General features: G+C 44.6%; 2 protein-coding genes across 11 annotated transcripts; one reads left to right on the forward strand and one right to left on the reverse strand.

Annotated features, from left to right (window-relative positions):
- Positions 1–33,344: 33,344 nt before the first annotated feature.
- On the reverse strand, positions 33,345–111,561 carry C7H2orf76 (chromosome 7 C2orf76 homolog). Of its 10 annotated transcripts, none has more exons than XM_059704670.1 (8): positions 111,483–111,535; positions 73,397–73,508; positions 72,963–73,019; positions 71,467–71,611; positions 51,836–51,886; positions 47,335–47,372; positions 41,240–41,321; positions 33,345–33,513 (listed from the first exon to the last, which is right to left on the reverse strand). In XM_059704670.1, the coding sequence occupies exons 4-8, from the start codon at positions 71,597–71,599 to the stop codon at positions 33,437–33,439; spliced, it is 381 nt and encodes a 126-aa protein (XP_059560653.1). In that variant the 5' UTR covers positions 71,600–71,611; positions 72,963–73,019; positions 73,397–73,508; positions 111,483–111,535; the 3' UTR covers positions 33,345–33,436. The 10 variants fall into 10 exon arrangements, with proteins under 10 accessions (XP_059560653.1, XP_059560650.1, XP_059560655.1 ...); XM_059704667.1 differs by lacking the exon at positions 111,483–111,535 and adding an exon at positions 98,389–98,510; XM_059704672.1 differs by lacking the exon at positions 111,483–111,535 and adding an exon at positions 98,389–98,510 and having other exon boundaries at positions 71,467–71,608; positions 72,959–73,019.
- Positions 111,562–111,613: 52 nt separating this feature from the next.
- DBI (diazepam binding inhibitor, acyl-CoA binding protein) lies at positions 111,614–116,852 on the forward strand. Its single transcript, XM_059704678.1, has 4 exons — positions 111,614–111,769; positions 112,799–112,916; positions 115,066–115,128; positions 116,569–116,852. The coding sequence occupies exons 1-4, from the start codon at positions 111,761–111,763 to the stop codon at positions 116,640–116,642; spliced, it is 264 nt and encodes an 87-aa protein (XP_059560661.1). The 5' UTR covers positions 111,614–111,760; the 3' UTR covers positions 116,643–116,852.
- The last annotated feature ends 16,310 nt before the right edge of the window (positions 116,853–133,162 follow it).

Raw genomic sequence — 133,162 nt, forward strand, 5'->3', positions numbered from 1 at the left:
GGGGAGGAAAAGTCACCCTGGGGGTGAGGTCCCACCCTACAATTGATTGTCTGTTGCTAGGCACCTGGGGCGTTCCACCCAGGTGGCCTGCTTTACCTGGTTCATCATCCTTCTCTGCTCATGTCTGCCTATCTTGCCCACCGCAAATGCATAAATAAGTGGAGCAACAAATCAAATCAATGTCTCTCTCTCTCATTTTAAAAAAAGAAAAATAGAATCTTCAGAAATAAAAAATTGTTGGAAACTAACATAATTTGATGAATTTAACAGCAGATTGTAAAAAATTAGTAAATTCTAAAATGGAGCTGAAAAAAATTACCCAGAATGCAAAAAAAAAAAAAAAAGAAACAAATGGATAGAAAATATATGCCAGGTTTAAAAATCTAGAAGTTAAAATGAACGTGTCTAACTTACTAATAACGAGTTCCGGAGAGAAAGCAGGGGAGGCAAATTTTAAGTGAAAGGCTGAGGATTTCCCAACCATAATGAAGCACTGGGATCCAAATCAGCAGGGAGTACAGGCCGTGTCATCAAGAGGAAAGCAAATTTACAAAATAAAACCACACAAACTACGGAGCTCTTACAAGTGGTGCGGGAGGAATTAATGGGCCGGATTTCCCATGAGGGGGAATGAGGTGCTTGTGCCATCTTTAGAAAATGAATGGTATGTGGAAGATGGTTTTGTTGGTGTGTAGTTACTTTTCTGGGATCCCAAAGTCCCCTGTCCCTTAAGCCAGTCCTGGAGGTGTAGCTGGGAGGTCAGTGTCCAGAGCTTCCGTTTCATGTTGTGGCTGGGTGTGGCTCAGCATTCAGGCCAGATTAAAGTCTCTTAGTCCATGTGTGGGGTCCAACACGGCTGTGCGCCATGTGGGCACAGCCATGTGGCACAGGGAGAGCATACCTCTGCCACAGGAGTCCCAAGAAGGAGAAGAGAGGAGCCGGAATTTCCTTAGTTTGGAAGTTCATATATTACTTTTCTTGTGCTTTCAGTGGCCATGCCTATTCTGGCACTGACTCACTCACAGGTGTGACTGATGGGCAAGCAGGCGGGCACCTTCCCACGTCACTCAGACCTGACTTGGCATGTGTCTAACTTGCCTTTGTCCAGTCCCTCCCCCATCGATCAGTGGGGAACAGACTGAAACATGTTAAATGCAGCTTTTGGCAAAGCTGTATAAATGGCATCCCTATATTATCTGGTCTCCCCTTTCAGTCCTTTTCTACTAAATAATAATTAGGTTATCATAATGGCATCAAAAGCAGCCAGAGAAAAATGACAGGTCATTTATAGTTGTGAAATTATAATGGACTTCTTAACAGTGTCAATGGAAGTCAGAAAATAGTGGCCTAATGCAGAAAATTCATTGTCAACATAATATTGTAAATCCAGCAAAACTGATTCTCAAGAAAGAAGGAAAGATAAGCATATTTCAGATTTGATAAGAATATTTCAGATATACAAAAATTTAGAATTTCCCAATAGTTCTTACCCAAGGAGCTTCTAAAAAGTATACTTCAAATAGAAGAAAAGTGATCCTGGGTCCTCCAGGGTCAGAACAAAGATCAACACAGACCTCAGGAATTATCCCTTCCAAGGAGCCACACTTCGATTGGATTAGTGTACGGATCAATTTACCTCCCAGGGCCATAAACTGGGTGTGGCCAGGGAAAGGAAGAAAGATAGCCCTGCCAATACCACTGTTACCCCAAGGCAACGGGGTATGCCCAAACTGAGCCTCTCTGAGGAGCAATGATAGGAGCAGGGAGGGAGGAAATAGGCACTAAAATAATCCAGCCAGTCACTGAGAAGGAAAAATAGGGGGGGGGGGGGGGCGGGGAAGGACCAATACCTACAGTTACTACAATATATTATCTAAAACGTCGTTTCCAACAAAAAGTTATGAGGCATTTAAGAAACAGGAAAATATAACCCACACACCATGGAAACAAAACAGGGAAATAGAAACTGCCTGTGGAAATGATCAGATACCAAATTCCACACAAAAAAGACTTCAAAACCCCATTATAAATATGCTTAAAAATGAAGGAAAAATGAAGATATTCACAGGTAAACAAAAACTGTGATAATTAATCATTAGCATTCCTACCATAGAAGACACATAACGAAAGTTCTTCTAGCTCAATTAAAAGAACACTAGACAGTAACTCAAGCCCACATGAAGAAATAACACCAGTAAAGGTAACTACAGATGTAAATATGGAAACATATAACTGTATTTTTTTATTTGTAGCACCTTCTATCTGATTTAAAAGATAACACATAAAACAATAATTATATATCTGGTTGATGGGCGCAGAGTGTATAAAGATGTCATGTCAACAATAGCATAACAAAGGAGGAAGAATGGAATGGAGTATAAAAAAGCAAAGTTTTTGTATATTACTGAAATTAAGTTAGTATTAACACAAACTAAATTGTTATAAATTAATATGTAAATTATAATTCCCGGGGCAACCACTAAGAAAATAATTTAAAGTATATAGCAAAAGAAATTACAAGGGAATTGAAATAGTACACTAGAAAATACAGGATGGGGAAAAATAGGTTTACAGTTGTGAATACACGAAACACAGGAATTTATTCTTGTGTTATTATTTATTAGTTATTGTATTATTTTCCATACAAACAACTGTATGTCTACTTTTGCCCTACTCTATATTTATTTAACACAAACGAAAGAAGTAATGGAGAAAATGAAGAACAAAAAAGACAAATTGAAAATAAATGTCAGAATGGTAGACATAAATCCTACCTTATTCATAATTACATTAAATGTAAAAAGATTTAACACTCCAATTAAAAGGCAGAGATTGCCAGAATGGATTTTTTTAAAAATGATCCAACTATCTACTAGCTTCAGAGACACACTTGAGATTCAAAGTCACAAATAGTTTTAAAGTGAAAGGATGAAAAAGACATGCTCTGCAAATAGTAGCCGAAAGAGACTGGAATGGCTATATAATAAAAGGCAAACAGACTTTAAGACAAAATTTGTTGCTGGAGATAAAGAACATTACATAACAATAAAAGAGTCAGCCAATCAAGAATACATAACAGTTACAAACACATATGCATCTAACAAGACTCCCAAAATGCATGAAGTAAAAACTGTCAGAATTGAAAGAGTAAATAGACAATTCAATAAGAATAGATGGAGACTTCAATAACCCATTTCAGTGATGGATAGAAAAACTAGACAAAAGATCAGTAAGGAAATAGAAGATTTGAACACTATATACCAACTAGACTTAACTCGTATCTATAAAACACTCTATCCAACCACAGCAAAATACACATTCTTCTCAGGTGCACATGATACATTCTCCGGGATTGGCCATGTATTAGGCTATAAAACAAGTCCCAATAAATTTTAAAATATTGAAACCATAGAAAGTGTGCTCTCCAACCATAGTAGAATAAAATTAGAAATCAATAACAGAAATAAATTTTTGGAATCCATAAATATGTGGAAAGTAAACAACATACCAATGAGTCAAAGAAATAAGAGAAATTTTAAATATTTTGAGATGAGAGAAAACAAACACACGCCATACTAAAAATTTATAGGATAAAAGCAGTGCTTTAGGAAAATTAGAACTGCCGGTGCCTAAATTAATGCAGAAGAAATATCTCAAATCAATAACCTTAACAAAATAGCAAAGCAAGAGCAAAAGGAAGGGAATGGTAAGGAGCGAGGTGGAAATACATGAAATAGAGAACAGAAAAACAATAAAGAAAACCAACAAGACGAAAGTTGGTTCTTTGAAAAACAAATTGAGGCCACCGAGACCAAGAAGGCTGGGAGACGCGCTGCCTTCCTCAAGAATTCCTGGGCCAAGGAGCTGGTGCTGGTCGCATCCTTCACCATCAGGGGCCTCGCTATAATTCTGCCCCACTTCAGCCCCTGCGAGTACACCACCATGATCAACCAGGTGACACCCTGCAACTGCCTAGCACCCATCCGAGATGATGGAAACATGCCTGGTTCCCAGGGCCCAAGCTTGGGGTGGCTGAAGAAACTGTGAACACCTCCACTTCCCCTGGGGCCCCCAATGAAAACGTGAAAACTGAAAAGAAAACAGACAAATTAACACACCTAGACTGACCAAGGAAAAACAAGAGAGAAACCATCAATTACTAAAATCAAAAATGATAGCAGGGACATACTACCAACCTTACGGAAATAAAAAGAATGTAAAGGGAATACTATCAGCAATTGTATGGAAGTCACAAAGTACTGACACTCAGGAGAGAGAGAGAGAGAGAGAGAGAGAGAGAGAGAGAGAGAGAGAGAGAGAGAGAGAGAGAATCTGAACAAATCTATGAAAAGTAAAAAACAGAAAATCTAAACAGACCTATAACAAGTAAAAAGATTGAATTAGTGATAAAAAAATAAATAAATAAACAACTCTACAAAGAAAAGCCCCAGAAAAAGTCTTCACTGGTGAATTCTACCCAATGTTTAAAGAAAATTTGACAATAATCCTTCACAGATTCTTACAAAATATAGAAAATATGGGAACACTTCTTGTTATGGGTTGAATTATGTTCCCCTCACATTCATATGTTGAAGTTCTAAACCCCAGGATCTCAGAATGTAGCCAGATTTGGAGACAGGGTCTTTACAGAGTTACTGTGAGCTCATTAGGGTGGGCCTTAATGCAATATGTCCTCATAAAAAGGAAAAACCTGGTGTGGCTCAGTGGTTGGGCATTGACCTAAGAACCAGGAGGTCACAGTTCAATTCCTGGTCAGGGCACATACCTGGGTTGCAGGCTCAATCCCCAGTGTGGGGTATGCAGGAAGCAGCCGATAATGATTCTCTCTCATCATTGATGTTGCTATCTCTATCTCCATTTCCCTTCCTCTCTCTGAAATCAATAAAAATATATTTTAAAAAGGGGGAGGCATAGAAATATACATAGACATAGAAATATACATAGAAAGAACACAATGTGAAGAGACATGAGAAGATGGTCATCTACAGGTCAGGTCAACAAGAGAAACCTGGACTAGATCCTTCTCTCACAGCCCTCAGAAGGAGCCAACCCTGCCGTCCCCTTGATTTTGGACATCTGGCCTCCAGAAATATGAGACAATAAATACCTATTATCTAAGCCACCCAGTGTGTTATGGCAGCCCTATCAAACTAATATACTCCCAATTCATCCCATGCAGCCAGTATCACCCTGATACCAAGACCAAACAAAGACATTATAAGAAAAAGAAAAAACTACAGGTCAATGTCATTTATGAATATACACCAAAAATCTCAATAAAATACTAGAAAATTAAATCCATTTTCAATTTTCATATTAAATATAACATAAAAGTGTTATAAAGCATAACCAGATGGAAAATCAATGTAACATACCATATTCATAGAATATTGGACAAAAATCACATAATTACCTCACTAGATGTTAAAAAAAAGTGCACATCACAAAGCCCGACACCCTTTCACGAGAAAAACACTAACAATTAGGAATAGAAGGGACCTTCCCCAGCCGGATATGCAAGCCCATAGCTAACATAGTTGATGGCGGAAGACTGGGCACTCCTCTTCTAAGGTCAGGAGGCAGAGCATGTCCACTCTCACCAACAATGTGCTGGAGTTCTATCCAGGACAAGTAGGCCAGGAAAACATTAATAAGGCATCCGGATTGGAAAGGGACAAACAAAACTATCTCTGTACACAGATGACCTGATGTTATATATAGAAAATCCTAAGGATTCTATTAAAAATTACAGCTAATAAATGACTTCATTAAGGTTATAGGATATAAGTTTAATATACAAAACTCAGGTGTACCTCTATGTCCTAGCAATAAAAAATACAAAAATGATAATAATAAAATAATTTCATTAAAAATACCATCAAAAAGACTAAAATACTTAAGAATAAATGTAACACAATGGTGTAAGTACACTGAAAACTATAAAACATCATTAAAAAAATAAAGGCATAAGTAAGCAGAAAGACACCCGTCTTTAGGATTGGAACTTAATATTGTTAAGGTGACATTATTTCCCAAATTGACCTACAGATTCAATCCAATCTCAATCAAAATTCTATCTGGTTTCTGTTCTTGTTTTTTGTTTTTTATTTTGCAGAAATTGACAAGCACATCCTAAAATTCATATGGAAAGGCAAATACGGAATAGACAAAATGATTTTCAAAAAGAACAAAGTTGAAGGACTCACACTTCCCAGATTTAAAACTTACTATAAAGCTGCAGGAAATAAGACTGGCATAAGAATAGACACATAGATCAATGGAATAGAATTTAGAGTCTAGAAATAAATCTGTGCACCCATGGTCAATTGATTTTCAACAAGGGTGCCAACTGAATAGTAAAAGAATAGTCATTTCAATAAAGATGCTAGGACAGCTATATAGTCATATGCAAAAGAAAAAAGTTAGACCTCTACCTCATACCATATATAAAAATTAACTCAAATGGATCAAAGACCTACATGCAAGAGCTAAAACTATAAAACTCTTACGTAGATGTGAATCTTCATGGCCATGGATTAGGCAATGATTTCTTAGATATGGCACATGAAGCACATGCAACAAAAGACAAAATAGATGAGTTGAACTTCATCAAAATTAAAATCTTTTGTGCTTCAAAGGGCACCACCAAGAAATGAAAAGACAACCCCAGAATGGAAGGAAATTTTTGTAAATTATTTATCTGATGAGAATTTGTATAAAGACTACATAAAGAACTCTTACAACCCAAAATAAAAAGATAAATAACCCAATTTTTAATGGACAATGGCTCTGAATAGACATATATCCAAAAAAGATATAAAATTATCCAAGAAGCACATGAAAAGAGGCTCAACATTATTAGTTATTAGGGAAATGCAAATCAAAATCAAAATGAGATGCCATTTTACACCCACTAGGAAAGCTATAATCAAACTAAAAATGTGTTGGCAAAGATGTGAAGTTGGAGCCCTCATACATTGCTGGAATGTAAAGTGGTACAGCCACTTTGGAAAACAATTTGGCAGACCCTCAAAAAGTTAACATAGGGAGGAGAACCAAGATGGCGGCATAGGTTAACGCCGGAGTTTGCTGCTTTGAACAACTACTTCAAAAGTGAAACCAAAAAACGGAAGGGACATCACCCAGAACCACAGGAATGCTGGCTGAGTGGAAATCCTACAACTAGGAGGAAAGAGAAATGCATACGGACACTCAGAGGAGGCGCAGTGCTGAAGTCAAATTCTGAGGTGCGGAGTGCGCGGAGCGGGCTGGCGGCGGAGGGCGCGGTTGTTGTTTTCAATCGGGAGGGAGTCGCAGACTCTGAGCACCAGATCCGGGCGAGTCTTTAGGGACCCAGACTCAAACGGGAGAAGCGGGACTGTCTGGCTTCGGTCAGAGCGAGTGCAGCTTTCTCTCCAAGCTTTGCAGCAGGTGCCGGGACTCAGAGAGGCAGAGCCCCTGGGGACAGGACTGAGAGCCGCCATAACTGCTCTCTCCGGCCCACCCTGTTGATCCTGTGCGACCCGCCCCGCCCAAGCCCTGCACAGAGGCATTTGCCGGATAGCCTCAGGCAAAGGCTAGATTAGTACCTCCCTAGAGGACAGAAGTTCTCTCACTGCTGACACAGCTGATTCTCATAGCCACTTGGCCTGGAGGTCAAACCCTCCCTGGAATTAGCTACAACAATCAAGATTTATCTATAAGACTGCGAACAAAGACCACTAGGGGGTGCACCAAGGAAGCATAACAAAATGCGGAGACAAAGAAACAGGACAAAATTGTCAATGGAAGAAATAGAGTTCAGAACCACACTTTTAAGGTCTCTCAAGAACTGTTTAGAAGCTGCCGATAAACTTAATGAGATCTACACGAAAACTAATAAGACCCTCGATCTTATATTGGGGAACCAACTAGAAATTAAGCACACACAGACTGAAATAACGAATATTATACAGACGCCCGACAGCAGACCAGAGGAGCGCAAGAATCAAGTCAATGATTTGAAATGCGAGGAAGCAAAAAACATCCAACCGGAAAAGCAAAATGAAAAAAGAATCCAAAAATGCGAGGATAGTGTAAGGAGCCTCTGGGACAGCTTCAAGCGTACCAACATCAGAATTATAGGGGTGCCAGAAGATGAGAGAGAGCAAGATATTGAAAACCTATTTGAAGAAATAATGACAGAAAACTTCCCCCACCTGGTGAAAGAAATGGACTTACAGGTCCAAGAAGCGCGGAGAACCCCAAACAAAAGGAATCCAAAGAGGACCACACCAAGACACATCATAATTAAAATGCCAAGAGCAAAAGATAAAGAGAGAATCTTAAAAACAGCAAGAGAAAGAAACTCAGTTACCTACAAGGGAATACCCATACGACTGTCAGCTGATTTCTCAACAGAAACTTTGCAGGCCAGAAGGGAGTGGCAAGAAATATTCAAAGTGATGAATACCAAGAACCTACAACCAAGATTACTTTATCCAGCAAAGCTATCATTCAGAATTGAAGGTCAGATAAAGAGCTTCACAGATAAGGAAAAGCTAAAGGAGTTCATCACCACCAAACCAGGATTATATGAAATGCTGAAAGGTATCCTTTAAGAAGAGGAAGAGGAAGAAAAAGGTAAAGATACAAATTATGAACAACAAATATGCATCTATCAACAAGTGAATCTAAGAATCAAGTGAATAAATAATCTGATGAACAGAATAAACTGTTGATTATAATAGAATCAGGGACATAGAAAGGGAATGGACTGACTATTCTTGGAGGGGAAAGGGGTGTGGGAGATGTGGGAAGAGACTGGACAAAAATCGTGCACCTATGGATGAGGACAGTGGGTGGGGAGTGAGGGCGGAGGGTGGGGCGGGAACTGGGAGGAGGGGAGTTATGGGGGGGGAAAAAAGGAACAAATGTAATAATCTGAACAATAAAGATTTAATTTAAAAAAAAAAAAAGTTAACATAGGGACCAGCAAATCCACTCCTAGCTAGGTATATACTCAACAGCATTGAAAACATATGCTCATACAGAAACATGTGCACGAATGTTCATAGCAACATTATTCATATGAGCAAAAAAGTGGAAATCACCCGAATGTTGGTCAACTGATGGTTGAATAAAGGCTGCAGCAGTAGCCAGGGGAAGCGGGAGGAAGCGGCGGTCTACCTGACAGAGCTAAGAACGTCAAACGGCCAAGGCAGCGGGGTCAGCCAGCGGGCCCACGGGAGAAGGGCCGGGTCCGTGGGGAGCTGGTCACTTGCTGGTGAGGACAAGAGGCGGTGTCTGAGGGGCCAGCGAAGACTGGGCCTGAGAGACCCTGGGACTGACCAGCCCGGCTCCGGTCCCTGACAAACCCCAACAGAGGAGTTAACAAAAAAGCCAGAAGAGGATGCTCTAAAGTTGTGAGATTAGAACAATTCTGAAATTATACCTCCTTTCTAAAAGTTCAAGACACCTCGTAGTATTAAACATAAGTAACCGAAAATGGTTGAAGTCGAACCCTGTATCATTGTTTAAAGAGAAATAAGGACCAAATGGCATCCCCGCAGACAATAAAGCATGCCAGGGAATCACGGAGGTGGAAACCATCGCCGAATATTTCAGACTGGCCGAGGAAGGAGGGGAGATGGAATGGGAGCCTACAGCTTAAAGGAGAGCTGACAGACATTCAAAAAAGAAAAGCAAAAGCAGGCAAAGCTAAGTTGTCATATTGAGGAATGGGCGACACTGCAGCAAAGAAGAGTAAGGACGTGACTGGCACAGAGTCAGGCTGGAGGAGGGCGGGCAGTGTGTGGGACAGAGCACACAGGCTGGAGGTCGTGTTCAGCCTCCAGTCTCCTTACCCTGGGGGTGTTCAATGCTGTTCACGTTTTAATTCATTCACTTTTTATTTGGTTTTATGCTACATACACATGTGTGCATAATTACCACCTAATTTTTTTTAAAAGAAGAGAATGTTCTTAGTATTGTTCATAATTGCCCATTATCGCTCAGCAATTAAAAGAAACTTATTGCTCCAGTGAAACTTAGAAACATGATGCAGAGTGAAAGGCACAGGTAGCAAAAACAAACAAACAAACAATTAGCTGTACAATACCATTTTTATAAGCTTCAGAAACCAAGCAAAAACTAAACAATACATTGTTTAGGGATACATATATCCATTTGTGATTTTTAAAACCACACTTTTAAAAAGCAAGCGAATGATAAACCCAATATTCAAGATGGTTTTTATTTCTGGAGAAGCAGTGAGGATGGGCGAGGGTAGGTTTTCACATAAGCTGCATGGAAGTTAACACGTTGCGCCCTGGCTGGGTGGTTTACTGGGTTGGAGCATCATCCCTTGCACCATTCCCAGGAAGGACACATACCTAGGTTTCAGGTTCGATCCACAGTCAGGGCCCATACAGGGGGCAACCAATTGATGTTTCTCACATCAATGTTTCCCTCTCTCTACCTTCTTCTCTCTCAAATAATATTTTTGAAAACAAATAAAGCAGTGTACTTTTCATTATTTTGTTTCATAATTTACAAATATGTTTTTATAATGCCCGACCGGCCTGGCTCAGTGGTTGAGCATTGACCTCTGAACCAGGAGGTCATGGTTTCATTCCAGTTCAATTCCTGATCAGAGCACATGCCCAGGTTGCGGGCTCGATCCGCAGGGCATGCAGGAGGCAGCTGATCAATGATTCTCTCTCATCATTGATGTTTCTATCTTTCTCTCCCTCTCTCTTCCTCTCTGAAATCAATACAAATATATTTTTAAAATGTATACATTTTTATATTAAGAATTTTATAAGATCTGCATGTAAAACATTTTAAAATTAAACATATTACTCCCACTTATCAGCCATTTGTTCATTCATTCAGTCACTCAACAAATAGTTACTGTGTGGCCACTATATGCAGGTCCTGTGCTAGGGTCTGCGAGAGAGCAGTGAACAAGAAAAAGAGGAAGAAGGAGAAGAAGAAAACATTGATTTGTTGCTCCATTTATTCATGCATTCATTGGTTGATTCTTGTATGTGCCCTGACTGGGGATCGAACCCACAACCTTGGTGTATTGGGACCTGGCCAGGGCTGGATTTGTTTTTAAGGCACTTACTTATTAAATAAAGAGCTGGCAAATCCACATCAATCTCTAAGATTTCAGTTATTTATTATTTAAATCTCAGAGTCTGAGAACTGTGGTCCAGAATCAGGCTGAGACCCAAACACTCTTCTTGAAAGAGAATGTAGGCAGATCGAGCTCATTTTCCGTAACAAGTCACCAACAGGATGAGGCAGTGGGGAAGCACTTGCTTGGGTTCAGAGGGGCCTGGGCTCATCTCCCAGCGCCCTCTGCCCCAGTCAGCAGAGTGGCCCTGGGCAAGTTCCGCAGCTTATCTTAGGCTCAGCTTACGACACCTAGGCTGTGGTGACAGGTAAGAGAGATAGTGTGTGTTAAAGAAGATAATGCATGGCAATGATAATTCTGTGTAGCTCCACCACTGCTACATACTAGCTCAAAGCAGGTGTGTGTGTGTGTGTGTGTGTGTGTGTGTGTGTGTGTGCCTGGACATAAGATTACAAATACAGCCCTAACTGGTTTGGCTCAGTGGACTGAAGGGTCCTGGGTTCGATTCTAGTCAAGGGCATATACTTTGGTTGCAGGCACATCCCCAGTAGGGAGTGTGCAGGAGGCAGCTGAATTGATGTTTCTCTCTCATCAATGTTTCTAACTCTCTATCCCTCTCCCTTTCTCTCTGTAAATAATCAATAAAAAATATTTTTTAAAAAAAGATTACAAATACATCTACTCTTGCAAGATGCTTCTACTGTAGAATCAACCTGTAAAAAGTTTTATCTGAAGTTCTAGGGATCCTCTGAGTGGAGTATGCTGTGTTCAAGGTCAAATGCTTAATCAGAGAGTCACTGATTCATTCTGTAGGCCAGAGTAGCAGCCAACCATCCTCATTTTAGTTCACCTTCACAATATCTGCCACTTCCAGATGGCACATGAACCTATTTTCTTTATAGCAATGTTTTCTTCAAATCAACTCACTTTTTTCTTTGAATACATTAATTTTTCAAGTGCTCTTAGTGGAAGCAGCTTAGCACAGAGGTTAAGAACAATGTTTAGAGCCAAATGGCCAGGTTTCAACACTGATTCCACCACTTTCTTTCTTTTTTTTTTAATATATTTTATTGATTTTTTTACAGAGAGGAAGGGAGAGAGATAGAGAGTTAGAAACATCGATGAGAGAGAAACATCGATCAGCTGCCTCCTGCACATCTCCCACTGGGGATGTGCCCGCAACCCAGGTACATGCCCTTGACCGGAATCGAACCTGGGACCTTTCAGTCCGCAAGCCGACGCTCTATCCACTGAGCCAAACCGGTTTCGGCTACCACTTTCTAACCTGATTTAACTCCTCATGCCTCAGTTTCCCCATCTATAAAAGAGGATTACAGCCCTAGCTAGTTTGGCTTAGTGGCCCCAGGTTCGATTCTGAACTACATTGGTTGTAGGTTCCCTGGCCTTGGTCAGAGTATGTGCAGAAGGCAACCAATCACATGGACCCCAAAGCCTCTGCTCTAACCACTGTGTCACTGTGCCCATCGGATTCCCAAAGAGACCTCCATGGGTCACTGGGTTTGTGTAGTTTTTATTTAGGTGTTTATGTCTGTGTCCCTACCACATCAGTGCTTCTCTCTGTCTCTCCCTATCCCTCCCACTCTCTCTAAAAATCAATGGGAAAATATCCTTGGGTGAGGATTAACAAAACAAAAAAAAAAGAGGATTACAATTTTTGTCACAGACAGAGGTTTACAATTAGGTTATGAGACTCATAGAAGTTTCTTTTTGCAAAGTGTTTGAAACAGGCTTTCCACAGAGTAAGTGTTAGATGTTTGCTAAACAAATAGCCCTAATGTAAATGGAAAGCCAGAATTACTTGCCATCAAAATCTTAAAACAAATAAAACCTTAAAACAAATAAAAACAAAGTGGTGTTATTAAATCCTAGCTATATATTTACCTGCTAACATGCTTAGTGGAGTAGCCCTGGTCTCTCTTTGAAAGTATAAAACAGAGCCCAGCTGGCAAGGCTCAGTGGTTGAGCGTTGGCCCATGAACCAGGAGGTCACTGCTGGATTCCCGGGTTGCAGGCTTGATCCCAGTAGGGGCATGAAGGAGGCAGCCAATTGACGTTTCTCTCTTATCAATGTGTCTATTTCTCTATCCTTCTCCCCTCCTGTCTCTAAAATCAATGAAATATATACTTAACTAGAGGCCCAGTGCACCAGTGGGGCCCCTCGGCCTGGCCTGCACCCTCTTGCAATCCGGGACCCCTCGGGGTATGTTGGAGGCCCGGTGCACAGATTTGGCCCCATCCCTGCAGGCCAGGCCGAGGGACCCCACCAGTGCATGAATCTGTGCACTGGGCCTCTAGTATGTATATAAGATCTTTGGTTAATCTCTTCCTGCCCTCCCCCACCCCGCTTTCCTCTGAGATTCATCAGTCTGTTCTGTGTTTCCATACCTGTGCATTGAATGTCTGCCCCCTGGTGATCAGTGCATGTCATAGCTACCAGTTGAATAGTTGAATGGTCACTTGGGCTTTTATATATATAGATGATTTTATATATATAGGTATATATATATACCAATCCCAGAGAGGAGGGAATGAGGCTAAGGAAATCTCAAGGACAGGGCAACACCAAGCTGCAGCCTCCTCACTCAAACAGAAGACCTGGAGGGAAAGTGAAGCAACCTTCCCACTGTGCTACCACCTGGAATCAGCCAGGCCCACCAAGAGGGTATGCTCTGGAAAGTTCTGGAATGGCCATTAAGATGTAGAAAGTCAGGAAAGTGAGAGGTGTCCTGAGCAGCACATATACATGGAAATGAGACCTGCATTCCCATGTGGGTTCATTCATCAGACATCCCTGTGTCGGGAGTGAAATATCTGACATGGACAGGTTGGCGCCGACTCAGAGAATCTGTTTTCCTTTTGAATTGAAGTTTCATCGCACAAGGTGCTGCTGGTGGGACTGTCACTCACCGAGCCTCCTCTCCGTCCTCTCGGTTGACTCAGCACTTCCCTGCTTCTGATTCCAGGTGACAACCTACCGCCCACTTGCCCTCCACTCTCTTTCGTGGGCAGAGCTGGCCTAGTTTTCATGTGTTGATTTTTTAAGCACCAGTGTCACCGGAGATGGATGGCTAGCACGGTGGGCAATAGACTTGGGATCGTGGCGCTCTGAGCCTCCCATTTGTGTGGCCGGGTCACAGGTGCCGCTGTGCCCTGTCCGCCTCGGCGCCTGAGAGACAGGAGCGCACCAGGGCCCCGCGTCCCTCCCTGAGCAGAGGAGGGTGATTTCGGAGGGCAGAGCTCCAGCCCTGGAGGCGGGCCACAGAGATCAGCACACAGTTCTGCACCATCAGTCCAGCAGAACAAAAAAAGCGGGAAGAGAGGATAAAAAATAATCCAAACTTCATACCTCACAGGTGTGTGATGGAACGGGGATGGGCTCAGTGTTTGACAACGGGACTAGATCTTGGAAACAGACGTCCTGGGAAGTCCAGAGGACAAGGCCTGCTGGGCTGGACGAGGAAGTGGCCACAGCCCCCAGGAGCACAGCTCAGACACTCGGGGGGCTCCTGGCACAGTCAGCCGTCCTGCTGCTCACACGGCGCAACACTGCTCTCAACCCTCGGGCTCACTCTCCCTCTGAGCCGCGTACTTTTCTCCCTCGAACACTGGAGTCCCAGGAAGCCCTGCCTGGGTAACCAGCCCCAAGTCTAGGCTCCCCCTGCCCCTCAGCCTTCAGAACCAGCAGTGTGCCCTGCTGACTGGTGCAAAGGAGTGGGCATCCAGCCATGGCAAGAGCCGCGCCCTTGCCGAGTCGCACTTGGGGTGGCGCAGTGTTGAGCACTGGACAGACTCCTGGTAGTCAGTCCTGACCACGCCATGCACCAGGCCCCTCAGCCTAATTTCACGGAGAAGCAACGTGGGCTCAAAGTCAGTTGCCTAGCGTCACATGGACCCCAGAGCTTCTGCGCTAACCACTGTGTCACTGTGCCCATAGGATCCCGAAGAGACCTCATGGGTCACTGGGTTTGTGTAGTTTTAAGTGCTTATTGTCCGGTCACTTCCACCCTGAAACACTGCCACTATAGGGGGAGACTGGTGACATCGGCCTCTGTCCATTTTGTACACTGTGCATCTTTTTTTTCTGTTTTTGCCATCTAACAAGTAAATTATTTTTGTGTTTAGAACTTAAATACATGTACATGGATAACAAATAAGAGGAAATAAATATACCACAGGTGTTTGCCAACAAACTGTTATGGTTGACAATTTTCTAAAGTATTTAACCCGGCCCTGGCCAGTATGGCTCAGCTGGTTGGAGCGTCATCTTTTCAGAAAAGAGTTGTGGGTTCGATTTCCAGTCAGGGCACATGCCCAGGTTGCAGGTTTGTTCCCTGGTCAGGGTACGTATAGGAGGCAACTGACAGATGTTTATCTCTCTCTCTTCCCCCCTCCCTTCCTCTCTATCTAAAATCAATTTTAAAAAAACATATCCTCATTGCATCAGATATTCTTCTAAAGGTTGCTGGGTTTTCTGGAATTTATATAAAGAAATTCAGATGCCAGCAATAATGTCCAGATAACGCAGCTGCGCCCAAATTGTCTGAGGAGATCATCCGAGCCTCAGAGCTGGGACCATAGTTTCTGTTTCTCTGATACTCTCTCCCCGCCCTGACACGGGGCTGAGTATGAACTCCCTGTTCAAAATGCATTTGTTGACTTGAGTTGGCGGGTGGGGAGGGCTGGGACAGAAAAGACACAGGAAGTGTGGACCTGCTGTTGAGAACCTGACATAAAGGGAGACAGGAAAGATCCTGCGAGGGAAAAGCCCCACTAACAATTTCTGAGACTTCGCTCCAAGGTCCCGGAGATGCCTGCACACGCCCCAAAGAAGCCCCCCCGAGCTGCGCGGCCGGAAAAAGGTCTTCCTTCGCCACATGACTTGTGGCAGTAAAAACAAGGAAGGAATCTCCAGGCAGTTAAGGTCACTTTGCACTGAGACTGATGGCGCGCTGTCATGTGAAAGTCGGTTCATAGTTACCCTGTCTTTCTCTCCCAACGATTGTATGCGCAGTAGATAATTTTATTACATATGTGTATATAGATGGCTTGGATTTGACTAAATATTTTACTTTTAAGAATTTACCAAAAAGTAAATAAATTAAAAAGCCCTAGCCATTTGGCTCAGTGAATAGAGCGTCGGCCTGCGGACTGAAGGATCCGGGGTTTGATTCCCGTCAAGGGCATGTACGTTGGTTGCAGGTTCTTCCCCTGGTCAGGGCTCATGCAGGAGGCAACCACAGGATGTGTTTCTCTTGCCGGGGTCCTGCCCCAGCGGGTCCAGGGGTCCCCAAAGGCGTGGACAGAGTCGGCGAAGACTAAATGACACGGAGGCTGAGTTCAGTTGATCATCATAGCCAGGTTCTCTCGTCAGGGTCTGGTCAGGATCTCTAGAGAGGTTCTGCTCTGGATCTCCAGCCAAGTTCTGGTCTCGATCTCCAGAGAGGTTCTGCTTCGGATCTCCAGCGAGGTTCTGTAGCCATGTTCCCTCGCTAGGCTCTCCAGCCAGGCTCCGTCCAGGCTCTCCAGCCAGGTTCTGTCCAGGTACTCCAGTCAGGTTCAGTCACCAGGTTCTAGTCAGTTCTCTTGCCAATTTCTGTAGTCAGGTTCAGTCCAGGATCCCTTGCCATGTTCTCTCCAGCGAAGCTCTTCCATCTCCAGGTCCCGCATAGGTTCTATCTTCTGAATTCTGTCTGAAGTTCTGAGTGTTTCTGTCTTGTTACAACTGTATTTATACCAGTTGATTCAATCCTATCAATCTCTATTACAAAGGTTAGGGCGTTTCTTATCTCCATTCCAGGGAGAAAAGATTATGTAGTTTAAGCATGATTGTTCGTAGTTAAAGGGATTAATTACCCGCCTGGCACTTAGTTGAGGGGTTTTATTCCCTCCCTAACTTCAGGGGAAAATCCCTACCTGGGGATTCAACCTTTCTCGGAGAGGTGACCTTGGTTAAAACACAGCACCAAGAAGGTGAGAAAACATATTAAGAACCGTATGCCATATATGCCAGGTCCCTTGAAACAGCAAGGATGGACCGGCTCCTGGCAAATTCCCCCTTTTTTATTTTTTAAAAGCAGGCATTAAAAAGAAAAACCTCAAATGCTCTCTTATATCCATTTTAAGAGTAGGATTGGCCCTTTCCACTATTACCTGAGTCCTGATCTATCATCCCAGGGAGAGCTTGCCAATCCTGCACTTTCCCAGGGTAGAAAGGCTGCAGTGGGGTTAAGGATAAGGCTCCTTGGGCCTACCTTCTCCCATGCCATTACATTTACCTTTCCTTCCTCAGAAAAGCATGGACATACTTCTTGTATAAAACGTTCTGTCTGACTGGGAGTAACCTTAATTCCTCTGCTAGCAAGCATATATGTTAAAAGATCAATACAGAGTCTTCTTTCTTTGGACTCAGTATGGCACATCTTCTCAATCTAAGAATCAATACAGAGTCTTCTTTCTTTGGACTCAGTAAGGCACATCTTCTCAATCTAAGTTCTGTACTATCCACCTTCTTACCCTACTTATCCTCTATAGGGGGGTCTGTAGCACCCTGGTGGAGTCCTATCCGTCCCGAGTGTGGGGGTTTTCAAGGGGGGGGGCTTACCTAAGGGAATCCTGTTCCAGGGATTCCCAAAGGTGTGGACAGAGTCGGCGAAGACTATCCACCCTCTTCCTACGGTGGAGTCCTATTCGTCCCGAGTGTGGGGTTCTCAATGGGGGGGCTTACCTAAGGGAATCCTGTTCCAGGGGTTCCCAAAGGTGTGGACGGAGTCGGCGAAGACTATCCACCCTCTTCCTACGGTGGAGTCCGATCCGTCCCGAGTGCAGGGCGCTTACCTAGGGGTCCCTGTTCGGGCGCCAGATGCCGGGGTCCAACCCCAGCAGGTCCAGGGGTTCCCAAAGGCGTAGACGGAGTAGGCGAAGAAGGAATGACACGGAGACAGTGTTCAGTTGATCAGCAGCCTAGCCAGGATCTCTAGCCAGGATCTCCAGCCAAGTTCTGGTCTGGAACTCCAGAGAGGTTCTGCTTCGGAGATCCAGCCAGGTTCTGTCTGAGATCTCCAGCCAGGTTCGGTCTTCAGGTTCTTGTCAGGTTCTCTTGCCATGTTCTATAGTCAGGTTCAGTCCAGGGTCTATTGCCATGTTCTCCCGCTAGGCTCTGTCTCTAGGCTCCGAGGCCAGTCCCTCTCCAGCATCCTCCAGCATGCTCTCTCCAGCGAAGTTCTTCTGTCTCTAGGTTCCGTGTAGGTTCTGTCTTCTTGATTCTGTTCTAAGTTCTGAGTGTTTCTGTCTTGTTACAACTGTATTTATACCAGTTGATTCAATCCTATCAATCTCTATTACAAAGGTTAGGGCGTTTCTTATCTCCATTCCAGGGAGAAAAGATTATGTAGTTTAAGCATGATTGTTCGTAGTTAAAGGGATTAATTACCCGCCTGGCACTTAGTTGAGGGGTTTTATTCCCTCCCTAACTTCAGGAGAAAATCCCTACCTGGGGATTCAACCTTTCTCGGAGAGGTGACCTTGGTTAAAACACAGCACCAAGAAGGTGAGAAAACATATTAAGAACCGTATGCCATATATGCCAGGTCCCTTGAAATAGCAAGGATGGACCGGCTCCCGGCATTCTCTCATGTCGATGTTTCTCTCTGTCTTCCCCTCTCTCTTCTACTCTCCTTAAAAATCAATGGAAAAATATCCTCAGGTGAGGATTAACAAAAACACACACACACAAAAAAACAAACAAAATAAAAAATTTAATAAAACATGCAAACAAATGTGTATCTCTTATCGAAGGAAACCTGAAAGGGAATCCAGGAGTACTGATGACTGTGGTGTGCTCTTTTGTATACCAATCCTCCAATCTGGTCTCCACAACCCTGAGTAGATATTATGCCCCCTCCTTACAGGGAGAAACCCAGTGCTCAGACATGTTAATATGCCTATGGTCTCTGCAGCCAGTGCTGTACAGTGTAGAAGCAGAATCTTAGTTTTCTCCACAGCCTACAGATATTCAAGTCTAATGTCATGGTGTTTGAGAGCATGGTTAATCAGAAATATATTTGGTAAGAGGTCAAATACATTTGAAAACAAGGAAAATCTCAAGTTTTGTTCGGAAAAGCGAAGGGGAGTAGGACCTTGAAGATCTGTACAGGGGACATGACATTTATTCAAAGGCATTAGGAATCTTTTGATTAACTGAGTTTTTCAATACACATGTGACATGCAGCTCTGCTGATTATGACGGAAACTGCTTTCCTCAAAATCCTTTCTAGGAAACAATAAGCTTCCCTTCACTCCTGAAAAAGGGGCTAGATTTAGACAACTGTTTTGCTTGTTTTGTTTTGTTTTAAGAAAATAGCATTGCTCTCACTTAAATGATGGAGAGGCAGAGTGGGGGGAAGGGGACGAGGGGAGGAAGGAAATGTCTGGGGTGAGGGCATGCTCTGTAAGATACAGATTGGGGTACAGTGTATACACTTATCAAAACGTAACTTAAGATCTTTGAAGCTTCCTGTGTGTAAACTGCATTTTAATTAATAAATTAATTGTTTTTTTAAATAAAATTATATTGGCTTAAGGAAGTCCCGGCCTACCCCCCTCCCCCAACCCCCGGCCCACACAGGATCTGTAGCAGGAGCGTAATTAGTGTTGGGCTAAGAAAGGAAGGATGGTGGGCCCACTTGCCTAGGGCCCAAGGACCAAACCAAAGTGGCAGACACCATATTCACTTTATCATCTCCTCTGGAAATGCCACTAGAAATGAGAGTAAAGGGATAATCTTATCTAATAATAGACAAACATGGTAATTAACCATAACTTCGCTACCCTTCCCATTGGCTAATCAGCGAGATATGCAAATTAACTGCCAAGAAAGATGGCAGTTAACCACCAACAAAGATGGCAGTTAATTTGCATACTCCACAATGATGGGAGGCGAAAGGGGAAGGATGGAAGACAGTGATCAGAAACCCAGGTGCAGGCAAGAGGCAGGGAGCAGGGCAAAGGTCGGCCCTGGAGGCCACCTTTGCCCTGCCACCAGCGGGTGATCGGAAAAACCTGGGGGGTGGGGCAGGGAAGCGGACACAGACAGCGTCCATGACCACAGAAGCCGGATGCTGGGGCAGGGAAGCAGCCACCGCCAGCGTCCCCGGCCGCGGCTTCCCTGCCCAACACCCGGCTTCTGCGATTGGTGATGCCTATGTTTGCATGACACATAACTGACTACCCTCCCTGGAAGCACAGAAAAAGAAGAAGCCCCAGAAGAAGAAGCCGCCCACCTTTGGTCCAGGCGCCAGCACCTGCGGCTGGCTGCAGCCCAGGAGACGGACAAGCTACCGGCCAGAGGTCCCAGGCTGCAGCCACCCAGAGAAGCTGCCAGCCCTGTGGTCCAGGGCACCAGCGCCTGTGGCCAGGGAAACAGGTTCCCTCTTCTCCTACTGCAGTCATTACTTCAATATTCCCCTTCTGAATTTCTCTCCTGCGCCGCAACCCAACTCCACTTTTCATCGGAAGGATACGGAACAGAGAGAGCAGTGTTAAAAGCTGACGTTTTTAAGCCGGTAAGGTTGGTACTTAAACATATAAATGGAAAACTAGAGTCCGTAAGGTAACAAAGGCTACAAAGGGAGGGGACAGCGCATGACCTATTATATCCAGCAATCCATATGGGGACTGAAAACTTTGCAATGATGACAATTACTGAAGATATGAATCAACTAAAATAGTTGACAGGGACAATTCTTCCATCTTTGAAAATATCTACATCAAATCTGTTTAAATAGATTTTCATCTGCATGATATAACACATTCTGACAAGACCACCACCACCACTAATGTGGTCAGTGTTGTGCCATAAAATGTTTAATAACTGAGGGGCCCCCCCGCCCTGAGTGCACAAATTTTGTGCACCGGACTACTAGTCCTAATAAAAGGCTAATATGCAAATCAACCCAATGGCAGAACAACCGGTCATTATGACATGCACTGACCACCAGAGGGCAGATGCTCAATGTAGAGCTGCCCCCTGGTGGTCAGTGCATTCCCACAGGGGGAGTGTCGCTCAGCCAGAAGCCAGGCTCACAGCTGGTAAGCACAATGGCGGTGGCGGGAGCCTCTCCCACCTTTGCGGTAGTGCTAAGGATGTCCGACTGATGACTTAGGCCCTCTCCCCACAAGGAGCCGTCAGTCGGACATCCCCTGAGGGCTCCCGGACTGCGAGAGGGTGCAGGCTGGGCTGAGGGACTTCCCCCCACAAGTGCACGAATTTCATGTTCCGGGCCTCTAGTTAGGTATAAACCCATGAAGACAAAGAGACAAGAGGGAAGACATCAAGGACAAGAGAGTTCATTCCACTTTTTAGGATGGAAAGTGGACAGAGGAGCAGGAATTGCCCAAGCAGATCTGAGCAAGCTCCCCTGAAGTGCTGACAGAAAGCGGCATCCCTAAGGACCTGGCTCCTTTCTGCTTCTGATCCTGGGAGCTCAGGACTGGAAATTTGCCAGGGACTGGAAATTTATTCTCGGGGCTCTGGGACCTGGAACACCCTGCAAGAGCAGGTCCCACCCAAGCACAGAGCACCTGCAAGGAGCTTCGGAGTACCTCATGCTTAAATATAAATGGATGGACATTTGAGGATGCCTGTACCATGTAAGAAAGAAACCAACGCAAAGAGAACCCAGAGGAGACAAAAACAAGGGGCAGAATAAAATATTTAAAACTACACCCAACATTTTTAGGGAGAAAAGGGAAGATAGTCTGCTGGGGTCCAACCCCAGCAGGTCCAGGGGTCCCCAAAGGTGTGGACGGAGTCGGCGAAGAAGGAATGACACGGAGACAGCGTTCAGTTGATCAGCAGCCTAGCCAGGATCTCTAGCCAAGTTCTGGTCAGGATCTCCAGCGAAGTTCTGGTTAGGATCTCCAGCCAGGTTCTGTGTCCATGTTCTCTTGCTAGGTTCTCCAGCCAGGTTCTCCAGGTTCTCCAGCCAGGTTCTGTAGCCATGTTCCCTTGCTAGGTTCTCCAGCCAGGTTCAGTCACCAGGTTCTAGTCAGGTTCTCTTGCCATGTTCTATCCAGGTTCTGTAGCCAGGTTCTGCGTCTAGGTTCTGTGTCCTGTTGTCTTGTTACATCTGTATTTATACCAGCTGATTCCAATCCTATCAATCTCTATTCCAAAGGTTAGGGCATTTCTTATCTCCATTCCAGGGAGTAAAGATTATGTAGCTTAAGCGTGATTGTTCGTAGCTAAAGTGATTAACTACCCGCCTGGCACTTAGTTAAGGGGTTTTATTCCCTCCCTAACTTCAGGGGAAAATCCCTACCTGGGGAAACAACCTTTCTCAGAGAGGTGACCTTGGTTAAAACACATAGTGCCAAGAAGGTGAGCAAATATATTAAGAACAGTATGCCATATACGCCAGGTCCCTTGAAACATATGCTGTGCAGATGTTCCTTCCCTGCAGCGACTGTGTCAAGCAGCAAGGATGGACCGGCTCCCAGCAATAGTCCACCCATAAAATAAGAAAAAGATATTGTGGAAAAGAAATAAAGAACTAGAAATTGAAATTTGAAAGTATAATAGCAGAAATATTTAAAAAGCAATAGAAAAATAGGGAGATAAAACTTAGTAAATTTCCCAGAAAAGAAAAGCAGAAGACAAAAGATAAGGACTGAAGGGAACAAGCCAGGAAGCCCAATACCTGGGGAGTAGGAATGCCAGCGAGAACAGAGGGAACAGCAGAGAGAAAGCATCCAAGAACCGGTACAAGAAAATTCCCGACCGAAGAGGGCCCACTGAAAACCAGCTCAAAGACTGAACAGGCGCCCTCACACACACAGACCTCTATTGACTACGTCCTGACATGTGCCAGGCAGTGGCCCAACAGCAAGGCTCCATCCCCAAGCTGGGGGAGAGCCCATGCGGAAGAGGGACATATGACAATGGAGGCTGCGTGTGGGAAGGGCCCTAACAGACTGGCAGGGCGTGCAGGGACCCCACGGAGCTCACAGCTGGGTCTGTGGCCATGGGGGGCAATAGGGGGAATCGGGGAAGATCTCAGCGACCTGGTGACCCCTGACACTGCCTCCCAAGCTGAAGGCGAGTCTGGTGTCGAGAGCCAGAGGCCCGCGGGGGTGCACCCGGGAGCAGGCGATGGGGCAGAGCTCGGGAGGCAGTGGAGGGTGCCAGGGCAGAAGGCTGGAGGGGAAGCCGAGAACTCCCGGTGCCATGCCGGGTGCCTGTGTCCGTCCTGCAGAAGGTCCATCACGCGTTCTAAACGGAGGGACAGGTCAGTCTGGCCGCAGGCAGGAGGGATAGTCGGTGGGTGAGTCCGCAGGCTCGGGTCCGTGAGGAGGCGGGAGAGGGCGCCTCGAAGGCCAAGGTGAGAAATGGGGAGGCCCCAGCCACCCGCGTGTCTCCTACCTCCACCTGTGCATGGGCCCGGCCACAGCCCAGCTGTGCACGGAGCCCACAGAGGGCGCACCACGGCAGGGAGTCTCAGCAGCCCACCGCCAGGGGCTGTGTGGTGATGTCTACGTAACTGGGAACAGACACGGGGCTTTGGTAAACCAGGCAAAGGGTGCGCGGCATCGCCCGCTCAGGGTGGGACACCCCGCCTTGGAAAGGGAGGACGCGCCACCTCGCGGCAGTGGGAGCCCAGAGGCTCGCGGGCGCCCACCAGCAGGGGCTGTGCTCTGACCTCACTGGCCGGGAAGGAGTCTGGTTAAGCGTCTCAGCTCTGCCAAAGGAAGTTACCCAGAGGCCGCGTGCTTGGGAGCCCCGGACAAAGGCTTATTCACACTTGCTTCCGCCTTGCAATCCTAGGCTTTCAAAATGCAATTTTCAGCAAGTAAGCAGGAGCACCTTCCAAGCGCGGACACCCCATCGGTGTTCACTTAAAAAGTGAGGAAGGGTGTAGAGGCCTACGTGACTGAAGTTTTAGTTATTGGCTTTGAAATAACCAGGCGTTGACTTTTGAAATCAATCAAAATGTTAGGCGGCAGCAAGCACATGCTCGCGTTTGAACAGGAGTGTAACATTGCAAACCATTTGCCGGCTGGAGGCTGTCCCTCCCAGCGAAGGGACAAGGGACGGCGATGGACCCACCCACCAGCATTGAGAAAGGGCTGGGCTCCGCCCGCCTCCGCTCTGAGGCCAGGCAGCCTCTGCTGACACCTGGTGGCCACAGCTGGCAGCCCACCGCGTCCGAGCGGTTAACCTCCGCCTGACCTGCTTCCTGGACGCCCAGTCTGCGTCATGAATATCGATGAAAACCGCAGGGAAGGTGTTTCATTGGAATGGGAGGAAGAGCTGCTCCACAAGATCGACAGACCAATGGTCAGGCATTAATCAGCCCCAATTAAAAAAGCCCGGGCAGGTCTCTAGACAATTCAAATGGCAAAACCTGCCTTGGAGGGATTTTTCTTCCCCAAGATTATATCTGTTTCAACAGCCTCTGAATCTACCTCTGTGTCCATTCGTTCTCCCATCCCAGCCCTGCTCCCAAGTTATGCCCAGAGAATAGAAAGAGGGAAGGCTTTATTCTTCCTAAAAGTTTAAATTGTTCTGCTGTTGTTAATGAGCTCAGCCCTAATCGGGGACAATTCCAACCAGAAGAAAGGGGACATGTACAAGAAACCTCTGATAGGTGACGTGCTAAGGGCTGTTTGCATCAAGGGCAAGGCCCCCCAGGAAAGAGAATGGAAAGGACGGATTCTTGGAGAATAAAACATGAGTCCGACCCCGGGTCCCAAGAACATTGGGCTACGTAGTTGAAGCAGACAGGGCACACCTGCCTTCTAGGAAAAGACAGGCTCCGTGCCAACCTTTGAAGTGGGGACCCCTCATTGTGGGTCTAAACTCTCCCTCTGTGTAACAGGATGAATAGTTCTTTGTGAAGTAGCAGCGTGACACTTGTCCCCCAAATAGAGTATGTGTGTGCCAGGCACCGAGCTAGGTCATCTTACCGAAGGCTCGGAGCTATTCTGTGAGGTCAGTGTTGTCCCTATTTAGCAGAGAAGAAACTGAGGCTCGGGAGGCTAAGTGGCCTGCCCAAGGTCACACCTCTAAGCTAGTAACAGTGCCAGCCAGCGTTTTCCCAAGCCAGGCAGGCTGACTTCAAAGCCAATGCTCTTTACTCCTCATCACGTTTGCCTAAAGCAAACACTGGAAGATAAATAATTCCAATACATGCAAAAAAGGCACCATTTGCCACTTTCAATTTGTATAATTTTGAATGTCACCATGAGTTCACTTCTAGGTCACTTTTAAAACAAGCAACTTTGCTTGAAGGCAAGTGGGGCGGGGGGGGGGGGGCGGGGGGGGGGAGAGGTCCCCTGCTGTAATTTGTATGGTTGCAGAAACCACGTTCAGTTTCCTACTCAGCTTTCCAGGGACTGTTCAAACAGCACAATGACAGCCTGGGACACAGCCTTGCCTCTTGTGAAGAGCCATGCAGCGTTTTTCCAGCGGGTAGGAAAGCGGTGGAGGAGGCACAGGGTTGCCCCAGGCACAAGGAGGAACTGTGGGCAGAGAACTGTCAGCTGCATGAATATATAGCAACTACATTCAGACCAATAGAAACAAACTGTTAACAAGATTTTTAATCTCATTTCCTCAATTCCATTGGAAACACATATTCACTCAGGACTTCCTCACCAATTATTCTAGGCACAATCTACAGCAGGGTATAAATCCAGATGACTATTTCAAGTAAAGAAGCTTCTAGAATTTATCCAATCTACATGTGTCTACTTTGCTATGAGATGAGCTTCAAGAATCCGTAAAGTTTTGCTTTAAAATTGAAATACAATCTTAAAGTCATTCACTTATCTAAGAAATACTTACGCTAGCCCATTAAATGCCAAGCACAATTCTATATACTAGGGACATTCCAATAGCAGGAGACAGGCCAGAAAATGGTGTTTGGTTTTTGTTTTTTAAAGTAGAGTTACAACCCAAACCAGTTTGGCTCAGTGGATAGAGCGTCGGCCTGCGGACTGAAAGGTCCCAGGTTCGATTCTGGTCAAGGGCATGTACCTTGGTTGCAGGCATATCCCCAGTGGGGAGTGTGCAGGAGGCAACTGATCGATGTTTCTCTCTCATCGATGTTTCTAACTCCCTATCCCTCTTCCTTTCTCTCTGTAAAAAATCAATAAAATATATTTTTAAAAAAAATAAATAAAGTAGAGTTACAGGAACAGAGGATGCTGCAGAGGCAGGTATCTGCTATTTTATACAGGACTAGAGGCCCATTGCACAAATTTGTGTACAGATGGGGTCCCTCGGCCTGGCCAGCGATTGGGGCCATGGGAGGTTGGCCAGGGGGAGGGGCCACGGGAGTTTGGCTGTGGGAGCACACTGACCAGGGAGCAGCTCCTATGTTGTCTGCCCCTGGTGGTCAACGAGTGTCATAGCGACCAGTCGACCGGTTGTTCGGTGGTTCAGTCACTCGGTTTCTTAGGTCAGTGGTCAGCAAACTCATTAGTCAACAGAGCCAAATATCAATAGTACAACAATTGAACTTTCTTTTGAGAGCCAAATTTCTTAAACTTAAACTATATAGGTAGGTACATTGTTATTAACCTACTTATGTAGTTTGAGTACTGTTGATATTTGGCGCCTCCCCTGCGCCACGTCTCCCATTGCCCGACTGACCAACATCCCCCACTTCTTCTAACACCACTTCTTCAAAATAGACTCACCCAGGCCGAAAACTGACTTCTGCACATGGGCCATGAAGTTTCAATCGCACTGTACGTGTGCGCCCACACATGGTATTTTGTGGAAGAGCCACACTCAAGGGACCAAAGAGCCACATATGGCTTGCGAGCCGCGGTTTGCCAACCACTGGCTTAGGCTTTTATCCTAACAATAGACAAAGATTGAAATTAACCGTACCTCTGCTATGCTTCCCATTGGCTAATCAGCGAGATATGCAAATTAACTTCCAACAAAGATGGCGGCCGGCAGCCACCCAGCTGAAGAGAGCAGGAGACTTGCTTCCTCCAATGATGGAGGAAGCCAAGCTTCTTCCCTGCTGCGGCCGGGCTCTGAGCTCCACTTTAAGCAACAAAGTTGCAATTATAGAAGCTAAACAAACCCCAGATACCTGCTTTCAGCAAGCCTTGGCCTCGTTGCTGGAGCGACAACAAAGTTTCAATTATAGAAGGTAAATAAATCCCAGAATAAAAAAAAAGAAAGAAAAAAAGGAGAGGCTGGGAGCTTCAGTCGCCGGCAGGCTTGGCCAGCCTGAAAACCCTCAGCCCCTCATCCAGACTAGCCAGGCACCCCAGTGGGGACCCCCACCCTAAAGGTGGTGCAGGCAGCCTGAAAACAGCCATCAGCCCCTCATCCAGGCTGGCCAGGCACCCCAGTGGGGACCCCCACCCTGAAGGGTGTGTGACCAGCTGCAAATAGCCATCAGCCCCTCACCCAGGCTGGCCAGGCACCCAAGCGAGACCCCCACCCTGATCCAGGACACCCTTCAGGGCAAACCAGCTGGCCCCCACCTGTGCACCAGGCCTCTATCCTATATAGTAAAAGGGTAATATGCAAACTGACCCTAACAGCAGAATGACTGGGAATGACTGGTCACTATGACACACACTGACCACCAGGGGGCAGACGCTCAATGCAGGAGCTGCCCTCTGGTGGTCAGTGAGCTCCCACATGGGGGAGCTCTGCTCAGCCACAAGCCAGGCTGATGGCTGCCAGTACAGCAGTGGTGGTGGGAGTCTCTCCTGCCTCCTCAGCAGCACTAATGGTGTCTGACTGCAGCTTAGGCCTGCTCCCTGCTGGCAAGTGGACATTCCCCGAGGGCTGCCGGGCTGCCAGAGGGATGTCTGACTGCCAGCTTAGGCCCAATCACCCAGGGAGTGGGCCTACACCAGCAGGTGGTCATCCCCCGAGGGGTCCCACACTGCGAGGGCACAGGCCGGGCTGAGGGACCTCCCCCCCCAAGTGCACAAATTTTTGTGCATCGGGCCTCTAATATATATATATGCAGGGAAGTCTCCATTAATGGCATTTGAGTAGACACCTGATAGAAATGATGGGATAACCCACAGGAGTAAGGGAGAGAGGCATTCAGAAGAAGGGAGAGCACATGCAAAGGCCCTGAGGTGTGTGTTGGCATACACCAAGAGGAAGAGAACTAAGGCCAAGGTGGTGTTGCGGGGTGATGGGAGATGCTAGATGAGGCAGAGCTGGCAGGGGCTGGTCAAGCCAGAAATAGAGGTCTCTCCAAGAACCAAATCTGCTGGCACTTTGGTCTTCAATTTCCCAGGCTCCAGAACTGTGAGAAATAAATGTCTGTTGTTTAAGCTAACAATCAATCAATCAATCAATCAATAAAATAAATAAATAAATAAATAAATAAATAAATAAGAAATGCATGAGATGATCAAAGGAGTGGATAATTAAGGCCAGAGGACTGATCCCTGAGTGTGCCAATGCTGAAAGGTTAAGGAGACGAGGAAGGACCGCAAAGGAAGATGAGGACAGTGGAGCACAGGAAGCCAAATGAAGAAACTGTTTGCAGAAGGAGGTGTCAGCTGCTTCTCTGCATTAAATGCCTTTGATAGGTTAGGTAACTTGAAGACAGAATCATAGTCCTTTGGCAACAAGGGAACCATTGGTGACCCTGACCAGAGCTATTTTAGTAGAGTGATGGGGACAGAGGCCCGACTGGACAGTTCAAGAGAAAATGAGAGGAAAGTGGGAAAATGAGGGTGTGGATAAATCTGTTATGAATTTTTTCTAGAAAGGGAAAATGGAACAACTATTGGGGGAGGGTCAAGAAGGGAGACCTTACCGCCTGCTGGTGGGAACGATGGGGGGCAGGGGGTAGGGGAGACATGGTGATGCAGCAGAGAGGTGCTCCTGAGTACTCAGGGGCAGTGGGTGGATGCTCCAGCCAGATGTGGAAAGGGGCCTTAGTCACACCATCACAAGGTGGGCATGTGGGTGCAGCATGAGCAAGCTATCTTCTGATGGCCTCCACTTTCTCAGGAAACAGGAAGCAAGGACGGCAGCTCAGAGTGGGAAGGAGAGGAGGTGTTAGGATTGAGGGACAAGGAGAACCGGAGAGAGCATGGGAGCCAGAGACATGTGGAACCGCAGGGCTGCATTAGGAACTCACAAGTTGGGTAGTCATGAGCTAAAGCGCCGTTAGTCAGCCTGTTTTTATCCAGCCACGTCCAGCTATACCAGGGCAGGTGTGGAGAAGGCAGGGTGAATTAAACCTGGGACATGGGGATGGTGAGGAAAGCGAGAGTCCATGCAGAGGAATGATGGAGAACCAGAGGATCTGTTAGGTGAAAGGAAGGGGCAGTGAAAGGATGGTAGGGCCAGGGACCTGTAGGCCTGGCGAGGTTGAAGAACTGCTGGAGGGAGAGAAATGGAGAGACAGGAGCAGTGTTTGCAGAACAGGAGACACGATATTGAGATGATGTTGTGGACTAGAGTATAGTTGCTGCTGATGACTATGGCTGAGGTGTGACTGTGGGAGCAGGTGGCTGAGAGAGTTGATGATAATGTTGCAGTCAAGCCAGGTGGCGTGGCTCAGTGGTTGAGCATCGACCTATGAAACAGGAGGTCACAATTTCATTCCTGGTAGGGGCACGTGCCTGGGTTGCAAATTTGACCCCATGTGGAGCTTGGGGGAAGCAGCCGATTAATGATTCTTTCTCGTCACTAATGTCTCGATCTCTCTCTCCCTCTCCCTTCCTCTCTGAAATCAATAAAAATATATTTGAAAAAAAGAACACTGCAATTGAGCTGGTCAATGACCCAAGAGGCCCCGTGGTATTGGGAGGCTTGTCTACACTGGACCAGGACAAGAGTGGTATTGGAGAGAGCAGTGGTGAGCCGGGAGCAAGGGGGAGTGGCACAGGGGCCCGCAGGTGTCTGCAAGAAGTGGGCGGGGAGGCAAGCGATGATGCGTAGTGATGGCAGGAGATGCAAAGCTGGCCTTATAGGAGGAGGAAGGGGCGATGACCAGGAAATTGTGAGTTTTTTTGGGGGGGTTACTTAACAGAATTTAACACTGAAAGGACTGAGGATGGCAGCTCTTGAGCTTCTGGCTCTCATTTCCCACCACGTGAGAAGGGGGAGTAAGAAGCCCTCAGGGTCCTTGTCCTACCACCTGCCTTGGTCCTGTTAAGACTGGAGAACTCTGGTCACTGTTTTGACTGACCACAGGAATATCATTGCCGGTGGAGGCATTCTCCCTGAGTCTTGGACTTAGTAGGAAGGAGCTGAAACCAAAAGCTTTAGTCTCTATGTCAGCATTCCCCAATCACCTGCCTTCACCTATCACAACTGTATGACTTCACCTGGCACCCGAAGAGGGTTGTGTCCATCTTAGGCCGTGCTGCCATCAAGACTGAAGAGCTGTGGTAAAAATCAAATGAGATAATGTACGTAGAGTACCTAACACAAGGCATGACCAAATGTTAGCACTATCTCAAGGAGGTCTCCTCTTCTCTGTGTGCCCTAGGTCAGGCCTTCCCAGTTCTCACCTGGTCTGACAAACGCCTTCGAGTCTTTCTGCCATCTGGACAATGCTCACTTCCTAAAATACAAATCTAATCATGGAAGTTAACTGTTTAAATCTTTTGACTGGCTCTCAGCTACCAACTAGATGAAGTTCTAACTGCTTAGCATGACTTACAAGGCTCACTCACCTTCTGGTTTTATCTTCCTCCACTTTATTCCAAGTGCTTATATTCCAGCTAGAGGCCCAATGCACAAAATTCACGCAAGAGTAGGCCTTCCTTCCCCTGGCTGCCAGCACTGGCTTCCTTCTGGCACCCAGGACCTGGGCCTCCCCCCAGCTGCCGGAAGGCACCCGGGACCCAGGCTTCCCTCGCAGCCTCAGCTTTGTCCGGAAGGACATCCAGAAGGACGTCCGGCCTAATTAGCATATTATGCTTTTATTATTATGGATGAAATTTGTACTTTCTAGTGAACACCCCAAGCTCTTGGAGTGCTTTGCCTTTACATATGCTGTCCTTCTTCCTGAACGCCTTTCCCTTATTTTCCACTAAGCAAAAATTCCTACTCAATCTTTTAAGACAAAGCTCAACTGGTACTTCTCTTAAAATAAAACTTAATCCCACATAGAATTAATTACCCATCATTAATGGTTCCATAGCAGTTTTCACTGCCATTAAAATTACTTGCTAATATATCTTTCCCCACTCATTGAGGCAAAACTGTATCTTATTAGCCCCCAGAAGCCTAAATCGTGTGTGCATTCAGCAGTTCACTTAATGAATGAAACAATAAATTTATTTTAAAAATAGGCTCTATTAAATCTTTCAACAACAAAAACCATATTCTTATTATGTTAACCAAACTTTCAAAGTTGAGTTTTTAAAAAGAATGGTTTTTCTCAAGTTAGCCTCTACCACCATGAAGCAAACCAATTTGCCCTAATGGCAATTGTAAAGGTTCATGGAGTAATTCTAGAGCCAACAACCTGTCTGAGTTCTGATCAGATGCATGCTGGCCAAGGGCCCCTTTTCAACTCCTCCTCCTCAGGCCCTGGTGGTCAGCCACTATTAGGAAGTGAAGTATTATTGTGAAAGAATACGTCAGTGAAGTGCAAACATCCTGTTACGTTCTTTCTCCAAATAAATGAGTTTGGTTCTATTGTAGTTTGCTTCTTAAGTCAGGAAACATAGCTCACATAAAAATATTTCGGCAACGTTATTTGTGTAGGCTGAAATATTAAAAGAACAGAAGAAACCCTCTTACATCAGAAAACTTCCTAAAATATACACAATTCAATTTCATGAGTAGTAATGTGTATCACTGTGAACTAAAAGATGGCCTTGACAGTCATAAGAGACTCTTAAAATCTCTACTAGCCAAAGATAGCAACAGTGCCTTTAATTAGAAACTATGGAAAAAATACAAAATAAACAGAATCACCTTAGTCTTATAATCTTTTTAAAGAACTCAACGTGCAAGTCACCAAAATAACCCATAACTTCAGAAAAACAAATTATGACTAAAGAACAAATATTCCATGATGATTTCTGGAAAACTATTTCTTCACTTTAAAAAAAACCAACTTGGAAATTCTGGGCTGGAGTTTTCGGTCAAGATAGTGGAGTAAGTAAACACTGTACTCACCTCCTCCCACAACCTCATCAAAATTACAAGTAAACTACAGAAAAACCATCGAGAACTGCCTGAAGTGTAGATCACAAGTCCTGTAACTAAGGATGTACAGGAGCACGTGGAGATGGGTAGAAAGGGTGGAGAGGAGCTTGTCCCACACCCAGGTGGGGTGATTAAAAGTTAGAAGGGGCCCTGGCTGGTTTGGTTCAGTGGATAGAGTGTCAGCCTGTGGACTGAAAGGTCCCAGGTTCAATTCTGGTCAAGGGTACATGCCTGGGTTGCAGACTCGATCCCCAGTAGGGAACATGCAGGAGGCAGCCAATGAATGATTCTCATCATTGATGTTTCTATCTCTCTCCCTTCTTCATTGATGTTTCTATCGCTCTCCCTTTTTCTCTCTGAAAGCAATAAAATATTTTTTTTTAAAAAGTTAAAGGGCCATCTTGGGTGCGGAGGTCCACCTTGAGGAGCAAGGGGTCCCAGTCCTGTACCAGGCTCCCCAGCCCAGGGTTCCAGGGCCAGGAAGCAGAAATTGCAAATGAGTGAGACAAAGGGCTGCTGGAGGCCCAGGTGTTCCCTTACAGGGCCCATGCACAGACTTACTCAGACTCACGGGCTCTGAGCCCCAGACTCACGGGCTCTGAGCCCCAGCGCTGGGCGGGAGCTCAAAAGTCTCCGGGGACATACACGGAGGGACCGAACTGTCCAGCAAGGGCTGGAGGGGCAGCGCAGCGTGTTCCCAGACAGAAGTGCTGGCAGAGGCGGTTCCTTTGCTGGGTCCTCGCCCACAGAGCTGGCAGGCGGGTGCCACATCTGAGTCTCCATCAACCTGGCTCACCCTGTTTGCCCATCTGGTGATTCCCTGAGACCCTGCCCCACCCAACTTTCAGGCCCACCCAAGCCATTTCAAATGACTTTTCCGAAAATAAATAAATAATCCATCAAACTTTTCCTCACAAATAAATATATTATTTTACAACCAGAAAGAAAGAAAAATGAGACTGGCAAAGAGAGAAAATACCACAGATTTTAACTCAAATAGCAGAGCCATGATTAATTTTTAAAGTTTATTTGTCAATTTAAAAACTCACTAGTGGAATAAAGAGCTTAATATAGGCATGCAAAAAGGAAGCCCCGTGAGGTTTTCACCAGGATGAAATGGGATTAGCTTTGTAGTTCTTATAATCTTCTTCACAGAAGAATGCAATTTCAGTTTCATTGGCTGAAAAAAAAGACAAACAGAAAATGGAAAATAATTTTAATGTGAAATTGGATTTAAATAAGTATGGAAATCCACATTACTCTGATTTAGTGATTTAGATGCCTAAAGTGAGAAAGATGAGTTATTTGTTTGGTTTCACAATTCACTAAATCAACAAGAAGTATTCACTGGAGTTATAAGAACCTAGAAATCAAGTAATTTAAAAGTAAAAAGAACAATAAACAAAAAAATTTAAAACAATAATTAACACAAGAATCTGGTCTTCAGAAAATCATAAATTTGCTCATTTATGGTCCTCTTAACAGTCCTAGAAAATAACAAACCTTTATTTTTTTTTCAAATTTGCTGCTCAATTACTGGAGGAAAACTCTTTTTTCCTCTGAAATTAGCCTGTAGGTATAATAATTTAATACTCAGAGGATCAGTAGAATATTTTACAGATCACTTTACATTCTCCCTCATGACCCATCAAAATATGCGTCTGAAGAAGTTAATTTTTTGCCTGCTTATGATTAATTCATGAGGCTTCAACAGTATGCAAAGTGAAAGACACAAATTGGCTTCTACCTCAATACCTTCAAATACCTCTAATTATTCACAGGGGATACGGCACAGCTAAAGGACCCGCAAGGTTCAGAGCAGTCACAATTCTTTCAACCTAGCAGGTCAAGGACTCTGTCTTCTAAAACAATAAGTCAGCAACATTATTAATTCAGACTGGAGACAAATCTGATGGAAAGCCTTCCAATTATTAAACATGCAAGTCTTTAAGGTGTTGTGCCAACAAGTTCCACATTTGTTTTTTAAATTAAATCAGAAGTTAATACAGTCTGCTTAGCTTTTACAGAAAGAGCAAAAGGGCCTTCAGAATCTCGACAAGAAAACAGACAAGATTATTTGTAATGAATACTGATCAGTCAATTAACATATCCTCTAAAAGCAGACAAGTAAACTCTTCAAGACAAATAAATAGGATAATAAGGAGGGACGCCCAGGATTACCACTTCATTTACAACTCTCATCTCATCATTAGAATATGTCACGAAACAAGGAAATCAAACACTTAGTATGACATTTCATTAAAAATGTTTTCGCTGGTTTTAAGAATATCAAATTTAATGTTTCTTAAGTGTAAGTTACCCATGCTCATTACAGCAAATACAGAAATGTTGAAGAAGAAAATAAAATCACCCATAGTCTCAGACCCTCATTCTAGTCCACTACATGAAGATTCATCTTGATGAAAATCAGACTGCAAACTCTCATCATCATGAGCTTGGGGGGCATAGGGGAGGGTACAGCAGAGAGAAACTGGGAATCGACACGGAGGGTGCGTTTAGTTCATTGCACCCCCCAAAAGAAGCATTTAAAAGAACGGGTAAGAGGCTCCACACTAGGAACCAGTAAAATGTTGAAAGGGGACTTCAAAAAATCCAATATTCAAAGATAAGATATTTTGAGTGCTATCCTTTATACAAAAAGCTCCTGGGGTTTCCTTTTGAAGGGAAGCAAACCTAAAAGTAACTTAATCATTCGCAAGTGATTTAACCATCTTTCTAATGGAGAAGGAGCAAAAGCACCCTGTTCTTCATAATCATGACGCAAGGCTTCATCTACCACATGCAATTTACATACAGAACTCCCCCCAGCGCTGCGCCAATACGCACTACCTATACTGACAACGCTCACTTCCCCAGGCCGACATTTCTCTGTACCCCTTTTGAGAAACTAATACAGCGTACAGCTCTTCAGTACAGTAACAATAGGTCCGGAATAAGCTGATGTGAAGAAAGGACTGACAGAGCATTTTTCTTTTGACAGCAGGTTCTCTTGGATCTAATTAACTTATAGATCAATCCATTATTCATATAAAGTATTTATGCCACCTCTCATAATACAGGCTCAAATGAGATCATCTAAGATGAAGATTTTATTTTCAGATGAATGCATTTTTTTTTTTTTCAGGAAAACTAGACTGGCAAATGAGTTAAACTCAAATTCATCAGGTTGATAAAATTTTTCACCCCTGCCCCCGGCCGGTGTGGCTCAGTAGTTGAGGACCAACCTATGAACCAGGAGGTCACCCTTCAATTCCCAGTCAGGACACATCCCCGAGTTGCAGGTTGTAGGGGGCATGAAGGGGGCAGTCAATCAATGATTCTCTCTCATCACTGATGTTTCTCTCTCCCTCTCCCTTCCTCTCTGAAATCAATAAAAACATATTTAAAAATTTTTTCACCCCTAACAAATTGGAAAACAACACAAATTAAAAATTAGTTTCTCTAAACATCCAAAAGTAAGACATAAAATGAATTTTAAACTTTAGGATTGTGGTCCCCAAACAGAAATAGAATATAATGTTTCTTTTAAATCTGTAAAACTCTGTTGAAAATGTTTGAGAATGATTTCAAGCACTTATAATGCAAATTTAGTTGCCAATTAAAGTAAATGAATTATGAAAGATTTTCAAGACCTCTACATAATCACCCTTTCCACCATTATCCCTTAAATTCTTGCTTCCCAGATTCTATTCAAATGGCTCTGGAAGAGCCCCGGGAAGTCTGCCTGCGCTGGTCCTCTGGGCAGCTGACTGTAAATTAAAAGTGCTGCAGGCGGCAGTGCCCTCAGTGCCCGGTGCCTCGACATGTGAATCTGAAATGAACATGCAATCTAAAATCCAATAAGTACACTGCTAGTTCCTCCCTTTGTCTTACTAGTGAATGAAATCAAGAGCCCTCCAAATACATTTGTGGATCATTTTAACACTGACTTTCAATTTTAATGACATGAACACAAGCCAGCACATTCAAACTTTGGCTATAAAATCAGTAATTTTGTTTCCAAACAGGACACACACACACACACACACACACACACACACACACACACACCTACCTTTATCAGGAAAGTAATAATAATGACTTTATATAAAAGAATATAAAAACCAATTTTAAATGTAAAATCTCAAGGAAAATTTAATGCAATGAACTCAAACCCAAATAACATCTCAATGAACTGGCTACTGATGAGAGTTCATGGCAGTTTCCAGCCCCAGCCGCGTCCCCGTCGGCCGCGGTGCAGTGAGGCGCTGCAACTGCCGTCTGAGAAGAGAGATGGACACATGAACACAGACTGTGTAGTTCAGACAAAGAATGGTCAGGCCAGGCTGTAATGTGATAATAAATGCAGATGACTGGCAAAAGAACCCCAAAAACAGACCAACAGGAAGAGCTAGGTGTGGATTCTGTAGCAATGTGAGACCCAAAGGACAAAGTTCACCCTCCTTCCTGCTCCGGGCAAATATCCTCTCCTCCCAAGTTTCATAAAATCCTAATCCACAAATCATTCACAACCGTGCCGGCAGCTGAGTTATATTTCTAAATGTTCACCAAAGGACGTCAACCATCCAGCAAAGACGGTCCCCCAACCACCGCGCGCTTATTCCCTATTTGCTCCAAGTGTCTGTTTCAGATCAGCGGGCAGAGAAGATTTCAAACCACAGTTAGAAGAAAACCGATAGTGAAATAAATCTGACACTTGACAGGCAGGACACATGCCCGTGATTTCCACAATGGTGAGGGGAGGAGAGAAAAGAATGGCTTATAGGAGGCTCCTGGCCCCTGTCTGGAGCCCCCACTGGTTGGGCCCACACCTCCTCTACCCAGCCCCAGACAATGGCTCATAGTATGGCCTACTGTATCTTGTAAAAATTTTCCAATAAACCACAACTGGCCTTGGAAGCGTTTCCCTGATACCATTTCTTTACTTTACTAAACCAGAGAGGATTCAAAAAATGTACTAGTAACAGTTGTAGAACGTAGCAAAACAAAAGATAAAATACAGTAGCGCCAAAAAAAACCTTACATGCAAATTTATTGCTTAGGGGAATTAGTCCATAAAATTACAATAGTTAAAAACAAGGTAAACTTCTTTAAAGTATAAGCAACAATTCTAGGTGAAGCTTTTCCTTCCTTCCACAAAGCAAGTCTTCTTACTTATGTATGCCAGCACCAGTCCACAAACACAAGCGTCCCCCATCAGGCCCAACGTACAGCTGGGATCTGCAGTGCAGATAAAAGGCCAGAGCAGGAACTGGAGCATTCCTCTGTGAGGAAAGAAATCTTCAAACAGTTCTGTCCCCTGTATTCCCCCCTCCCAGTCTCTCTTTTTCCTTTCATGACTTCTGCAGAAAAGTCATCATGATACATCTGTTACAATGGCATTATTCCCATGGCAACTGGCTGTGAGAGCAGAGTGACAGCTCCGCAGCGAGATCGGTGGTAAAGGGGAGAGTGATGACTTGGATTTTCCTCTTAAACCTCTTAAAAAGCCAACCAGAGCGGCCCCGAGGGAGGGAAAGTCCCCGAGGATAATCACACGCTTCAAGGATCATTTCACACTGCAGCGCTCCGGGGACCTCCTTTCCTGCGCACCGTGGCCTGTTCTCCGAGTACATCTCTGCTGCTCTGGCGACAGCAGGGACTGTGCAAGGAGAGAATGGGCCCAGCAGTGCCCGAAGTGGCCCCTGACCAGGGCTGTGGGCTGGCCAGCGCAGGAGCGCCGTGGACGTCCTTGTACCGCCCAGAGACTAGCGAGAACTCGTACGAAGGATCTGACTCTGATCAAAGGCCTATGGCCTGAAAACGAGGAAGACAAACTGATGGAATTGATTCTCACCTTTACAACAGGTGACTCAGTACGTGAATCTGAAATTAATGACAATTAAACCAACAATTCAATATTTTAATAAATTCAAAACATTTGCCAATTGCCTTCTCCAGAATGGTTCCTAAATAAAATAAATATTTTTGAGGGCCTTTGCATGCATTTCTCCAGATGCTTTCGTATCCATGCTTTTACTCATCTCTATGACGAGTCTCTGAAATAGGTTTAATTTCTGAAATAGGTTTAATTACTTCTGTTTTGTTTTACAGAAGTCGAAATAGAAGTTCAGAGAGGCTGAATGGCTTACAGGAAGTCACAAAGCAAGTAAAATGCGAGCCTTCATTCAAATCAATTTTCTCCAACTCTTGGACTTTATTCTCTACAAGTAATAGATGTAAACTGTAGACAAATCTTAAATTACAAGAACAATTAGATAGTATGGTGAGGGGAAAAAATCAATTTTTAGCCATGTCACCTCCCTGAGAAATCATTTCTTTTCTCCATATACACATACAGATATGTAAATATGTACATTTTAAAAAATATATTTTTATTGATTCAGAGAGGAAGGGAGAGGGAGATATAGAAACATCAATGATGAGAGAGAATCATTGACTGGCTGCCTCCTGTCCCCCCCCCACCCCCCCACTGAGGATGGAGCCCACAACCCGGGCATATGCCCTGACCAGGAATTGAACCGTGACCTGCTGGTTCATAGGTCAACGCTAAACCACTGAACCACACCGGCCGGGCAATACGTACATTTTTAAATAACAAAGGTATGGCACAATATATTCTATGTCCAGTCAATAGATAAAGCTCCACACGAGTGAGTCACTAACGGGGGAGGCGAGAGAACACGGCCCCCTCTCTGAAGACATATCACCACCTCAAAGGAGCCAGAGCTTGAGCAAGCAGGCTCTTGTTGGCATGTCGATAGATAAGACACCACATTAAGTTTGAGGAAGTCCTGCTGGTCAAACTGAAAGTTACAGGTAACGGATACTCCCAACAGTAGTGCGGAAGACCGTCCCTTTCCCAACACCAGCACTTTCCTCATGGCTGCTAGTCTTATAATTACCACTGGCCCACGGTCACCCAGCCCGTAAGTGGCCGGTCAGCCACGAACCAAGCACTCTGGCTCCAGGTCTGACTCCTAACCCCTAGACTGGTACACGACATCCAGCAGCATCTACTTCCACGTGCCTTTCTCATGACTAATAAGGCTGAATTATTTTTCATGTTAGCTACTTCTTCTTTCAGTAGAATTTCTTGTTTATCTTTTTCAGGCTAATTATAGGTGCTTCTTATAAAATCAGGCTCATACCCTTTTATGTGCCATATATGATGCTAATACTTTTTCATAGTTTATTGCTTCTCCTTTAACTCTGTTTACATTGTTTTCAGTGCTGATGGTCATGCTTACAGCTCTTCTCCTCCCCAAGATTATAAAACGATTGAACTACATTTTTTTTAAAATTCTACATTATAACACTCAATCCACCTAGAATTTATTTTTGAATAAAGACTGAGATAAAAATCTTAATTTCAATTCCCCAAATGCTTTGGCAATGAGCCCAACACCATTTTCTGGTTAATTCATCCTTTCCTCACTTATTTGAGATGTCAAAAAATTGATCAAATTGTGGAACCTGACTTTTTTTTTTAGTTTGATTTTAGATTTTCTGTTCTTTCCCATAGATCTGTCAATTCCTGCATCAATACCAGTTGGTTATATTCACTATAGCTTTATGCTAGGGGCCATGTGCCTCAGTAACACAGGTGCCACCTGCTATAATAATACAACAGCCTCTGAAGAAATATATGCCAAAATAAAAAGTTTTTTTCAAATAATAACAATCAATCTTATGTATATAGTCAATCATAATATGAAAAGACACTAATCTAGCAAACAGTGTGGACAAACATAGAAATCAAGTATAATGTTTCATAACATGTTCTTTAAAAATCCTATTTAAATTAGAAGATATGTCAGGAACTTACTTTAGCGACATATATCACTCAAAAGTAAATCCCTGCCCTAACCGGTTTGGCTCAGTGGATAGAGTGTCGGCCTGCGGACTCAAGGGTCCCAGGTTCGATTCCGGTCAGGGCATGTACCTTGGTTGCGGGCACATCCCCAGTAGGGGGTGTGCAGGAGGCAGCTGGTTGATGTTTCTCTCTCATCGATGTTTCTCACTCTCTATCCCTCTCCCTTCCTCTCTGTAAAAAATCAATAAAATATATTTTTTTAAAAAAGTAAATCCCTGACATTTGTGACTAAATAACACAACAAAACACAGAAGGCTTCCTAGCATGGGCCTCCCTGACAGTGCTCCTCGGCAGTCCATGTGCAGCTGCCGAGTGTGACTTGTGCTGTTTCACTAGTCACTGACCACAAAGGTGTGTCAGAGGCACAAAGCCTTCACCTGCTCACAGCTCTCCCAAAGTCTTCACTCCTGCTGCCAGATAATCTTTAGGTGAACATATAAGTAGAATTAGAGTGACATCTAATGGTCACAAAATATGTAACAGCATTTCTTTAAACTAGAACTGCATGCCTTTTCCAGGTTGAAAGGCTAATTCGAGCCATTTTCCAACTGCACTCACTAGGCTCCCATTTCAGATTTCATGACTTGGTCGGCCCGGAGTGATCTGGACAACTATGGAAACCATGCTGCATGTTCTACAGACATCACCCTTCCTCATTCCACATTAGTTTCCACCAGGTCCACTTCTCTCAAACTATCCATTCATCAAATGAGGCTGATAATAAGCAGGTTATTGAGCAATAACCTGCCAATCATTTAAAATAACCCTCCGCAGAATTCTGAGCATAACTTCCGAAAAGAACTATTTGCATTCGGAACATTTGGAGAGCAGATAACTACTGCCCTCAGTGAGATGGTCTGAATGTACATCATCTCGTCCTCTGAATAATTATCAGGCGGTGCTCAGGGCACCAAGAGTGGCATTTACTCTGTGGTGAGTTATCCAAGTATAATCAGCAGGGCCGCCATGCAGGCTGGGGCTCCTGCTGGCACCACCCATTCTTTCTCACCGATTCCAGCTGCTTTCAGAGTGTGGTCTTCTTTCAACATGAGTGTGTCATCATCTTCCAAACTCAGCACAAGTTCATTTGTCTAGAAAGAAGGAAAATCTGCATGTTAGCAGTACTTCTGTGCTTCACATGTGGTGAGATTTCGCAAAGACACAGAATTGTTACTTTGGGACACAGCAATGGCCTGAGTCACATTCTACCCCCGTCACTGTAAGAAGAGAAGCGAATGGACAGTGAGCACCTCAGTGCGCACACTGTGGAAAGCACTAGGGAGACAGTGCTACGGCACACCGCTTTAGAGCTCCACCAACATCCAGATGTGTGCTCTCAACAAACTACACAGCCTCCCTTAGACTCGGTTTCCTCATCTGAACAAAAGGAGGAAAGGATACATCTTCTCTATTACTTTGTGGTAAGGATGAAATGAGATGAAGCATATAAAACACTCAACACAGTGTCTGTCGCATAGGAAGAACTCTCTGTTAGCTGTTAACTGTTCTCTTGCTGTCACGGCCACACCACCACCACCATCATCACCACCCCGTATCATCATCATCCTCTCATATCATCATCATCATCATCATCATCATCATCACCACCACCACCATCACCATCATCACCACCACCACCATCACCATCATCATCATCACCATCTCATCCTCACAATATTCCAGGACAAATCAGAGAGGTTAAGATACAGGCCCAGAGCAGGGTGGTGAAGACCTGGGGTGAGTTGGGGCTGGGAAGAGGGAAGGGAAGGGGGGTAAATGGGAGACACCTGTAATATTATCAACAATTAAAAAAAATAAAATGATACAGGCCCAGAGTACACGGCTGACCCAGAGTACTCTAGGCTTATATCTGATCAGTCTGACTTCCGAGGTAAACAAGTTTACCTCGATGGCCAAAATCCATGTAGCTAACACCTCGCCCTAGCTAATAAACACTTGCTCCCATGTCCTATTAACTGTCACCTTTCTCGGTGTGATTTGGGGTGGGGGTAGATGAATCTGTGCTACAATATTTACAAATCCAGTTAAAAATTATGAATATTGGAGAAAATTTTGAGTTGCTATCTGCCCCTAAACAGCACACAGAGGTGACCACTAGCTGGGCACACAGTACCACTTGTCAACTAGAACACGGCTGTGTAGCAACGTTTTCTATTTCTAGAGTGCGGCTGAGAGGGAGACACAATAGGAAGGCCTCTCAGCAGCCGAAAGAGAAGGCCCAGCAGCCAGGCTCCACCGGACACACCTTCACTCACTAGAGAGCACAGGGGCGCGACCTCCGGAGCACACAGATTATAAGGGAAAAAACCTTTATTAAAAGTATCATTTTACAATAGGTCATACTCGTGATACAAAAGTCTCTAAGTACACATGGACAGAGAGTGAAGTCAGTCTCCCCCTAACCCCTATCCAGCAGCTATGCAGTTCTCCACAGAACCAGTGCCGATTCCTGTGTGACCTCCCAGAGACTGTCCCTGGCGTGTACATGCAGGCAGAGATGTGCATGGAAACTGTGTTCTCACACGTTACTTTTTTTCTCCTAAAATACAGCTTAAAACTTTTCAAAATCAGTGTAAGAGCTGCCTCATAACTTATCAAGGCTGCAGCATATTCCATTGAAGGGACACAAGCACACACACACACACACACACAGAGTCCCTATTGATAGCATTTAGGTCGTTTCCAATCTCTTGTTACCATGAACAAACCTGCAACAAGTATCCTGTACATGTATCATTTTGCATATGTACAAGTTTTATAGAAAAGATAAATTCCTAAAAGTAGAATTGTTGGGTCAGAGAGTACTTGCAATTTTTGTTTTGAAAAGTTGCATTTTGACGAATTTTAATTTGCAAGTTACTCCCCAGAGAAGTGGTACCAACTTACATTAACACTGTCAATTGCTGAGAATACCTATTTCCCACACCTTTGCTGACATGTATTATCCAAACCATCTGATCTTTGCCAACTCAATAGATATAGATTAAGTACAGTCTTAATTTGTATTATTTTATTATAGGTAACACTGTGAATATTTTCTGCTTTTTAATGAACTTGCAGGATAATTTTTTAAAATAGAATTACAGAATATCATTATTTACTAACAAAATGAGGCCTTTTCTATCAGTTAGAAAATTTTCCCCAGTTTTCATTTGTTCTTTGATTTTTCTTAGAGCATTTTCAAGTAGAATGCTGAATTATGAAAAAATAATTAATGAGCCCTAGCCGATTTGGTGCAGTGGACAGAGTGTCAGCCCATGGACTGAAGAGTCCTGGGTTTGATTCTGGCCAAGGGCACATAACTCGGTTGCAGGCTCAATCCCTGATCTTGGTTGAGGCACATGCTGGAGGCAACCAATTGATTTGTCTCTCTCACATCGATGGTTCTCTCTCTCTGTCTCTCCTCCTCCCTTCCACTCTCTCTAAAAATCAATGGAAAAATATCCCTGGGTAAGGACTAACAAAATAATAAAAAATAAATGAAATAAAATGTATCAGTCCTTTATAGTATCATACTTAGAAAGACCTTCACACTTAGATTACTTTTAAAATTCCATGTTTTCTTCAAGTATTTTTATTAATTTCATCCTTTAAACTTTTAATTATGAAGAATTTCAAACATACAATGTAGAGAATAGTACAATGAACCCTCCATGTGCCCATCACCCAGCTTGAACAAATTATCCACTAATGTCCAATCTGTTTCATCTCTACCCCATGGATAAGTTTCACTTTCACATTTAAGTCATTAATCCAATAAAGAAAAGGCTATGGATTCAACTTAACTGTTTTCTAGATGTCTACACAGTTGTCCCAATAACACTTATTAAATCCTCCACATATTTGAAATGCCGTATTTACTATAAACTAAAATTCCTATATACGTTTGGGTCTATTTTTGGACTTTTAATTCTATGCTGTTGAACTCACAGTTCATGCGACAGTATCACACTGTTTTAATTACTATCGTTTTATAATACGTCTAATTAATGCTAAGGGCCAGTCGCTCTCATTTCTCTCATTTTCCTGACTATTATTCATCATTTATATTTTGCATATTAGTTTTATAATCATAAAACTATGTTGGGCTTGTTCATATGCTCATGTTTCTTAAAAACTGTTGTTAGTATTTTGTTGGGGTGGCATTAAATTTGTAAATTAATAAAGAAAGACCGTACATCTTCATGCTGCACCTTGCCCTCCAAAATATTCTAGGTATTTCTACTTAAATCTTATTTTGGATCCTTCTTCACATATATATTTTTTTTAATTAAAATCGAAGTAGAATTTCACATAAATAAAATGCACATATCTTTAGAGGAGTTCAGTTTAATGAGCCTGGACAACTAAAGATCCTCACTAGCATTTCAAAGTTTTCTAATTAAAGATCTCTCACATCTATATATATAAACACCTAAGCGACCATCTGACCATTTGACCGGTAGCTATGATGCGCACTGACTACCAGGGGGTAGACGCTCAATGCAGAGGCATGGAAACATGAAACAGACTGATGAATCTCAGAGGGAAGGGGGAAAGGAGGAGGGTGGGAAAAGATTAACCAAAGATCTTATATGCATAGAGGCCCAGTGCATGGATTCGTGCACCAGTGGGGTCCCTTGGCCTGGCTTGTGGGGATCGGGCCGAAACCGGCAGTCTGACATCCCCCAAGGGGTCCCAGATTGCGAGAGGGCACAAGCCAGGCCGAGGGACCCCACTGGTGCAAAAATCTGTGTTATTTTAAACTATAGGGAAAAAATGTTAACTAATTCATAATCAATATACATACCCTCATGCTATTTTCTTTATAATCTGTGCTATACAGTTATTTGAAATCTGACTGAATTTATGGAGGGCATCTATGACCAGAGAAGGGAATGAAATGAAGTGAACTTATGAATAAATACTTCATTCAAAAATTGCTATGGAAACATGCCTCTGAATCAGACACTGTGCTAGGTACTGGAGCTAGGAAGAAGCAGATATGCTCCCTGGTCCTTGACTAGTTTGTATAACAGAGTAAGGTAGTTATAGTTATGAGTCAATACAAGGGTCATTGAGATTCAAGAAAAAGGATCACGCTAGTCTGTGTTGTAAGAAGCAAACCTTTGATTGTGGTTTCATAAAAAACTAGAGGCCCGGTGCACAAAAATTTGTGCACTCGGGGGGGGAGGGGGGTCCCTCAGCCTGGCCTGTGCCCTCTAGCAGTCTGGGACCCCTCGGGAGATAACGACCTGCTGGCTTAGGCCTGCTCCCGGGTGGCAGAGGGCAGGCCCAATCCCTAGGTGCAGCCCCTGGTCGGGCTCAGAGCAGGGCTGATTGGGGAGTTGGGGCGCCGCCCCCTGTCACACTCAAGGCAGGGTCGATGGGGAGGTTGTGGAGCAACCCCCTGTCACACACAGAGCAGGGCCCATCAGGGGGTTGGGGTGCTGCCCTCTATCACCCACAGAGCAGGGCGGATCAGGGGGTTGGGGTGCCGCCACTCTCACACTCAGGGCAGGGCTGATGGGGAGGTTATGGCTCTACCCCGTCACACACAGAGCAGGGCCCGTGGGGGGCGGGGGGGAGCTCCCCCCTATCAGGCACAGAGCAGGGCCGATCAGGGGGTTGGGGCGCTGCACCCTGTCACACACAGAGCCGCAGGGCGATCAGGGGGTTTGGGTGCTGCCCCCTGTCATGCTGATTCCAGTGCCGGGAGGCCTCACGGCTCCGCTGATCCCGGTTCTGGGAGGCATATTACCCTTTTACTATATAGGGTAGAGGCCTGGTGCATGGGTGGGGCCGGCTGGTTTGCCCTGAAGGGTGTCCTGGATCAGGGTGGGGGTCCCCACTGGGGTGCCTGGCCAGCCTGGGTGAGGGGCTGAGGGCTGTTTTCAGGCTGGGGGTGACTGAACTCCCAAACGCTCCTTTTTTCCTTTTTTTTTTTTTTTTTTTTTTTTAATTCTGGGCCAGCTTTAGCTTGAGGCTTGGCTCCAGCTCTTAGGCCTCCGGCTGAAAGTAGGTTTCTGGCCTTTGCTTACAATGTTGCCAATCTGCTGGCTGAAGTCGGGTGGTATTTGTTACAATGTTTCTTAAACTGCAGCTCAGAGGCAGCGGCAGGTGCGGAACGCTGGTTTCCTCCGTCACTGAGGCAACCAAGCCTCATGTTAGTTTCAAGCTGCCTGGCTGCCGGCCGCCATCTTGGCTGACAGTTAATTTGCATATCTCGCTGATTAGCCAATGAAAAGGGTATCGGTCGTACGCCAATTACCATGTTTCTCTTTTATTAGATAGGATTACTCTAAAAAAGTAATGAAACAGAAATGTAAACACATAAACAAGCAGTTCAATGCAGGGCAGGTAAGACAACTTTAGGATTGCAGATTTGCTCCCAGAGCCAAGTCCTGGGCCCTCTCTTACACAGTGAGAGCCAAGTCAGAAAAAGCAGATCATTTTTACCTTCTTTGGGCTCCTTCCTTCCCTTACAGGATTAAGAAAATGTAAGAGGTTGACTTGCCAGATAATAAGTGGCTTCCTTTATATGTATCCAAATTTACAAAGTTTTATGCTTATTTTCTGTTAAATATTTGCTTGAGATACACATGAATCCTTTTTTTAAAAAAAATAACGCATTTAATTTTTTAAATTTTTTTGTTAATCCTTACCCGATGATATTTTTCCATTGATTTTTTAAAGCGAGTAGAAGGGAGGGGAAGAGACAGAGAGAGAGAAACATCGATGAGAGAGAGACACACTGACCGGTTTGCCTCTCACACACACCCTGACCAGGGCTGGGGATAGAGCCTGCAACTGAGGTACGTGCCTTTAACCAGAATAGAACCAGGGACCCTTCAGTCCATAGGCTGACACTATCCACTGAGCAAACTGGCCAACACAAAAAAAATTAACACATTTTAAAGGATCTACTATGAACAGGCATATGACTTAGATTTTTTTCTTTAATGGAAGAGTAAAGCTGTAGTAGGGGTTTTTACAAAATAAAAAACACTATTATGATGAAAATATTTTAGAAGTTCATGTCTTCATTCATTTATTCACTAAGTCAACCCACATTGATTACTTGCTATGTACCAGATACTGTACCTTTGATTTATGTGCTTGATGAATAATCTTCAATTTATCTGAAAAAAAAAGCAAATTATCTTTTTACAAAGATTATTCTAAAACTTCATTTCTAATTATTAAAGAGAGAGGAGGGGAAGGTGGCTATGACATTAAAATATTTAACTCCTTACTTTATGGACCACATTCTCTTAAAAATCCACTATGCAGTAAAAGAAAAATTACTTTTGCATATCATTAAAATTAAAGATTACTGTACAAAGACATTTTAAAGTCTTGGTCTTTGACACACACACACAGCGGTGTGTGTGTCATAACCTGAAGTCAACTCCGCACATGTCCCTCAGAACAGAAGACAAGTGAGCCGTATCACTTTATCCTGGTCTTTGAAGTTGCCAAATGCTAAGATTAGCAAATATTGTAAAGAAATTGTCTTAAATTAAGACAGACATTGTCATAAACAGTTCCAAAATATTCACTAATCACTCAGAATAGATCCAGTGGCAGGAGGTAAAATGATCACAGTGACAAGTCATTACCACGCCAAGAACTCAAATAGCATCGAAGATCACTGGAAATCTGAACATGCTGCTCACGCACAGGGAGTACTGACACCTGCCGCCTGGTTTTCAACCACTGCTCAGGCCTCCACGTCTACCCTGCTTTATTCAGTCCCTCCTTCGCTCCTTCCTCTGTTCGTCCTAAAGTGAGGCTACCCTGTACTTTTCCAATAAGTAATTTCTCCACATTGGGTAAAATTCTGACTGCCAACAATCAGCTCTTAATCATATAATAGACAGCATTCCACATGTTCAAATTAAGATATTTTACAATTTTCACTCAGTCTTACTTAAGCATTTAATTAATGTATTATGACTACATGCATGTATTATTATACCTGAATAAACTCTTAACCTTAAACTGAAATTCATTTCTATCCATCACACTGTTTGATTCAATGAGGAATCCCAACAGTGAAATGAAATAACAGGATCTATTTTAAAAAACAGATCCTGAGCCCGGCTGGCGTGGCTCAGTGGTTGAGCATTGACCTATGAACCAGGAGGTTATGGTTCAATTCCCGGTCAGGGCACATGCCCGGGATGCATGTGCTTGATCCCTAGTGTGGGGCATGAAGGAGGCAGTCAAACAATGATTCTTTCATCATTAATGTTTCTCTCTCTCCCTCTCTCTCTCTCTCTATCTCTGGAATTAATAAAAATATATCTGACAAATAAATAAACAGACCCTGATTTAACTATGTTCTAACAATACAGAATAGGAGTACCTATTCAGTTAAGAACTACCACTCTGAATTATCCATTATTTTAAGTAGTCAAATTTCAATTATCTATTGCAATTCTTTTTTTTTTTTAATATATTTTATTGATTTTTTACAGAGAGAAAGGGAGAGGGATAGAGAGTTAGAAACATCGATGAGAGAGAAACATCGATCAGCTGCCTCTTGCACACCCCCCACTGGGGACATGCCCGCAACCAAGGTACATGCCCTTGGCCGGAATCGAACCTGGGACCCCTCAGTCCCCAGGCCAACGCTCTATCCACTGAGCCAAACCGGTCAGGGCATCTATTGCAATTCTTAATGCAAAATCAGCCTAATCCTATGTATTGTTAAAAAATAAAAAGAAATCTAATCTAAGTAAAATATGAACATTAGGAATGTAAATATGCCACAACTGCTAAAAATTAGCTCACAAGGATACAAAAGAAAATAAATAAATGTGGCTTTTGGATCATCTGTTATTGAGTTACCTTCTACACTCCTTTTCTCAATATAGATAGCTATCAGTTTATTACTAGAGACAAGTTAGAGAACCCAAACTGGTTTGTAGTGGTCGCTTAGTAAAAGGACCTTGCTTAACGTCTGTTCCAATCAGCCTGCAAAACTGGAGTCTGACCTTACCAAATATTAATCATGTTCTGTATATTTTGTAATGAGCCACTAAATTAGAAATATCTTTGTGCTAATAAGTCCTGCAACACACAACAAAAAGGCCACTTTTTTTTAGCAGAAAATAAATGTTCTGAATGGAAATTTTCACCAGATATTACTCTCCAACAGAAATTGGTAAGACTTGAAAGAGATAGAAAAGAGAATGACGAGCCAGCAAAAGGTGTATTAATGTCCCTTCCTTTGCTCAATGATCTTTTACTTGTTTTTACTTCTTTAAAAAAAAACTTCAGAAGCAACATCTGTGGGTATTGTTTCCTTAATGCAAATTCCTTGAGGAAAGTAACCTCATAAAAATAAAAATGTTTTATATTTGTGGAGTATTTAACGTGTTTGCATGTGCACTGTTTAACCCCATGCAGCCATATAAAACAAAGAGGATCAGCAGCCCCGCACTGCACAAAGGATGTGCCTGGGCAACAAGGATTTAAAAATAAGACAACATGCCCTGTGCTGTAGGAACACAGTCTGGTCAAGGTAAATAAATAATACATGTAGATACCAATTAAGTGAGAGGAATCTCTATATATAAAAGCCTAAGCGACCTTTACAACCGAACAACCGGAACGACCAGTCAACCGGTCGCTATGATGTGCACTGGCCACCAGGGAGCAGACGCTCAACACGGGAGCTGCCCCCTGGTGGTCAGTGCGCTCCCACAGTGGGAGCGCCGCTCAGCCAGAAACTGGGCCCACAGCTGGTGATCACAGCTGCAGCAGTGAGAGCCTCTCCCACCTCCGTGGCAGTGCTAGGGGAGGGGGGGGGCAGGGGGGGGCAGGGGGGGGAGGGGATTGAGTGGGGGAAGGGGGCGGCGGCAAGCGCAGTGGGGCCGGGATGAGCAGCAGCAGAGCTGCACCCGGCTCCCAGCTGGGGCTCCTCCCTGGCCACCTGCCACTTCGGCTGCTACATCCCCTGAGGGGTCCCGGATTGTGAGAGGGCATAGGAAGGGCCCCGCCCATGCACAAATCCGTGCACTGGGCCTCCAGTACATTTATAAATGAATGAAGGGCTCTGAGGAGCCTCAGACTGTCCGTGGCCTGGCCTGGCCGAGAGAACCAGCCCTTTGTCCCAGGGCATGGAGACAGCAACTAACAAAACTGAAATTCGCCTCTGTGCCCTTTCCACTCCCTAACACCCAAAGCGTTCTGGTCCCACAGGGCACGCAGCAGCACTGGGCAGTGACGGTGGCCTTCCTTGTTGAACACAAAGCAGCAGATCGTTGAGGAGCCAGGTCAGACAGAATCACGTGAAGTCTATCTAAGCCCTAGTACGTCTCTCACTTCTCACAGATAAGCATATTCATTTTCCTGCCAATTCCTCTGAATGCTGCAGGAATACTAGGACAAAAAGATGTCAATAAGGTAAAATCATGTAAAAGGTACATACCTACCATGATGACCGGCAGCCAGATATTGTGGCCTTCATTATCTAAAACTTATCTCTCAAAATAACTTACACGAAACACAAGTCTGAATATAGATACAAACCATGCAGAAGAGGGGAGCCATGTATAGTTTTTCTGCGGAAATGGCGTCTGAAGACTGATTCAAGCTTCAGCTGCTATTTCAAGGCATCGTGTTTTGAAAGCCATGAAGGCCAGAACTGAGAAGTTTCATATTTACCTAATCATACCTTTCATTCCTTTCTCTTACTCAGTATTTAGTATGCAGATTCTTTAAGTCCAATAAATCAAAGTGCTTCCCACTCAGTGCCTTCAGCTTCTGCCCGGCTACCCCCAAGGACCTCACAATTAGTCTCTGGATATTAAAATGCATATGCACGGGGAAGACTGTGATTTCAAAGAATTTTAGGTCAGAAGTTGCTCTACCAAATGGGAACAGAATTAAAAGCTACTCCAAAAAAATGATCTAGGTAATAAAATATTTATACTTTAAAATGTCTATACCAATTAGCAGAAATATTTATTAGGTGCGCCATAATTCTCAAGAGAAGCCTCAGTTTGGTGAGTATCACTATGCTGAAGGTGAATAACCAACTGTACTATCTTCATAACGAGCAGTGAAACCCAGCTTACTACTGCCTATTACTACATTTAAAATCAATAATTGCAACATGAAGGCCTGGGGCAGGAGCGGGGGGTGGGGGGGGGTAGTTTGGAGGGGGTCAATGGGGGAAATAAGGGGACATATGTAATACTTTCAACAATAAATACTTAAATAATAATAATAATTGCAACATAAAAATTACTGCACAACACGCTCAAGTTACTGGCATTTAAAATCTTAAATATCTTCTTTTTACTCCTAGTCTTTAATCATTTCTCCTTTTCTGATTACCCGGCAAAGAAATTCATTTCAGACACAGTTTGCCAACATGTTATTCCTCGCAAACAGGCCACTTCCCTGCACAATCACATGTACTTTAAAGACACACTATCAGAATTCCTATATTTCTAAATAAATGCCCATATTGGTTTTTACTTACAAATAGTAAATTCTTTTTTGAAAACCAAATTTAAATTCATATCAATGTAAAACTAATGTGACATACATTAATATATGCTTTAAAATAATAAGAAAAATTGGTTACCATATTTATAATTTCTGAATGGTGGTGGCAGGCTGGTCCTTAAAGGAATATCTATAAGAAAAAGATCATTTTTATTATAAAAAGTATATGCAGTCTTTTGGTTCTGTACTCCCATACCTCCAGTCTAAGCTACTCAAAAAAAAAACACAACTGATGGGGCACAAAACAAAGCTGACATTCTGGCAAGGTCCAAGGTCATGTGAAACAAGGGAACCACTGATGAGATCCGAGCTGCTACCAGCTGAGCCAAGAATTCAGCGACACTACTGAATAAACTGGCATTTTAGTAAACACTAGAGGGCCGATGTACGGATTCATGCACATTGAAAGGAAATTAATTAGAAGAAATATTTTAGAGGCCGGGGAGGGACTGCAGGAGGTTGGCTCCAGGGTGTGTCTGGCCCATCTGGCCCAGTCCCAATTGGGGGCCAATCAGAGCTGGGGAGGGACCATGGAAGGGCTACAGGGCATGTCCGGCCTTCTCACCCAGTCCCAATCTGCCGGACCAGCAGCAAGCTAACCTACCGGAACGTCTGCCCCCTGGTGGTCAGTGCACATCATAGTGATTGGTGAAAAGTTGGACACTAGCTATATTAGGCTTTTATTTTATAGGACAATCTCACCTATGTACATTTGAAATATAGAGTTCACATGTATGACATTATCTTTTTATATAGTTGATGTTCGTTTAGCATGTAAATCTGGGAACCCCTTGAGAGTCTTTGGCCCATAGTGGAAACCAATGATCTAGAACAATCTTAATTCTCTTACCAAAATTCAGATAACTCAGCAAAGAAAACAAAAACAGAGCAAATATTCTTTTTAAAACAGTATTACAAACATCGATATTAGCTTTAACTAATAACATCTGATGCTACAACCCTACAGAGGGCAATTTGGTAATATACATCAAAAATAACATGTGCATCCATTCCACTTAGAGAATTTATCATATAGACTTTGCACACTCCTGTGTGTATGCATTTGTGTGAAATGACATACATACAAATGTAGGAACTTTAGCTTGTTTAAAATAGCAAATGCTTAGAAAAATCCAAAAGTCCTTCAATGGGGGTACTTGTCAAATAAATTAGAATATGCCCAAACAATGAAACATTTTTCAAATGTAAAACAATCAAAAAAAGGAGTAGGAAGCTCTCTACTAATATAAGATCTTCAAGATATGTTGACAGCAAAGAAGGCATAAAGTTGAACATTATTTTTAATAAGCCACATTTTGAGTAAAAAGAAAAAATAAGAATATATGTTTGCATTGCTTACACTTTGATGGGAGGGAGCATGCTGTACTGGTCAGATAGAGAACGTAAGTGGGAAGGAGACTTTCACTCTATTCCTTTTATATTTTGATCTTAAAGCTACATGAATGTGTTACCTACTAAAGTAAACTCTAAAAACCCACACATCTGAATTAGGAAATGTGTTTTTTGTTTTGTTTTTTAACGATTTGTCTTTATTTATTTTATTATTATTCTTTAATCCTCACTCAAGGATATTTTTCCTTTCATTTTTAGAGAAAGTGAAACAAAGCGGGAAAGATAGAGAGAAATATCGACATGAGAGAAACACATTGATTGGTTGCCTTCTGTACACACCCTGACCAGGGCCCGGCCAGGGAGGAGCCTGCAACTGAGGTACATGCCCTTGATCCGAACCAAACCTGGGACCCTTCAGTCCGCAGGCTGACACTCAATCCACTGAGCCAAACTGGCTAAAGCAGAAAATGTGTTTTTTAAGTACATATGCTTTTTAGAGGTCAAACACATACTGAAATTAAAATATAACACATTCATTCATGTTACAGCATTTAAAGTACCTATTACCAGATATTTCAGGGACAGGGTCAATAAGAAGTTACCACCCAACCAGTTTTAAGCCTCAACCTATGAACCAGGAAGATCAGAGTTCAATTCCCAGTCAGGGCATATCCCCAGTAGGAGGTGTGCAGTAGGCATCCAATCAATGATTTTCATCATTGATACAGTGGGGCCTTGACTTACCAGTTTAGTTCGTTCCGAAACTGAGCTCGTTAAGGAGCTCGTTAACTCAAATTACTCTATCAACTCAATGCAAAAAATCAGCCGAGAGACAGCTGGTATCTCAAAAAACTCGTTAGTCGGGACTCTCGTAAGTCAAGGCCCCACTGTATTTCTATCTTTTTCTCTCTCTCCCTTCTTCCTTCTGAAATCACTAAAAATATATTTAAAGAAGTTACCAAAACAAGTCCCCACTCTTGAGAGCCCACGTTCCTGTGTAAATCCTGTAACAAAGGTATGTTCACAGCCAGGGCTACGTCTGAAGGGTATGATTCTCACCTGCTGCACATTACATGTCGCTCAGCCCAGCACTAGGGCAGACTTGCAACAGGCTGGTTCCAAGAATAAATGCTTAAATATAAAATAAAAACTTCCTGAGATGATTCTGAGACAAACGAAGTTTACAGGGGGCAGCCAGATGACCTAAGTGAATGAAGTGGGTGAAACAGAAGGTGGCCGTGAGATCTGATAGCAAAGCACCTGTGGACCCTGAGAAAGAAGATACCTACCCAGAAGGCTGCTGATGGCTAACTGGTCTCAAATGTAAAAGCAGAGTCTGGCAGCCATTGCTACACAGGGGCCTCTCATGCAAACCACACTTCAGGGAGAAATCTGGACTGAACTGCCTGCCTGCACTGTGTTCCTGCCATCTGAGCCAGCCCTTATAAAGGAGTTCCTGGAATCCTATTTTAACCAATAGGATTGAGGCTTTCTCCATCCATTGGAGCTGCACAGCATCTCCTATCAGCATCTTCACTAATCAATCAGGGCAGCTCCATTCTGACCAGTCAAGGCAGTGACTTTTGAACTAGTCAAACTGTGAGAATTTGGAGTCCTCATCTGCATGAGCATGAACCAATCAGGGACCAGGGGTGCAGATCTCTGTCTAGTAAACTAGCTCCCCTCTGGCCCCGAAGTGCATTTTTCCCTTCCACTGAAGACTAAAGACTGCATTTCCCTGGCTGGAGCTCAAACCCCAGAGATGAAACACTAAAGACATCTCACCAGACCACAATGGAGCAGAGCACAGCAAGCAGTGTGTAGTAGACTGGCACAGAGCAAGTTGGCACTGCACGGTGCAGGGCAGAGTGAAAGAAGCAGGTGGAGCAGATCGGGGCTGCATCTCCCCAGGGCCACCTCATAGCTGTGCTGCTCCACAGCTGTGCTGCTCCACAGCTGTGCTGCTTCACAGCTGTGCTGCTTCACAATTGAGCCTGCCCCTTGAGTGTGTCGCTCATGTATGTGTAGAGTTGTAATCTGGTATGGTCTGAAGCTGTCCACCAGGTGCACTGGCTCTGGGGCTTCCTGAGAGGTGCAAAGTCAGCCACTGCCTGGGGCCACCCAGCAGGAGCTACAGAGCAATCTACAGATGGCTGCTACTTGTGGTGGGCTTAGCAGAGCCCAGGGGAGGCCAAGCTGTTTTGGACCTCTTATTGCTAGGTATGGGTCACACTGACACCGCCACTGCTTGTTTGAGAGATTTTAGCAAAGTCTAAAGCCTGACCCAGGACAGGGCATTCATATGAAAAAGCCACTGCAAACAGTTTGGGTGGGGCTTCAAATTGGATGGGGCTGAGCTCAGGGAATCACCAGGGTGGAGTGAACACAGTGAGCCAAGCTGATGGAAACGCAGATATGGCTGCTAGTCAGCTCTGCGGCTGCGGAGGTCTCCGCACAGGAACAATGACCTCTGCAAGCGTCCCTGTCTGAGAGAAAGCCGCTCCAATGCCAGACAATCCAGTTCCTCCCCATATGTCCCTGGATCTCCCCAAGCTGTTGCCCCAGTGCTGGAGCTCAGAGGGAGCAAGTCTATGTAAGTTCATGTGCAGGCTCTTAAAGAGGAACTGCCTGCCTTTCCAGCAGCCTCACTGTCACTCAGCCACAATTCCCACTGGTTTTTAAAGCCCGAATTTATGAGGACTTCTCTTCCCAGCTCTGGAACCCTGGGCTGGGGGTCTGGTATGGGGCTGGGACCCCAGTATGGGGCTGGGACCCCTTGATCCTCATAGGAGGCCTCTGCAGCTAAGATATCCCTCCTTATTATAAAAACGGCACACGTGGGTGTTGGACCAGCCTGTTCCGTGCCTCTGCCCCTCCTACCAGTCTCAGTGTGCTTTCTTCTTTACTTCTCTAGTTGTAAGACTTTCATTCAGCCAGCTTTCAGGCGATTCTCAATGATGGCTGTTCTGTATTTTAGTTGTAATTTTGATGTGGCTGTGGGAGGTGGCAAGTACTGGCGTTTACCTATGCTGCCATCTTGGTTCTCTCCTCTGGCTGTTTTTCAGATTTTCTCTTTATTACCAGTTATAAGCAATTTGATTATGATATGCTTTGATGTAGCTTCTTTAGGTTTTGTTAAACTGCCTGGATATGTGGGTTTATAATTTTCACCACATTTGTAAAATTTTCAGCCATAATTTCCTCAAATAGGTCTTCTGTTCCCTTGTCCCAGATCCTCTCCTCATGGACTCCAATCCTATCTAATAATAGACAAATATGGTAATTAACCATACCTTCGCTATGCCTCCCATTGGCTAATCAGTGAGCTATGCAAATTAACCCAACCAAGATGGCGGCTGGCAGCCACGCAGCTGAAGCAAGCAGGAGGCTTGCTTGCTCCAGTGATGGAGGAAGCTAAGGTTCCCTGCCTGATGCGGCCTGGCTCTGAGCTCCAAAAGCAACAAAGTTTCAATTATAGAAACTAAACAAACCCCAGATACCTGCTTTCAGCAGGCCGGGCCTCAGAGCTGGAGCGAGCAGGAGCCAGCTCTCAGCTCCAGTGATGGCAACAATGTTTCAATTATAGAAGGTAAATAAATCCCAGAATAAAAAAAAAGAAAAGAAAAAAAGAAGAGGCTGGGAGCTTCAGTCACCAGCCAGCCTGAAAACAGCCATCAGCTCCTCATCCAGGCTGGCCAGGCACCCCAGTGGGGACCCCCCACCCTGAAGGGGGTGTGACCAGCTGCAAACAGCCATCAGCCCCTCACCCAGGCTGGCCAGGCACACCAGCAGGATCCCCACCCTGATCCGGGACACCTTTCAGGGCAAACCAGCTGGCCCCCACCCATGCACCAGGCCTCTATCCTATATAATAAAAGGGTAATATGCAAACTGACCCTAACAGCAGAAAGACTGGGAATGACTGGTCACTATGACATACACTGACCACCAGGGGGCAGAAACTCAATGCAGGAGCTGCCCTCCGGTGGTCAGTGAGCTCCCACATGGGAGAGCTCTGCTCAGCCACAAGGCAGGCTGATGGCTGCCAGTACAGCGGTGGTGGTGGGAGCCTCTCCTGCCTCCTCAGCAGCGCTAAAGATGTCCGACTGCAGCTTAGGCCTGCTCCCCGCTGACAAGTGGACATCACCCGAGGGCTGTCGGGCTGCCAGAGGGATGTCTGACTGCCAGCTTAGGCCCAATCCCCCGGGGAGCAGGCTTAAGCCAGCAGGTACTCATCCTCCAAGAGGTCCCAGACTGCAAGAGGGCACAGGCCGGGCTGAGGGACCCCCCCCCCCAACAGCGCACAAATTTTTGTGCAGCGGGCCTCTAGTTACATGTATATTTGGCTACTGGAAGTTGAAGTTGCCCCATATATTCCCTATGGCTCTATTTATTTTTCTTTCAGTCTTTTTTCTCCCTGTGCTTTATTTCAGATATTTTGTGGCTAAGTTTTCACGTTTACTAATCTTTCTTCTGTTCATATTATCTACATGTTAATGCTATCCAGTGTATATCCATCTTAGACATTTTATTTTCTATCTCTGGATTATTGTTTTCTTAAAGTATTTTCCATCTTCAACATGCTCAATCTTTCTTCTACCTTCTTAACTATTTGCAATGTAGTTATTAAAAAAACTGTCTTAATTGTCCTTGTCTACTAATTCTGTCATTTGCAACATTCCTGGATTGGTTTCAAATTGACTTATTTCTCTCCTAATTATGGTTCATGTTTTCTCTTTACATGACTGGTAAGTGCTGATTTGTTGCAGGACATTTATTGAGTGCTGGATATATCTGTATTCTTATAAACACCCTGAGCTTTGTTCTGGAACACAGTTAAGTTACTTGGCAACAGATCCTTTTGAGTCTTGCTTTTGAGCTTTGGTAGGTGGGAGCAGAGCAGAATCTAGCCTAGTGCTAATTTTTGCCTATTATATTGCAGAAATACCCTTCTAGAAACTCCACCCAGTATTTAGTTTTCCACTCTGGCTGGTGCAAACAAAACTATTCCAAGCCCTTTATGAGCTCTGAGCATGTTGCCTTCTGTTATGGTCATATGGTTCTCTGCATGGCTTCTAGTAGTTTCCTTACACACTTGTGTTAACCTCATTCAACTGATGACTCATGCCCTCCATTTCATCCAAGCTGCTATGCATACTCAGAGCTCACGCTCTGTACAGCTCTCTGTTCCAGTACTCTGCCCTATGACTTCTCCGGGCTCCACTCCAGACTGCCAGCTCTGACTCATAAACTCATGGAACTTGCCAGGGTCTGCCTGGACTCTCCACCCCGCGCTGTGGCCTGCACACTCTCTCCAGGCAGTAATCATAGGGGTCACCTGTTTATTTCCCCCATTGTGGGACAACAGTTTTGTGCTACTTGATGTTCAATCTCTGAAAACCATTATTTCATATATTTTGCAGCTTTAATTTTTTTTAAAATTTTTTTTATTGATTTCTTTAGAGAGAGGAAGGGAGAGATAGAAACATCAATGAGAGAGAAACATTGATAGGCTGTCTCCTGCATGCCCCCAGCCCTGGGGATCATGCCCATAACCCGGGAATGTGCCTTGACCTGGAATGGAACCATGACTTCCTGATTCATGGGCTGATGCTCAACCACTGAGCAACACTGGCTGGCTTGCATAGTTTTTTTAGTTGTTTCAAGTAGAAGAATAAGTCCAGTCCTGTTTCTCCATCTTGGATGAAAGCAGAAGTCTGTGGCATATCTATTACTAGTATATTCTGAAACTATTTTCCACTTTGCACTGAGTTTTCTTTCATTCTGTTTCCCCACCTTTGAACTTAACTTTGAAAATTAATGAACTTTTACAGAAGAATTCAGAATTACATAATTCTGCAAAAAAAACAATTTAATATTTCACAATTGGAAAGTTCACAAGAAGGTAACCACTAACTCTACTCATTCATTTAGGTCTCCAAAAGAGGGCATCTACAGAAAAATTATTAGACAAATAAGACAACTCAATAAATATACTGCTGGCATTAGGATGCCACAAAGGAGTTTAAAATCTTGAAACACAGATCAATATAAAAATCAGTAAAGTCTGAAAAATTATTAGAATATCAATGTTTAATAAAATAACTCTTCACCTCATAGTAAAAGTTCTGAAAATAGAAGCGCTATATGTTGTAACTTATTACTAGATGCTGGACCTACATTTGAAGACTTTTAGGAAAGCACAAACACGTAAGGAAAAATAATAAATTTACTAACTCAATGGCTAACCTGTATGTGCAAGAATACCAAACACCTAATGTTAATCAGAACAATGTCCTAAAACTCTAATCTCATAAGGGGTTCTATCAGATATTATGGCAATATTCCAAGGTTAAGCTGTATCAAGATGCTTTTTACTTTAATTATGAAATAACCTAAACATTAAAAGGTATGATGAACAGAACAAAAAAGCCATTGAACCCACCAACCAAGTTTAACAAATGTTTACATATTGTCATAACTGCTTCAGATCCTTTATTTCTTCTGTTAAATATGATGTGAGCACAGTTAAAACCTTCTTTCTGTCTCTCCCTAATCCCATTACCCTTGCCTTCCCAGAGCTAACCACTATTATTTAGTACACTCTCTTTGTTGTTATACTCTTATCCCATAAGGCACAGCCACAGAAAACAGTATATCTTGTGTTTTAAATTTACAGATTGAGCATTTAAACTAAAACATCTGTAGTACACTGTGTGGTATAAACAGAAGAACATCACCTCCACACTGTGTTGGAAGGAATAGGACCTTTGTGAGAAGATGATAATGTGCTATGACTGTGCTACTGGAAAACTAACCCATTCCTTTCTAAAAAAGAGGGGCATCAGGGAAGTGCTTCTTTACAGAAGAATGCCAGGAATCAAAGAGTAAGAAAAAAAATCCCGATTTTGCAACACCAACGGTTCATCAATAGGTGCTGAAACCACTGGAAACAAGATACGCATACAGTCTTCCTATTTACCACTCCATCCAATACTTATTGATTTGAAAGATACATTTACAACAGAGAAATCTGGTGGACAGTATCTTAACCAAGTGGTTTCCATCTGTCTCATCAATAATGGAACATAGTGATATACAGTGTCCTGATGTGCTGAACGAGGAGGAACCACACAGATCAGGGGTCAGCAAACTATTTCTGTAACGCTGGCTAGTGAATCATTGGGCTTTGAGCCACAGAGTCACAAGCACACAACTCTGCCAGTGAAGCACCATAGAACGTGTACACGTAGGTGTGGCTGGGTTCCAATAGATTTTATTTATAAAAACTGGAGGCAGGTGTGATTGGACCACAGGTTATAGTTTGTTGACCTGCAACCTACACAATAATTCTGTTGAAAATGTTTAACCTGAATTAAATAATGAGAAAACAATCAGACAAAACTAGATTATGGGACACTCTATAAAACTGACATGATTGTTCTTTTAAAAAAATCAATACAACGAAAGTCAAAATAAGGTGGGGAACTATTCCAGATTAAAGGACACTAAAAGACATGACTTGCTGTGTAAAGACATAGACAACCTTCATTCTTTCTAAGTAAAAGAAGCCAGTCTGAAAAGGCTACATATTGTATGATTCCTATTATATGATATACTGGAAGAAAGAAAAAAAAAGCAAAACTATAGAGACGATAAGAAAGATCAGTGGTTGCTGGGAACTCGGTGGGGAGGATGAGTAAGTGAAGCACATGGGATTTTTAGGGCAGTGAAACAATTGTAACAGTGGCTACATGACATTATTCACTTGTCAAAATAGAACTTTATAGCACAGAGTGAATCTTAATGTATGCAAAGTAAAAAGCAAAAAAAAAAAAAAAAAAGCAAAAACATTTAGTAAGTCAGGGAATCCCAGGAAAGAATGAAGACGGTAACAAAACAATCTAACTGTATTACAAAGACATGAAACAACCTTACTGGAGGGAATGGAAGAAAGGATGCCGACCTAAATAACTTTGGCAATAAACAGATTTTGTGAGACTAAGGCCAAAGTAAATACACAAAAGCACTGTACCCTCATTAATATCAAGTTGCTTCCCACAGGTTACAGATGAACAGCTCTGACACTGCTGTAATGTACATGGAATTAAACAATCGAGTAAATGGGTGGACGATGATGGGAGCCAGGCTTCCCACTGTTTTAGTAAAGACCATATAATAACCCAGTTAATAATTAATTGAAAAGGAGCAAAGGGAAGGCCAAATATTATGGACATGTCATTTAGCAGCTTTGCCAGGAAGCTACCGTTTCCAGGGGTGGGCAAACTGTTTGACTCGAGGGCCACAATGGGTTCTTAAACTGGACCGGAGGGCCGGAACAAAAGCATGGGAGGAGTGTTCGTGTGAACTAATATAAATTCAAAGCAAACATCATTGCATAAAAGGGTATGGTCTTTTTTTTTTTAGTTTTATTCATTTCAAACGGGCCGGATCCAGCCTGCGGGCCGTAGTTTGCCCACGGCTGGTTTAGACACATGCTCATTAAAGTCTGGGTGACATAGGGAAGACACTTGTATGTCAGTCACACCTGGGAACAGGTCACTGGCCAGAGTAGGCGTGGCCACTGCAAGCCTGGGAACTATATTTGAGATACTTAAGTTCCTAAACAGAGGAGTTTGCCCTCTTATTGTCTTGGTTGGCACTCCTGGTTTGCGAACTCTCACACTCCTGCATTTGTCCACTTGGCTCACAGGCATGTGGACCCCACATACAATGGACTAATGGACTGCAACTAGCGTAATGCTAAACTGGACCCAGACACTCTGGACGCTGGCTTTGCTTCTAACTCTGCTAAATCCCTAGCTGCACTTCTTCCAAGACTGGACTAAGGGAAATGGGACTTTAGAAACTGAGGAATATAATTCCATGCAAATAAAGCTTCTACCACATCTCACCCTCCTGTGGGGGGCTCCTGAAATGCTTATTCCAGCAGCACCCCAAGAAACCCACTCCACTAGCAACAGAGAAAAGCCATCCATGAATTTCTCCAATAAAAGGATGAGAAAGTTCAGATAAGCAAGGGGAGGAAGCTAGAATGCCCGTGTGGGGGTGGATTCGAGTTGGAAACATCAGTAAGAGCTCAGCTTAACATATAGAAACAAGGGGTAACATGAAAATACGTATAGGTATGTCTAGACACACGGGTTGAAAGGTTGATATATTTCTTTTCTCTGTCGGCTGAGAGAACCTAAAAGAAAACATTAGCAAAACAAATTTACCAATATATTAAAAGGATCATACAACCATGATCAAGTGGGGTTTATTTCAGAAATGCAAGGATGGTTAAACATCTGTAAATCAATCAACATGATACATCCCATTAACAAAATGAAGGATAAAAAAATCACATATCAATAGAGGCAGAAAAAGCATTTGATAAAATTCAACATCCATTTAAAATAAAAACTCTCAACAAAGTAGGCACGGAGGGAACATATCTCAACATAATAAGGGTCACAAATGACAAAAACCACAGCTAACATCATACACAACAGTAAAAAGCTGAAAGCTTTTTCTCTAAAATCAAAAACAAGACAAGGATGCCAATTCTCACCACTTTTGTTCAACACAGTATAGGAAGTCCTAGACACAGCAATTAGGCAAGTAAAAGAAATAAAAAGTGCTGTGGCTGGTGTAGCTTAGTTAGTTGGATCAGTCCATGCACCAAAAGGTTGCCATTTTGATTCCTGGCCAGGGCACATGCCCAGGTTGCAGGTTCGATTCCCAGTAGGGGACAAGCAGGTGGCAACCAATCAATGTTACACTCTCACAGAGATGTTTCTCTCCCTCTCCCTTCTTCTCTCTCTAAAAATCAATCAATAAAAATATTTTTAAAAAAATAAAAGACATCCAGATCAGTAAGAAATAAGCAAAACTATTTTTAGAAAACCCTAAAGACTTCACCAAAAAAACTGTTAAAACTAATAAACAAATTCAGTAAAGTTTCAGAATACATAAATGTGTGGTGTTTCTATACACAAATAACAAACTCTTGGAACGAAAAATTAAGAAAACAAACCCACTCACAATTACATCAAAAAGAATAAAATACCTAGAAATAAATTTAACAAAGGAGGTAAAAAAAATCTAGACACTGAAAACTATGAAATTCTGATGAAATAAATTGAAGACACTAATAAATGAAAAAATATTCCATGCTCATGAATTAAAAGAATTAATATTGTTAAAATGTCCATACTATCCAAAGAAATCTACAGTCAATGCAATCCTATCAAACTTTCAATGGCCTATTTCATAGAACTTGAGCAAATAATTCTAGACTTTGTAGAGAACCACAAAAGATCCAAAATAGCTAAAGCAATCTTGAGAATAAATTTGGTAGTATCACACTTCTAATTTCAAATTATACTACAAAGTTATAATAATCAAAACAGTATGATATTAAAACAAAAACAGACACACAAAAGTTGAAACAGAATTGAGAGCCTGGAAATAAACCCACACATATATGGACAATTAACAAATGACAAAGAAGCCAAGAACATACAATGGAGAAAGGAAAGTGTCTTTAATAAATGGTGCTGGGAAAACTGACAGTCATATGCGGAAGGAAGGAATAAAGGAAGGAAGGAAGAAAGAGAAGAAGGGAGGGAGGGAGGGAGGTAGGAAGGGAGGGAAGGAAGGCCACTATTGAAAGTAGACCACTATCCTAAATCATACACAAAAATTAACTCAAAATGGATTAAAGATTTGAATGTAAGAGTTAAAACCTAAAATTCCTCAAAGAAAACATGCAGAAAGCTCCCTGACATCAGTTTTAGTGATGTGTTTGTGGATCTGACTCCAAAAGCAAGGAAAACAAAAGCAGAAATAAACAAATGGGACTACATAAAACTAAAAGGCTTCTCCAGAGCAATAAAACCCATCATCAAAATGAAAAGGCAACTTACTTATTTGCAAATCTACCCTAATATATAAAAAGCCAGGGGCTTTCATGACCGAAAAAAACGGAGGGATGACCGAACAGCAGGCTGTGTGGGGCGACAGGCTGGCGGGGGGCGGGTAGTGAGGAACAACCAAATGATTGAACAGCAGGCTGCGTGGGGCGACCAGGCCAGCAGGGGGGGCAGTTGGGGGCGACCAGGCTGGCGGGGGGCAACCAGGCTGGTGGGGGGGGGGGGGCAGTAAGGGGCAACCAGGCCAGCAGGCAGAGGTGGTTAAGGGTGATCAGGCTGGCAGGTGAGCAGTTAGGACCAGCAGTCCCAGATTGTGAGAGGGATGTCCTAGGATCAGGCCTAATCCGGCTGTGGGATATCCCACGAGGGGTCCCAGACTGCAGAGGGTGCAGGCTGGGCTGAAGGGACCCCCCCTCCCCCGTGCATGAATTTTGTGCACTGGGCCTCTAGTCTATATATATATATATATAAAAGCCTAAGTGACCGAACGGCCAAACGGCCGGTCGACTGGTCACTATGATGCACACTGGCCACCAGGGGACAGACGCTCAACGCAGGAGCTGCCCCCCTTGTGGTCAGTGGCTCCCACAGTGGCAGTGCCGTTCAGCTGACCAATGGGTGCCAGACACCAGGCTCACAGCTGGCGAGTGCAGCTGCGCAGTGCAAACCTGTCCTGCCTCCATGGCAGCGCTACTGAGTGGCAGCGGCGGCAGGCGCAGGGGGACCGGGATGAGCAGGAGCAGCATAGCGGCAGGCCCAGGCTCCTCCCCGGCTGCCTGCCACTTCACGCACTACTATATCCACTGAGGGGTCCCGGATTGCGAGAGGGCACCGGCCAGGCTGAGGGACCCAACCAGTGCATGAATCTGTGCACCGGGCCTCTAGTATATAATAGAGGACTAAAAATCCAAAATATATAAAGAACTCAGACAACTCAACAACAAAAGGAAGCAAACAACCCAATTTAAAAAGTGGGCAGACCCTTGGCTAGTGTTGATCTATGGTTAGAACATTGGTCTGTGCACCAAAGGGGGATGGGTTCAATTCCAGTCACAGGCACGTACCTGGGCTGCAGGTTCGATCCCTGGCCCCATTCTGAGCAGCAACCAATTGATGTGTCTCCACATCGCTGTTTCTCTCTTTCTCTCCCTTCCCCCTCTTTTCCACTCTCTCTGAAAATCAATGGAAAAAATATCCTCCAGTGAGGATAAACAAAGAAACAAGCAAGCAAGCAGAGCCCTGGCTGATGTGGCTCAGTTGGCTGAGCATTGTTTCATGCACCCAGAGGATGGATTCACAGTCAGGGCACATGCCTGGGTTGTACACTCGATCCTCGGTATAGGTGTGCAGGAGGCAGCAATTGATGTTTCTCGCTCTCTCTTCCCCTCTCCCTTCCTCTTACTCTAAAAAAAAATCAATAAAAACATTTAAAAAATAAAAAGTGAGCTGAGGAGCTAAATAAGTATTTTTTCAAAGAAGACATACAGATGACCAAGAGGCACATGAAAAGATGTTCCACATCACTAATTATTAGGGAAATGCAAACCAAACCATAATGAGATATGACCTCACACTTGTTCGAATAGCTATTATCAAAAAGGCAAGAAGTAACAGTGTTGGAGAGGATGTGGAGAAAAGAAAACCCTTGTGCACTGCCGGTGGGATTGTAAATTAGTGCAGCCACTATGGAAAACAGTATAAAGATTCTTCAAAAAGTTAAGAATATAAAACTACCATGTGATCCAGCTATTCCACTTCTGTGTATTTATTCAAAGAATACAAAAACACTAATTCAAAAAGACGTACGTATCCCTTATTCATTGCAGCATTATTTACAATAGCCAAGATACAGAAATAACGTAAGTGTCCATCAATGGATGAATGGATAAAGATGTGTACAGATATACAATGGAATATTACTCAACCATAAAAAGTATAAAATATTTCCATTGAAAACAACATGGATAGCCCTAACCGGTTTGGCTGAGTGGATAGAGGGTTGGCCTGCGGACTGAAGGGTCCCGGGTTCAATTCTGGTCAAGGGCATGTACCTTGGTTGCGGGCACACCCCCAGTAGGAGGTGTGCAGGAGGCAGCTGATCTATGTTTCTCTCTCACGGATGTTTCTAACTCTCTATCCCTCTCCCTTCCTCTCTGTAAAAAAACAATAAAATACATTTTTAAAAAAACCAACATGGATAGACATTAAAGGTATACTGCTAGGGGAAATTAAGTCAGAAAGAGAAAGACAAATACTTCAAGCATACCAATATTCACGCCATGGGGGTGCAGGAAGAAGAGAGGGAGCAAGAAATTGAAAACCTACTTGAAGAAATAATGATAGAAAACTCCCCTCCCTGGTGAAAGAAATAGACTGACAAGTTCAAGAAGCACAGAGAGTCCTAAACAAGATGAGCCCATAGAGGCCCACACCCAGACACATCATAATTAAAATGTCAAAGGTTAAAGACAAAGAGAGAATCTTAAATGCAGCAAGAGAAAAGGAGTAAGTTAACTACATGAGAGCTCCCTTAAGTCTGTCAGCTGATTTCCCAACAGAAACTTTGCAGCCAGAAGGGAGTAGCAAGAAATATTCAAAGTTATGAAAAGCAAGGAACTACAATGATAGCAAAGCTATCATTTAGAATTGATGATCAGATAAAGCGCTTCACAGACAAGAAAAAGCTAAAGGAGTTCATCACCACCAAACCAGTATTACATGAAATGTTTAAGGGAGAAAGGAGAAGACAAAGACGAAGACGAAGATGAAGATGAAGAAGAAAAACTGATTAAAAATATGAACAATAAAATGGCAATACATATCAATAATTGAATATAAAAATCAAAATAAATGAACAAGGAATGTAATGAACAAAATAAACTGATGAATAAAATAGAACCAGAGGCATGGAAACATGGAACAGACTGACGAATCTCAGACTGAAGGGGGAAGAGGGTGAGTGGGAAGAGATTAACCAAAAAACTTACATGCATATATGCATTACCCATGGACACAGACAATAGGGTGGTGAAGGCCTGGGGTGGGGCAGGATCTGGGTGGAGGAGGGCAAGGGGGTGGGAAAAAGGGGTTAGACATCTCTAATACTCTCAATGATAAAGAATTTAAAAATGAAAATAATATTCAGAAAGGCAAGAAGGAATCTAAAATAACCCCCAAAAGATCATTCATCACAGTGAACACTGTATCTGTGGGTAAATTCACTATGCCACAATGTCAAACCATCCTTCTAGCTCTCAGATGAGAAACACTAGAGCACTTGCGAATCCACTTGTTTTAATGATCCTACTGAAGCAAGGGAGGCCGTGGAGAAGAACAAGGGTGCAGTGTTTCAGAGTACAGGCTGTGTGGCTAAACTGCTGGGGTGAACTGCAGCTTTGCCTTTGGATAGTCATGTATCTTAGGCAAGTGGTGTGTGTTTTTCCACATATTTTTATTGATTTCAGAGAGGAAGGGAGAGGGAGAGAGAATAGAAACATCAATGATGAGAGAGAATCATTGACCAGCTGCCTCCTGCATGGTCCCTACTGGGGATCGAGCCCACAACCCAGGCATGTGCCCTTGACTGGAATCGAACCCGGGACCCTTCAGTCTGCAGGCCGAAGCTCTATCCACTAAGCCAAACAAGCGAGGGCTCAGGCAAGTTTCCTAATCTCTCCATTCCTTAGTTTCTTCACCCGTAAATGGGGAATAACTCCCTAATGCAGAGGGATGTGTGAGGATAAAATGAGATAACCTAGTTCTTAGCACAGTACCTAATACATACTAATTTCACAATTACTTCAAAAACTCCTCAGTATGAAACTCCTTGGTCTTTGTATGCACACAATTCATAAAAGGTAAATAAATATGTGGTACAGCAACCTTTCAAATGGTACAGCACCCCAATCAAATGACAAGGTAGGCCTGGGCACACATCCCAGAACTCAAAAACGTCTGTACCCCAAAAGTTCCCCTTAGAGCAGCGGTTCTCAACCTGTGGGTCACGAACCCTTAAGGGGTTGAACAAACCTTTCACAGGGGTCGCCTAAGACCATCGGAAAACACATATATAATTACATACTGTTTTTGTGATTAATCACTATGCTTTAATTATGTTCAATTTGTAACAATGAAAATACATCCTGCATATCAGATATTTACATGACGATTCATAACAGTAGCAAAATTACAGTTATGAAGTAGCAACGAAAATAATTTTATGGTTGGGGGTCAGCACAACATGAGGAACTGTACTAAAGGGTCGTGGCATTAGGAAGGTTGAGAACCACTACCTTAGTCAGTGGAACACACTTCCCACATGCCGTGGTTAAATCATTGCTAACACAGGTGAAAGACGTGAGTGGGCACAGCTGAGCCTCTAGCTGCGATCCGCCCGCTGCTCTAATGGGTAGGCGTTAGGTCCTGGGAAGGACAGAACACAGTGACCCTGGGAAGAACACATCTTCCCGCCACTGTAACAGCTTAAAGCTTACACTTTATGCTTGAGGACTTCAAGAACAACCTACTCTGTCCTGTACCAAGGGCCTCATAGCACTCACTGTATCAACACTGAGACACTGTAACCCATAACACACAGATACTAAAATAAAAATGTAGGATTTGTTTCTATTTCATGAACATGCTTTTGGTGATATCCTTTCGAAAGCAGACACTCGATAGTTGTCAGTATCTTAGTATCAACTCTCAATCTCCCTCTAACAAGAACACAGCAATAAACATATCTATAATACTCCAATAAGCCTAGAGTTATTTTAAGGAATAATTACGTTCTTATGAAATATTTTATCATTACCACCAAGTTGACTAGTCCGTCTTCTCTATGGGTCTACATAACTCACCTACTCCTTACTCAGGTAATAATGATCATAAAACTATACAAAATTAGACAGGAAAAAAAATTAAGGGAGACCCAGCTGATGTTGCTCAGTGGTTAAGCATCAACCCATGAATCAAGAGGTCACAGTATGATTCCCAGTCAGGGCACATGCTTGGGTTGTGGGTTTGATCCCCAAGTAGGAGGTGAGCAGGAGGCAGCCGATCAATGATTGTCTTTCATCAGTGATAATTCTATCTCTCTCCCTTTCCCTTCCTCTCTCTGAAATAAAAACATTTTTTAAGTGAGGAAAAAGAGTTTAGAAAATTTACAAAGTCAATAAGTAAAATGTCAAGAATTGACAACATTTTAAAAAGACAGCTATACACACTTACATTGCACATATATGTATAAATCAAGATCTTGGTTTCCCGCCCTAACCAGTTTGGCTCACTGGATAGAGCATCAGCCTGCAGACTCAAGGGTCCCAGGTTCGATTCCGGTCAAGGGTATGTACCTTGGTGGCAGGCACATACCCAGTAGGGAGTGTGCAGGAGGCAGCTGATCGATGTTTCTCTCTCATCGATGTTTCTCTCTATCCCTGTTCCTTCCTCTCTGTACAACATCAATAAAATATATTATAAAAAAAAAAAAGATCTTGGTTTCCCAATACCATTCTCTGTAATGGGATCAGAGCTCCTCAGAGAAATGGCTGATCGTAGGGCTGGGGCAGGGAAAGAATAAGACAAGTCTGGAAGGTCTTACTCTACCAAAAAGTAAGAAAGTGCTCAAAGAATGCTGGGGTCATGTTAAAAGGACAGGGAGCCATATTTAAGGAGCTACCATAGACCAAAACGGGAATAATTAGAGCATCAAAATAAACAACGATAGTAAAAGATAATAATCCCTTCAATAAAGTAAGAATCCATTATTCCACAATTATATAAACAAATGATTAAGCAAATGCTGTGGAGGCTGTGGAGTGGGGCAGAAAGCTCTTCCTTACTGTACAAAAACAACTATTACAGGTATCAGGAATGATGGAATAAGAAATCATTATTACCAATCATCATAATAATAATTGATTCAGGCAGGAATCATCAAAGAATGCTAAACTAGTGGATGAAATTTTGAGAAGTAACAAGACGTTCACATACATGGTCTCAGCATATACCTCCATAACTTACTTTTTAATTACAATTAAAATTTGCAGAGCAGAAACTGGCAGGCACCACCTGAGCCAATCAAAGTTACTGTTGCCAGTAATGGGGCTCATGGACAGCAGAGCCTCCTGGTGATGTCGGCATCACGTCTATAAGTTCTTTGCCAAAAGGCATAACCTAAATCTAATCATGAGAAAATATCAGAAAAACCTAACTGAGGGACATTCTATAGAATAACGGGCCTGTACTATTCAAACTTGCCAATGTGATAAAATACAATAAAAGACTCCAGATTAAAGAAATTAATTTCAGGTTAATGGTATTGAATGTAACGTGATTTTGAATTTTCTTTTGTTACAGAAAGACCTTGTTGGAAAAATTTAAATCTCAGTAAGATCTGTCAATTATGTAATAGCATTTTTTCAAATCAGTTCCTGATTTTCATCACTGTACTGTCATTATGCAAGAGAATTCCTTGTTTTTGGTAAATACTAGTACACACTGATATATTTAGAGATAAAGGGGAATCATGTCAGCCACATACTTCTAAGTGATTCAGAAAGAAAAATCTGGGAGGGGCAGTAAGGAGAGTAAGAGATAAAAGGGGGAAGAAAAAAAGGGGTGGAAGAAAACAAATGTGACAATATGGAAATATTTGGAAATCTGTGTAGAGCATCCAGAAATTCTTTGTCCTCTTTTTACAACATTGCTGTGCCTGAAATTACGCCAAAGTAAAAAAAAAAAAAAAAAAAGTTGGATATAAAGTGATACCTCGGTCAAAACTCATGGACCAGCATGCTAAAATCTGTACATTATACCATGTATAAATCATTTCAGTTAAAATAATTAAAGCTTATTCTAAACATTTAATCAAATATTGATGACTGGAAAACTTCAACAATTAAAAACAGAAGTTAGAAACCCATCAAGAGCCTATCAAAATGGAGACTAACTTCATGTCTGCTGTTTTGGAGCGTGCAATGATAAACCAGCACCAGCTAGTCTTGGTCACTTCCGTGATCGCAAGACCCACAGCTCTCAGGACCTCCTGGCTGTGGAATCAGGCCTGCCACCTTCCACCAGCTCCCCAGGAGGCCCCCTGTGTACTCAGCTCATAGTAACAACCACCTCTCATACTACTGTTTAATGTGTTTTTTCATCCTAAATTAGCTTCACATACTCCCTTACTAATCAACCCCCAAATACAGAAGCCCGTCACAAGCAAACCTGGACCTTAAATGTTTTTAATTTAGAGAGAGAGAGAGAGAAAGAGAGAGAGAGACCACATATGCCTGGCCAGCATCTGGCTTCTCACCTACATTAATACCTTTCAAAGTATTTTTTAAAAGATTATTATCAGTGTAATAGTCAATTATTTTCTTTCAAAATACTAATAAAACAAAATGACTACGGTGTCTCATACCTTGCTTCAGAAATACTATAAATTCCTTTACAGTCTGGTCGAAATTAACTCCATGATATACCACAGGTTTGAAGTTCCGATGCTCAAAGGATCGAATAAGGCGAACTGTGATGGTCACTTCTTTGGAAGCCATGTGAAAAAACTCCTGTGGGAAGAGACACAAGAACAGTCTAAATAACAGCAACTCAAAGTTATGGCCTGCGTTTCTGCCATCAGCTCTCTGGCACCCAGACCATCCCTCCCATACTGTCTGGCACGGCCCCCACACCAACGCTGCCTCTCGGGCACCCACGAGAGTCCCAAGGTTACTCCCACCTACCCGCTGTCACCTGAACAGCCTCGTCACAGTCGCTGAAAGTCTGACTGGCAGAAAACTGATGGCACAGAAGATGAACACAAGTGACATGGGGGGTGGGGGAGACTCGGGTTCATGTATGAGGACAAGCAGGGTTGCCAAAGACAGATCCCTGGCATACACACAGCTGCCTTGGATTTGCTATGCCGGGGGTCTCCTCACTTGGCCCTGAGATGAAGTATGTTTATAACAGTTCAACTATCAGCAGACCGTATCTTAATCTCCCAAATGCTGCCAGATTTCAGTGTTGATTTAATTATATGCCACAGTATCAATGACCTCTCATATTATTGTTTAATGTGTTTATTTCATCTTAAAACCATGTACTAGGGCCATGTGCCAGGTGTTAATGTTATTGCACTTATTCTATCACCAAGTCATAAATTATTACACTCATTTTAAGGATGAGAAAACAGACTCAGATTGTACAAATTGCCCAAAGTCATAAAGTTAAAAAAAAAAAAAAAAGCCAGGATTCAAGCACCAATTTAATTCCAAAGTCCAGGCTTTCTCAAATATACTACCAGAAAATCACCAGAATTATTTACTCCAAAAAAATCTGCAAAATTGCCAATGATTTAATGATATAATTACAGTGCATTTCTAATTAGTAGTAACCACTTCATGCTACTTTCAACTTTATATACAACTTAGCCATAATATACAAGTGCTAAGAAAAAATACCTGTAGAACCTAAGAAACGATGTCCAATCTCACTAGTAATCAGGGGAATTAAAAATAACAATGTGGCCCTAACTGGTTTGGCTCAGTGGATAGAGCATCAGCCTGCGGACTGAAAGGTCCCAGGTTCGATTCCCATCAAGGGCATGTACCTTGGTTGCGGGCACATCCCTAGTGGGAGGTGTGCAGGAGGCAGCTGATCGATGTTCCTCTCTCATCGATGTTTCTAACTCTCTATCCCTCTCCCTTCCTCTCTGTGAAAAATCAATAAAGTATATTAAAAAAAATAAATTTAAAAAAATAACTGTGATATATCACTCATCAAATTGACATAAAGTCTGACAATGCCTAGTGTCGGCAAGGGTGCAGAACAATGACAATTTAATCAGTGAAAGAGCACAAGTGGTTACTACTTTAGGAGATGGTTGGCAACACTTAGTACAGCTGAAGATACACATACCTTTCAATCTAGCGATTTCATTTGCAGGCAGTACCCCACCTATGTGCACAAGGAGAACTGTAAAAGAACATTCATAGTAACATCATTTGTTAATTATAAAAACTGGAAACAAATGTCCATCAAGAGAAGAACAGATAAGTAAACCATAGAGAGTACAGGCAATAAAAATGAATGGACTAGAACTATATACCTCAACATAGGCGAATCTCAAAAATATTATGGTGAATGAAAAAACGGTAGTCAAAGAGAGTATACTACCATTTATACAAAGTTAAAAAATATAGCTGTTGTTATGTGGAAAAGGAGGTGATTACTGTATTTTTCCATGTATAACACGCTATTTTTTTCTAAAATCCTTAGACTGAAAATCGAGGGGTGTCTTATACACGAAGTCAGCAGAGGAGGGAGCCGCGCGGGTGCATAGCTGCCCATACCTTGTCAAACAGGCTTCCTCCAATCACGAGCTTTATTGTTACTGACGTCAGGTGATGCCGTAATTGGAGGTGGAGGTGGAGCGTGCGCAGATGCAACAGGGACTGGAACGTTCTGAGCCCATAAAGATGTCAAAAAATAGAAAGATAAATACTGGTAAGCGATTGTCTTACTCTGCAAAATTCAAACTGAATGTAATCAGCTATGCAAAGAGCATGGAAATAGAGCTGCAGAGAGACAACTTGGACCTCCTCCCAGAGAGTGTGTGATCAGACAGTGGAGAAAACAGGAAGAACACCTCCTTAAGATGCCAAAAAAGAAGAAGGCCTTGAAAGGAAAACCAGAAAAATGGGCAAACTCGGAGCAGAGGCTTCAGACTTGGATTACGGAGCAGCGCCAGAGTGGCTTGTGTGTGTCAACCAAGCTTTTCAATGTCAGGCAAGAATGTTTGCAAGAGAAATGAACATTGTCGGTTTTGCAGGAAAGGCAAAATGGTGCTTCAGTTTCATGAGGAGAGAAGGGTTGGCCATGAGAACATGAACAAAGTTAGCTCAGAAAATGCCACCAGTTTGTGAGGATGATCTCACATATATGGACAGTGACTCAGAAGACAGCAGTGATACATATAAGTTGAAGAAATGGATATGTCTGGAAATAATAGTGATGAGGAAGAGAGCAGTGATGCAACAGAGGCTGAATAAAGTGATATGCTGCATAATATAGTACTGGTATGTGAACATTATCTGCGGTAATTACTAAATAAAAATGTGTTCTGTTTTATGTTTAAAATATTGACTTCTTAATTTTGGGTTGGAAAAGTGGGGGGCATCTTATACATGGGGGTGTCTTATACACAGAAAAATATGGTAGTTGTCATCCCTGAGGCAAAGGAAGGGTTATACAATTAGAACACATGCACTTTGATTATGTTGCTAGCCATTTACGTCCTGAGCGGGACTTATGTATATGGATAGTGTGTTATACTTTATGCCTTTTAGCATATCTGGAATGTTTCACAATAGACAGAAGAAGTCATAATTCTTAAAAACCTGTTAACACTGCTTCTGAAATACAGAAGTCTTTTATAATATCCCTCTCTCAAGAGGTATTCTTTATTAAATACCTCAGTCTATTTTAAATTAGAACTTTGTAGATGTTAGCCACACTAATTTGGCCTACAAAGTCTCTCTGAATCATAGAATGCTTATACAAATATTTTATTAGGTTTGAGAGAATATGTAGCATATTATATATAGAAATCAAAATTCAAGCAGTTTTAATACATAAAATAAATTGTAATTATAATTAGCATACTATTTATAATTAAATGAATGGTTCCTAAGGGACTAGAAATAATATTTTCCCTCTAAAATAAGGTTTCACTTTATAATCTTTAATGAGTTTAAATTAACAAATCTTTTGATAATCCCAATACTAGCTACTATACTATTTTTTTATTTTATACATATATAATTTTATTGATTTCAGAGAGGAAGGGAGACAGAAACATCAATGATGAGAGAGAATCATTGATCAGCTGCCTCCTGCATGCCCACACTAGGGATCAAACCCGCAACCCGGGCATATGCCCTGACTGCGAATATGAACCGTGACCTTCTGGTTCATAGGTCAATGCTCAACCACTGAGCTATGCCAGCCACGCTATGCTATTTGTTTTAAATCTACTTTACAATGCTCCCCAAAATTCTGATCCTAGAATCTACCACATAACAGCAGTTTGGCTAACATCTACAAAGTTCTATTTTAAAATAGACTGAGGTATTTAATAAAGAACACCTCTTGAGAGAGGGATATTGTAAAAGACTTCTGTATTTCAGAAGCAGTATTAACAGGTTTTTAAGAATTATGACTTCTTCCCCCTCACCTACCTGCCCCCTCTAACAATAAAGATGTCCTCCAAAACACACCCACACACATGCCCACACGAAGTGGGAAGGCCTAGAACACAGTCCCAGTCCCAACGAGGTTAGAGCAAGACAAATGTAGCTTAAATATACAGTCTACCTCTTAGCCTCAACACACACTCGGATCGCACATAGTGGTATCTCAATAAAAACTAGCTGCTCTTATTATTATTCTACTTATGATAAAACTAGAGGCCCGGTGCACAAAAATTTGTGCACTGGCGGGGGGGGAGGGTGGTCCCCTCAGCCTGACCTGTGCCCTCTCACAGTCTGGGACCCCTTGGGAGATAACCACCTGCTGACTTAGGCCCACTCCCCAGGTGGCAGATGGCAGGCCCAGATCCTGCGCTGGGTCGCAGATGGCAAGCCCGGGTGGCGGTGGGGCGGGCGGTGGATCGCGCTGTCCTGCCCCACCGCCCTGGGTCACAAATTTAACGGCCATCTTTGTTGGGTTAATTTGCATACTCTTCTGATTGGCTGATGGGCATAGCAAAGGTATGGTCAATTAGCATCTTTGTCTTTTATTAGTGTAGATAGGTTTGGGTATAAAGACACCTCTTATAGGCAGCAGATAAAGATACTAGATTCCCAGGTACAATGTAACAAATCCTGTAAATGATCTAACAGAAGAAGCCAAATGGGCTGGCATACGCATGCCTTATGAAACTGTTTTATAATTGTAGGGTGTGTTTTTTCCACTTTATATAAAACTGCCCAAATGTTGTACTTAAATAGTTGAGGCTTTCAATTAAAACTCCTCATTTGTGTTAATATCTAATTTTGGTCAACACTGTACTGTCATCTTCATAAAAAATCTGTTGTTATATATACTCAGTAACTAAACAATAATAGATATTATCAGAAGGAAAGAAAGTATTATCTATTTTGCCTTAAGGATTATGGGAAATGCTGCTGGTGAGCTGAGGGAGGCAGACATACTAAACAGATAGCTTATAAAGCTAATATTACAGATTGTAAAATGACATTTTCCCGTAAGTTTGCCTTACATAAAAAAAAAAAAAAAAAGTGATTCTAAAGAAGTTTAAAAACAATTCCTTAAATGAAGGGACAGAGAAACCAAAAACAATAAACTTAGAGATAAGTTAATAAAAAACAGTCAAGCACATAAAAAAGATTTGAATAAATGAAACAATAGACCATGTTCCTAACTATGAAGTCTCAAAATTGTAAGAATTAAATTCTCTATAAATTGAAAAACACCCCACTCAAAATATACAAGAGTGGTTTGGGGAACTTATCACAAATATTTCTAAAATCCATCTGGAAGAATACATTTATTTTATTTTTTAATTAACAATTATTTTCAATTAAGTTCACATTCAACATCACATTCGTTTCAAGTGTAAGCATAGTGGTTAGACATTTATGTAATTTATGAAGTTATCTCCCAATAAGTCTGGCACCATACATAGTTACTATAATATTATTGACTATATTCCCTATGCTGTATTTTCCACCCCTATGACTGCTTTTGTAACTGGCAATTTATATATCTTAATCCCCTTTTACAAGGAAGAATACATTTGTGAACTTAGTGAGCGAAGTCATAAAAGAAAAAAGAGACCAGCAGCACCAGTTACCAGTACAGCCTGTAAAGTAACAGTTAAACGTAACGGTAATACATAAGAAAGCTTGTGTGATTTTCATACATCTACAAAATCAATCACAAAAACTGTAAAGGATAATTAAGGTATAGTAATTTAAGCTGTGATACTGAAACAGAACGAGGCTGACAAATCAGTGAAACATAACGGAAAACTCAAAAATAGGTACAAGATTAAAAGATTTATTAGCTCAGCTGTGGCTGGTCTGGGAGCGTGCCGGAGGCAACCAACCAATATGTCTCTCACATTGACGTTCCTCTCTGTCTCCCCCTCTCTCTTCCACTCTCTCTAAAAATCAATGGGAAAATATCCTTGGGTGAGTATTAATACAACAAAACTCAATTTGTCGCTCTGGAACCTAACAGGGCACTTATCTGTTTTACTGAAAATGACTTTCCAAAATGGGAGGGGCGCACTGAAATGAGAAAATAATCGAATGTTGTATGCCTTCCTTATTCAGACTGTATTTCAAGGTTACCCAGTAGTTGATGAAGAAAAGTCCTTTATAGAAGAACTGCAGTTAAAAAGCACTGCAAGAATGATAAAATTTAAAAATCATTATTTTCATACCTATCAGAATGGCTAAAATTAAGCTATTTCCCGGTATGCCTGTATTTGCACTTTTCTAATGTGTTCTACATCAACAAAAAGTTATTTCCATTTCTTTTAAAAAGAGATAACTGAACAAAAGAAAATAATACAGAACTTAACAAATACTGTAAAAAATAGAGAGGGTTAGAAACTCCTTTATTCAACTGATACTCATTGAGGGAAACCAAAGAGTGCTCAGCCGTCAGAGGCCCCAGAAGCAGGTCACGTGCCCAGAACAAGCCTCGCCTTGTCTAAGATGCCACCAAGGCCACTACGCGCAGCCCCTCCCTGCCTCTCTGATGGTCTTTGCCACCTTTCTCCTATCACTCCGGAGGGATGACATGACAGCCTGCGGCTTCCAGGCCTCTGCCACATGGTTCCACCCCCAGCCTTTCTCCAAACTCCCTCAGCCCCTGGCCTCTCCACTTTACCACAGGCATCCTTCAAAACAGCCTGGCCCATCTGCTCCAAGACACCTTTGCAGGAGCTCCTCCCCGCCCCTCACCCCACCCCCAGATCAGCTAGAGCAGATCCTCTCCCCCCCCCACCCCCCCCCACCCCCATGTCTGATCAGAATGCTTGCGAGCTCCTTGAGGGAAAGCGCAGTGTGGTTCCTTTTGTGTACCCCGAAACGTGTGTGGCATGAGGCAAGGTCTGGAGAGCTGAAGAGCCGTGAAGGGTTGAGGAAAGCCTGATTTCCTCCTTTCCTAAGGACACCCTGACATATCTGTCCTGCATGACAGGGTCTATGAGCTTTTTCCAGGGCCATGAAATGTCTGAGATGGGGTGGGGGGTACCTTATTTTTCCAGAATATGAAAAATTTTAATTAACATTTAATTAAATATATAACATTTCAACAGCAATTCAACTCTATTCATAATTATATATATTAGATTTAATATATAGTATCGGTACATTTTATATGATTTAGGGTGGGGATTTGAAAAGGAACAGTGCCTAGGGCTTACAAAGGTCTTTAAACCTCCCTGCCTAAAAAACCTGTTCTGGCTGGTACCTTACCAAGCTGGTTTAAGATGAAAGATAAGTCATATCCAAACCAAAGCAAACAAAACCAAGTCATATTAAAACCAGAGAAGCAAACCAAACCATGTAGGAACCCCTCATCTGGAGCTCCCAGGTCCCTAACAGGGACCCACTGCACCATCAGAGCCAAGAATGGCGCGGCCCAGCACCCTCTCCTCCTGGGCCAGAATTCCCTGGGTCGGTAGGAGCTGGATTTTATGGCCTAGGCTCCAATGGGTCAACAGGGAAGGTGCAAACTCTGGGAAAGCCAAGACAAGCTGCATGCCAGGTTCCCCAGCAGCCCAACTGCTGCCATTCCAAGCTGGTTCTTCCCTCTGGGGCAAGTTCCCAGGCGAAGAGCCAGCTGTAAATCAGAGGTGAAAATAGGGACCGTGCAGTACAGAAAGCTGAGAGCACAGCGCAGAGCATGCAGACTCACAAAACACTTGATTACTGACTTTCGGTTGATCTCTATCAGCTAAAGAAAAGTACTACCACCGGCTCTGGGTATTCACAGTGGAGACCGTCTATATGAAGTGGTCCCCACCACTGAGTTAGTGAGGACTGACCTCTGCTCCTGAGGACATAAGGCCTAGGTTCTCACCACGCTGTCAACACCGATCAGTGCATCACCTTATTTTATGTGTGTTTCTGAATAAAGGCGCCTATTTAATACATACTGTTAAACACAGAACTCAAAGCCAGTAGCATTTTAAGTCAAGTCTCACCAAAGCTTATCTAATCCATTTTCCTTGTGAGGCCCACACAGCCTTCGTGCGTTTAAAAACACTAGACAGCACGTCAGCATTGCAGCATTACGCTTGGGGGCTCTTTTCAAACAGCCACATCGCCAGCAGAAAGCACAACAATGTGAAACCATGGCACTGGACAGAGCACAGCCTGGACACTTGTTTACAGTGTGAGCGCTGGGAGGAGGCAGCAATCGCCTTGTCTGACCTCAGCTGGAAGCATGAACTTCCTTGATGCAAATTCTCCACCGCTCTGCACATGTCCGCTCTGCACATGTCCGGGAGTGACCGGGAAAGTGCCCTAAGTATTGCCTTTGGGATAACAATTTTAGTGAGTAAGCAAATTTACAAACACAGAAACTGCAAATACAGAGGATTGACTATAATTCTCACCCGTCAAAAAAAGTCTTTTTTTGGGGTTAACCCCAAGGATATTGTTTTTCCAATTGATTTTTAGAGAGAGTAGAAGAGAGGGAGGGGGGAGAGAGAGAGAAACATCAATGTGAGAGAGACACATCAGTGGGTTGCCTCTTGCACACCCCCCACCCAGGCCAGGATCAGGCCTGTAACCCAGGGACATGCCTTTTGACCAGGAATCAAACCCAGACCCTTTGGTCTATGGGCTGATGATCTAACCACTGAGCAACCGGCCAGAGCGCTCCCAGCACTTTTTAAGAAAGGATGCTTTTGACCTTTTTGTAAGAGAATGGAATTCAAACTTGTGGAGAACAACTACAGTGTTTGGACAGGATCAAGTCTCGGACTGACTTTTGGCAAAGCCACATGCAAGTCCCAGCTTGGAAGTCAAAGCCCTCCCAGCACAATCATAGCCAAAAGGCTATGGTTGTAAGCTTGACCTTAGACAGACCCTGCATTCCTAGGTAGCTAAGGATGTGGGCTAGGGGTGGGGGGAGGGGGATGCAGCAAGTGCTGCCTAAACAAAGCTTAATAGAGAGCAGAGAATGGCAACAACAGGAAAGAAGCAGATTTGAAACTCACAAGAACATTGTAAACATCTTACCCTTGTTTTGCTTTGTGTGATCTGACTATAAAATAAAGCTTCGGAGTATAGGTGGTGGCACTGTCTCTCCATCCGAGAACAGTGTCCCATCTAGTCCTAACTATTCTTGTCTGTTTTCTTTAATCCTTCACCGCCCTTCTCAGGTTCACCACCGGCCGTGATCAGTTTAAAACTGAGCCGAATACTAGCAGCCTTCCGTGCAGAAAAGCGCTCCACAGGGGCAGTTAGCCTGGAGAAGTTGTACACCCCCAGCAGGAGAATGCGCGGCCTGCCTTTGGAGGCGGCAGACATGCAAGAAATGTGCACAAGACTTGAATTTTAAGACTCCTAGAGTGAATCATTTTAATAAAAATATTTTGTAAAGTCATATTTACTTCCTAAATTTAAGGATATCAAGTTTCCTTTCAAGCTTGTCTTCACTATATGAAAAAAGTACAACTTTCCAAAAAGTAATGTTCTAACTGTATACAAAAAAATATATTTATATATTGATCACACGAAATGCTTAATTTTCCTCTAGGGTTATAAACTAGTATGACAGGACAAAGGTTCCATTCACCTTTCTTTTGAAACAAATCAATAAATAGAAGCTAAGAAATACAATTGATCTTTTATGTGAGTAAACTAAACAGGCATAAATGATCGGGTGTAAAAGTAGGGAAAAGAAGAGTTCTATTGAGATGAAAACCACTGAATATACAAATGATTCTAAAATTGCACCTTAATGATTCTGAGTAAATTTTCCGATGTACTACTTAATATCCAAATATGTCATTTTGCCAAAAATTTAAAAGTTGTTTAAGGCCAGAGGAAAAGGGGGGAAAACCTACATTCATTACTCTACTTAAAAATACTGAGCACCTAGTATGCTAAGTGAATGATAAAAGTTCCCCTTTTAAAGATAACTTATCCTAGTCAAATAAATAACTATAAAATTTCAATTTAACTGAACTTCTTAAAAATGACAAATTATAATCGTCACATTTAACACTAAAAATGCAATGTTAATTTCATTTTAATCTATTCTAGCCTACTTCAAAAGCAAAATTTTTTAATGATTAGATGGGAATAAAAAAAAGTTATAAAAATAGATCTCAGTAACAATAAAATACCAAAAGCTGGCCATTTCAATAAAAAGAAAAGTTAACAGGAACTTGCTTTAAGTTTTTTCAAAAGTGTAATCTATAATAATAAAAGCGTAATATGCTAATTAGACTGGACGTCCTTCAGGACAAAGCCGAGGCTGCGAGGAAAGCCGGGATGCCTGCCGGCGGCCGGAGGAAAGCCCGGGTTCCAGATGCCAGAGGGAAGCCGGTGCCCGCAGCCGGGGGAAGGAAGGCCTTCCTACTCTTGCACAAATTTCGTGCATCAGTCCTCTAGTTTTTAAAATATGAAACTAGCCCAGCTAGTGTAGCTCAGTGGTTGAGCATCAACCTATGAACCAGGAGGTCACAGTTCAATTCCCAGTGGTGGATATACAGGAGACAGCCAATTAGTGATTCTCATCATTGATATTTCTCTCTCTCCCTCCCTCCCTCTCCCTTCCTCTCTAAAATAAATAAAAATGTATTTAAAAAAATAAAAATACAATAAAATATGAAATTCAGGATGCATTTATAGACTAGGATATGTGAGGATTAAATATTTGATAACTTCTTCGTCTTCCTCCCAAAAAACATTTAGTTATATAATTCAAAACACTATTATGTTAGAAAATTCAGTTTATTCATCTTTCACTGATATAAACCTTTTGAGAAAGACATTTTCAATGTATTAATTTACAAATGATTTTAAAGTCTTTTTAAGCTCATAACTCAGCAGTATGGTAGGTGCTCATTTTGAGAGAGGTTAAAAAATAAAGCCTTCTGAATTCGGTGTTTAGATAGCACAGGTGCAAAATAAGTATTAGCTAAATTTGACAACTCACAAATGCTTTTCTATGCTATAACTATTGCATAACGACACTTGTCAGTGGCATTTCCTGAAGAAGCATCATAATCAATTATAACAAATAAGCCAATGATTGCTGTTCACCATGAGTAAACCACCCATTGACAAATCAACACCTACAATTCTATATACCTGCCTGTGTACCCTTTAATTTGGGACAAATACACAAAATCATAACTTGTTTTCCCTATTCAAAGGAGGTAAGACTGTCAGAGAGAAACCAAGATGGCGGCATAGGTAAACGCCGGAGATTGCTGCCTCACACAACCACTTCAAAGATACAACTAGCCAAACCGGTTTGGCTCAGTGGATAGAGCGTCGGCCTGCGGACTGAAAGGTCCCAGGTTCGATTCCGGTCAAGGGCATGTACCTTGGTTGCAGGCACATCCCCAGTGGGAGGTGTGCAGGAGGCAGCTGATCGATGTTTCTCTCTCATTGATGTTTCTAACTCTCTACCCTCTCCCTTCCTCTCTTTAAAACATCAATAAAAAAAAATATATAATTAAAAGACGGAATGGACATCATCCAGAACCACAGAAAGGCTGGCTGAGTGGAAATTCTACAACTAAAAGGAAAGAGAAAAGCATACCGAGACTCAGAGGAGGTGCAGTGCAGAAGTAAAATACAAAGGTGTGGAGGTGCATGCGGGGAGGGCTGGCGGCTGAGGACACGATTGTCTTTTTCAATCGGGAGGGAGTCTCAAGCTCTGAGCTCCAGTTCCGGGTGAGTCTCTGGGGACCCAGACTCATACGGGAGAAACAGGACTGTCTGGCATTGGTTGGAACTCGAGGGCAGCTTTCTCGGAGGTGCTCACAGCGATTGCCGGGGCCTCTGAGGGCAGGACTGAGAGCAGCCATACTGCTCGCTCCGCCTGCCCAGTTGATCCCCTGGGGCCCCGCCCTGCCCAAGCGCTGCACAGAGGCTTTTGCATATGAAAGGCCCTGTCCTTTGTAATCTGAAAATTACTTAACGAACTGCAGCTGGCCCAAGGCCCCATGGCAACTTGCATTGCTTTACAGCTGGCTTCTGCTGGGTAGCCTCAGGCAGAGGCTAGATTAGCACCTCCTTAGATCCAAGAGCCAGTGTACCCAGTGGTCAGAGTGGGACCATCCAATTACAACACCTCAGATCCATAAGGAACACACTCAGGGGGCAGACTCAGTGAGCACCAAAGCCCCACTGAAGCAACTCTTGCCCCAGAAGGGTGTCTCCAGCACAGAAGTTCTCCCACTGTAGACACAGCTGATTCTCACAGCCAGTTGGCCTGGAGGTCAATTCCTCCCAGTGATACCTACAACAATCAAGGCTTAACTACAACAAGAGTGTGCACAAAGCCCACAAAGGGGTGCACCAAGAGTGTCTACCTCAGGTAATTGGGGAGGCTGAGCCACTGGGCCCTATAGGACACCTAGCACAGAAAGGCACTCTATCCACACAGCGAAGCATAAAAAATGCCGAGACAAAGAAACAGGACACAAATGACAGAATGGAGGAAAACAAACTACTGGATATAGAGTTCAAAACCACACTTCTAAGGTTTTTCAAGAATTTTCTAGAAACCGCCGATAAACTTAATGATACCCTCAAGAAATCTAGTGAGGCCCTTGATGTTCTGATAAAGGACCAACTAGAAATTAAGCATACACTGACTGAAATAAAGAATATTATACAGACTCCCAACAGCAGACTAGAGGATCACAAGAATCAAGTCAAAGATTTGAAATGCAAAGAAGCAAAAGACACCCAACCGGAAAAGCAAAATGAAAAAAGAATCCAAAAATACGAAGATAGTGTAAGGAGCCTCTGGGACAACTTCAAGCGTACCAACATCTGAATTATAGGGGTGCCAGAAGATGAGAGAGAGCAAGATATTGAAAACCTATTTGAAGAAATAATGACAGAAAACTTCCCCTACCTGGTGAAAGAAATAGACTTCCAAGTCCAGGAAGTGCAGAGAACCCCAAACAAAAGGAATCCAAAGAGGACCACACCAAGACACATCATAATTAAAATGCCAAAAGCAAAATACAAAGAAAGAATCTTAAAGGCAGCAAGAGAAAGAAACTCAGTTACCTACAAGGGAATACCCATACGACTGTCAGCTGATTTCTCAACAGAAACTTTGCAGGCCAGAAGGGAGTGGCAAGAAATATTCAAAGTGATGAATACCAAGAACCTACAACCAAGATTACTTTATCCAGCAAAGCTATCATTCAGAATTGAAGGTCAGATAAAGAGCTTCACAGATAAGGAAAAGCTAAAGGGGTTCATCACAACTAAACCAGGATTATATGAAATGCTGAAAGGTATCCTTTAAGAAGAGGAAGAAGAAGAAAAAGGTAAAGATACAAATTATGAACAACAAATACACAACTATCAACAAGTGAATCGAAAAATCAAGTGAATAAATAATCTGATGAACAGAATAAACTGGTGATTATAATAGAATCAGGGGCATAGAAAGGGAGTGGACTGACTATTCTTGGGGGGAAAGGGATGTGGGGGATGTGGGAAGAGACTGGACAATAATCGTGCACCTATGGATGAGGACAGTGGAGGGGTAGTGAGGGCGGAGGGGGGGGGCGGGAACCGGGTGGAGGGGAACTATGGGGGGAAAAAGGAGGAACAACTGTAATAATCTGAACAATAAAGATTTAATTAAAAAAAACACAAATAAACAAACAAAGGAGGTAAGACTCTCCGAGAACTAACTGTTGTGAACAGTTGAGTTTTCCAAAGGGTTAGAGACTTAACCATTTGGAAAGAATATTTCACATCATTTCTCTTAAACAAGATAACTGAATGTAAATTCTAATTTTCTTGATCCACTATCATCAGCGGGCATGTTAACTCTTGTCCAGTGTGTTGGGAGACAATTCATGGGTCTCTCACACTTCTGCATGTCTTATAAGCAGAGGTACTGGCTGCTTTAGTTCTGAACTATCTGTTCAAGGATGTTTGTATAGCAAACAGCATAGGAAGACTGAGATATTATCTCCCTCCTGAGTGGAGGGCAGATTTGCTTACCATCCAGTTTAATAAAAAGAATGTCTCTCTCCCTGGGCTAAGGTTGAGCAGGTGTTCTTGGTTTACCTAAACTCGGGATTCTGCAGCTGGGGACTATGGGGAGGCAGAAATGACGCAAACATGAAGCTCATGCTGTTGGCTGTCTCTGACCCAGGAGTCTCATGTCTTCCCTCAGTTTCCAGGACACTGACAGGCTGGCTGACCAGCTGACAAGTAGGACTCTTCACAGTTTTCAATGACAAGGATGGGATGCCGGCAGAGGCATGGCTTTCCAGAACAGGAAAGACAAAGGTCCCATGAGCTTAAGGGAGATAAGGAGATTCCCTGCGACCTGGCAGCAGATGTTCTTGACCAAGTGGGGGCTGTGGGGGAGTAAGAGTTAATTAACCTTTAGAGGATTAGAGCAAAAGGTAGGACTGAAACAAGCTGCCCAATGGTTGTGGTTCTCTCTCCTCAGTGAGGCAGCGAGCTCCACGACTCCAGGTGACAGGCGCTGTGGCTGTAGCTATTGATGAGAGAGTCCCCAGAGCGGAAACAATGACAGCAATGAGGTGGTAGAGCTTTGGGTAACTGAAAAGTAAATTAAGTTGAGCCATGAATGGCCACCAGGCCACTTGATATTAAGAGGAAGTATGCCTTGCGTGCTGGTGCAGAGCTGCCCTCCCTCTCTACACCTCCTGATACCTCCCCTCACCGTCTAGGAAGTTTTAAGGAAGGTGATTAGGAGCGGGCGACCAAGGTCTCGCTGTCCCCAAGAGACTGAAGGCCTTATGCACCCAAGTGTGCTGGGGAACTTCAGGGAGGGAAGGGATGCCGGAAGCCGGTCCATCCTTGCTTCTTGACACAGTCGCTGCAGGGAAGAAATATCCACACAGCATATGTTTCAAGGGATCTGGCGTATATGGCATACTATTCTTAATGTTTGTTCACCTTCTTGGCGCTATGTGTTTTAACCAAGGTCACCCCTCCAAGAAAGGTTGTTTCCCCAGGTAGGGATTTTTCCCTGAAGTTAGGGAGGGAATAAAACCGCTTAACTAAATGCCAGGTGGGTAGTTAATCACTTTAGCTACGAACAATCACCCTTAAGCTACATAATCTTTACTCCCTGGAATGGAGATAAGAAACACCCTAACCTTTGGAATAGAAATTGACAGAATTAAAATCAATTGGTATAAATACAGGTGTAACAAGACAATAAAATATAGAACCTGGCTGGAGAACCTAGACAGAACTTGGCTGGAGATCCTGGCTAGGCTGCTGATGAACTGAACACTGTCTCCATGTCATTCCTTCTTCGCCGACTCCGTCCACACCTTTGGGGACCCCTGGACCTGCTGGGGTTGGACCCCAGCAAAGGGACTCAAACTTTTATGGTTCTGTGGGTACAGGCACCCAAGGCACCACCCTACCTTGCCAGTGTGGGGAGAGGGTACTCAGATGCAGCTAATGGGTTTTGGACAGGATTCACAGTGGAGAAGGGAAACTAACAAGACGGAGTGGATGGGGTCCTCCGGGCGCATTCAAAGTATTGTTGTTTCTACGTCTGAATGTATGAATGATGTGTTCTATATGTAGACTTCCCTGTCCATCGTGCCAGAGGCAACTGATTCTCCCCCATCTGGAAGAGGTCCAGGCCCAGTGGGTGGGTCAGGATTCATGGAATTGCCCCCACCCTCTGATGTATACAGTTTTCAGTATATGAGATCCCTGCTCACAGACAAATTAGAAACCTCCGTCTCAATGGTCCCTGACTGTACTGTTACCACACCTCCACCAGCGGAATCCAGGGGTCGACTTGCCAAGTACAGTTTCTTGGGATTGTGTGGGTGAGTTCACAAAGCCCAGTCCCTCTAGCCATCAAGGAACAGCTAGCTGGCCCTTCAGCCACCCATCACCAGAGGCAGCCTGGCATGTTGTGCTAGACTCTGGCATTGGAGGCAGTGTGGCTCTGTGACTTGTCAGTGTGGCCAAGCAGACTGTTGCATACTTTGCTGTCGTAATTAAAGCCCATAATCAGCTGATCTTAAATTACTCAAAAGGGAGCTCTTCCTGGGTGGGCCTGACTTCATCAGTTAGAAGTCAGGGAGGACTTAGGCCTTCCCTGAGCCCACAGACTCCTTACTGCAGTGGGGGCCTCAGTTGTTGCCCCTTCCTTCGGGTCCCCCTCCTGGTGACTGCTGGGGACCACAGGCTTCAGCTGGTGTCTGTGGGGCCAGCTGCTCCTCATCGGCCCTTCCATCTGCCTGCCTCTGGACTTCAGGGTTGCTTAGCCAACCCCACGATGGGGTAAGCCGACAACTTATGTGGTATGTGTGTGTGTTTTATATTTTGTCCTGCTTCTCCAGTTGACCCTGATTAACACAGTCAACTCTTGGACACTCTAATTGGTCCTGTATACTGGCTACACCACAAAGCAGCACCTTAGTGGTGCCAAAATCAATCGCCTGCATGGAGAGCTGTCCAGCGAGCTGAGGTACATTTGGGCCCCACAACCTTAACGACCCCTTTGAGGTACCAGTCTCTGACGATTTTGCCAACTGGAGCCTCTAGCAAAGGGAGGCAGCCTCTGCCTGGAGGCAACCCTTGAATCTTGGAGTCTCATCTCCCTGAATTCTCTTATTGGTTACAAGATCCTAGATCACAAGGATAATGCCACGTGAGTACACTGTAGGCCAAAGTGGGGGACATATGGGTCTCTGTGAGTTTTATAAAAATTCTCTTCAGAGACTAGGAATGGGTTCAATAAAAAGTGAAATTATTGCTACTGGAATGGGGCACATGGGTTTTTCTGGAGGTGGAGGAAAGAAATAACCTCCGCATGTAAGGAGACAACAACTTATACCCAGGAGAGAGGGATGGGGAGGGCCACCCACTAATGACCTCCGTCTCTTAGAACTGCGCCTGGGCCAGTCCTCATGACGCAGATCACTGCGGCAAGGCTCCGCCAAACTGCTGAAAGCAGCGTTAATTTAACTGACTCCTGAATCTGGCAGCTTCTGGCAGATGGCCTGACTACAATATGGTCACCATTACCAACAAGTCTATCAGGAACATGTACCCCAGCTCCTGTACCTCTCATACAATACAACGGTTGATACCCCACGTGTCGTCTTACCCATCCCCACAGCCGTTGTACAGACATTCTGTGGGGCACACGCCACTCGGCTGGTAGCACAAACAAGACAGACCGGACTGACTGCCCTCAGGCAGTTCCTCCAGAAACCAGTTCGAAATGCGATGATGTGCACTCAAGTGAAGGCCCTGATGCCTACCAGCTGCCCGGAGGCCCCACCCGAGGCCCCTGACCACCTGTGCCCTCGCTCACGCAGGGCCAGTTGCAGACTGTAAAGAAATTCCTTCCCAGGAACACCAAGCACACCTCTAGGCCCGTGATTCTTTTGTGGAAGCCAGTATTGACTTAAGCTCCTGCCCCCCAAAATACCCTTATTTCTATCTTAGACCTGCAGGTGTTTCAAAGAACACCATAAGCAAGCTCTCAGATGATCAATTACTAGACCTTTGGTGGCAATCTCTCCAAAACCGCCCTCGGTTATGAAAGGACAGAACGGGACTGATAGCTGTGTCCCTAACTCCTCTTCCAAGAAAAAGCCACAGAATGTATCACTCAGCCTGCCCTTATCTCAGCCAATGGGAATGCAAGGAAAACAAACCCAAGGCCAAAAGTATGCTGACCACCCCCATCTTTGTGTAACCAGACCCTAGCGGCACCCTGCCCTTGCGCCACTAGCCCCGGGCCCTCACTCAACCAACCGGAATCGGCCAAATCAGTGGTCAGAGTGTGCCCCCACCCGCTGACCCCAAGCCCTATAAATTCTTTGTTCTCTTGGGACTCGGGGCTCTCTTACATCCTGCCGCTGCGCCAGTAAAGGAGGCAGAGGGACCAAGCCCGGGCTTGAATAAAGGCTCTTTGCTTTTGCATCGGACTCGGCTCCCTAGTGGTCTGTCTCTGGGGATCCTGAAATCTGGGCATAACAGTTACTCAAGGAAGCCTCTAGGAGGGTTAACCGAATCATTATCTTAGATGTGCCCAGGGGCAGTTTTACCTACAATGAGTCTCCCAATTATAAAAGGTGGTAAGAAATCTTTAATGAAAGGGAGCAGTAATACCACCTTGCCCTGCAGGCATTCATGTTAGTGGTTGCTCACTGGCCAGGGTTGTTATGGATGACAGAATTGCTCCAGGCCTCCTCCGTGTGGCCCAGGTAGAATCTGTGCGATGGCTAGTACATGCTCCTGCCCTGGATTGATGCCTCAAACCTAGTGGGAAGTCAATAGAGAAACTAAAAGAAAAAGGCAGACAACTAAAATATAGAGCAACCAACCTGAACAACCAACTGGAGACAGCTGAAGAGAAGTCTTATAACCAAGGCTTTACAGAAGAAGCCACATCCAGACTGGCAGGAAGTGCGGAGATGGGAAAAGGGCCTGCCCTGCTCCCACAGGCAGCGGCTGAGGTTCCTGAGGGATATCTCAGCGGGAGGGTGGGGGGTTGTGGGGGGGGCACCTGATGAGCATGGGCTCTCAAGCCCAAGCCGGGCTCCAGACCCAGAGCACCAGAGCCTGGAAGAGGCACCCATGAAACATCTGACTGTGAAAAGCAGTGGGGTTTCTGTCCACTAGAGAGATGGAACTCCACTAGAAACTAGGCACCCTCTTAAAGGGCCAACACACAAAATCTTCCCACCACTCACCCTGGCTCTGGCAGAGGGAGGGCAGAGCAGGCTAGAGTCATGTGAGGAGGGACTGGAGTTTGTGGCTCTGGGGAGAGAGTTGAGGAGAAAACTGCCTGGACACCCCCACACACACCACTCCCCCCCGCCCCGGGTGCTGAGTCACTGTACTGCACCACAGACACCATCTTTCTTGGGTGGAACATGCCCCTCCGTGTGACGTCGTCCTAGGGGAAAGCAAAGGCCCCACCCTATGGACTCCCTGTTGGTCCCCCCTGCATGGGCTAGGGTGCAGAGGTATGGGCAGACCCACTTCCCCCTGATCCTGACTGGCGCCTCCCCTCACAGTAGATCTCTTGATTCTTGGTGGCTCCACCCTGCCAAGGTTTGAGCAGAATCTGAGACAATCTGAGTTGTGTGGCTCTGGGACAGGGGCCACTCCCCGCAACTTCCCAGAAACCTCACCGGCACCTCCCCCTCTCTTGACTCCCAATGGCCCCTCCCTGTTGAGATCAAGCTTCTGGCAGAGTCTGGGACAGATTGAGTTGGCTCTAGAACAGGGGGAATTCTTTCCTCACACCCCCAACGAATGCAGAGCCTTCCCTTCACATGGCCAAATCTTGGTCTGTTCAGATCTGCTAAACTCTGCTGGCCTCACCCTGACGACTCCCTGAGACCCCACCCCACCACAAAAGTGCGCAAGCACCCAGCGGTAGCAGCTTGCAGAGCTGGAGACCTTCAACTCTGAGTCTGGCGCCTCACACAGACCCAAAGTCCCAGGGTCTGGTCGCACAAGCAAAGATAACCAAAGCCCAAAAACAATGCAACTGCCCCAAGAACTTACAATCTAGGTCTAAAATAAAATTACTTCCTTAAACATCAACCGCAGCCATCTTCTGCTTTGCAGCAGCTTAAACAAAACCTAGGAGGTTTCTACCTTATTTTATATCTTCCTGTTTACTTCTTATTTTCTTCCTTCCTACCGCTTGCTTCTTACTGCTTATTTTCTATTTCTACTGCTTATTTCTCTACCGCTTATTTCTCTATGTCTACAGCTTATTTCCTATCACTTATTTTTTACAGCTTATTTCTCCTACCGCTTATTTTCTACTTATTTCTCTACCTCTAACTATGAACTATAGATAGGCCTGGGTGCCCTTGCCCAAACCTTTCCTGGGTTGCAATCCCCGCTTATTTCTACATTTCTACAATTTATTTCTACTTATTTTCTACTGCTACCGCTTATTTTCTACTAATTTCTATATTCCTACAACTTATTTCCTACTCTCTATTTCTACAGCTTATTTTCTACTGCTTACTTTCTACAGCTTATTTCTACCACTTATTTCTACTTATTTCTCTATTTCTACAGCTTATTTCTACTTATTTCTCTACTAGGGGCCCGGTGCACGAAATTCGTGCACTGGGTGTGGGGGGGGGGGGGGGGAGTCCCTCAGCCCAGCCTGCCCCCTCTCACATACTGGGAGCCCTCAGGCGTTGACCCCAATCACCCTCCAATCGCAGGATCGGCCCCTTGCCCAGGACTGACGCCTCCGCCAGAGGTGTCAGGCTTGGACAGGGGACCCCCATCTCCCCCCGATCACTGGCTCTGGCCCCCGCCCAGGCCTGAGGCCTCTGGCCCAGGAATCATGCCTGGGCAGGGGACCCCCATCTCCCTCTGATCGCTTGCTCAACCCCCCGCCCAAGCCTGACGCCTCTGACCCAGGCTTCAGGCCTGGGCGAGGGGACCATCATATCCCCCCAATCCCCGGCTCAGACCCCCGCCCAGGCCTGATGCCTCGGCCAGAGGAGTTGACCCTCATCACCCTCCAATCACCAATCACCGGATCGGCCCCTTGACCAGGCCTGAGGCCTCCGGCAGAGGTGTCAGGCCTGGGCAGGGGACCCCCAGCTCCCCGCAGTTGCAGGCTCCGCGCCCCTGCCCAGGCCTAACGCCTCTGGCCTAGGCGTCCGGCTCGGGCAGCGGGGACCCGCAGCTGCAGCGGCCCCGCGATCGTGGGCTTCGCTTTAGGCCCAGACAAGGGACCCCTAGCTCCTGGGACTGCCAGCTTCGACCGTGCCCAGCTCCCATCGCTGGCTCCACCCCTACTTCCTGCTATCACTGGCCAGGGTGGCAAAGGCACCTGATTCTCCGATCATGGCTGGGGGGCAGGGCAAAGGCGGCCCCAGGGCCGCCTTTGCCCTGCCCCCCAGCTCTTAGCTCCCCCCTGGGTTTCCGATCACTGTCAGGGGCAGGGAGCTTCTTCCTGCTTTCCCTTTCGCCTCCCTGCATTGTGCCTACATATGCAAATTAACCGCCATCTTAGTTGGCAGTTAACTGCCAATCTTAGTTGGCAGTTAACTGCCAATCATAGTTGGCAGTTAATTTGCATACAGCCCTGATTAGCCAATGAAAAGGGTATCGTCGTACGCCAATTACCATTTTTCTCTTTTATTAGTGTAGATTTCTACAGCTTATTTCCTACCACTTATTTTTTACTTATTTCTCTACCTCTAACTATGAACTATAGGTAGGTTTGGCTGCCCTTGCCCAAACCTTCCTGGGTTGCAACCCCTGCTTATTTCTCTATTTCTACAGCTTATTTCTACCACTTATTTCTAATTATTTCTCTATTTCTACAGCTTATTTCTACCTCACCTATCTTTAGCTTAACAAAACCTAAGAGATTTCTTATTTTCTACTGCTTATTTCTACCACCTTTTTTTTTCTTTTGTTTTTAGGTATCCACTTCTTTTTATGCTTTTCTACCTTATTTCTTGTCTATTTTTTACTTATTCTCTCCTTAAGAAATTTAAAAATGCTTCAATTAAGCATTGCCCCATGTTTTACACCGAGCTATTACCAAACCTTGGCTCCCTACCTTACTTTTGCTTTTAGCCTTACTTTCTGCTTTTAGCTTTATTTTCAGTGATCCCCTTCCTGGGATCCTGAATTTCCCAAATTTTACACCGAGCTAATGTTACCACACTTCGGCTCCCTACCTTATTTTTGTTTTTTGGCCTTCTTACTTTTGCTTTTTAAGCTTACTCTCTGCGCGCGCCTTGGAGCCTCCTTTCACCTGACCACTTTTTAAATTCCCCCGAACTCAGGCCTGATCGGACGCCACTTGTTACAGCCAAAGGTGATCCTGAGTGGGGGGTGGTGAAAGGATTGAGAAAAGACAGACAAGGGAATGAAAGCTGTTTCTCGGTGGAACGCTACTCCCTGATGAGGAGACAGTGCCAGCGTCCACAAGCCGTGTCTTTATTTTATAGCAGATGCCACCAAGCAAAGTAGGGGCGTGATCAAGTTGTTTACAGCATTCTCATGAGTTCTAACCCTACTCAACTACATGCACCTGAACTCTAGCACAAGGCACATGGAGCCACGTGTTTGGACCATAGGTTCAAGCTTACAACCACAGCCTATGGCTATGATTGTGCTGGGAGGGCCCTGCCCTCCAGCTGGGACTTGCACGTGGCAATGAGAGGACCCTGTCCTGTCATTAGTCCGAGGATTGAACCTGGCCAAAACACTGTAGCCGCGCCCCACAGAGGAAGAATGGAGAAATCAATGACAATTTAACATAAGGGATAATAAACATAAAAAACGACAGAGGAACCATAAAAAACAACAGTCAGAAATAAAGAATATAATATCTAAAATGAAGAATACACCAGAATAAATAAACAGTAGGCAGGATGAAGCAGAGGATCCAATCAATGACTTGGAAGACAAGGTAGAAGAAAACACCCAATCAGAGCAGAAAAAGAAAAAGAAAAAAAATACAGATAGTCCTGGCCAGTGTGCTCAGTGGTTAGAACACTGGCCCATGCACCAAAGGGTCTCGGGTTTGATTCCTGGTCAAGGGCATATACGTGGGACGCAGGTTCAATCCCTGGCATGGTTGGGGTGCATGCAGGAGGCAACCAATTAATGTGTTTCTCTCACATCAATGTTACTCTCTCCCCCCTCCTACTTCCCTCCTTTCATTTCACTCTCTCTAAAAAGCAATGGAAAAAATACTCTTGGGTGAGGATTAACAACAACAGCAACAAAATACAGATAGTTTAAGGGACCTTTGGGACAACATGAAACATAACAACATCTGCATCATATGGGGTACCAAAAGGAGAAGAGAGAGAACAAGGGATTGAGAACCTATTTGAAAAAATAATGACTGAAAACTTCCCTAACCTGGTGAAAGAAAAAGACACACTAGTCCAGTAAGCACAGAAAATCCCAACTAAGATGAACCCAAAGGTGCCCAAATCATAATTAAAATGGCAAAGGTTAAAGACAAAGAGAGAATCTTAAAAGAAGCAAGAGAAAGACAGCTACCTACAAGGGAGCTCCCATTAGACTATCAGCTGATTTCTCAACAGAAACATTTCAGGCCAGAAAGGACTGGCATGAAATATTCAAAGTGATGAAAAGCCAGGACCTACAACCAAGACTACTTTACCCATCAAGGCTATCATTTAAATTGGAAGGAAAATAAAAAGCTTCCCAGAGAAGAAAAAGCTGTTTGCTACCACCAGACCAGTATTACAAAAAAATAAAAATAAAAAGTTAAAGGGTCCTCTTGAAAAAACAAAAGAAAGAACAGTTATAAAGAAGAAAATAGCAATTAAAACATACCTATCAATAATTACTCTAAATCTAAATGGCTTAAATACTCCAATCAAAAGACATAGCATAGCTGAATGGATAAGAAAATAAGACCCATATATATGCTGTTACAAGATATCCACCTCAGAATGAAAGATGCACAGAGGCTAAAAGAAAAAGGGATGAAAAAATATATTTCATGCAAATAAACATGAAAAAAAGCTGGAGTAGCAATACTTATATCTAACAAAACAGACTTTAAAACAAAGGCTATAGTAAGAGACAATGAAGGACACTTCATAATGATAAAGGGAACAACCCCTTCAAGAGGATATATAACCCTTGTAAAGATTTATGCACCTAAATATATAAAGCAAATCTTGATAGACATAAAAGAAGAAATCAACAGTAATACAGTCATAGTCGGGGACTTTACCACCCTATTGACATGACTGGATAAATCTTGCATACAGAAAATCAACAAGGAAAGAGCGGCCTTAAATAACACACTAGATCAGATGGATTTAATTGGTATCTTCAGAGCATTTCACCCCAAAGCAGCAGAATATACAGTCTTTTCAAGTGCACATGGAATATTTTCTAAGATATGTTAGGACACAAAACAAGTCTCAATAAATTTAAGAATGAAATCATATCAAGCATCTTCTCTGACCATACTGGTATAAAAATAGAAACCAATCACAAGAAAAAAACACACTCAAAAAATACTGAAAAACACACGAAGACATGCAGGCTAAATAACATGATATTAAACAACAAATGGGTAAACAATAAGATCAAGGAAGAAATCAAAAGATACCATGAAACAAATGAAAACGAGCAAACAACAATCCAAAATCTATAGGACACAGCAAAAGGAGCCCTAAGAGGAAAATTCATAGCATTACAAGCCTATCCCAAGAAACAAGAAAAATTCAAATAAGCAATCTAACTTTACACAAAAAAAGAACAACTAACAAAGCCCAACGTGAGTATAAGAAATGAAATAATAAAAGTCAGAGAAGAAATAAACAAAACAGAGCCTAAAAAACTAATACAAAAAGATCAATGAAACCATGAGCTGGGTCTTTGAGAGATAAACAAGACTGACAAACCTTTAACCGGACTCATTAAGAGAAAAAGAGAGAGGACCCAAATAAATAAAAGCAGAAACGAAAGAGGAGAAGTAACAACTGACTCCACAGAAATACAGGGATTGTAAGAAAATATTACAAAAAAACTATATGCCCAAAATTGGATAATCTGGACAAAATGAATAAATTCATAAAAACATACAATCTTCCAAAACTGAATCAGGAAGAATCAGATCATCTGAATAGACAGATTAGAACTGGTGAAATTGAAGCAGTAATTGAAAAACAAAAACAAAACTCTCAAAAAACAAAAGTCCTGATGGCTTCATAAGAGAATTTGTATCAAATATTCAAAGGAAAACTAACACCTATCCTTCTCAAACTATTCCAAAAAATTTAAGAGGAGGGAAGACTCCAAAGCTCTTTTTATGAGGCAGCATTATCCTAATTCCAAAACCAGATAAATACACTACAAATAAAGAAAACTATAGGCCAATATCCCTGATGAACACAGATGCTAAAGTCCTCAACAAAGAAATTGGAGAACCAAGATAACAGCGTAGATAAATGCCTGTGCTCACCACCTCCCTCAACCACATCAAAATTACAACTAAAATACAGAACCACCATCATTCAGAGCCACCTGAAAGCTGGCTGAAAGGAAGCCCTACAACTAGAGAAGTAAAGAAGAAAGCACACTGAGACTGATAGGAGAGGCAAAGGCTCGGAACAGGCTGGTCCGACACCCACGTGTGCCATGTTTTTAATCCGGAGGGAGATCATCTCTGTGGAGGCTGCCCATGAGGAGCAAGGAGTCCCAGCCCCACACAGACCCCCAGCCCAGGGTTCCAGAGCTGGGAAGAGAAGTCCCCATAACTACGGGCTGTAAAAACCAGCAGGGATTGGCTCTGAGTGACATGGAGGCTACTGGAAACCCAATTGTTCCTCTTAAAGGTCTGGCGCACAAACTGAATTTACAAAGTCCTGCTTCCTCTGAGCTCCAGTGCCAGGACAAGGCTCTGTGGGACCCAGACACATACAAGGAGGAACTAGATTGTCTGGCATCAGGGCACAACTTGGGGGCAGCTTTCTCCCAGAGAGAGGCGCTTGCAGGGATCATTGTTCCTGTGCTGGGACCTCCCTGGTCAAAGGGCTGACTGGCAGCCATATATGTTTTCTCCATCCTGGTGATTCCCTGAGACCCCACCCCATCCAACTTGCAGCCCCACCCAACCTGTTTGCAGTGGCTTTTGCATATGAATGGCTTTTCTTGCTCAGGCTTCAGACTTTGCTAAAATATCTCAAACAAGCTGCAGCTGGGTCAGCGTGCCCCAAACCTATCAATAAAAGGCCCAAGACGATGCACTAGCATGAGCCTGCCTTGCTTAACCCCTGGGCCTCTCCAAGCCCAATACAAATAGCTGATTTTGCACCTCCTGAAAAGCCCACGAAACAGTGCACTTAGTGGACAGCTTCGGACCACAGCAGATTATAACTCTACACATCCATAAACAACACACTCAATAGGCAGACTCAGTGAGCACCAAAGCCCCTCTGAAGCATGTCCTGCTCCATAGGGGCGTTTCCTGCACAGCAGCTCTCCCACTGTAGCCGCAGTTGGTCCTCACAGGCAATTGGCCTGGAGGTCCATTCCTCCCGGTGACACCAACAGCAATCAAAGCTCAACTACAAGACTGTATACACAGCCCATATAGGGATGTACCTGGAGTGCCAGTTCAGGTGACTGGGGAGGCTGAGCCACTGGGAACCTACAGGACACCTACTACAAAGGTCACTTTACCAACTCCAGGAGACATAGCAGCTCTTCCTAACACAGCAGTTGCCAACCTTTCGGACCTCACGGACCACAGTGGTCCACGGACCACCAGTTGCCGACCACCGTGCTAATACATCCTAACAAACACAAGGAAGCAGCCAAAATGGGGAGACAAACATGTCACAAATGAAAGAAATGGAAGCAAGCAAACTACTGGATACAGAGTTCAAAACCACGGTTATAAGGTTACTCAAGGATCTTCATGAGACTTTCAAGTTATCTTAGTGAGAAAGTCAAAGTCATGAAAAAGGACCAGTCAGAAATTAAGCAACACTAACTGAAATAAAGAATATTTTACAGGGATTCAACAGTACAGTAGAGGAGTCCAAGAATCAAATCAACAATCTGGAATATGAGGAAGCAAAACAACCAATTAGAAGAGCAAAACAAAAAAAGAATCCAAAAATATGAAGATAGTGTAAGGAGCCTCTGGGACAACTTCAAGCGTATCAACATTCACATTATGGGGATGCCAGAAGGAAATGAGAAAGACAGAGCAAGATATTAAAAACCTATTTGAAGAAATAATGACAGAAAACTTCCCCTTCCTGGTGAAAAATAAATTCACAAAGTCCAGGGGACACAGAGAGTCCCAAACAAGAGAAACCCAAGTTTCTAGATGTTGAAACGTTAGTGCTCCCCCAGGTCAGTACTACCTCTGGCTTCTCCCCTTACACTCTCCCCCGAGAGGCACACTTCCATCTCCTCCACACTCGTCTTTCCTAGCTATCTGTGTGATGACCACTCTCTAAAATACATTCCCAGCTCTAGCCAGTCTGGCTTAGTGGATAGTGCATTGGCCTGTGGACTGAAGGGTCCCAGGCTCGATTCCAGTCAAGGGCACATACCTCAGTTGCAGGCTCTCCCCAGCCCGGGCCCTGGAAGGGGCACACGCAGGAGGCGACCAATCGATGTGTTTCTCTCACATCGATATTTCTCTCTGTCTTTCCCTCTGTCTTCCACTCTCTCTGAAAAATCAATGGAAAAATATCCTCGGGTGAGGATTAAATAAGTAAATAAATAAAATACATTCTCAACCTTCAGTTCAAACTCATGAATTAAGCTGACTATTTGTTTCACTAACTACCACAAACTGAACTTGGCAGTTTAAATCTTACCTCAACCACAACCGGGATTTCCCAGTCTTGGCAATTATACAACCATCCACTGAGTTACTCAAATGATCAGCAAAGGAGTCCCCCTTTCTCTTACTCTCTAGCTAATCCATCAGCAATCTTATCAGCTCTTTCCCCAAAATGTATCTTGAATGTTCCATTTCTCTCCATCTTTATGACTGCCACCTTCATCTCTGTCTCTTTCTTGAATCATGGAAAAGGTTCCCAATTAATTGGTCTCCCCATTACTGTCCAGCCCTTTATCCAGGTGGCATACAGCATCAAGAGTGAGCTTCTGAAAATATAAATCCAGTACCTCTCCCCTGCTTAAGATGCCCCACAGGCCCCCACAGCCCTTGAAGTAAAGTCCTATCATGACCAGCAAGTCTCTGTGTGATTTGAACCCAGACTCTGTCTCCCCCAAGTCTCCACCCAACAGTGGCATTGTCTTCTTTCAGTTCAATGCTGGAAGCCTTCTCGATTTTTCTAAAGCTGGATTCTCCTGTTCTCGATGGAAATGTCACCTCCTTGGAAGGACCTTTCCTGGCTGGCTCAGCCCCATTTGTTACTCCCGTGCTCTCTGTTGCCCCCACCAGGAGACAGTAATGCATGAGGGGAAGGACTGTGGTTTTTTGTTTATTTGTTTATTTTAAAATATATTTTTATTGATTTCAGAGAAGGGAAGAGGAGAGGGAGATAGAAACATCAATGATGAGGGAGAATCCCTGATCAGCTGCCTCCTGGGGATCAAGCCTGCAACCCAGGCATGTGCCCTTGACCGGAATCAAACCTGGGACCCTTCAGTCTGCAAGCCAACGCTCTATCCACTGAGCTAAACCACCGAGGGCAAAGACTGTGTTTTTAACACCAATTTGCTTCTGGTGTTTAGAAGAATGCTGATATGGGTTGAATTGTGTCCCGTTCTCTACATACACACACACACACACACACACACACACACACACACACACACACAAAGATGGTTGAAGTCCTAACCTCCACCCAGTACCTCAGAATGGGGCCTCATTTAGAAATATGGTATAATCATAATAATCAGTTAAGGTGAAGTCCTACTAGGGCAGTGATGGCGAACCTTTTGAGCTCAGCGTGTCAGCATTTTGAAAAACCCTAACTTAACTCTGGTGCCGTGTCACATATAGAAATTTTTTGATATTTGCAACCACAGTAAAACAAAGACCTATATTTTTGATATTTTATATATTTAAATGCCATTTAACAAAGAAAAATCAACCAAAAAAATGAGCTCGTGTGTCACCTCTGACACATGTGTCATAGGTTTGCCAGCACTGTACTAGGGACCCACTATGGCTGGTGTCTTAGGAGATGGCCATATGAAGACGGATGTGATGCATCTACAAGTCAAGGAATGCCTGAGGCCCCCAGAAGCTAGGAGAGAGGCTGGGAACCAACTCTGCTGATGCCTTGGTTTGGGACTTCTAGCCTCTGGAACTTTGAGACGATAAACTTCTCTTGTTTTACGCCACTCAGTATGTGCTACTTTATTACAGCAACCCCAGGAAACTAATGCAAACGCCAAATTAGAAAGTCATATGTAGAAGTGAGAGGTGCTCTTACAGAGGGAAGGGGGGGCAAAGGGACATTAATATCATGTGTCTTCATTTAAACTAGAACTTTTGAAAAAGTAATCTAATTGTTAAAAGATGGACTACAATTACAGTGAAGCCTCACTACTAGGCAAAAACACAACCCTTCGTGCAAATGTCTCTTACTGCACCAACCCAGGTTGAAAGATACCACAGCTAGGTCCCGAGAAATTATAATGGAGTCAATGAAGACAGGCCACAGACTCAACTCTATAACCTTATTGTAAGGACAGCCAAAGTTATCTGAACTCTGCTTTTGTTATGAGTTTGCTTCAGGTTTCTGCTTTAATAAATTGCATTAATGATTGTATAATAGCTACCCAGCGTGTGTCAAACATTGTGCTAAATGCTACAGGTAAGTCACCAATAATCCTCAGTAACTATCAGCCAAGTCAGTGTAACTGTCTCCATTTTACAGATGAGGAAATGAAGGATGTGTGAGTTAAGAATAATGCTGCTGATTCAGTAGCAGAGCCAAGCCTTGTCATTTCCATCAAGAGCTACGTATCATATTACACAGATAATGTGTCGGCTCTAATAGAGAACCAGTTTCCCTGCAACAACACTCCCAGTGCTTTTACGTATAATCAGAAAATACTGTTAAGAAAGATAAATTCAAAACTTACTTTTGGTATTATCCCAGAAAGGATGACTTTTAAAATAAACTATTTGTAGCCTGGCCAGCGTGGCTCAGTGGTTGCGCACTGACCTATGAGCCAGGAGGTCATGGTTCAATTCCCAGTCAGGACATATGCCCAGATTGCAGGCTCAATCCCCAGAGGGGGGCATTCAGGAGGCAGCCAATCAATAGCCAATCAATGATTCTCTCTCATCACTGATGTTTCTCTCTCTCCCCCTCTCCCTTCCTCTCAGAAATCAATAAAAATATGTTTTAAAATAAATAAACTATTTCTAGAGGCAATACTAAAAAAAAAATGTACATTTTACTAAGCACTAGCTGCAGTTTGATTAAGCCCTACTGGAACTCATCTTTAAGAGCCAAACCAATTAAGTATCCGAGCTCTTAGCTTCCTTAGAAGAGAAAATCCTGCTATTAAATTTGGTAGGGAATAAGCTTCCGCCACATGAAACAGCTTTCAAATAGCCAAAACAGAACTAATACTCTCCCGAAGAGAATGGGGAACAATGAGTCTTTATTCAACTTTAGTAGCCACAACTTTCAGTTACAAATCAGGATACAATGTAACTCAGAAAAAATAATAATAAATTTCAAGCGGCACTGCCCTACACTTCCGCTTCTGGGAAGACAGAGATGTGCTTTCGCCTATACTTCCTGCTAAGTACAACAAAAAATCCTGGACACTATGTATAAAACAAATATAAGATCTGAAAGGCGGAGAGAAGGTGGCAGACTGGCTAGGGACCTCGAGACCCAAGGAAAGAAACAATGCTGAGGTCCCTGAAAGAAGTCAGCAACCGGTAAACATCAGCAGGTGAAAACTCCCCACAACAAAAGCCTGCTCTTCCTAGCCACAGAGCCAGGGAAGGGGCAGGCTAGGAGGACAGAAAGCTTTCAGACAAAAGCACTTTACTCCACTAGAAATCACAGGAGAAACTGCCCGCCCACCCACACTAGCAAAGGGGAGAAGCTGGAGCCAAGATTCCTTCACTGGCTTTAATAAGGAGACCCCCAACTCACCCAGCCTCAGGGTGATGTTAGAGAAGGCAGAGCAGGGAGCTGGGCAATCATAGGCCTAATTCTTGAAACCCAGTGTCAGTGGAGACCACCTGGGGAGCTCAGCCTTCCAACTCACTGAGCATAAGGTAAGGCGCCACCCCTTCCACACTGGTGTCAGCCGTTTTGCTAAGTTATTCATTATATTGCTACCTGGACATCCCATTTTGCTTGGCCAAGGGGCCTGCAGGGACCTTAAACTGACACTTGCCCCCTCATGCAAGAACATACCCTAGATAGCAGCCCACAGAGTCACCATGATTTCCCCAACAGTCCTTGTGAGCAAGTTTCCCCTCCATTAGGTAAGACTCCCCTGGGGCTTCCCAGAACCTCGAACTTTTGGGTTGAATTGACCAGCAAGCCCTAGCCTGAGAACCCCAAAGCACTGCACCCACAGACCCTAATAAAGGCATGTGCCCCGGGTCCTGCCGCTCTGTCTGCAAGCACCCCGCCTTGGCCTGCCCATGCGGCCCCAGGAGGAGTGCCAGGGATCTCCTCCAGGACCTGTGAATAATGAACTTCTCTATTTCCATTTCTCTCGCAATCTCTGGCTGAGCTCAGCGTCCTGCACCCTGTGCTCCACTTAACAAATGTCAATTTAACAAAATCGTTACAGGTAGTATCAGAGGAGTGGCAGTGAGTCAGAACTTTCACAACCACCCAGCCATAATCAGCCACGCCCACCTCGGCCTCAATGTCTGGGGAAGACACGTGGGGAGCACTCTTACGCCTCCCAAACAGAAATTTATCTTGAGGAGGCCTATGGGAAGTGAAAACTCCCACCCCACCTCAGGTGTCCACAGGACCAAATCAAGGACCGGAACTTCTACCCCCACCTGCAGTAGCAAGTCTTCTGTCTGGGAGGTGTCACGAAAAAAGTCACTAAAACAGGAGATTTTCATAAGATCCAGAGTCTCAGAAAGTAACACCCAAAATGTCCAGGTTTCAACTGAAAATCCCTTAGCATATCAAGAACCAGGAAGATCTCAACCGGAATGAAAAAAGGCAATCAAGTGGTGCCAACACCGACACAACAGAAATGTCAGAATAATTGACAAAGGTTTTACTCAGACGTCATGTGCTTCAATGAGCAACTGTAAATATGCTTGAAACAAAGGAAAAATTACAAGGTCTCATAAAAGAAATGGGAGTTATAAAGAAGAACCAAGTGGAAATTTTTAGAACTGAAAAACACAGATCTCCATTCAAAAACTCAGTGAATGGAGGGAACACAGGGAAGAATCAGTGGACTGGAAGATAAAACAACAGAAATTACCCAACCTAAACAACAGAAAAAATAGACCCCCTCCCCCCCCCCCCCCCCCCGCAAAAAAAATCCCTGGCCGGTGATCTCAATGGTTAGAGTGTCCACCCCCAAAGGGTCACCAGTTTGTAGGCACATTTGGGAGGCAAATAATATGTCTCTCTCACATCGATGTTTCTCCCTCCCCTCCCTTCCATTCTCTCTAAAAAAATCAATGGGAAAAATATCCTCAGGTAAGGATTAACATCAAAAAATATATGAGCAGAGCCTTAGAGCCTGTGGGACTATAACGATCGGAAGAGAACAGGGTTAAAAAGGTAATGGCTAACAGCTTTCCAAAGTTGGTAAAAGATATAATTCTACAGAATCAAGAGTGAAGTGAACCCCAAACAGAACAAACCTAAAGAAATCCACTCCAAAACACACCATAATCAAACTTTTGAGCCCTAAAAGAAAACATCTTAAAAGCAGAGAGAAAATAAACATTGTCTATAGGGGAAAACAAATGCAAATGGCAGTGGGTTTTTCATCATAAATCATGGGAGCCAAAGGAAGTGGCACAGTTTTCAAGTGATGAAAGAAAAGAACCATCAACCGCTGGGCTGGTGTGGCTCAATGGACTGAGTGTCCTTCCAGGTACCAAGAGTTCACTGGTTGGATTCCTCCTGGTCAGGGCACATGCTCAGGTTTCGGGCTCCATCCCCAGTAGGAGGCAACTGGTTGATGTTTCTCCTTCATCGATGTTTCTAGCTCTCTCTCTCTCTCTCTCTCTCTCTCTCTCTCTCTCTCCCCCCCACTCCCTTCTTCTCTAAAATCAATAAAAAACATTAAAAAAAAAAAAAAAAGAAAGAAAAGAACCATCAACACATCTACTATACCCAGTGAAAATATTCCTCAGAAATGAAGAGAAAATCAAGGCATTCTCCAATGAAAAAAAACTAAGAGAATTTGTTAGCAGCACATCTACCCTAAAAGAATGCATAAAGGATGTCTAAACAGAAGGAAAATAAAAGAAGAAACCATGAACCAACAGGGTCAATCCACCAACAAGATACAGCAATCCTAATGTGAATAAAAACAAAGCTGTTGAATATGTGAAGAAAAAACCTGATAGAACTGAAAGAGGAAACAGACAAATCCACAATTGTGGTTAGAGATTTCAACACCCTTTTCTCAGCAAATGGTAGAATAATTAGAGAGAAAAGCAGCAGGGATATAGAACTCAGCCATCAATCAACAGAATGTAATGGACATTTACAGAACATTCCACTAATGACAGCAGAATGCACATTCTTTTAAAGTGCCCACAAAATACATGCCAATAAGACCATATCCTAGGCCACAGAAAAACACATAACAAATTTAAAGAAGTGAAATCATACAGAGTGTATTCTCTGACCTCAGTGGAATTAAAATAGAAATCAAAAACCAGAAAGACATGATGTAAATCTCTAAACACTTGGAAACTAGGCAAGAGACTGTTATACGATCCCTGGGTTAAAGAGGAAGTCTCAAAGGAAATTTAAAATACACTGAACTGAATGAAAATGAAAACACAACATAAAATTTGGGGGACACAAAGGAGAACTAAGAGGGAATATATATAGCACTAAATGTATACATTAGAATTTAAAGTTTCAAATCAATAATCTAACCTCCCACTTTAAGAACCTAGAAAAAGAAGAGCAAAACAAACCCAAAGCAAGCAAAAGGGAAAAAATAATAAATAAAAAAAACAAAAATCAATAAAATTTAAAAAAAAAACACAGAAAGACAATAGAAGAATCAGTTTATAAAAAAAGAGCTGGTTCTTTGGAGAGATTTTTAAAAATTGACAATCTTGCACAAGCTTGGCCAAGAAAAAAACAGAGAGAACACACAAAGGACTCACATCAGAAATGAAATAGAGAATATCATCACAGACTCTGCACACATCACGAGGATAACGGAATACTTTGAACAAATCCAGGTATGCAAACTTTACAACTTTGATAAAATGGACCAATTTCTTGAAAAACACAAACTACCACCATTATCCCTATGAGATAGAAAATTTTAATGGCCTATAATTTTAAAACACCCAGAAGAAGAACCTCCAGGCCCAGAAGGTTTCATTGGATAATTCTACAAAACATCAAAACATTTAAAGAATTAACATCAGTTCTAAGCAACTTATTTCAGAAAATAGAAAAGGAGAAAACATATCCTATTAAATTTTTGGAAGCCAGTAGTTCCATAACAAACCAAAGACATTATTTAAAAACTAGAGGCCCGGTGCATGAAATTCATGTTGGGGCGGGGGGGGGGTTGTGGAATCTCTCAGCCTGGTCTGTGCCCTCTCTCAGTCCGGGACCCTTCGCTCCTTACCGCCCACTGGCTCTCTGCTCCTTACCACTCGGCTCGCCACTCCTTAGCGCTGCTGTGGAGGTGGGAGAGGCTCCTGCCACCACCGCTGTACTTGCCAGCCATGAGCCCAGCTTCTGGCTGAGTGGCGCTCCCCCTGTGGGAGCGCACTGACCACCAGGTGGCAGCTCCTATATTGAGCATCTGCCCCCTGGTGGTCAGTGTGCATCATAGTGACCAGTCGTTCTGGTCGTTCCGCTGTAATGGTTGCTTAGGCTTTTATTATATAGATAACTACAGACAAATAATCCTTATGAATACAACCATAAGCACCCTTAAAATATTAGCAAATATAATTCTGCAATATATACAAAGAATTATACACAATGACCAAGTGGGGTTTCTTCCAGGGAAGTACAGCGAGTTCAATATTTGAAAAGAAATCCATGTAATCTACCATTTTAATAGGCTAAAGAAGAAAAATCATGTAATCAATCAATGCAAAAAAAAAATCCGATAAATTTCAACATCCATTCATGATAAGAACTCTTAGAAATAGCAAGAGAGGGAAACTTCCTCTACTTGATAAAGAACATGTACAAAAACCCTACAGCCAATATTATACTTAACGGTGGAAGACTGAATGCCTTCTCCCTAAGATCAGGACAAGGCAAGTGTATCCACTCTCATCAAAGACCTCCAACTCTGCCCACCTCTCCCGGCTCCTTTCCCAGAAGCATTTCCCAGGTGCCTCTCTCCCTTTAAAACACACGAGTCCCCTCCCAGCTTTCCTGGAGCCAAGCATCAGAGTCACAGGCCAAGAACATGGAAAATAAATACCAAATGAATAGAATTCAACACTTGCTAATACCCTACCCCGGGCCTTCTGTAAAGCTTTGCTGGGACTGTAGTCCGTTTTTTAACGATGGGTTACTTTTAGGAAGTGAGATTTCGTTTAGAAGGAGACATCTAATATTAAACTACTATTCATACCCCAGGGCAAGAACTGCTTTCACTGCTGCTAATGCATCTTGCCTGACTGACTACGCTGAGAACCAGCAAGTGAAGCCTCTCAGTCAAAACAGGGGTCCCAAGAAAGTGAGGGCGGGCTGTTATAACAACGACAACAGCCTGTCTGCTCGCCGGGAGGGGTTGACTAGGCTGACTGGTTCAGGGTTCCCCATCTTCTCCTAACACTTCAGGTGTTCTGTTTCCAAGCCTGGGAAATCAGAGAGAGATTACATGGGCCTTGCATCAGAGTTCATCTACTTTACTCTAGCCCAGGGGTGGGCAAACTTTGTGACTCGAGGGCCACAATGGGTTCTTAAACTGGACCGGAGGGCCGGAACAAAAGCATGAATGGAGTGTTTGTGTGAACTAATATAAATTCAAAGTAAACATCATTACATAAAAGGGTACGGTCCTTTTTTTTTTTTTAGTTTTATTCATTTCAAACGGGCTGGATCCGGCCCGCGGGCCGTAGTTTGCCCACGGCTGCTCTAGCCCATAGTTTCACATTCAGTTCTCATAAACTTAGTTGGTTTCCAATTCATGGCTAATCAGAAGGAATACATTTCATAGTCAGAAAAGCACTTTGTTCATTCAATTACCATTAGTTGAGTGCCAAAGAAGGGCCAGGCACTTGAAGATAGGCACTGACCAATACACAGTGATCCCTATCCTCCCTAGCTTATGTAGAGGGGGCTCATAGAGAAGAATAAATTAAAATTAAATAAAATTACAAAGTGCGACAGTGAATGACATGGCTATAAACAGACCTGAGGAGCTTACACTTTCTCCAGATATAAAAAGCAATTTCCTTTCCAACACTGTTGAAATACAGAATTAAAAATTGAGCCCTAGCTGGTGTTGCTCAGTGGGTAGAGCCTCAGCCTGCGGACTTAAGGATCCCGGGTTGGATTCCAATCAAGGGCACATGCCCTGTCTGTGGGGTCTATCCCCAGTAGGGGGTGTGCAGAAGGCAGCCAATCAATGATTCTCTTTCATCACTGATATTTCTATTTTTCTCTCCCTCTTCCTTCCTCTCTGAAATCGGTAAAAATATATTTTTAAAAATTTCATAAAATTTATTGGCCCCAAATATACCCTAAAATTTATTTTTAAAAATAAAATCCCTTGCCAAAACCGGTTTGGCTCAGTGGATAGAGCGCCGGCCTGCGGACTGAAGGGTCCCAGGTTCGATTCCGGTCAAGGGCATGTACCTGGGTTACTGCCGGGAGCCGGTCCATCCTTGCTGTTTCAAGGGACCTGGCATATATGGCATACGGTTCTTAATATGTTTGCTCACCTTCTTGGCGCTGTGTTTTAACCAAGGTCACCTCTCCGAGAAAGGTTGTTTCCCCAGGTAGGGATTTTCCCCTGAAGTCAGGGAGGGAATAAAACCTTTTAACTAAGTGCCAGGCGGGTAGTTAATCAATTTAACTACAAACAATCATGCTTAAGCTACATAATCTTTACTCCCTGGAATGGAGATAAGAAACGCCCTAACCTTTGTAATAGAGATTGACAGGATTAAAATGAACTGGTATAAATACAGATGTAACAAGACAGCAAGACACAGGGCTTGGAAGACAGGACCAAGAGAGACAGAGCCTAGGCACAGAACCTACACAGAACGTTCTCTAGGGACAGAAGAACTTCGCTGGCGAGAGCATGCCGGAGGATCCTGGACAGGGACTGGCCTCGGAGCCTGGAGGTGGAGCCTGGCGAGAGAGCATGGCAGGGGATCCTGGACTGAACCTGACTGCGGAGATTGGCAGGAGAGCCTGACTAGAACCTGGTGACTGAACCTGACTGGAGAACCTGAGCAGAACCTCTCTGGAGATCCAGACCAGAACTTGGCTGGAGATCCTGGCTGTAGATCCTGGCTAGGCTGCTGATCAACTGAACGCTGTCTCCGTGTCATTCCTTCTTCGCCGACTCCGTCTACACCTTTGGGGACCCCTGGACCTGCTGGGGCTGGACCCCGGCAGGTTACGGGCACATCCCCAGTAGGAGATGTACAGGAGGCAGCTGACTGATGTTTCTCTCTCATCGATGTTTCTAACTCTCTATCTCTCTCCCTTCCTCTCTGTGAAGAATCAATAAAATATATTTAAAAAAATAAAATAAAATCCCAGATGCTGGTGTGTTACTATCTCTATGTTAAAAGCTGAATGCCATTCCACAATCCTTACTTAGTTCCACACTTGAGTTGCTTTAAGCAACTACTGTAGACTCACCTAGGCACAAAACTACCTTGTGGGAAATGTTTTGTTTTTAGGAAAGTGAAGTCGAGTCCAAACAAGCAACCAACAAATCAATCAACCACTTAAACTGGAGACGGCCAAGATAAAACAGGAATCTGGCTTTCTACAATGTTCAACTCCAACCAATCTGAGGTACATGTTTAAAATTACATCAGGAGAGCTGCCTTATCTTTTCAAATACGCCAAACACAATGACCTAACGTTAAAACCTACTGACTAGCAGACACCGTTGACTGCAAGTCTGACCCACACGGACAATAACCTGAATTCCCATCAAGGATGCTGTAAGCACCAAATGATGGAGCCAAAATGCTTCCAGGTTTCGTCTGGGCCTCAGGGGGAAAAGCAGCGCTGAAGGATCATTTGGGGAGAAACCCACATTTCTTACAATTCAGATGTAATTTCTTCACGTTTAACTCCAAGGCTTTTGTTAATTTGCTTGACTTGGTTTTCTCAAACAAGATTATGCATAGTCTACAGGCTCTGGATTTGTTCCTTACTGTTGTACCTCTACTTCCCATTTCAGAAAGCCTCGCCTACGTTAAGTTACTTCTGAAAGCTTCCGCCTGGCTTTTCCTTCTAAACACCTACCACTGTAAATGGGGGAAGATGTGTAGTCCAGTCCTCTTGTCACATATTAGGAATAGGAAAGGAATGATCTCTCTTTCTGATAATGCCCAGAGAATTTTCATCAAATCCCTCCCTTGACCCACTCCTCTGTAACCCCCGGGAAAGCCTCCCTTTCGTCTCCTGGGCATCACCCTCAAACTCTGCCATCCACCCGTGCTGCTCCTTTGTGTTCCCATGGAGACCATCAGCCTGTGTGACAACCTGGCAAGGGCCTGCTCCCCTCAGTCTCACCATCCTCTGCTCAAAAGCCTCTGGCTTCCATCGCACTCAGAATAAAAGTCAAGTCCCTATAGAGATCAGGCTCTGCATCATTAAGCAGCCTGCCACCTCCTCAGCTCTCCAGCCCCCTCTCCTTCCACTCCTCCCCTCACTCCCTGCTCCCACCTTCACACTAAGGTCCTGCCTGGAGTGCTCCCTCCTCTCCGCAAGGGTCCTTCTCAAACGAGGGTCCTTCTCAAACGATACCTCCCTTAACCCTCCACCGGCCCATCCCATGTGAAACTGTCAACTTCCAACCCCCTATCCTCTAACACACTTTCTATTTAACTTGCTTTATTAACTGTTATCCCTAATATAAGTTCTAAGGATTGTTAACATAAAAAACCATTGAAATCTGTAAAGAATTTTTGTGAGTTTATTTGAGCCAAACTGTCAAGGAATTGAGATAATGCTCCGGAGAATGGGGGGTTACATCTGTATTTATACATTTGCAATCAAGGGAGGGAAATAGGTGGGTTACATGAAATTCATTGGTGATAGATTAAGGAGGAGGGATAAAGCAAAGCAGGGAAACTCCTGGGATTGGATAAAAAGTAAATGATGGACACACACTTAGGTGGGTGCAGGATCAATTACATGATAATGAAGGAATTTGTGGTCTCTGTCCTGGCGCCCAGCATATTTGGTTGTGCCCCCAAGGGGCCCAAAAAAAGGGAAGTTACAAGTCACCCAGACATTTCAAGGGTGTGTTATCATAGATGCAAAAAGACAGATAGGCTCAGTTGAGGTAAAGGTTGACCTTGTCAGTGAAGATACTGGCCTAGGATGTAACTGCCCACCATTACTGCTTTTAGTTAAAGTTTAATTTCAGACCGTCCTTTGTGGTGACTTTAGGTCTCAGTTTGCAAGACCGCCATGCAGGCCTCCCCTGAGCATATCAGGTCAGCACCTGGCCCCTTTCATCCACAGGATACAAGAAATTATGTGGGTGTTTTTGTTTTTTTTTTTCCCACTGCTGTATCCCGAGGGTCAGGAAGGTGCAAGTTACCTGACAAGAGCCGAGTAAATATTTGTCAATGAGTGCAAGTGTCATCCACGTAAGAGATACGTGCTGGACACCAGGCCGGGCCACGTTTGTTAAAGTCAAGGTAAGTAAGACATTGTCCCTGCCTTTAATGCACTAGAACCAGTGGTTCTCAACCTTCTGGCCCTTTAAATACAGTTCCTCATGTTGTGACCCAACCATAACATTATTTTCGTTGCTACTTCATAACTGTAATGTTGCCACTGTTATGAATCGTAATGTAAATATCTGATATGCAGGATGGTCTTAGGCGACCCCTGTGAAAGGGTCGTTCGGCCGCCGAAGGGGTCGCGACCCACAGGTTGAGAACCGCTGGACTAGATGGCGAAATGCACCACAAACAAAAATATGCGACACAGAGCTGCAAACTAAGGCAACGGGAAGGCGTGCAAAATGCTTTCCCGGACCGGCTCACCCACCCCCGGCCGCGCCCCTCCAGGCCGCTCCTCTGGGTTCCTGAGATGCGCAGGAGCCCCTTGCCCGCCCCCCGCCTGAGCGGTTCCTCATCCAGAGGAGCAACTTCCGGCTTGCTCAAGCCCGCCGGACAAGGCATCAGTGAAACATGTTTAACAGGCTCTGCTCTTCAGCCTCCACCCCTCTCCTCTGCCCTGCGGGTCACTCCCCCGCAGGCTGGGCTGAACCCCGGTCGGACCACAGCACCCACTCCCTGATGCGCGCCCTACTTCCGCGGTCCCACCTGCTCCCGCAGTTCCCTTCGGCTCCCGTCCGCGCGTGCGCGAGCAGACCCACGTGAGCTCGGGTGAGGCAGGCGGCGGACGGCGGGCGGCGGGCGGCGCCCAGAGAATGGCCACGCCCTCGCACAGATCTGGCTTCTGATTGGCTGCCGGGCGCTCGCCCGAGCCCCGTTGGCCTGCGACTGCGCCTCTAAAGGCGCTGCCAGACAGCTCTTGCGCTACTTCTCCCAGCTCCTCGCCGCGTCCGCCAGCTTCTGAGTCCTTGCACCTACCCGCCGGCATGTCTCAGGTAGGACACGTGCGGGGCTGCGGAAGGGCAGCGGGGCGGGCAGCCGGCGTGGGGACCACCCCGCAGGCAGAACCCTGGAAGGTCTTTCTCTTCCCGGCTCCGTTCTGCCTCCGGGACCCGTGCCCAGCCCTGACCCTTCGGACAGAGCCTTGAGAGCGGAACTTTCGGTTTGGGGCTCCCTACACCGCCATCCACCCTGCAGCTGCTGGCAAGTTGCCCATCGAGTGGACTTCGCGGTGAAGCAGGGATAGGGATCGGAGGCGAGGGTCCGAGGTAGAAAGAGGAGGGGTAGAGGGTTGCATGGCTGGAAGGAGAAGGGGCCGAGCCCCCCATCCGGAAGGACAGGACATGAGTAAGGGCGGAGAAGGGAAGCGAGAAGACCGTGGCTGAGAGTTTGGAGGTCAGAAGTAGGAGCCGAGTGTCCGTGCGGCCGGGGGAGGGTGCGCCGGGGAGAGGCGACCCCCGAGGTCTTCCCCTCCCTTGAATGTGGCCGCTTTTCCGAGCCGAGCTGTGCTGGGCGACCTTTGGCTCCTCTTCTCTCTCTGTCTCTCCAGTCCGGCACTGGGACAGAGGTTGGCGCTGGACGCCCCAAACTCGGGGGAAGGGGGCCAACTGACTCAGGCCCTGACCCTGCTGTACTCATGCCCTGCCCCCTTTTCAGCCGTTTTAGCCTCCCCTGCCCCAGGTCAGGGCTTCACTGGGACCTCAGCCACCCCCAGGGCGACCGGTATTGCCCAGGCGGTGGCCAGCCGCCTTTCCTGCGAGTGCACTCCCACTGCAGGCAGTCTGAGCCTTCTCCTCCCCACGCCATTTCCAGTACCTGACACCCGGTGCATGAGAGCTTTCTTAATGTAGTTGTCAATAGGGAGCCTGTGAGCCACCTCCTTGTTTTGCTGGATCTTTCTCGCTGTCCGGTTGTGGGGAGGAGGGGACACACTTTCCCTCACCTGCGTTACAGGAGTGCTGCCTCTGCAACTCCTCCATCCCTTACCGAGCTCCATTCAGGCCTCTCCTCTCCCTCCCATTTAGGCTGAGTTTGACAAAGCTGCTGAGGATGTTAAGAACCTCAAGACCAAGCCAGCAGACGATGAGATGCTGTTCATCTACAGCCGCTACAAACAGGCGACTGTGGGTGACGTGAATACAGGTATGCTGAGACGAAGCGGGGTGGGTCCCTGTCCATACGAGCAGACCCGGCAACCTCGGTGGGTGCTGGGACTCTTAATCTGTGGGAACCTCGCTCAAAACCTTCTGAACTCTTCTGAACTAATTTTTATGACGTTCCTGGGGTGTAAGCCGGGAGAGGTTCCCCGAGGTCATGTTCCTGGATTGGGTGTACAGACCCTGCACTGTTCTTGGTTCTTGGTAGGTCAGGTAGCAGAATTCAAATCCTAGACTTTACTGATCATCAAGAGCATTTCCCATCTTCTTGGGAGGTGGTGAAGTCCAGGCCCCCAGCTTGGAAGAGACTTGCTCAACTCTCAGCTCACTAGTAGCTTTGTTGAAGCATAGTGCTTCCACCCTAAACCGGCAAGATCAAAGTCTCCGCGCACTTGGCAGGGGACCAAGCCTAAATCAGGAGCAGAGAAGCAGCTGGCTTCCTGGGACAGGTCAGAGCATTTTTTGCTGAAACATTTCCTGGTGTTGAAAAGTCTTGGTACAAATTTTGAGGCCATAGTTTGAATTCATGTATTCCATAGTACTGCCTTTCCTGCCTCGGCCAGTTTTTATTCTGCCCCCAAAGTCCCTGGTTCTCAGGTGTATACTTTGCTCTCAGGAAAAATCTCCCACAAATCAATAAGAAATAGACTAACAATTCGGGGGGTGTGGGGGGGGAAATGGTGCAAGGGTATGAACATACAGTTCACAAAAAAAGACACTCAGAAAACTAAACAGTAATGCATGAGGCAGAGAAATGGGTTAGGCAGTGGCATGATTCAGTCAACGCAAGGACTCGGAGGTGGTGGCCATGGCACCACAAAAGGAGGTTACCTCCTCCCCTCTCTGATCAGGAGGGTGAGTGTGGCCCCCAATTCCACTGCAGTTGGGTTGGAGGTGGAGCCAGGTGGGCTGGCTGCGAGCCTGCTGGATGCAGAAGTGCCCAGAGGTAGAGATCTGGTGCAATGCCAAATCGAACTTGGGTTCCCAGGGAGGGCTGAGTTGAGAAAGGTCTCGTGGTGGAGGTGAGTTTTATGCTGGGTTTATAAGCTCTGTCCTCCTGGGAAGGGGGTGGAGAGATGAAGTGGGGGTGGCTAGAGCCGCCAAGATACTCTTCGGCCAAGCAGTGTTTTCACAGAGACTGGGCCTGCCCTGCTTTCACGTGAGGGCAGGTAGGCTGGCTTGGGAATCTGTAACTTCTGGGTCAGGGAGGTATCAGCACACTCTCAGGCTTCACAGTCCAGTACAGTAGCCACTAGCCACACATGGGTATCTAAATTTAAACTGAAGATAGTTCAAATTAAATAGACTCAAAAGTTCGGTCTTCAGTCGCACAAGCCACTATTCCAGGAGCTCAAGTGACACAAGTGACAAGTTGGACAGTGCAGATGCACAGCATTTCCATCATCACAGAAGGGCCTGGGCGGGGGGGGGGGGGGGGGGGGGCGGGGGGGGCGGGGGCGCTGCTCTAGAAGTTGGTTGATGACTGCGGGTGCAGTTCCTCCCAGGCACCTCTGGGAGTGCTTCCAGAAAGCACTTAGGCAGGCGTGATGTTCCTCTGGCACAGGGTCCGGGCTGTGGGCGCCGTGGTTGCTCCCCTTGGCTTGGTTCTCTGCGTGGCAGGGAATAGGTCAGCAGGGAACTCGTGAGTGTGTTTCCCAAGTGCAACTGATAAGTCTGTAAGCATAAAATCATGGTCTGACTTAAAGAAACGTTGCTCTCAGGAAAAATCTCCCACAAACCAACAAGAAATAGACTAACGAGTTGGTGGGAAAATGGGGCAAGGGTATGAACATACAGCCCACAGCAAAGGACACTCAGAAAACCAAACAGTAATGCATGAGACAGAGAAATGGGGTGGGAAGGGAACCTCACAGTACTGTTTCAAGTGCAGTCTTTAAAAGGAGATGTTTGGGGGTTCACTTCTGAAGACAAGGACCCTCTAGTAGGGAACAGGTGCCCTTTCACTTTCTCTGGATTTTAAGTTTGTATTCTGTACACTGTTCTGGGCCATTTACCTTCATGAGAGCGTAGAAGGGATCGGTGTGAGAGAGAGGCCTTTCCTGGCAAGAAAGAAAGCTGATAGTTTTCCTTTGGAGCTGGAAGCAGACCGAATGTCTTTCCTTTTCTTGTTGAAGAACGGCCTGGGATGTTGGACCTCAAAGGCAAGGCCAAGTGGGACGCCTGGAATGCGCTGAAAGGTAATTGTCTCACCCGTGCCCCTCATTTGTGAAGCCCAGTCATGAAATCCTCCTGATGATGGCGTGCGAGGGGTGAGGAGGGAACACGGAGTGGGTGAGGCCCGGGCTGGACACAGCTTGACCCGTGTCAGAATGGAAAAACACTGGGCCACCTACTTCTTCTCTGAATACCAGCAATGCCTTCTCCAAAAGCACCGTCTCCAAGTCGTGGGTCATCTGGAGAGGAGGGACAGGGGCCAGGCCACTGAGGAACAGAGTAGAAGTCGATATAGTTGGCGAGGGCTTATATATACTCAGAATTAGGGGAGGTTTGCTGCCCACAACTCCTCTCCCCCACAAGGCCAGGCAGTGACCCCGTAGCCCAGGCAGCCCTCCCCAGTCCCCTTCCAGCCAGAAAGGCACAAAAAAGAAAGGAATGAGCTAATGCATGGCCAGCCTCTGGCCCTCGTAGGTTCAGTGAATGGCGCTATTCTGCGCTAAGCAACAGCAGCCAAGTGTCCCGGCTCCGACTTAATCACGTGCCACCTGCACTAGCAAGACCTAAAAGTTGGCACTAAAGTGCCTGCCAGCTTTTTTGTTCTTGTAGCTAGCTTCTGAATAAGCCCTCTGTCTTCCTGCAAATGAGAAACACTTGAACTCAAAAAGGATCAGAATACAATAGAAACACTCCTAGGATTTGAAGGAACTGGAACAGGAATGCCCGTCCGATGGGGCATTTCCATGCCATCCTCAGGCCCCTCGCACTCAGTGCTTCAGACACGCTCCGATTTCCAGCAGGTCTCTCTCCTTCACGTGGACCCGGGAAAGTAGGTGTTACTGTCTCTGAGGAATATACTAGTATAGTCAGCGTCTCTTACACAGCAGCAAGAAGGCAAAAACTGGCCTCATCCCCCTCCAAGAGCCAGCTACTTGCTCAGAGTTCTCAAAACTTTTCTCGTAGCTTCTCTCTGGGGAGAAAAGGGTGCTTGGCTCTGCTGTTTCACCACCAGCTTAACAGCCCTGGGAGTTAGGAGCCCAACAGAGAAATGCTTGACAGGCCAAAGCAAACCGGGAAGTCAGCAGGACCCGTAAGGCCCTGTGGCTCCCCAGGTGCGGCTCTCCTGCCTGTCTGGAGGGCCCCGCCTTTCCCCAAGGCTCAGACTAACCCCTCACTCACGGCAGTGGGGGACTTACAAGGCCAGCAGGCCATTGGCAGGCCTCGGGACAGCCACCACATTGGTTCAGTGCTTTATGGAGCATTGAGCGTTCTCTGTGGGCCAGGCTTCTCGAGTTCTTCGTCAGATCCCGGCCAGGTCTCCGAGGTGTAGGGAGTAGGGCCCCCCCCCCCTTTGCAGGTGAGGAACTGAGCCTCGGAGTGTTAAACCAGAGCTGTCTGGGGCTCTGAGGCTGCCGCTCAACTTCCGTGCTGCCTCTGACAGACAATCTGTTGATTCCTTACAGGGACGTCCAAGGAAGATGCCATGAAAGCGTACGTCAACAAAGTAGAAGAACTAAAGAAAAAATACGGAATGTAGGGACTGGGTTTGGCTGCCAGCCACGCATGTCATCTAAACTGATAATCATGCCTTGTTTTTCTAATACCACGGATGAAGTGAAATAATGAAGTTAACCTTCTCCTGAACACCGTCCAGGATACGGCGCTAACGTTAGGAGCGGGAATGGTTACTCACCTTGCGGAGTAGTTTTTATCTATAGACCAATTAAAACTGCATTTGTTACTTTAAGTCTTTGGTAATCTGGTTCCTTGAAATAATTTTCACTTCCAATCTCACTTCCTTTTTCTAAAGATTTTGTCTGGAAGTGTTTGAGCTCTGTCCCCTCCCCGGTCCTCTGCCAGGAGTGAGGCAGGCAGTGCCACCTGCTCCAGGCCCGGAGTGCACTCACCCCCTGCGGGGAGGCGGACGGCTGTAGGAGTGGCCTTTCCCGCCCCGTATCCCTCCCAGTTCCAGCGCACCCTTCAGGGGCCTGGCAGAGGCTTCAGTCTGCAGGTACTTCAGCCCCTGTCAGGAACATTGCTAGCCTGCTGCTCGGAGGAAGGCAGGGTTGACAAGTGTTCGAGGTCTGTCTCAGGTCCAACCAGTCCTCAGTTCCAGAGCCGGTGAGCAAGGAGTGACATGTGCACCTGCCACGGGCGTTCCCGAAGGCCCAGGGGAAGCTTGGCCACAGGCAGCTGGGCAGGAGAAGGGAGATCGAGACCTGGGGACGGGGTAGGCAAGGGGTTAGGCTGCAGAGAAGAAAGACTAGAGCTTGACCCTGGAGGATGTAGGTTGTTGAAAAGTTAAAAAAAAAAAAAAAAAAAAGAGCTGTCAGCTGTCAGACCCTCCTTTCAGGGTGTTCCCCTTCAGTCGCCGAGGTCCTGCCCGGGAGATGAGAGTTCCCGTTTTGCAGGTGGTGATGTTGGGACTGACGGGGAAGCTCTGAGGCCAGGCAGCAGTCAGTGCTCCCCAAAGCCTGTGCCCTGCCTAAGACAGGTCAGCCTCACCCCGGAAGAACAGGCCTCGGCCTTAGAGTGACTTGCCCAAAGTCACTGCTGGTGAATAAACTAAGAACCATGATTCAAGCGCAGATCGTGGTTCAGATGCCAGCACCCCGGGTGGCCTCAGACACAACCAACGCTGCAGTGGGAGAAGGGGACAGCAAGGAGGGCACCAGTGTGGCTGGTGGGCATGCCTGCCATGTAAAATGTAAACACAATCTGACCGTAGGGGATGGGACGCCATGGGGAGCACATGGTCAACAGCTGTTGAGAACAGCGATTCTTCCAGTCCAGCCCAGCCTGCCCCCCCCCCCCAGGGAAACCAGGCCCGCAGCCCAGAGGTAGACCAGGGAAGGTTGCTCCAACGAAACAACGGGGTCACGGTCCAAAACCCCAACATGTGGCCCAAGTGAGGTGACATTCTGAGTAGCAGTGTCATCTATGTGGGAGACAGTCTTTCCTGGTGCTGATGTAACTGAGGGCGGATGAGGCAGGAGCCTATAGTCCTCTCCACCCACCTCACAGGCACCAGGGAGGCGGACGGAGCCACAGCTACTCACCTGGACCCATACCTGGACCATCTCCATGGCTCAGGTATTGGCTGTTTCAGGAGCGAACCAGAGGATAAACAACCTTAGATGAAGTCCAAGGCGTGGTTCTTGTCCAGACAGATCTGGCTCCAGGAGGCTGGTGCAGCTCCCCAGAGGGTGGAGGTGAGCATTAATGAGATTATGTGAGAAGCTCCTGGCATAGAGTGCGTGCCCTGTGTGCCTCTTTATCGGGAATTTTTCCACCAGCTTTCAAATCAACTCTTGTCTCTGACACCATCGGAGTCACGGACCGAGTCCAGGAACAAGTGATCTCTCCTTCGGTGACACTGCCCAGCTTTCTGCCCTATTTCCAGCCTGTGAAAGGCAGCCTGGCAGACGTGTGCTCAGGCCCCGTGCCACCGCCTCTGGGACAGAGTGGGCGGGGAATGGGCCTCCGCCTCAGGAAGCCTTGATACAGTTCGTCTGGTGCGCGGAGCCGCACTGGGCTAAGGTGGTTTTGACGACTCGGCAGTTCTCTGTGGGTGCGATGGGAGAGAACCACTGGGAGTGAAAGGCTTAGACCCAAGGCCCATCTGCCGCCTCTGGTGTGGCCTCTAACGGCCATCATCTGCTGAGAAGCTGACGGGCCAGGCCCCCACTCGGGCTCTTTGATTTGGTTCTCGAATGCAGTACCCTGCTCCTCACTGCTGTGCAGTGGAAATTACTGTGCTCATTATTCACTTGAGGAAATTAAGGCTCTGGCGATGTGTGTGGGTCTAAACTCAGGGCTCTGGTCAGGCCCTGCTCATCCCCTTCCATCATGTTCCTTCTAATGGCACTGGCTGCCCCTCAGCTCTGTACCTCCACTGTCACTCAGATGATAGGGTGACCCCCACCTCACTGGGCTAGCATAAGTTCCAGCGCAATAAATCCCTCGCCCGCTGCGCAACTCCTTCCAGAAGAGCGGCTTAGGAAAGCAGGTCACATCTCCAGGGCTGGTGTGGGACCCAGACAAGCCAGACTTCTGAAAGTACCTGAGGTGATTCTGAGGCAAGGCCAGGTGAGAGGGCCCTCCCTCCCACTCACTGTGAAGCCGCGGTACCAGTTTCTCAGAAAGTGATGCTGGGGTGGTGTTCTGAGAACACGCCCCCAGCAGCCTCAGGGCCAGGCCTGCTCCCCTGGCTTCTGCAGCTGTCCATGCACAGCCCAGCGGTGTGTCCCACACAGGGTGTTATTTGGGAACAAATGAAGCAATGGGAGCAGAGTGGGGCACAGGCTTCCCCTCTCCTCTATCACACGCCCACAGCGTACCACAGGGTACCAATGCCCGTCTGGCTCTGGTAACAGACTTAGCTGTGAATCCCACTTCAGCCTCTCAGGTGCTAAGTCACTACCTTCCTGGAGACACACTGCATGCGGACAATGGGCTGATAAGGTGGGCCAAGTGCTTAGCACAATACCTAGCAAATAGCAACTGGCTAGCAGCCTGGGGGTCTTTCCCAGCTGCATCCTCACCCTCCCCACCACTGCACAAATCCTGCCTTGGGGCCCTGAAGTGCTGCTCCCCACCTTGGCAGTGCTCCAATAATTTGGGGGTCAGCCATGCAAGTCAGTGGGGGTTTTCCTAGGATGCTCTCCCCACACCAAAGTAGTTCCTAGGTCCAAAAGCCTGGGAACCAGTGACCACACAGGGACCACCCAGTTTGGGGACTTGGGAAGGCCACTGATTGCCCACTGCCCAGGGTAGAGACAGGGAGTGAGTTGTGTCACCTGTGTAAGCCTTGCTTTCTTCATCAGTAAAAGGGCTGGCCAGGAAGGTCATGTGTCCAGTGCAGATAAGAAGGAGAGCCACGGGAGGGGGAGGAGAAGGCCCTGGGGGAGGTTGGCTTGGCGGAAGTCAGTCTGGGAAGTTGGGAGGGGGTGGTTTGAGCAGCCAAATGAATACAGATTAACATTCAGTTACAGGTGTTTGAAGTTGAGGATGAGTCCAAAAGTACCCAGGAGGCAGGCTGCAGCGAAGCTGTGCCCTTGGGACCTGGGCCAGGGCAAGACAGCACCTCTGCCCTTGGCTGCTCCCAGGGAAGAGAAGCTTGGAACTTTCTTCTCTTCTTTATGAGTATGGTTGCAGATGATCTCTTTTCCGAAAGAACATCGGGTAACTAAGAACAGAGCAAAAAATAAGCAAAGCGGCTTCGGGATAGATAACTCAGGCGCCAGCCAGCCTTGCCTGAAAGAGCTGTCTGCAGAGCGCTCCCAGCACTGCCCCTGCTTTGCAACTCCCCTGCCTTGGATACATCTCAGTCCTTGGAAGACCATGGTCAGCAAACCACGGCTCACGAGCCACATGCGGCTCTTTGGCCCCTTGAGTGTGGCTCTTCCACAAACTACCACGTGTGGGTGTGCACGTACAATGTGATTGAAACTTCCTGGCCCATGCGCAGAAGTCGGTATTTTGTGGAAGAGCCACACTCACGGGGCCAAAGAGCCACATGTGGCTCACGAGCCGCGGTTTGCCAAGCCGCAGTTTGCTGACCCTGCCCTACACCAAAAAGTTTGGGGATTTGATTCCTGGTCAGGGCACAAACCTAGGTTGCCAGTTCAATCCCCAGTTGGGGTGCATACAGGAGGCAATTAATCCATGTTTCTTTCTCACATCATTGTTTCTCTCTCTCTCTCTCTCTCTCTCTCTCTCTCTCTCTCTCTCTCTCTCTCTCTCATCTCCCCTCCTTCCCTCTCAAATCAATAAACATATCTTCAGGTGAGAAAAAAAAAAAGGAAAAAAAGGGGGGACTGAAAAATGGAAGGATTTGAGGGGCAGATTACCTGGGCCCTTAACACTATTTTGCCTGAGCATGGCCCTGAGGGATGCTGTCAATTCATCAAGCATAAGTTGGAGTGGAAAGAGATGGGCTTTGCAGAAAGACTTGAATTTGAATCACAGCATGGCCACTTTTGTTCTTCATGACCTTGGGCAAGTTTCTTATTTTCTCTGAGCCTCAAATATTTTGTCTATAAAGTAGGAATAATCTCCATGTTGCACAATTGAATGATGATTTAATAAATGTCTAATACACAAAAGAAAAATGAATATATAATAGCTATTATTAATCAACAAAAGAGTTTGAATAAAGAATGAATTAATCTTTTTAGGGCCTTAAGATTTAAAAGATTCTGGTTAGGTAGCCCAGACTTCCTCAACCTTAAGTTGTATACTTTTGTTCCTGTTTGCTGGGACTAGCGTCCCTTCTTTTGAAGAATAATTTCCCCTCTCCTATTCTTGGGGAATTGGCCCATCAGAAGCCTAGCGTATAGTAGAGATTACTTTTACTGACGGCCCCAACATAAAAATCCTAGGGAAGGAAGGCTTCCAGTCAAGATGTGGCGTAGGTAAATGCGGTAGTCAACCCACCACCACATCAAAATTACAACTGAACTACAGAACAACCATCATTCTGAATCATCTGAAATCTAATTGAACACAAGTCCTACCACTAAGGACATAAAGAAGAAGCCACATCGGACTGCTAGGAGGGCCAGAGACTCAGAACAGGCTGGCTCCACACCATGTGTGGCAGTTAAAAATCGGGAGGGATATCTTGGCTTTGGAGGTCCCCCCTGAAAGGTGAGGGGTCCCAGCCTCACAACAGCTTAGGTTAAGTTCCCCCCACACCCAAGGTTAAGTTCCCCATAACTTCTGGCTGTAAAAAACAGCAGGGTGAGTAAGACAGAGGAGTCCCAGGCAGTTTCTCTTAAAGGGCCCACGTACAGATTTACTAGGACTCGCCCACTCTGAGCTCCAGCGCTAAGGCAGCAACTCGAAAGGCAAAAGGGACATGTGGGGATGGACTAAAGCATCTGGCATCAGGGTGAGAGCTGGAATGCTGGCAGAAGTGCTGGCAGAGGCCATTGTTCCTTTTCTGAGCTCTACCATATCTGAGTCTCCATCAACCTGACTAACACTGTTCACTCCTCCCTGGTGATCCTGAGACTCCACCCCACCCAACTTGCTGGCCCACTGAAGCTGTTTCCAGTGGCTTTTCTATATGAATTGCCTGTCGTGGCTCATGCTTCAGACTTTCCTAAGATCTCTCAGACAAGCAGCATCTGGCCTCAGCATACGACGTGCCTCTCTCTAAGTGGCCCCAGGCCTGGCACAAGTGGCAGCTGGCCTCGGTTCACAGCTTGGCCTCTCCTGGGCACCTCTCTGCCCAGCACAAGTAGCAGCCACCTGCAGATTGCTTTGCAGCTCATGCTGGGTGGCCCCAGACCGACACAGGTGGTGGATGACCTTGGCCTGCCTCTTCTGGGAGGTCCCAGAGTCGGCACACCTAGTGAACAGCTTCAGACCAAGTCGAAGTACCACCACCCACCTTCACAACCGACACACCCAAAAGGGGCAGACTCCGTGGGTACAAGAGCCCCACTAAAGTAAGTCCTGCTCTGGGGGAGCAGGAGGGTGGAGGTACCTGTACAGCTGATCCTCCAAGTGATCACGGCCAATTCTTGCAGCCAATCTGCCTCCCATTGACATGCCAGCAACAATCAATTCTCAACTACAACAGGAAGGTGTACACAGCCTACATGGGGGGCCCACCTGGGACACCCCTCGGGTGATGGGGAAGGCTGTGCCACTGTGCTGTACAGGACACCTACTATATAAGGCCACTCTAGCTACTTAATACATAGAAACAAACATAGGGAGGCAGCAAAAATGAGGAGACAAAGAAATGTGTCCCAAAGGAAAGAACAGAACAAAATTCCAGAAAAAGAGCTAAACAAAGTGGACAAAAGCAATCTACTAGATGTAGAGTTCAAAACACTGATTATAAGGATGCTCAATAAACTTAGGGGATGAATAGATGAACTTAGAGCGAACTTCCACAGCATGAAAAACTGACATGGAAACCATAAAAATGAACCAGTCAGAAATGAAGGATACACTAACTGAAATAAAACATCATTTACAGGGAATAAACAGTAGAGTGGATGAAGCTGAGAAGCAACACAGCAGTTTATAACATAAGGAAGCAAAAAACACCCAATCAGGACAGCAAAGAGAAAAAATAATCCAAAAAAATGAGGATAGTGTAAGGAGCCTCTGGGACAACTCCAAGTGTACCAACATTCACGTCATGGGGGTGTCAGAAAGAAAAGAGAGAGAGCGAGAAATTGAAAACCTATTTAAAAAATAATGACAGAAAATTCCCCTAACCTGGTGAAGGAAATAGACATACAAGTTCAGGAAACTCAGAGTTCCAAACAATATGAACCCAAAGAGGCCCACACCAAGACACATTATAATTAAGATGCAAATGGTTAAAGACAAAGAGGGAATCTTAAAAGCAGCAAAAAAAGGAGTTATCTACAAGGAAGTTCCCATAAGACTGTCAGCTGATTTCTCAACAGGATCTTTGTAGGCCAGAAGGGATTGGCAAGAAATATCCAAAGTGATGAAAAGCAAGGACCTATAGCCAAGATTACCCTGCAAAGCTATCATTTAGAATCAAAGGACAGATCAAGATCTTCCCAGATAAGAAAAAGCTAAAGGAGTTCAACACCACCAAACCAGTATTACATAAAATGTTAAAGGTTCTTCTTTATGAAAAAGAAGGAAAAAATAATTTAAAATAGTAATAATAAAATGGTAATAAATACATATCAACAATTGAATCTAAAATAAATAAATAAACAAACAAACAAGCAGAACAGAAACAGACCCATAGATATAGAGAACATTTTGATGGTTGCCAGAGGGGAGGGTTTTTGGAGGGTTGGGTGAAAAAGGTGAAGGGATTAAGAACTATAAATTGGTTCCTACAGAATAGTCATGGAGATGTAAAGTACAGCATAGTGAATATAATCAATAATCCTATATAATAAAAGCCTAATGTGCTAAGTGTCAGGTCATCTGGTCAACCTTTCAACCAAAGCATAATATGCTAATGATATGCTAAGGCCACTCAACCATTTGCTATGACATGCACTGACCACCAGGGGGGCAGACATTCAATGCAGGAGCTGCACCCTGGTGGTCTGTGCGCTCCCACAGGAGGAGTGCCGCTCAGCCAGAAACCAGGCTCATAGGAGCAGGCCTAAGCCATCAGTTGGCCATTTTCCGAGGGTTCCTGGACTGTGAAAGGGTGCAGGTCAGGCTGAAGGACTCCCTCCCACCCCTCAACCGAAATTCGTGCACTGGGCCTCTAGTATTCTAATAACAATGTATGTTGTCACATGGATATGAGATTTATTGGGATGATCACTTAGTATGTTATATAATGTCTAATCACTGGGGTGTACACCTGAAACTTATATAATATTGTATGTCAACTGTAATTGAAAAATAAGAAATAATTTAAAAGAAAAAGAAAGAAAATCCTAGGGAAGAATGATTTCTTAGGTTGCCTGACCATCTCTGAACCAAACCCATCCTCCCAGAGTCTCTAGTTGTAGGGATAGTATCAGCTAGAGTTCTTGCTGTCATTTAACCCAGTGGCATGGAGGAAGCCATGTGCCCTGGCAATAAAATGATGTTAATATGCAAAGAGAAGCAGAGGTGAGGGATCGGCAGGAACACAAAGCTCTGCAACATAATCTGGGTTCTGAATGCAGCCGTATAAGATGCCAGATGTACCCTGCGCTTTTCATATTGAGGTAGCTTGTCATTTTCCACAGAAAAAGTAACAAACAGTGTTCTTAACTCTCCTGAATTGACCAGCCTGGTGAGTGTATTAGTGTTTTTTGCTATTATAATGCTCTTAACAAATAATCCCCACAGTCTACCTTATAAAAACAAGCATGTATTTCTTACGCACGAGTCTGCAGTAGTTTAGCTCTGACCCTGATGGATTTTCTTGAGATTAGCTGAGCTTGACTCCAAGTTGAAGTTTGTGTCCATGTCTATTCCACATATCTTCTCATTCTTTTTAAAAAAAACACAAAACTCTTTTTTAAATATATTTTTTTTTATTGATTTCAGAGAAGAAGGGAGGAGAGATAGAAACATCCGTGATGAGAGAGAATCATTGATCGCTGCCTCCAGCATGCCCTCCCACCCCCCCCCCCAACCCCCCGCCGCCCCACTGAGTATCGAGCCCACAACCCAAGTTTGCAACCTGGGCATGTGCCCTTGACCAGAATCGAACCTGGGACCCTTCAGTCCACAGGCTGACACTCTCTCCACTGAGCAAAACCAGCTAGGGCTTTTTTTTTTTCTTTCTTTCTTCTCATTCTTGAATGAGCATCTATCTGGGCATGTTCTTCTCCGTGAAGATTGCAGAAATTTCAAGGGGTCGAGTCCAGGTGTGTACACACATTCAAAGACTCTGCTTGGGTCACATTTTAAAATAAAAACAAGTTTCAAGGCCAAGCCCAATGGTTGGGGATATTCACTCTGCTTACTCCAATGAGAGGCACTGCAGAGTTTCATGGCAAAGGACATAGACGTATAACTCTGTTAAAGGGAGGAAGAGAGAAATTGAGAATAATAGTCTAGAAAAGAGGATAGGCTTGGGAGCTGGAAAACCCTAGGTCACAAATGTAGCTCCATCCGTCATGCTTTGACCAAAAGACATTCTCCTTGGTCTGTGGAGATCATCCTTTCCATCCAACTCACTAATTTCAGAAGAATATACATGGAATGATGGGGGAGAAAAGGGCCATCCAAGTAGACATAATAGAGGGGCTCCCGCAGTTATATTGAATCATGAGGAGAACGTGAGGATGGAAACATAAAGATAGAAGGATCCTGATTCCTGATGATTCTGGAGAAGCACTGAATTATCCCCGGGCTGCTTACCTGAAGACTTCTTCCTGTAAGAGAATAGTCCCTGAGTGTTTGAACTACCTTTTCCCGGGCACTGTCACTTGCAGCCAAACACAATTCCCAGTGGTGCTGTTGTAGGCAGGTGGGAACAGCACCATGTGTCTGACAGGTGGGGTCAGACCAAACCTGGGTTCAACAACCTCGGTACTTGGGTTCTGGCTAGGAAAGAATTCAAAGTCCAGACCCAAACTGTAAGAGAACATTTATTTGGTAAATTACAGAGATAGAAGAAGTAATTGTTAGAAGAAATGAGCTTGGGAAACAATGGGGGTAAAGGAAGGGCCCTTGGAGCTTGGGGGTGAGGAAGCTAATGGTAACGTGCCTTGGAGGGGGGGGAGGGGAGAAAGGGAAAGGCATGGGTGTGCTCCCTGGAGGTAGAGCACACTGGGTCCTCAGTCCTAAGGGTTTTAAGGGTGGAGATTTTAGGAGAGGTACCAGGGCAAGATCTCAATAGACTATTCAGGAGTTTTCCAGGTGTGTCCACTCAAGGTTGTGGTCTCCACTGATTGATTGGCCGGCACCTGGGCAGGAGGTCATCATTCCATGCAGCTGGTCCTGAGGCTGGTTTTGTTGCTTATCTGGGCCTGGAGCTGAAAGACAACTTGAAGCCTAGATGTTATCTCTAGGGAGGAGAGGTCACGGTCCAAACCTCATGACCATGATATGCTAGGGGAGGAAAAGTCACACTCGGGGCAAGGTCCTGCCCTACAATTGATTGTTCATTGCTGGCATCTGGGACTTTCCACCCTGGTGACCTTCTGTACCCGGCCCATCGTCTTTGCTCAGCTCATGTCTGTCTAACTGCCTACAATAGTACAGATGCTGTGATTAGTCAGGACTGTCCATATAAGATAAATGTGGTAAAAGTCAAATGTGTGAGATCCAAATTCTGGAACAGAAACTACTGCATTTATAGTTATCTGAAGGCCTTAAAATTTTATGTTTCAAAAATAGAAAAAGAAGAAGATACAAATCTAGGTGATTTTTTTGAGTAAGAAAAATTTCTTAAATTGGGGCTGTGAGTACATATCAGTATGTGTTATATTAGTCTCTGCATCTCTCTATATGTTTAAGTATCTTTTCAAAGAGTGGGAGGAAAAGAAAATCCCTTTAGTACCCATTCAGATCACAAAGTCTAATCCGACAAACTTCCCCACAGGTGAGCGGAGTTGTCTGGTTTATGCCGCAGTGGTCAACCCTTTAACCCTCCTTGTGATGGAATTTTATATCCATGCCCTTTGCTGTGTCCCTTTGAAGACCCTCCCAGTAGAATGGGTGAGTACTCACCTCCATGCCATTGACTCTGGGCTTGGTCATGTGACTTGCTTTAGTCAATGAAGTGTGATCAGACATGATGCAAGCAAGAACTGTACATGTGCTGACTTGGCTTGGTTTGCCCTCTTGTATTTCTGCTGTCGCCATGAGAATATTCCCGAGAAGCAGTGTGCCAGGTGAATGAGAGCCAAGTAGAGCACACCTGAACCTAACCCACAGCCTCAAGTCAAGACCAGTCGATCCCAGACAAGCCTGACAGAACCACCATCAACTGAAGACCTATGAGCCGGACATGGGTAAACACATTAAGCTCCAGGGTCTGGGGGCTGTTGGTCATGCAGCATGATCATAGAAGGCATCTGTGCGGAGGCATTTGGTGCTTTTGCCTTTGTGATACTCTGTCTCCGTTCTATTGGTAACAATTCGTCTGGCATTTGAGCAACTGCCAAAAGGTGGTTCTGATAGGCAGCCAACAACAGAACCTCATCCCAGAGATGGACATATCATGAGTCCATTCAAGGCAGCAGGAAGGAGGAGGGAAATACAAAAGGGTACTTTTTCCCTTCTAAGTATCTGTGGTAGGCAGACTGACAGCATCCCAAAGGTGTCCATGTCCGGATCCCCAGAACCTGTGAATATGTTAGGCTACAAGGCAAAGGGAAATTAAAGTTGTTAATATTCTGACCTTAAAATAGGGAGATGAGTCTGGATTATCTTGGTGGGCCCAGTGTAATCACAAGTGTCCTTAAATGTGGAAGAAGCAAGGAGAATGGTTAATGTCAGAGTGATGCAACATAAGGACTCACCTGGTCATTGCTGGCTTTGAAGATGGAAGAGGCCATGAACCGAGGCACGCGGCAGCCTCGAAAAACTGGAAAAGGCAAGGAAATGACTCTCCCCTGGAGCTACCGGGAGGAATGCAGTCTTCCTGACGCCTGGACTTGAGCCCAGTGAGATCGCTGTCAGACTTCTGACCTCCAGCGCTGCAAGAAAATATGGGGGTGTGTAGTTTTAAGCTACTAAATTTGTAGTGACTTGTTACAGCAACAAGAGATGATGCAGGGTTATAGAAATAAATGCAGGATCTGTCCTTAAAGAACCACACACACCTCTGCTTGTCTCTCATCAGCCAGAATTTAACCACCTATCCATGCCTAGCTACGAGAGACACTGGGTACATTGTCAACCCAAATAAAATTGGGCCTGGCCGGTGTGGCTCAGTGGTTGAGCATCGACATAGGAACCAGGAGGTCATGATTCAATTCCCTGTCAGGGCACATGCCTGGGTTGTGGGCTCAATCTCCAGTAGGGGGTGTGCAGGAGGCAGCTGATCAATGATTCTCTCTCATCATTGAGGTTTTATCTCTGTCTCCCTCTCCCTTCCTCCCCAAAATCAATAAAAATATATTAAAAATAAAGAAATAAAATTGGGATGTCATTAACCAGGGAATGGAAAAGTGTATATTGGGGTGGGCTGCCGGGAGCCGGTCCATGCTTGCTGTTTCAAGGGACCTGGCATATATGGCATACTTTTCTTAATATGTTTGCTCACCTTCTTGGCACTATGTCTTTTAACCAAGGTCACCTCTGAGAAAGGTTGTTTCCCCAGGTAGGGATTTTCCCCTGAAGTTAGGGAGGGAATAAAACCCCTTAACTAAGTGCCAGGTGGGTAATTAATCACTTTAACTACGAACAATCATGCTTAAGCTACATAATCTTTACTCCCTGGAATGGAGATAAGAAACGCCCTAACCTTTGGAATAGAGATTGATGGGATTGAATCAACTGGTATAAATACAGATGTAACAAGACAGAAAGAGACAGAGCTTAGAAGAGAATTCAGAAGACAGAACCTACACGGAGCCTGGAGACAGAAGAACTTCACTGGAGAGAACATGGCAAAAGATCCTGGACTGAATCTGACTATAGAACATGGCAAGAGAACCTGATTAGAACCTGGTGACTGAGCCTGGCTGGAGAACCTAGTACAGAACCTGGCTGGAGAACCTAGCGAGGGAACATGGCTACAGAACCTCTCTGGAGATCCAGACCAGAACTTGGCTGGAGATCCGGGCTAGAGATCCTGGCTAGGCTGCTGATCAACTGAACACTGTCTCCGTGTCATTCCTTCTTCGCCGACTCCATCTACGCCTTTGGGAACCCCTGGACCTGCTGGGGTTGGACCCCGGCAGTGGGCAGGTGGCAACTAGGTCACCAAACTCCATTCCTTGAGCCCTAGTGATTATCCAAGGGTGGGCATGTGACTTCACAGACTAGCTCTGACCTGTGATTGTATTTAGACACCGGAAGAAAAAAGTTATCTGTTGCTGTGTGACAAGTCACCTCAAAAATCAATATCCTCAAACAACAATAATTTCATTATTCTCATGGCCTGAGCTTGACTAGACTCAGCCGAGTGGCTCTTGTGCAGCCCGGCTCATGTGGTTGCAGCTAGAGGATGGTGGATGGAGTCATCTCACACCTTCCTTAGTCACGTATCTGGTGGCTGATGCTGGCTGTCAGCCAGAACACCTACCCTCGGCACTTCATGTGGCTTGGGTGTCCTCACAGCATGGTGGCTGAGTTCCCAAAGTGTCTCGAGAGATCCAGGCAGAATCTGTATCACTTTCTATAACTAGCCTCACAACTCACATAGCATCGCTTCTGCCATAGTCATAAGCCCACCCAAATCCAAGGAGAGAGAACACAGACCCCACTTCTTTTTTAAAAAAATGTATCTTCATTGTTGAAAGTTATTACAGATGTCCCCTCCCACTCCCATTGGCCCCCTCCTTCCCACTTCCGCCCTAAGACCCCATTTCTTGATGGGTTGAATATCAACGTCACTTGTAGGAAAGACCTGTGGGATGGGAGACACTGTTGCAGCCATTTAGGGAAAATATAACTTGCCAGAGATTCATGCCTTATCCCATGAGGCCTCCATCGAGCTGTTCTTTCTGGATAACTGAGCCATTACATCCCTCTTTAATAGTTCAACAACATGATAATGCGCATCTCACTGGCCTGCTGTAAGAATTGGATGACTGATAGTGTGTACAGCATTCACATCGCAATTAGTGGAAGTTCCTTCCCTAGCTCCCTCCCTCCCAGTGACCCTTCCCTTCCCCTGTGGATAGAGGGAAATGGCAGCTAATGCCACTGATGTTGCAAGATGGCAGCAGAGCCACCTTTACCACTATAGACATTTCACAGCCCTGGCTTGCAATTCCACTCTCGGGAATTTTGTAATACATTTGTTCCAGCCCAATGCAGACAGAACCCTACGCTTTAGCAGTAGCCTCTGTTCCTTCCACCCATTGACTTAACATTCCCATCAATTGATCCTAAACTGGGATCTCACTATCTTCATATTATAAGGAAAAGAGTTTTCAAAATGATTTTTAAGAGCTTGCTAAACAGGCGTGGGTGAGAAAGAGACTGTACCCTCACGTTCTCTCGGCTAACCTAATAATCTAAAGACATGAGACAGATAAAGAAGAGAAAATAACCAAACTTAATATGGACATATGCATGGGAACCCCACATACATGCGAGATTCAAAGACCAAAAGGAGAAGTGTGTACTTTTAACAACCTGGGGGGGGGGGGCGGGTGATGTAAGATGCCCTGGGGGCTTCAGAGTGTCATTGCAGGATGATAAGAGTAGCCACTCAGTAATAAGAAGTTTGCCCTGACATATAGATAGGTAAGGAAATGGTTATCTCTAATAATCTCTTATCAGCACATAAATTCTGTAGGTAGTTAAGTGGGACAGAGTTTCTTTTGAGACCACAAAGTCTTAGTTGCCTCTAGCTCAAAATAATTGCATATCACAGAGGCATATCTTGGGGTGACTTATTCTGAACCCCCACACAAACCTTTTATGATAGTTTCTATAAATATATCATATCCCAAATTCCCAGGTGGACACATCTATATCCCAGTTCCAGAGTGCTGCCTTTAAAACTATGAAAAGAGAACAAAGGGTCTCTCATAATCTGCTAGTGCACACACGGTGTATAAAGTTCTATAACTTGATTTTCTCCCCTAAAATATGTCTGCATAGCCCTGGATGGTGTTCCTCAGTGGTTAGAGCGACCGCCTGTGAACCAGAGGGCTGTGGGTTTGATTCCCCGTCAAGGGTACCTGGGTTGCAGGTTCCAAACCGCCCCCACTCAGGGCTCCTGCAGGAGGCAACCAATTGATGTCTCTCTCACTCTCTCCCCGTCCTTTCCTTCCTCCCTTCCACTCTCTCTGAAAAGCAATGGAAAAAACATCCTCAGGTGAAGATTAAGGAAAAAGAAAAGCTCTTTCTGGTAATTTATAAAAGTGTTTTCATCATCACATAATTGCCAACATTGAATATTATTTAAAATTCTGTTTTGTTTTTATAATTTGACAGGGAAAAAATGTAGTGTCCTGCAGTTTCAGCCTCCCTTACAGTGAAGAAAATTTGAGAGTTGCCTTCTCCAAGATCTTCTTTCATGGCCTCTACTCCTTCACAGCCTCTCTCTCTCTCTCTCATTATCATCATCATCATCTTATATAATCTTGCATAATTCATAATTTCTGATCATTTGTTTTCCTTCCTGTTAGATTGGAGCTCTTCTCGCAGACTTTTCTCTTTCTCAGTTCCAGCTCTGCTCTCCAAAGCCTAATTCTGCCAGGAAGCAGTGGCCAGATGTTTTCTGTTAACCAAGGTCCTGCATGTTAAATAGTTACCCAGAAGCCCCTGGAGGCAGCAGCGGTGCTGAGTGGGGCTGCCACACACACACATATACACACACACACACACCACACACACACATATACCAAACACACACCACACATACACACACCACACACACACACACCACACATACACATATACCACACACACACACACACACACACACACCACACACACACACACACACACACACCACACACACACCACACCACACATACACATATACCACACACACACACACACCACACACACACACATACCACACACACACATACCACACACACACCACACACACACACACACACACATATACCACACACACACACACCACACACACCACACACACCACACCACACACCACACACACACACACACATATACCACACACACACACACACATACACCACGCGCACACACACACTCACATGAAAACCAAAGGCCAGCCTTTTCTGGCCTCCGTGCAGATAGCAAGTGAGGAAGCAACCCTCCTGACCCACACACACTCACAAGATTCAAAGGCCTGTGCAGGCACCCGATCTGCTGCGTGGGCAAAGGGAGTGGTGTTCCGGGCCCCGAGGGAGGAAGCTGCATCTGGCCGCCCGTCTGAGGAAGCAGGTGACTGCGGAGGAGAAAAGCTGACCTGCACCAGAGCAGACTATGCTTTGGCCACACCAACCTTCCAAGGACATTCGGGCCTTTCTACTCATTTATTTTTGCCCATTTTGTTATGAAACTTTTCAAACCTACAGAAAAGTGGTAAGACTTTTACAGTGAGCACCCATGCACCCACTACACAGGTTTTTACTGCATTTTACTCTAATTATTTTATTAAATAGCAATTTACCCATTAACTCTGTCCATCCAGCAACCCAAATTACTTTTGATGCATTTCCAAGTAAGTGGCAGACATCAGTAAGCGTCTCCCTAAATACTTAGGCATATATATTATTAAGTAAAGTCCAACATTTTTTAGTTTTATTATTTCTTTTGGGTAAAAGTTATATACAATAAAATGCAAAATCTTCAATGTACCAATTGATAAGTTTTAACTAATGCATATACCTGTGCAACCTAGATCCCCATCAAAATACAGAACATTACCATCAATCCAGAAAGTTCCTTCATGCCCCTTTCCAGTCATTACCTGTCATCACACTCCCAGAGGCAAATACAGCTTTTATTGTCTTTCACCGGAGATTGGGT

Source organism: Myotis daubentonii, chromosome 7, assembly GCF_963259705.1.
Source record: "Myotis daubentonii chromosome 7, mMyoDau2.1, whole genome shotgun sequence".
NCBI classification, from domain to species: Eukaryota; Metazoa; Chordata; class Mammalia; order Chiroptera; family Vespertilionidae; genus Myotis; species Myotis daubentonii.

What these genes read in the sequence shown, in the direction of transcription:
- C7H2orf76 (XM_059704677.1), bottom strand. Translation starts at nt 71,599, where the DNA reads ATGGCTTCCAAAGAAGTGACCATCACAGTTCGCCTTATTCGATCCTTT. An exon ending in ATCAAGCACATAAATCAAAG is followed by an intron (nt 41,322 to 47,334) that starts GTACAGTATCTG and finishes CCTTCTTTCTAG; the next exon opens with ACAAATGAACTTGTGCTGAG. An exon ending in TCTGAAAGCAGCTGGAATCG is followed by an intron (nt 33,514 to 41,239) that starts GTGAGAAAGAAT and finishes CTTTTTTTTCAG; the next exon opens with CCAATGAAACTGAAATTGCA.
- DBI (XM_059704678.1), top strand. An exon ending in TGTGGGTGACGTGAATACAG is followed by an intron (nt 112,917 to 115,065) that starts GTATGCTGAGAC and finishes TTCTTGTTGAAG; the next exon opens with AACGGCCTGGGATGTTGGAC. An exon ending in CGCCTGGAATGCGCTGAAAG is followed by an intron (nt 115,129 to 116,568) that starts GTAATTGTCTCA and finishes GATTCCTTACAG; the next exon opens with GGACGTCCAAGGAAGATGCC.